The sequence below is a fragment of the Dendropsophus ebraccatus genome, chromosome 8 (genome assembly GCF_027789765.1).
Source record: "Dendropsophus ebraccatus isolate aDenEbr1 chromosome 8, aDenEbr1.pat, whole genome shotgun sequence".
NCBI classification, from domain to species: domain Eukaryota; kingdom Metazoa; phylum Chordata; class Amphibia; order Anura; family Hylidae; genus Dendropsophus; species Dendropsophus ebraccatus.
The window spans coordinates 79,898,539-80,021,971 of NC_091461.1; the positions used below are offsets into that span (position 1 = coordinate 79,898,539).

Sequence of the window (123,433 nt, forward strand, 5' to 3'; positions counted from 1 at the left end):
GGGGGCCTTACTACTATATGGGGAACAGAGGATGCCTATACTGTATAAGCAAGAAGACTAAAATGTTTGGCAGATTCTGTGAAGATGAATTGTGGCTGGGAGAAGTCTTTATGATGGACAGGCCAGATGGAGAAGGAAGCAAAAAGTAAGTTACTGCAATCAGAGACGTCACCTGTGAGTCACTGGAAGTAATCTTCCTCTACATAGGTCAGTGTATGGGGGGGGGATACTGGTATTTGCACAGTGGATATAAGGAATATAGAATAGCCATTCCAGAACACAAATGTTTGTTTAGTACTTTTTATACATACTGGCTTGTTATACTGGTTTGTTTTCCCAAACTAACCTTACATGTTTATTCAGGCTTAAATTATCACAAAAGCAATAGCTCCACCCACAACCATGATGAAAAAATTTGAATTTTTCCAATATATATATAGGTGTTACATTTATGCAGTAGATATCTACTTAAAACCTCTACTTGCATCATTATTCTTGTTATTTAGAGGTAAGTTTGGAAAATATTCTCTTGAATTGTTCTCGGTATTTGTTTCCTACACATAAGATTAAATTGTCTTTTATTTTGTCCTTACAGGTGGAAACTGCTTGGAATATGCATATTCTGCCAGTGTTCAGTGTGCTTGTGCTTGGCATAGCCTTAACGTATTCCGCTGAGATATGTCAGGAGACAGACCATACAATTATCAAGTGTGGAGCTCCAGGAAGAGATGGTCTACCAGGCAAAGATGGGAAAAATGGCTTAAATGGGGATAAGGGAGAGCAAGGTAATGTGCAGAGGAAATCCCTTTAAATAATTCAGACTGTATTTGGAAAATGCTGTTTGTAAGAGACATGTTACTTAAATATTTATTTCAGGTCCAAGAGGTCCACCAGGACTTCCTGGTGTGGATGGACGTCCAGGGAAAGATGGTGAACAAGGACCAAGAGGAGAGAAAGGTGAAAGAGGAGACAGTGGAGCTTCAGGTAAGGACACTTTTCCTCAATCTCATATTGTGGTTTTTTCTGTATATACTTCTTGTCTGATGTTATGTTTTGAATTAAATCATATTACATAATAGTACCAGTACCAATTGCTGAAATATTGCTAATTGTTGAAATATTTATACCATAGTAGTTTGCTTTGACAGTTATAGTATCTGTTATACTAAAAAGTTCATTAGCGTATTAGCTTTTATTGATAAACTTTACACATTTAGGCTATGTTCCCACCGAGTATTTTTGCTCAGTATTTTGGTTAGTATTTTTCAACCAAAACCAGGAGTGGATTAAAAACACAGAAAGGGCGTCATTAAATGATGGCCATCCACTAAATTTAAATAGTATGTGTTTGCAATCCATTCCTGGTTTGGTTGGAAAATACTGAATAAAAATAGTCTGAGGGAACATAGCCTTATAAAGTAGTCAATTTAGGAAAATATCCATAGAAAAAATAAGATTCTGAAATTAAATGGGCATTAAAAAAAGTTTTCTGTCAAATAAACATATCAAACGTTTTAATTGGTATGGTGTGATCAGGAGAACAAGCCTGAAGAAATATGCGATTAGCGCTTTCATTCCTAGCTATGGGTGCCTTTACACAGAGAGATTTATCTGGCAGATTTTTGAAGGCAACATTTGTCCCTGGCATCCAAAATCTGCCAGATAAACCTCTCTGGGCAATGGAATCCTATGTGTCAAGTGACCTCGATGGACTGGAGCGTGTGGCAGTGCGGTCATCCTCTGCCCACTGGTAAGTCAGGGTCTGAACACTCAGACCTCTACCAATAAAAACATTTGCTATGTCTCTCTGATGTATCAAACGTGTTTTTTAAAGCAACTCTGTACTCACAATCTGTCCCCCCCTTACCACTTATACCTTCGGATAGCTGCTTTTAATCCAAGATCTGTCCTGGGGTCCGTTCGGCAGGTGATACAGCTATTGTCCTTAAAAACAACTTTTTAACTGGCAGCCCTGTGCCCAACGGCCGGGGCTTAGATTTTGTATGCATTAGGCTAGCTCAACCTCTCTGTTTCTCCTCCCCACCCTCCTCATAATTAGAAATGCTCCAGGCAGATTGTCTCCTATTCATCAGCTGTGTGAATACTGAACATGGGCTGGATCATTTAGGCACCTGTGCAATGTTCAGACAGGAGAAAATGTTCCAGTAACAATCCTAATGATTAAGGCGGTGGGGAGGAGGGACGGAGGGGTGGTGCAAAGTTAGGGCACAGATACTCTAAGCCCCGGCCGTTAGGCATGGGGCTGTAAGTTTAAAAGTTGTTTTTTAGGACAATCACTGCATCACCTGCTGAACGGACCCCAGGACAGATCTTGGATTAAAATCAGCTATCTGAAGGTACAAGTGGTTTGGGGGGGTCAGATTGTGGGTACAGAGTTGCTTTAACAATGGCAGTGAATATCTGATCATAGGCAATACAGTGAGGGGGTATGAATGTTTTGCATCAAAGAACTTGCATGCCTTATATACACCCTCTGACTGTGTATGAAGAAACTGCATGGAAGATATGGAAGCAAAGGACCATAAGCAATCATTTTCGAGGGTTGCCTAAATGTCCTCATTAGTTTTATTTAAACTTATTCCAAACTGTGTTATTTTAGTATACATTTACTGCAATACCTTTTCAGAGTTTTACAGGGAGCCTGTCAGCTATTTCATGCTGTGCAAACCATGGGCAACATAGAACAGGCATAGGCACCAATACTAAAATACAAATACACTGGTACATACTCAGGTTTAACTATGAACTGGTCTAAATCATTCCTCCTGTTCGTCCACCCTGCCAGATCTCCACTACTGGGTTCCACAGTTGAGGGCCTTTCTGTGGTTTCTCACTTCCGATATTGGAGTGCAGATTAGTACTCGACCCTCGGATATGATGGCTATGAACGTAGATCCCCTGATTAACCATTTCAGAGATAAATTTAAAGTGTCACTGTCATTAAAATTTTTATTGCAGAAATCAATAGAACAGGCGATTTTAAGAAACTTTGTAATTGGTTTTATTAGCCGGATTGGATTTATTATCAAGAAAAAGCAGTTTGAAGCTCTCCCCCCGTCTTCATGGTTTTCCTATGGAGAGAGAAAGTAAAAGCAGCAAAACAGGACAACAAAGAGTTAATTTACATTCACATCCCAGGCTCTCTCCTTTGACAGGCACCATGGACCTCTCTGACCTCTAATTAGGGCTCTGAATAGCTCCCCTGCTGAGCAATCCTTTGTTCTCGCTCTCAGCTGCCCACTAATCTCCCTCCTTTCCCCTCCCCCCTCCCCTCTTCATAGACCAGACAAATCGACTGATGAAAAAACAGTCCAGATTTTCTGATTCTGAGGAGTGGATGACAGAAAGGAGAGGAGGGGGGGGGGGCTGGGAAAAGGCTTTTTACATGCAGATAACGGCATATTTGGCTAATAAACCCAATTACAAAGTATCTTAAAATCGTCTGGACTATTGATTTCTGCAGAAAAAAATTTAACGACAGTGACTCTTTAAGGTCTGGAGTGCTCTTCTCTTGTTGGTAGCGGGTAGAATAAATTTGGTAAAAATGGTGGTTCTCCCCAAATGTCTGTACGTCCTGCAACATATATTTGTACCACTCCCGAAATTGTTTTTTAAGAATTTGGATTCGGCCATCATTGGGTTTATATGAGGAGCAGCTAGATCGAAGGAACAGCTAGCTAAGCTCCAGAGGCCAAAGGAGCTCGCAGGCTTTGCAGTCCCTGACTTATACCTGTATTATTTAGCGGGGCAAGTTAAAGGGGTATTCCAGGGAAAATCAATAATTTAGCAAAGGAAAGGGTTAACCAAGGTTAACCCTTTCCTAATATACTTACCTGTCCTTTAATGGCCTCCCAAGGAGATCTCCGGTCCGATCACGTGATCTTCCAGCTTGTGGCTCGGATCCTCTTCTCCTTCCGGTTCGGTGACGTCACCCGGCCGGCGTCCGCTCTCCGTCTCATTAGCAGCAGAGCACTGAACCCTGACTGGCTTGGTAGCGTGTAGCCAATCAGGGTTCAGTGCTCTGCATCTCCACCACGCTTCAGAATGGGGGTCCCCTGAGGCTGCAGTAAATTATCAGGGGTCGTCGGGCTCAGTGCCGGTCACCAGTTACATGGGCCGGCACTGCACTACAGCAGGTGAATGCGGGGTCTGGCGTCAATCATCGCTCCACAGAACCCCCCCCCCCCTCCACCCACCTTGTCAGCGATGCCGACCGAGTCCCGGGAGGGGATGCGGCGGGCGGCATTACTTCATTCATAGCTACCAGACACCCGGCTGCCCGCCGCATCCCTTCCCCCCAGGGACTCAGGGTCGGCATCGGTGGGGAAGTAATGTTTATCGGCTGCTGATCCCCCCCGCCCCCCCCCTCCCTGTGTCCCTATCAGAGATCTCACCCCCTCCCCCGGAGCGTGCTGCTGGCCCCGATCTCTGCACTGGTCTGAAGCACCTGTACTCAGCTGACAGGCGCTGTGTACAGAGCAAGACAGAAATCTGCCTCACTCACACAGAGCCTGTCAGCTGAGTACAGGTGCTTCAGACCAGTGCAGAGATCGGGGCCAGCAGCACGCTCCGGGGGTGGGGGTGAGATCTCTGACAGGGACACAGGAAGGGCGGCCGGGGGGGATCAGCAGCCGATAAACATTACTTCCCCACCGATGCTGACCCTGAGTCCCTGGGGAGAAGGTATGCAGCGGGCAGCCGGGTGTCTGGTAGCTATGAATGAAGTAATGCCGCCGCCGCATCCCCTCCCGGGACTCGGTCGGCATCGCTGACAAGGTGGGGCGGGGGGGGTTCTGCGGAGTGATGATTGACGCCAGACCCCGCATTCAGCTGCTGTAGTGCAGTGCCGGCCCATGTAACTGGTGACCGGCACTGAGCCCGACGACCCCTGATAATTTACTGCAGCCTCAGGGGACCCTCACTCTGAAGCGTGGTGGGGATGCAGAGCACTGAGCCCTGATTGGCTACACGCTACCAAGCAAGTCAGGGTTCAGTGCTCTGCTGCTAATGAGACGGAGAGCGGACGCCGGCCGGGTGACGTCACCGAACCAGAAGGAGAAGAGGATCCGAGCCACAAGCTGGAAGATCACGTGACCGGACCGGAGATCTCCTTTGGGGGCCATTAAAGGACAGGTAAGTATATTAGGAAAGGGTTAACCTTGGTTAACCCTTTCCTTTGCTAAATTATTGATTTTCCCTGGAATACCCCTTTAAGTATTTGGTTTCATGGACTGAGACAGAACCCGTTGTCTCGTCTGAGGGCCATCTTCTTGATTACTCGGCTCTACCATCATTATGGTCAGTGCTGGTAACCGACAGGATACCTCAACGACAATTGCTCCCCATACATAGGGTGGCCCGACAGGTATGGCAGGCAATATTGCACATTTCTGATTTTACTGGTGTGCCGGCAGAGTCTCCGCTATGGCACAACAGTGCTTTCCCTGAATTGCTTAATTTCCATGATACTGCATACTGGGAAGGGATTGGAGTTTGCTGCTTGGAACAAGTGTATAAAAACAAAGTTGTAGTCTCTTTTGATACACTCAAGGCCGCATACTTTATACCTAATGCACATTTTTACTAATACTTACAATTGAGACACTCATTGCAGACACAGTTTGGTTTGACAGACCCACCTACTTCTTCTTACCCACTTATAGGGGTTATACGCTCGCAGGGACCAGGGGGACTTATATCCACTATATATTCGCACCTCATACGATTCAAGGCTACCTCTACCCCCCTACCGGTTGTAGACAGGTGGCGAGACCACATTGCTGCCATGTCAGATGAAACACATGTCAGATTAATCACATCTAACAGTTTCCCCATCTATAAATAACAAACTGATACAACTATATATTGTGCACCAAAGCTATTTGACCCCGATGCGATTACATCGTATGGGCAGGATACCAGCACCTACATGTCCTAAATGCCAAGTAGAGCCAGCTGATTTCTGGCATATGATTTGGTCTTGCCCCTGCCTGCAGGCCTTCTGGAGGGAGGTGGTGCAAACACTTACTACTATGTGCCCACTTCAGGTCCCGCTTGATCCCTCTATTTGCCTCTTTGGGGCATTGAGTGAGGAAGTATGGACCCATCATTCGGTTATATTTCTGCGAGAAACGCTGTTTTTGGCACGTAAGGCCACTCCAATGAGATGGATAGATAAGAGACCACCCACGATCCCTATGTGGATAAATATGGTAAATACGGTACTGTCCTATGAAAGACTAGTCTTTAAACACAGAGGTTGTCCTACCAAATTCCGAAAGGTTTGGGACTCTTGGTGTCAATCGCCACTGACACATATTTCAGAATCCGACACACCTGTGAATCCCTAAACTATCCCCTAAGGTTGGAGAGACTACACACTCCTTCATGTATTAAACTGTTATGCTCCACTGTTTGATGTACAGTTTGTTTTGAGTTTTTTATGACTATTCCTAAAGGATGTTATCCTAATCCCATGGACATGAACGAGGTGTCGTGACTTGTTATAATTTTTGTGTGTGTTTGTACATATGCTTCTCACTACACGGGCTTTTGTTCATGTGATGTACTATTTGTAACTCCTAATAAAAACGAGTAAAAAAAAAATACAAATACACTGATTTACTCTAAAACATTGCAGAGTTTTAGAGAAATAATAGTCTTAAATAGGGATGGTCCGAACCGAGTTCGGTTCGGGTTCGTATGAACCCGAACCCTCGGTAATGATTCCCGCTGTCTGCCCGCTCCGAGAAGCGGGCGGATCCAGCGGGAGGACCGCCTGGAAAACTGGGATACAGCCATAGCCATAGGCTGTATCCCAGTTTTCCAGGAGTTACTCCCGCGGGATCCACCCGCTCCACGGAGCGGGCAGACAGCGGGAATCTGCTGCCGAGCGTTCGGGTTCATACGAACCCGAACCTCGGCAGGTTCGGACCATCCCTAGTCTTAAAGATGACCCAGAAATATGTTAAACAGACAAAGAGGGGGCTCTCTGGAATTTCTCAATGCCCCTCTGGGCCTGACTGATAGGTTTCCCCCTTTGTCTGTGTGTATAGGGAGGGATCTGGCAGGGAGACAGCTCCCTTAGGCCTTGTCCAAACATCAGTTTTTTCTGATCAGGATGCTGATTTACAAACAGAAAAAGACCCATGGATTTGCATGCGTTTGCCCACACATTTGTTTGCGGCTGCTGATCCTTGATGCAAAAGAACAGGACATGAACTTATACTGCCTGTTTTTGGAGGCACCAATAGAAGTCAATTGGTCCATTCTAAAACAGGCAATATAAGGTTGCACCATTTGCGTACCGTTCGTATTTTCTAATGCACTGCCTGGAAATCCCTAGGTAGGCTCCTTTCAGTAGCCATTTATTACTCTCCTATTCATTGCGGATCAGCAAAAAACAGTGCATCACGGATGCCATACCGATGGTTTCTCCAGGACATCACCTATCATGGTTTCTGAGGTCTGAAAAGAGATACTGACATGTGGATGCGGACTTGTTGGCTTTATACCTTGTTCTGATTCATCCAACCACAGTATTTTCAAGTGAATCATAGTGCATTGTGGGTGCCTATACCTCTTTTATGCTGTTCATGGTTTGAGTAGAATGAAGAAACTGACAGGTTCCCTTTAATCTGTTCTAAAAGTAAGAGTAACCTTTATAATGGATTTTTTTTTCTATCAGTGCTTGAAGCTCTTAAACTTCAACTGAGTCTTATGGATGATAGATTAATTAAAGGGCAGTCAAATATGGCAGCACTTAAGAAAGGTTAGTAATGAAATTTATATACTTGTTTTACATTATAATGTTAATATTTATATACTTCCAATTTTAATAAAATTTATAATGATGTCATGCAGGTGTAATGCACCACTGCTCCTCATGTGTTCACCAATAGCTGCACAATGTTGCGAATCAATCAAGGCAACATCGCACAGCTGTTGCTGAACACATATATATTTACTGCTGTATGCAGATGTGGCCTGAGAGGTGCACCTGCCACAAAAATCGAAGCCCCCTCTGATCTGGGGTAGTTTTCTGCAGCAATTTACGCCTCTTTGCAGGTGTAGATTGTAATAAATGTTGCAGGTGTTGAAGCCATGCCCTGCACAAGGAAACACCCTCCTTTTGCTGGCGTAGCACAGGCTGTGAAAGTAACAATATTTTTGCTCAACATCAGGTTTTGCATATAAATGTTAAGATTTTTGGCAGGCTGGCCCTGGTGCATAAATTGATAGATCTCCTCTAAGGGTGCCTTTACAAAGAGATATTTATCTGACAGATTTTTGAAGCCAAAGCCAGGAACAGACTATAAACAGAGAACAAGAAAGGAAAGACTGAGATTTCTCCTCTTTTCAAATCCATTCCTGGCTTTGGCTTTAAAAATCTGTCAGATAAATCTCTAAGGCACCCTTATGCTGCGTTTACACGTAACGATTATCGTGCGAATTTGCGCGATAACGGTCAAATTCGAACGATAATCGTACGTGTAAACGCAGCGAACGATCGAACGACGCACGATAAATCGTACATCGTGATCTTTCATCAGGTCAGCAAATCGTCGTTCATCGTACGCAAAAAATTCGCAAATCGTTCCGTGTGAACAGTCGTTCGCCGATTTAACCAATGTGTGAGATAGGCTTAAACGATCGCAAAACGATCGCAGTGCGAATTTTCGTACGATATATCGTACCGTCTAAACGCTGATCGTTATAAAAAAAAAATCGTAAATCCGACATCGCTAATCGTACGATCGGGCCAATAATCGTTACGTGTAAACGCAGCATTAGTGTTCTTTTAGATACCCCATTAAAAATCCATCCATATATAGCACTCATTTGACATATCTTGGGCATCTTACTACCTATATACAAATTTGGTGTATATGATGTACTACATTTTAGTAAATTTGTTATATATCAATAATACTAATATTAAAAGTTAAATTAAAGGGTTGTGCCCAGTACTCAGCTGTTTCATTAAACAGAGTGTCATGGCACAGGTTGGAACACAGCTCAAAAATTCAGTCTGTTCCTCACTGCAGGAAACTGGTAGGACCCTGAGATATTTAGCTCCAATCTTGTGGATATATCATAGCTAGTGATAATGACACAACCTGTTCACACATTTTGCACACAATATGGTGGCCAGTAGAAGCAGGGCGAATTAAATCAGGAGTACAAACTTACTTTTCCCCATGACCGGCCTCAGGACCCCTGCTGGGCTCCGGGATCTCCGGCGGTTACTCATCACAACCTGGCTGATGGAAAGCAATAGAACACTGATCTCATCGATCTATGCAGTATATCTATACTGCATAGATCTCTATGAGAGATCAGTATAGTGATATTAAAAGTCCCCCAGGGGGACTTCTAGTATGTCTGTAAAAAAATATATATATATATTAATAAAAAATCCCCTCCCCTAATAAAAGTTTGAATTACTCCCCTTTCGCCATTTTAGAAATAAAAATAAATAAATAAACATATGTGTAATCGCCCGAACTAATAATTTATTTTATTCCTGATCTTGCATGGTAAATGGCGTACATGCAAAAAAAATTCCAAAGTGCAAAATTGCGCATTTTTGGTCGCATCAAATCCAAAAAATCATAATAAAAAGCAATCAAAAAGCAATCAAGGTACCGATGGAAAGTACAGATCGTGGTGCAAAAAATTACACCTCATACAGCCCCATAGACGAAAGAACAAAAGCGCTATAAGCATGGGAATAGAGCGATTTTAAGGAACATATATTTTTTAAGAAAGGATTTAATTTTTTAAAAGCCATCAAATAAAATAAAAAGTTATGCAAGTTACATATTGTTGTAATCGTAACAACTTGACAAACATGCATGACAAGTCAGTTTTACCCTAGGGCAAACGGCGTAAACACAAGACCTCCCCAAATTAAAAAAAGGTGTTTTGTTTTTTCAATTTCACCACACATTTAATTATTTTTTTTCTGGTTTTGCAGTGTACTTTATGCAAAAATTCAGCCTGTCATTGCAAAGTACAGATAGTGGCGCAAAAAATAAGGGCTCATGTGGGTTTCTAGGTAAAAAAAAAAATGCAAGTGCTATGGCCTTTTAAACACAAGGAGGAAAAAATGAAAGCACAAACATGGAAATTGGCTCTGTCCTTAAGGGACAACTCCCGCGCTAAGGAAAAAAACCAAAAACCAGTCAGAAACCTAGCTTTTATACTTATTATTCCTCCTGAGCTGTCACTGTTTGAATTTCCCTCCGTCTGTGTACCTTCTGATTTCTAGTCTTGTTCTTCATTTCTTCCTTGCTTCCTGGTTTCAGCTTCCCATGATGCACTTTGGCTGCTGTGACAAGCCAGCCCCCTGCTGTGACACTGCAAGTGCCTGCCCCTCCATTCACTACAACTCCCATCATACACTAAACATGACCCCCTCTCTGCCTCTCTTCAGTCAGGCTGCTATATACACACACTGAAGCTGCACACACATAGTTTCACCTCACTGTAGTGTACATTCTGCAGGATGGCCGTCCCTAATTAGGTCAGGGCAGCAGGGGAGAGATAAGACGTCTGTGTAGCTGACATGCCGGGAGTGAGGAGAAAGATAAGCAAGTGACATCACTCACTCACTGAGTCCACTCGGCAGCAGGAGGGAGTATGGGGGAGGGAGTCCTGTAGCTGGTTATGTGCCGGGAGTCAGTCACAAGTCATTATTGAGTTGCAGAATGACAGTTGGCTTACAGTTGCTCAGCCAATGGGAGCTGAGCAAGCCTAGTCACCTAAACAGGCAGGGGAGGGGGAGGCTGGTGTGACAGGAGCTAGAGCAGCCCTCCTGCTGATGACTCATCCTCACTAGAAGGAGCTGAGAGAGGAGCCTGGTGACGACAGTAATTAGGTATGAAGGAGTTTCTTACACTTCCTGCTGGGGGGTTGAGGGGGGAAAAGACAGGGAAGGAGGACAGACAGGTGATTGAAGTATATTACAGTGTTATATAACTTTGTAATGTGCTTCAATTACTGGGAAAAAGTTTTTCATGGGAGTTGTCCTTTAAGGGGTTAAATCTCTATTTTCTTTTTGCAACATGCTTCTAATGCAGGCAGTATCAGATACTATTTTATTGGTGTTTGAGGCAGCAACTATATTTGTTCACACAGTAACAGTGCCCCTATATAAGCAGTTATACCCAATAAGTGCCTCTAATAATATTCAGGTCGCTCTGCGCCCCCTTATACTATAGGGGTCTTCTCTGTGCACCTATATATCAGTTGGGCCCTTTCTGTGCATCCATGTAGGTAGCCTCCCACCTTCCCCAGTAAATTGTATTTCCCGTGTAGGTAATCCCCCTGTAGTAACCACCCATGTAGGCAATATCTCTATAGTAAGCACCCCCTGTAGATAAACCCCTCTGTAGTCAGTACCCCTGTAGGTAATCCTCACCCAACTTTAGGTTATCCCCCCTCTTTTGGCAATCTCTGTAGCTAAACCTCCTCCCCTGCAGTAATCCCTCCTCTGTAGGCAATCCTCCTCTGTAGGCAATCCCCACTGTATTAGGCCCCTTCTCCTGTAGATAATTTCCCAATTTAGGCATCCCACCTTTGTAAAAATAAATAAATAAATAACACAAATAATAAACACACATTCTTCTCATCCAAGCCCTGCAAACACCCTAGAGATGTTGCACTCATGTGCCAGGGAAAGAGCTGCCACAAGAGTGACTGGCAGTATGGGAATCCAATGACACCTTGATCTGTCAGTGCACTGTATTTAACTATAGTTAAAAACATAAACGCAGCACCTGGCTGACGAGTCGCCCCCTACCCCCAAGGGGTGTGGCTCCAGACTTGCCCTCCTACCCTTTCTGTGCTGCAGCATGAGTAATTAAGCACTGCATTGATTTCATGCTGCAGCACAGAAATGGTTAAAGTGCAGACATCCATATTTATGTCCCTTTGACTCTGATGCTCTGATGACTTCACAAAATATTCTCCTATTTGCGGGGAGACGGAGAACTGAGGTTAGAGGTCGTCAGTGCAGGAGCCAAAGAGACATAAATGTATTGCCTGCTCTTTAACCCTCTCTGTGCTGCAGCATGTGATACAGAGCTTATTACTCATGCTGCAGCACAGAAAGGAGGATGCTACATTTATGTCTTATTGGCTCCTGCACTGCCGTACACAATCCCACACATTTCTGTCAAAAATTTAATTCGATATTTTCTGCAGATTCGTTGCTTTATTGCCCAGCCCTAGTTGTATGATTTTTTTTTTTTATAATTCACTGTTTTTTCTCTGTTTCAGCTTTTGGAGCTTCTAAAGGTGCAAGGATAGTTGGCGACAAGATCTATGTTTCAGATGGTACACAGGGCAATTATAATGCAGCTAAGTCAGCTTGTACCAATGCAGGAGGTCAAATGGCTTCACCACAAAACAATGATGAGAACCAGGCTGTGCTTGTCATTCGTAATCAGTATGGAGTTGCGGCATGGCTGGGAATGAATGACATAGTAACCGAGGGTTCATTTAGATATCCAAATGGCAATCCAATAATCTACTTAAACTGGTCCCCTGGTGAACCCAATAACCTTGGAGATGAGGATTGTGTGGAAATGTATGACAATGGAAAATGGAATGATAAGTCTTGTGGAGACAATCGTCTTGTCATCTGTGAATTTTAGTCCTTTGGCTTTTGTATAAAATATATAATGCTAATTTTTTAATCATGAATGTGTCATAAATTATTTCAACCCCCTGTCTTTCACTACTTTGTATTTCATTACTATATCTTTAAAAAGAAATAAAGAATTGATCATTAAGATGCATATGGCTCATATGTAAGCACTAGTCAACCATTGTTGTGATGAATAGATTCTAACAGGGCCGGACAGGCCATCTGGCATTTTGGGCAAATGCCAGAAGGGCCTGTCCCCTCTGATCCCTTGTTCCCCCACTCCCAGTGGCAGATTATAATATGGGCCCACATTATAATCAGCCACTGAGTCTCTTGTGACCGCAAGCATTGTTTTGCTTGCGGTCACAAGAGTCCGGCTATCCCCTGGCTGATGCGCGGCTGCCGGGGGTGTCCCGTCCTATCCCCGGCAGCGCGCGCATCAGAGAGCTCCCCGTGCACCTGTGGCTATGACTTCCAGGGCACGGGGAGCTCTCTGATGCGTGCGCTGCTGTCAATAGTACGGGACACCCCCGACAGCCGCACATCAGCCGGGGACAGACAAGGAGGCGACAGGCTCGACGGGGGAACGGACGGCAGGTGAGTTGTGTTGTGTTTTTTTTTTTTTGTGTTATCTGCACGGGGGGGGGGGGGGAAGAGGGGGACCATCTATAAGGGGGGGGCTAAGGAAAGAGGGGGGCCATCTATAAGGGGGGAGAGGGGGACCATCTATAAGGGGGGAGAGGGGGACCATCTATAAGGGGGGAGAGGGGGGACCATCTATAAGGGGGGGCAGAGGGGGCCCATCTATAAGGGGGGGCAGAGGGGGACCATCTATAAGGGGGGACAGAGGGGGACCATCTATAAGGGGGGGCAGAGGGGGACCATCTATAAGGGGGGGCAGAGGGGGACCATCTATAAGGGGGGGCAGAGGGGGACCATCTATAAGGGGGGGCAGAGGGGGACCATCTATAAGGGGGGCAGAGGGGGACCATCTATAAGGGGGGGGGGAGGGGGACCATCTATAAAGGAGAGAGGGGGACCATCTATAAGGGGGGAAGAGGGGGACCATCTATAAGGGGGGAGAGGGGGACCATCTATAAGGGAGGGAAGAGGGGGGACCATCTATAAGGGGGGCAAAGGAGAGAGGGGGACCATCTATAAGGGGGGAAGAGGGGGACCATCTATAAGGGGGGGGGGAGGGGGACCATCTATAAGGGAGGGAAGAGGGAGACCATCTATAAGGGGGGGGGCAGAGGGGGACCATCTATAAGGGGGGCAGAGGGGGACCATCTATAAGGGGGGGCAGAGGAAAGAGGGGGACCATCTATAAGGGGGGAAGAGGGGGACCATCTATAAGGGGGGGACAGAGGGGGACCATCTATAAGGGGGGCAGAGGAAAGAGGGGGACCATCTATAAGGGGGGACAGAGGGGGACCATCTATAAGGGTGGGTAGAGGAAAGAGGGGGACCATCTATAAGGGGGGAAGAGGGGGCCAGCTGACATCCTCTGTGCTGCTGTGACCTCCCCTATAGATCAGCACCCTCCTCTCCTGACATCCTCTGTGCTGCTGGGACCCTGCAACCTCCCCTATAAGATCAGCCCCCTCCACTCCTGACATCCTCTGTGCTGCTGGGACCCTGCAACCTCAGCTATAAGATCAGCCCCCTCCTCTCCTGACATCCTCTGTGCTGCTGGGACCTCTCCTATAGGATTAGCACCCTTCTCTTATGACATCCTCTGTGCTGCTGTGACCTCCCCTATAAGATCAGCACCCTCCTCTCCTGACATCCTCCGTGCTGCTGTGACCTCCCCAATAGATCAGCACCCTCCTCTCCTGCCATCCTCTGTGCTGCTGTGTCCTCCCCTATAGGATCAGCACCCTCCTCTCCTGCCATCCTCTGTGCTGCTGTGACCTCCCCTATAGATCAGCACCCTCCTCTCCTGACATTCTCTGTGCTGCTGGGACCTCTCCTATAGGATCAGCACGCTCCTCTCCTGACATCCTCTGTGCTGCTGTGACCTCCCCTATAAGATCAGCACCCTCCTCTCCTGACATCCTCTGTGCTGCTGTGACCTTGTGACCTCCCCTATAAGAGCAGCCCCCTCCTCTCCTGACATCCTCTGTGCAGCTGTGACCTTGGGGGGGGGGGGGCAAAAGAAGGAAACCAGGTGGCAATATGTTTTTTGGGGGCAACAGCGGTGAACAAGTGGCAATATGTTTATTGGGGCAGTGGAGGTGGGGTGGACAATGCTTACTGGGGGTTGCAGCAAGGGACCAAACATTATGTTTATTGGGGCCAGCAGGGAGGGGAGGCAGGCAGTGTTTATTGGGGACAGCGTGGGGGGGGGCAGTAGCGGATTATAATGTGGGCAGATTGGGAGGATTGACCGGGGGGGGGGGCAGGTCGGGTGGACAGCCCTGGGCCCAGGTTACATTTAATCCGCCACTGCTTTCTCCCCCTACATCACAGCTGCACAGACGGTCAATAGTCTGTGCAACAGGTGCACTCACTGCTAGGACCGTTCACCTGTCAGGGGCGGAAGGAGGAAGATGGTCAAAGCATCTCTCGGTATTCCTTACAGGAGCAAGTCTGCACTGGTTGGAACAGGGGGGATGTCTATCTGCAGCTCCTCTGCTTAGTACAGACTGCCCTGGACACAGATTCAGCTCAGCCCCGACCAAGTGATAAAGAAGAGATACGGTGCGTTTACACAGACAGATTTATCTGACAGATCTTTGAAGCCAAAGCCAGGAACAGACTAAAAACAGGGAACAGGCTATAAAGGAAAGACTGAGATTTTTCCTCTTTTGAAATCCATTCCTGGCTTTGGCTTCCAAAATCTGTCAGATAAATCTTTCTGTGTAAACGCTCCCTTATGCTACGTTTACACGGAATGATTATCCGGCGAATTTTTGCGATAACGATCGAATTTCAACGATAATCGTACGTGTCGTACAGCGAACGATGGAACGAGGAGCGAGAAATAGTTCATTTTGATCTTTTATCTTGTTCTTAAATCGTCGTTCGCAAAAAATTCGCCGATCGTCCCGTGTAAACAGTCGTCGCTTGAAAGTCCGGCCGCCCGCAGCCCGGCCCCCCCGCTCGCAGCCTGGCCCCCCGCTCGCAGCCCGGCCCCCCGCTTATCCGCAGCCTGGCCCCCGCTCATCAGCAGCCCCCTGCGCCGGGTTGATTGCCACCCCCGCCGCCCCGATCGCCACCCCCTCCGATCGCTCCGCGTAGCAGGTCTTCGAAATCCCCGGCTCCCCTCTTCAGCACTGATTGGCTGAAGAGGAGCCGTTTGAAATTCCCGACTCCCCTCTTCAGCCAATCAATGCACGGCAGCACTGATTGGCTGAAGAGGAGCCATTTGAAATTCCTGGCTCCTCTCTTCAGCCAATCAATGCACGGCAGCACTGATTAGCTGAAGAGGGGAGCCGGGAATTTTATATGGGGGCTGCAGTTGAGCGGGGGGCCGAGCTGCGGGCGGGCCGAGCTGCGGGCGGGCCAATACGCTGCAGGGCTGCGGGCGTGCGATCTCAAAACGATAGCAAAACGATTTTTCCGTACGATATATTGTACCGTCTAAACGCTGATCGTTATGAAAAAAAATCGTTACTCCGACATCGTTAATCGTACGATCGGGCCAATTATCGTTTCGTGTAAACCCAGCATTAGGGTCCGTTTACACACACAGATTATCTGACAGATATCTGACAGATTTTTGCAGCCAAAGCCACGAATGGAATATAAACAGGGAACAGGACACTTTTTTTTTCTAATTTCACTAATTTTTATTTTTATAAATAATATTCCTGAAAAGGCCCTGTAGATAGAAAAATTATAGCTCTTAGAAGGGGAGGAGGAAAAAACAAAAACGCTAAATTGAAAATTGGCGCCGTCATTTGGGTCATTTTGGGCTGGGTCATGAAAGGGTTAAGGACTTAAAAAATTTACCTTTTCCTCAGTTAACTCCACAAGAATATGAAAGGGGACAATAAGAATTAATCATAATTAGGGACTGTAATATTAAAGGGGTACTCCAGGTAAAGTTTATAAAAAATAAAAACTTCTGCAGAAGCATAAAGCATTACTTACCTATCTATCCCAGTTTTGAAACTTCCAAAAATCCATTTGTTTAGGGGGGTTTTGTTCTGTTTTGTGTTTCTGTACTTCCTTGTTGATCAGTTCCCAGAATACAGTATTGGTTCCAGAATGCAATGCTTTCCCTCAGCTGTTTATCACAATCCTCCACGCTGCCCATATCTGTTGCAGAACATCTAGTCATTGTGTAACTGAACTATTTGCAGTACTTTATCATTTCATTGTTGTCCCACCCACACAGCACTCTGTATTCTCTACCTGTAACACCACACAGCGCACTGTATTCTCTACCTGTAACACCACACAGCACGCTGTATTCTCTACCTGTAACACCACACAGCGCACTGTATTCTCTGCCTGTAACACCACACAGCACTCTGTATTCTCTACCTGTAACACCACACAGCACACTGTATTCTCTACCTGTAACACCACACAGCACGCTGTACTCTCTATCTGTAACACCACACAGCACACTGTATTCTCTACCTGTAAGGTTACAAACCCACTTGGCGGGTCTGCAGGGAGTCTCCATGCTGCGTTTTTGCAGCGTGATTTGCTGCAGATCCCGGCCCTATGCTTTTAATGGCAGACAAACACGCAGCAGGGATGTACATCCCTGCTGCGAGTTTGTCTGCAGCCCACCCCATTAACCCCCCGGCCGATGTCTTCAGCAAGCCGGAGCGGGGACCAGGTGAAGTATATGCTCCAGCCAGCCGCCCGCAGCTCCGGCCGCCCGATCGCCCCCCCGCAGCCCCGGCCACCCGATCGCCCCCCCGCAGCACCGATCGCACGCCCCACCGCAGCAACGATCGCACGCCCCCCCCGCAGCACCGATCGCTTACATCGATCGGTGCTGCGGGGGGGCGTGCGATCGGTGCTGCGGGGGGGGGGGGCGATGGGGCGGCCGGGGCGGGGGGGGGGGGGGCGATCGGGCGGCCGGGGCTGCGGGCGGCTGGCTGGAGCATATACTTCACCTGATCCCCGCTCCGGCTTGCTGAAGACATCGGGAACCGCCGGAGCCGGGATTAGGTGAAGTATCAGCTCCGGCGGCCGGGGGGTTAATGGGGTGGGCTGCAGACAAACTCGCAGCAGGGATGTACATCCCTGCTGCGTGTTTGTCTGCCATTAAAAGTATAGGGCCGGGATCTGCAGCGAGTCTCGCTGCAAAAACGCAGCATGGAGACTCGCTGCAGACCCGCCAAGTGGGTTTGTAACCTAACACCACACAGCTTGCTGTTTTCTCTACCTGTAACACCACACAGCACACTGTATTCTCTACCTGTAACACCACACAGTTTGCTGTATTCTCTACCTGTAACACCACACAGCACACTGTATTCTCTACCTGTAACACCACACAGCACACTGTATTCTCTACCTGTAACACCACACAGCAGGCTGTATTCTCTACCTGTAACACCACACAGCACCCTGTATTCTCTACCTGTAACGCTGATATTGGAATAAAGTAAGGAACTTTTTGAATTTTTTTTCTTTTCATTTCCACGCACGTATTATGATTAAGCATCTTTTATCTTTGAAGTTGAGCCTCACAAAAAGGAGTTTATCCAATACTATCGTTACATGGAATATACTGTTTATGCCTCGTTTTTTCTCCAGGTGGGATTGGTAGTGCCGGCTTTGATCCTCTGTGCTGTTTATCATCATTTACTTGTGTTACTGCATCATTTTTGTCAATATGCTGCAGTACTGCAATAAAACTCCAACATGTGTGAACACAGCCCTAATTTCACTGCAGACTTGCACCATCAGTGAAATCAGTGCAGCAGCTGCTTCTGGCCAGTCAGAGATGGTGAATCACTCAGGGGATTGGAGGATCCAGCTAAGGGTACTATTACACCAACAGATCTGACGACAGATTATCTGCCAAAGATTTGAAGCCAAACCCAGGAACAGACTATAAACAGAGAACAGGTCATAAAGGAAAGACTGGATTTCTCCTCTTTTCAAATCCACTCCTGGGTTTGGCTTCAAATCTTTGGCAGATAATCTTTCGTCAGATCTGTTGGTGTAATAGTACCCTAAGCCTCCTGTGACATCACTCCTTGCCCCCTGTCTGCATCATCAGCTTGTGCTCTGCAAACACACACAATGTGCGACAGAAGCATGGAATATTTGTCTCCTAAGGGGGGATAGCAGAAGGAGCAGGAGACAATGTGAATTGGCAAAGAGGCCATTTTTCTTCACTTCCTGCATTTCAAACAGCTACCAGTGTGGCAGAATCATATAAATATGATAATACATTATATAGACACATCTTTATAATTTTTAATGTACTTTTAATAGAAAAATGTTTTCCTTATGTGGAGTTCCCCTTTAAAGGGGTTATCCAGTGCTACAAAAACATGGCCACTTTCTTTCAGAGACAACATGACTCCAGTTCAGGTGCGGTTTGCAGTTAAGCTCCATTCACTTCAATGGAAATTAGCAGCAAAACCCCACCCAAGCTGGAGACAAGAGTGGGGCTGTCTCTGGAAGAAGATGGCCATGTTTTTGTAGTGCTGTATAACCCCTTTAATATGAGCCGTTTACTGTGCTGCTTCAAGCATCCTCCTCTATTTGGCCTCCTCCTCTAATGCTCCAGTCTGCCATAGGGTAAGATGCATATATCTGTATGTATACACATAAGAAACACACTATAGCCTCAGACTGACAAAAAACCTGCCACCAAATTAATAAATGATGCCAGTGCATACAATGGAGCGAGCAGCTCCTGCGCTTGCATCTGAATTCAACTGCATGCTCTTCTCTGACACCCGCCGTTTCGTGACCCGGCCGGTGTCTTACAAAGCCTGAACATAGCCTAAGCATGCAAAGGGGATGGGAAAGCTGCCTAAAAATGTTTCTTTTGTGGTGTGCACACAGGTGTTATGGCACGCCTGCTTTTAGGGTACAAACCCACACACCGTATACGCAGCAAATACGCAACAAATACGCAGCAAATACGCAGCAGTTTGATGGTGAAGATTTAATGCTGAGTTCAGTTATTTAGATCTAATCTGCTGCGTTTTTGTTGCGTATTTGTTGCGTTTTTGCTGCGTATTCGCTGCGTATCGCAGCAGTAAATACGCTGTGTATATGGTGTGTGGGTTTATACCCTTAGTGTGTAAGGCCGGTTGTACCCTTTTCCCATGTGGTCAGTGTCCTGCCAAGTTGCTACTGGGTCCCTTGGGATAGTGTCAAAGATGATATAGTCACGGATGGACAGAGCGTTGTAATGAACCTCCAGGAAAGTAGGACCCGCCACCCACAGAAAGGGGAATTGTCCCAAGGTTGCGGTGTTTGTGGTGGGGAATAATCACAGACTCTGATAACGTTGAGTTGGTTTACTACTTGTAAATGTGTGGCAGGTTATACAGAAGATCCTTGGTATACACTTGACAAAAATAACCTACATGATAAATCTAAAAAAATATCCACGACAAATATGTCTGAATAATTCATAAATTTTATTTAGACAAAACCAATACTCCATAAAAAACATAAAAACTACTACAGACAAGTTTAGAGAAGAGGTGATAGGAGAGAAGAAAGCAGAAATCCTACTGGTTCACATATTCTGGTACACACAAACACAATAATTCTTTGCGATCTTTCAGCTGTGCAGCTTCCATACATCAATACATAATTAAGCAGCATCTAGTGGTCAACTCTTCAGTGGTCAAATACTTTTACTATACTAAGACCACAAAAAGTACAGACTTCTGCGAAGGGTGTGAACAGGGCCGGGTTAAGTTTGGTGGAGGCCCTGGGCGAAAATTCTTTTGCCCCCCCCCCCCCCTTTTTTTTCAAATATAACCCATACAGCGATCTACAGAGGGGAAAAAAAAGTATTTAGTCAGTCACCAATAGTGCAAGTTCTCCCACTTAAAAAGATGAGAGGACTCATTAATTTACATCATAGGTAGGCCTCAACTATGAGAGACAAAATGAGAAAACAAATCCCGAAAATCACATTGTCTGATTTAGTAAGAATTTATTTGTAAATTATGGTGGAAAATAAGTATTTGGTCACCTAAAAACAATCAAGATTTCTGGCTCTCACAGACCTGTAACTTCTTCTTTAATGCTGCGTTTACACGGAACGATCGCACTGATTGGCTGAAGAGGAGCCATTTGAAATTTCTGCTCTCCTCTTCAGCCAATCAGTGCTGCCGTGCATTGATTGGCTGAAGAAGGGAGCCGGGATTGGCTGAAGAGGAGCACTGATTGGCTGAAGAGGAGCCATTTGAAATTTCGGCTCCCCTCTTCAGCCAATCAATGCACGGCAGCACTGATTGGCTGAAGAGGAGCTGTTTGAAATTCCCGGCTCTCCTCTTCAGCCAATCAATGCACGGCAGCACTGATTGGCTGAAGAGGAGAGCCGGGAATTTCAAACGGCTCCTCTTCAGCCAATCAGTGCTGCCGTGCATTGATTGGCTGAAGAGGGGAGCCGGGAATTTCAAACGGCTCCTCTTCAGCCAATCAGTGCTCCTCTTCAGCACTGATTGGCTGAAGAGGAGCCGTTTAAAATACCCGGCTCCCCTCTTCAGCCAATCAATGCACTGAAGAGGGGAGCCGGGAATTTCGAACACCCGCTACGCCGAGCAGGTAAGGTATGCTCGTGGCTGGGGCGGTGGGGGCGATCGGAGCAGCGGGGGTGGCGATCGGGGCGGCGGGGGTGGCGATCGAGCTGGCGCAGGGGGCTGCGAATGAGCGGGGGGCCGGGCTGCGGATGAGCGGGGGCCCGGCTGCGGGCGGCGATCTTAAAACGATCGCAAAATGATTTTCCGTACGTCAGCTGCGATTGGCTGAGCACAGTTATGCTCAGCCAATCGCGGCTGAGCTTCGGATGGCGCTGCAGAGGGCGGCCGGCACTCGGGAAGATCCGCCGGCCGCCCGAAGAAGACGTCACTGCTGAGGATCGGAGACCGTAGTCGGCACGTGACAGGTATGTATAGCGCACCACACTTCCGGGTACACGGGTGGGGGTGGTGGGACACGGGGAAGGGGGCCATTCACAGACATAACATACATTACAAAGTTGTATAACTTTGTAATGTGTGTTATTCTGTGAATAATTTTTTAGTGCCGGACAACCCCTTTAAATATATCTAGAGTTGTAACCTGCAGTATTACCAACTCGTCACTTATAAATCACGGACACAGATAAGACATTGTATCATGTTTATAAGCCTGGATAAAATGGCCCAAGTTTTATTATGGTAATCACATTTTATAGACAGAAAATGGGGAGGTACTACACATATTGTAGTGTATTCATGTATGTAGAAATTCAATACAGGCGGGGTTCCAAGTCACAAGACACATACATGTCACACTCTGATAGGCCAGTCCATAAATGGTCATTAGCTTCCTGTTCGGCGCAGTCAGGGTGGTATAACGTGTGAGAAAGTTAAATCAAAACATTCTTTGCACTGATAATAAAGGATGATTCCCAGGGCCCAAATGTAACAAACAGTCTGGTTTCTTCTGAAAATGTCCTTGAAAGCTTGATTAGAAATTGTGAGACATAGTTCATCATTCCTTTAAAATTAACCCTATCAGGAACTCTATACTTTTATATGCTGATGCTTCTAATTCAAAGACCTGTATATATGTGTAGTCATATAGGTACGGTGCAGGTAGGTAAAATCGCATAACCTGGCCTTATCACAACCATATAAACTACCTGAAGCAGTAAAGAGCAACCAGAAAGTACTTAAAGGCTGTGTAGAATATACAGCGGATATGGTACATGTGAACGTACCTTAGGGATTAAAATACACAGCTGTGTGCAGCCTATGATATGGCATATATAGCCTGTGTGCAGCATATGACATATATAGGCTATATACCATACACTGCACACATGCTATATCTCATACACTGCTCTCAGGCTATATATCATATGCTGCACACAGGCTATATACAGTATATACCATATGCTGCACACAGACTATACAGTATATACCATATGCTGCACACAGACTATATTCAGTATATACCATATGCGGCACACAGGCTATATCTCATATGCTGCAAACAGACTATATACAGTATATACCATATGCTGCACACAGGCTATATACAGTATCAGGGCCGGCCTTTGGGGTGTGCGACCTGTGTGCTTGCACAGGGCGCCTCACTCCCGGCCAGCTAGGGGGCGCTCCGGCAGAGAGCTGCACTGCACAGCTCCCAGCCTCGGGTCTCTGTGTCAGAAGCTGCAGTGAGTGTCCTCCACCACAGGGGGGCAGTGTGTGTCAGGCCGGGGGCGGCATCATGTCTCTCTCATCCTCCTGTGAGGAGGCAGGAGGAGGGGATCAGCGCTCCATACACACAGCCTGGGCTCCTAACAACGCACCACTGTGCCCAGCACTGCACAGCTCAGCACCAGGTACACCATCCGCAGTGGGGGAGGAGCCTCGGGCCGGCAGGGGGCGCTACAGTCATGTTCTGGAGGGAGGAGATGGAGCTCACCCTGGTAGGGCTGCAGGCATGAGGAAGCTGAGATACAGGCTGCTGCAGGCATGAGGAAGCTGAGATACAGGCTGCTGCAGGAATGCTGAGATACAGGCTGCTGCAGGCATGAGGAGGCTGAGATACAGGCTGCTGCAGGCCTGAGGAAGCTGAGATACAGGCTGCTGCAGGCCTGAGGAAGCTGAGATACAGGCTGCTGCAGGCCTGAGGAAGCTGAGATACAGGCTGCTGCAGGCATGAGGAAGCTGAGATACAGGCTGCTGCAGGCATGAGGAAGCTGAGATACAGGCTGCTCCAGGCCTGAGGAGGCTGAGATACAGGCTGCTGCAGGCATGAGGAGGCTGAGATACAGGCTGCTGCAGGCATGAGGAGGCTGAGATACAGGCTGCTGCAGGCATGAGGAGGCTGAGATACAGGCTGCTGCAGGCATGAGGAAGCTGAGATACAGGCTGCTGCAGGCCTGAGGAAGCTGAGATACAGGCTGCTGCAGGCATGAGGAGGCTGAGATACAGGCTGCTGCAGGCATGAGGAGGCTGAGATACAGGCTGCTGCAGGCATGAGGAAGCTGAGATACAGGCTGCTGCAGGCCTGAGGAAGCTAAGATACAGGCTGCTGCAGGCATGAGGAAGCTAAGATACAGGCTGCTGCAGGCATGAGGAAGCTGAGATACAGGCTGCTGCAGGAATGCTGAGATATGAGTAGGAAATATGAAATCCATCTAGTAATTACTATACTATGTTTTCTCTTGGGTCTGCTGACCACTCCTGTCGGTCACCCAGCTTTCCTAGTGTGCTGTATGGCCATTCTGTTGTTCCTTTCTTACTAAACAACCAGGCAGAGTGTATATAGGAGGATATTGGCTGATCATTACCTGTCCCCCAGCTTTCCCAGCCTCCTGAATCTGATGCAGCAGTGCTCCCCTTACCCACTGAGGAGGATGCTGTGGACAGTGTTATGTATGATGTGTGTGTAGACATCACTTTGATGAGGGCGGCCATGATGTGTGTGATGTGAGCTTCCTCTCATAGAGGAGGCAGAGCTGTGCCTGGCTGGATGGAGGGGAGAGGCCCAGCAACAGGGGTATGGGGAGGCCTGGGGCCTTATATACAAGCCTGGCCTCTACACACATCATGTATATACTGTATGTATGTGTATATACTGTGTGTATATATTTATTAGAGATGAGCGAATTGCTGGCGCAGCGCTCTGTTCATCAAGCCAATTGCCTTTCAGCGCTGCTCCACTCCCCGTTGCTTCACCCTGGGTGCCAGGGAAAAGCTGGATCCAATCCTGAAAAACTAAGAGAATTTTCCCAGGATTGGATCCAGCTTTTCCTGGGAGGGGTGGCAGGGAGCAGAGCAGCGCTGACAGGCAAACGGCTTGATGAGCAGAGTGCTGAGCAAGCGAAGCACTTAGCTTTGTTGAGATGAGCCTCTCTCTCTCTCTCTATCTATCTATATATATATATATATATATATATATATATATATATATATATATATACACACACACACACACACTGGGATAGATGAGCTGATATATTAAATGAAACCGCTGTACCAGCTGCACTGCTCTGCTCTTACAGAGGTAGTCACCCAGCTTTCCTAGTCTGCACTGCTCCTACAGGGGTAGTCACCCAGCTTTCCTAGTCTGTACTGCTCTTACAGAGGTAGTCACTCAGCTTTCCTAGTCTGCACTGCTCCTACAGAGGTAATCAAGCAGCTTTCCTAGTCTGCACTGCTCCTACAGAGGTAGTCACCCAGCTTTCCTAGTCTGCACTGCTCCTACAGAGGTAGTCACCCAGCTTTCCTAGTCTGCACTGCTCCTACAGGGGTTGTCACCCAGCTTTCCTAGTCTGCACTGCTCTTACAGGGGTTGTCACTCAGCTTTCCTAGTCTGCACTGCTCTTACAGGGGTTGTCACCCAGCTTTCCTAGTCTGCACTGCTCTTACAGAGGTAGTCACTCAGCTTTCCTAGTCTGTACTGCTCCTACAGAGGTAGTCACCCAGCTTTCCTAGTCTGCACTGCTCCTACAGAGGTAGTCACCCAGCTTTCCTAGTCTGCACTGCTCCTACAGAGGTAGTCACCCAGCTTTCATAGTCTGCACTGCTCCTACAGGGGTTGTCACCCAGCTTTCCTAGTCTGCTCTGCTCTTACAGGGGTTGTCACTCAGCTTTCCTAGTCTGCACTGCTCTTACAGGGGTTGTCACTCAGCTTTCCTAGTCTGTACTGCTCCTACAGAGGTAGTCACGCAGCTTTCCTAGTCTGTACTGCTCCTACAGAGGTAGTCACGCAGCTTTCCTAGTCTGCACTGCTCCTGCAGGGGTTGTCACCCAGCTTTCCTAGTCTGCACTGCTCCTACAGAGGTAGTCACCCAGCTTTCCCAGTCTGCACTGCTCCTACAGGGGTTGTTACCCAGCTTTCCTAGTCTGCACTGCTCCTACAGAGGGAGTCACTCAGCTTTCCTAGTCTGCACTGCTCCTACAGAGGGAGTCACCCAGCTTTCCTAGTCTGCACTGCTCCTACAGAGGTAGTCACCCAGCTTTCCTAGTCTGCACTGCTCCTACAGAGGTAGTCACTCAGCTTTCCTAGTCTGCACTGCTCCTACAGAGGTAGTCACTCAGCTTTCCTAGTCTGCACTGCTCCTACAGAGGTAGTCACCCAGCTTTCCTAGTCTGCACTGCTCCTACAGAGGTAGTCACTCAGCTTTCCTAGTCTGCACTGCTCCTACAGAGGTAGTCACTCAGCTTTCCTAGTCTGCACTGCTCCTACAGAGGTAGTCACTCAGCTTTCCTAGTCTGCACTGCTCCTACAGAGGTAGTCACTCAGCTTTCCTAGTCTGCACTGCTCCTACAGAGGTAGTCACTCAGCTTTCCCAGTCTGCACTGCTCCTACAGAGGTAGTCACTCAGCTTTCCCAGTCTGCACTGCTCCTACAGAGGTAGTCGCCCAGCTTTCCTAGTCTGCACTGCTCCTACAGAGGTAGTCACTCAGCTTTCCTAGTCTGCACTGCTCTTACAGGGGTTGTCACTCAGCTTTCCTAGTCTGCACTGCTCCTACAGAGGGAGTCACTCAGCTTTCCTAGTCTGCACTGCTCCTACAGAGGTAGTCACTCAGCTTTCCTAGTCTGCACTGCTCCTACAGCTGTAGTGTGTACATGGGTGTATACATGTAAATACTTGTCTTGTAGTGTGTACAATACAGGATGTGTACATATACGTATACAGCTATGTACACACTACAGGACTTGTATGTAGAGGTATACAGCTATGTACTGCATAACTGTATCACGTCCTGTAGTGGCTGTATACCTGTATATACATGTCCTGTAGTGGCTGTATACCTGTATATACATGTCCTGTAGTGGATGTATACCTGTATATACACTCCTGTAGTGTGAGCATAGCTGTATACCTGTGTATATATTCATCCAGGTTTCTGCTGAGACCCCCTAATAATAACAAATAATAATAATGGCTATAGACTAAATAGCACTGCCTTGTGTTGATGCTCAGTAAGTTCCTTTTTGGCATGGCTAAGTGGATGTGGCTTGCAAAAAAGGGTGTGGCTTGTTAAAAGGGGCGTGTCATAATTATCGTTACCGTTATGTTAGTTGTTTGGGGGGGCTGGGGGTGGTAGATGTGTGAATGGCGGGGGGGGGGGGAGGAGGCTGAAGGAGCTTTATGTTACATTAAGGGGGGGGCGCCGAAAAAAGGTTTTGTACAGGGCGCCATTTACCCTAAGGCTGGCCCTGTACAGTATATACCATATGTGGCACACAGGCTATATCTCATATGCTGCGCACAGACTATATACAGTATATACCATATGCGGCACACAGGCTATATCTTATATGCTGCACACAGACTATATACAGTATATACCATATGCTGCACACAGACTATATACAGTATATAGGGCTGGGCGGTATACCGCAAAAATACCGATACCGTCTCTGGCGTCGGTTAACCGACCTCAACTCTGCCAGGACGGTATCTGCGGTATTTCCCCCCTCCCTCCTCCTCCTCACCGGCAGCCGCATGCTCTGCTCCACTCCGTTTAATCTTCCTGAGGAGGAAGACTGGAGATGTGACAGGCTGCGCACAGGCGTGCTGTGTGCTCAGCGCTGCCGCTGCTTCCGGGCGGCTCTGGAAGCTGCAAGGTGTGCCCTGCCTCCCCTCTACCGTACATAAAGTGGCTGCTGGGGTCAGGTATGGGTCGGCACATCCTCCCCCCACCAGGCACCGCACTGTGTCCCGCACAGGAATCCTCGGCGTCCCGTTATCTTTTGGCAGTGCTGGAAGCAGCCGTGTGTGACGCTCTGCCGGTGACGCTGCCGGCAGATATATGTGCTACAACACTGAGGTACGGGGGCAGAGGATTCCTGTGCAGGAGAGAAGAAAGGATATGCAAAGTAGCCGTGCAGGAGAGAGAGAGAGAGAGAGAGAGAGAGAGCGGTGCCCGGTGGAGCATGGAGGTGCCGACCTATACCTGACCCCAAGTGTATGTGCGGGAGAGGGGGTGGGGGGGTCCAGAACAGCTTGTGACTGGGGGAAGATATTGGGTAGAAAGAGATAGATAGATAGATAGATAGATAGATAGATAGATAGATAGATAGATAGATAGGAGTCCTATCTATCTCTCTATCTATCTCCTATCTATCTATCATCTATCTCCTATCTATCTATCTATCTATCTATCTATCTATCTATCATCTATCTCCTATCTATCTATCTATCTATCTATCTATCTATCTATCTATCTCCTATCTGTCTCCTATCTATCTATCTATCTCCTATCTATCTATCTATCTCCTATCTATCTATCTCCTATCTATCTATCTCCTATCTATCTATCTCCTATCTATCTATCTATCTATCTATCATCTATCTCCTATCTATCTATCTATCTATCTATCTATCTATCTATCTATCTATCTCCTATCTGTCTCCTATCTATCTATCTATCTATCTCCTATCTATCTATCTCCTATCTATCTATCTCCTATCTATCTATCTCCTATCTATCTATCTCCTATCTATCTATCTATCTATCTATCTATCATCTATCTCCTATCTATCTTCTATCTATCTATCATCTATCTCCTATCTATCTTCTATCTATCTATCTATCTATCTATCTATCTCCTATCTATCTCCTATCTATCTATCTATCTCCTATCTATCTATCTATCTATCTATCTATCTCCTATCTATCTCCTATCTATCTCCTATCTATCTCCTATCTATCTCCTATCTATCTCCTATCTATCTCCTATCTATCTATCTATCTCCTATCTATCTATCTATCTATCTATCTATCTATCTATCTATCTATCTATCTATCTCCTATCTATCTATCTCCTATCTATCTATCTATCTATCTATCTCCTATCTATCTCCTATCTATCTATCTATCTATCTATCTATCTCCTATCTATCTATCTCCTATCTATCTATCTATCTATCTCCTATCTATCTCCTATCTATCTATCTCCTATCTATCTATCTATCTATCTATCTATCTATCTATCTCCTATCTATCTATCTATCTATCTATCTATCTATCTATCTCCTATCTATCTCCTATCTATCTATCTATCTCCTATCTATCTCCTATCTATCTATCTATCTCCTATCTATCTCCTATCTATCTATCTATCTCCTATCTATCTCCTATCTATCTATCTATCTATCTCCTATCTATCTCCTATCTATCTATCTATCTATCTATCTCCTATCTATCTATCTATCTCCTATCTATCTCCTATCTATCTATCTATCTATCTATCTATCTCCTATCTATCTCCTATCTATCTATCTATCTATCTATCTATCTATCTATCTCCTATCTATCTATCTATCTCCTATCTATCTCCTATCTATCTATCTATCTATCTCCTATCTATCTATCTATCTATCTCCTATCTATCTCCTATCTATCTATCTATCTATCTATCTATCTATCTATCTATCTATCTATCTCCTATCTATCTATCTATCTATCTATCTATCTATCTATCTCCTATCTATCTCTTATCTATCTCCTATCTATCTATCTATCTATCTATCTATCTATCTATCTATCATCTATCTCCTATCTATCTTCTATCTATCTCCTATCTATCTCCTATCTATCTCCTATCTATCTATCTATCTCCTATCTATCTATCTATCTCCTATCTATCTATCTATCTATCTATCTATCTATCTATCTATCTATCTATCTCCTATCTATCTCCTATCTATCTATCTCCTATCTATCTATCTATCTATCTATCTATCTATCTATCTATCTATCTATCTCCTATCTATCTCCTATCTATCTATCTATCTATCTATCTATCTATCTATCTATCTCCTATCTATCTCCTATCTATCTATCTATCTATCTATCTCCTATCTATCTCCTATCTATCTATCTATCTCCTATCTATCTATCTATCTATCTATCTCCTATCTATCTATCTATCTATCTATCTATCTCCTATCTATCTCCTATCTATCTATCTATCTCCTATCTATCTCCTATCTATCTCCTATCTATCTCCTATCTATCTATCTATCTATCTATCTCCTATCTATCTATCTATCTATCTATCTATCTCCTATCTATCTCCTATCTATCTATCTATCTCCTATCTATCTCCTATCTATCTATCTATCTCCTATCTATCTATCTCCTATCTATCTATCTCCTATCTATCTATCTCCTATCTATCTATCTCCTATCTATCTCCTATCTATCTCCTATCTATCTCCTATCTATCTATCTATCTCCTATCTATCTCCTATCTATCTATCTATCTCCTATCTATCTATCTCCTATCTATCTATCTCCTATCTATCTCCTATCTATCTCCTATCTATCTATCTATCTATCTATCTATCTATCTATCTATCTATCTTCTATCTATCTCCTATCTATCTATCTATCTATCTCCTATCTATCTATCTCCTATCTATCTATCTCCTATCTATCTCCTATCTATCTATCTATCTATCTCCTATCTATCTATCTATCTATCTATCTATCTATCTCCTATCTATCTATCTATCTATCTATCTATCTATCTATCTCCTATCTATCTATCTATCTATCTATCTCCTATCTATCTCCTATCTATCTATCTATCTATCTCCTATCTATCTCCTATCTATCTATCTATCTCCTATCTATCTATCTCCTATCTATCTATCTCCTATCTATCTCCTATCTATCTCCTATCTATCTCCTATCTATCTCCTATCTATCTCCTATCTATCTCCTATCTATCTCCTATCTATCTCCTATCTATCTATCTATCTCCTATCTATCTATCTCCTATCTATCTCCTATCTATCTCCTATCTATCTCCTATCTATCTATCTATCTATCTATCTCCTATCTATCTATCTATCTATCTATCTATCTATCTATCTCCTATCTATCTATCTATCTATCTATCTCCTATCTATCTATCTATCTCCTATCTATCTCCTATCTATCTCCTATCTATCTCCTATCTATCTCCTATCTATCTCCTATCTATCTATCTATCTCCTATCTATCTATCTCCTATCTATCTATCTCCTATCTATCTATCTCCTATCTATCTATCTCCTATCTATCTCCTATCTATCTCCTATCTATCTATCTATCTCCTATCTATCTATCTATCTATCTCCTATCTATCTATCTATCTATCTATCTATCTATCTATCTATCTCCTATCTATCTCTTATCTATCTCCTATCTATCTATCTCCTATCTATCTATCTCCTATCTATCTCCTATCTATCTCCTATCTATCTATCTATCTATCTATCTATCTATCTATCTATCTATCTCCTATCTATCTATCTATCTATCTCCTATCTATCTCTTATCTATCTCCTATCTATCTATCTCCTATCTATCTATCTCCTATCTATCTCCTATCTATCTATCTATCTATCTATCTATCTATCTCCTATCTATCTATCTATCTATCTCCTATCTATCTATCTATCTATCTATCTATCTATCTATCTCCTATCTATCTTCTATCTATCTATCTATCTCCTATCTATCTATCTATCTCCTACACAAACAACAAAAGTCCACGGCACCCGGGCAGTAAATAAGGAGAGTGGGTGCCACCCCTGCACTGTGGATCCTCGAGTGCAGAATATACACGTCCAAAATTAGGGTACCGGCACTCCAAATGAAGAATAAGTGTTTTATTTCAGCTCACAGGAACAAACTAGCCAAGGCTAGTTTGTTCCTGTGAGCTGAAATAAAACACTTATTCTTCATTTGGAGTGCCGGTACCCTAATTTTGGACGTGTGTGTGTATATATAATATTATATATAATATACACACACACACACGGAGAGACTTATCAAACATGCTCAGTTGCCCCCGGCAACCAATCAGATTCCACCTTTCATTCCTCACAGACTCTTTGGAAAATGAAAGGTGGAATCTGATTGGTTGCTAGGGGCAACAGCCAGTTTCACTTTACACCTTGTTTGATAAATCTCCCCACAGTATAAAGATAGATATAGCAAAAAATATAGGCAGCACAATAAACAAACGGTGGGTGCCAGCAAACGAATCCCAGACCTTGGATCAAGTCAGCTAGTAAAAAATACTCCGATGGTAATACAAACGTGAAAACGTGAATTTACTCCATATAACAATGTGCAGCAAACTTCACAAGTAATATACAATGTTTTGGCATCTCCTATGCCATTTTCAAGTGCCACTTGAAAATGGTGTAGGAGGTGCCAAAATATTGTGTATTACTTGTGAAGTTTGCTGCACATTGTTCTATGGAGTAAATTCACGTTTGTATTACCATCGGAAAATGGGGTTTTCAAAGGGGTGTGGCTTTTAAAGGGGGCGTGTCATAATTATCGTTCAATTTATCGTTACCGCGGCTACATGTACGATAAACCGCGATATTGATTTAGGCCATTATCGCCCAGCCCTAACAGTATATACCATATGCTGCACACAGACTATAGCTCATATGCTGCACACAGGCTATATACAGTATATACCATATGCGGCACACAGGCTATATGTTGGGCTATGTATCATATGGTGCACACCGCTTTGTGTTTAAAGCCTAAAGCTATGTTCCCACTGTGCAGTTGTATTTACAGTATGTATAGTGTACCTACACTAGTCACTAGTTATACTGGACCACCAGAGCAGGGGAGTAGACCTGTTCACACATTGGGGCTCACATGACAAATCAATTACAACCCCCAAATCAATTACAACCCAGGCTAAGGGGGCCTTTACACAGAGATTTATCTGACAGATTTTTGAAGCTAAACAGGTCATAAAGGAAAGCTTCCTGACTTTGGCTTCAAAAATCTGTCAGATAACTCTATCTGTGTTAAGGCACACTAAAGCATGCTAATTACGGAGAGCTGAAATTCAACACAGATATAGTAGAGTCGAATTTTAAAAAAGATGTTGCAGAGCTGATTTTCAGTACAGCTGTGGCAGAGGTAATATGATGTTTTTCCCTGTAATGTCCCTGCAATGTCCCCTAACGTCAAGTCCCTTCTGTGAGGTAGCTTTTACTTGTGCAGACCCATATAAAATACAACTTTTTTTTTTTTTTTTAAACCTTAAACAAATCTGGTTCATCCTGCCTGAAGGAGTTGGACCGGAGCCAGAGCACACTGGAGAACTAAATATGTCTTGTCTGGCGTCCTGTGACTGGTGGCTGGAGTGTCCGTGTGGTGCAGCTGACCTAAGGAAACTGGTGGGAGAGGAATGGGATTGGCGAATGTGGCGGTGAGAATAGAAACGGAGCAATTCCCACGACCCATCTTGATAAAGATACTGCACTTCCGGGATAGGGACACTATATTGAGAGCTGCCAGAGACTGCAGGGATATGGTCATCAATGGAAGTCGGGTGTCTATCTTCCCGGATTTCTCTGCGGAAGTGCAGAGGAGGAGAGCCCAGTTTCTTGACATAAAAAAGCGACTCCGTACACTTAACATCGTGTACTCTATGTTGTACCCTGCTAAGCTGAGGATTGTGGCCCTGGGCTCTGTGCACATGTTCGAAGATCCGAGGAGTGCAATGGAATGGCTCAACAGTAATGAGAGGCGTCTCAAGCAGGACGCCAGAAACACCTAACCGTTCATGTGAAGTTAATATTCTTTGCTCCTTGCTGCATATTGCTCTGGAGAGCCTGCATGGGGGCCCGGTTCTGATATTCATTATGTTCTTTACAGTTGCCTGCCGGTTCTTCATGACTAACGTTAGCAGGCTGTAATATATATATTTTGAAACCTGAATATGGCGGGTGGCCGTATGGGCGAACTGTATAGTTAACTTGATCACTAGCCCATTTTCCAGTGCTGTGCCGCTGCAATCGGTGGAATGTTCCACTGTGGTATGAACCCCAGGTGCCTTACCGTCTCCGGATATGAGACGCTGTTTGTTTTAAGTTTATATGTTCGGTCTGTTTGTTATGGGTTATTGGGTCAACTGCTCTGCCTCACTATGATGTATAATGCCACTTTTACCTCACATGCCTATGGTAATATGTTACTATACCTGTTGGTGCTTCCCCTATGGGTGGAGGGAGGGGATGGGGAGGTGGGAATGACTACCGCAACTACTAATGGCGTATAAAGTACATGTTACGGCCTGGAATGTCAGGGGAATGGGAGATGCCACTAAACGTTGTGCCATTTTCAGTGCTCCAAAGACATATTTGCCAGGTATTATCTGCTTATCCGAGACACACTTAACTAAGGGCACTACGCCCGTTCTCAACCGTAGATGGATATCACATGCCTACCACTCAGTGCACACTACATATTCTAGGGGGTGTCGGTTCTTGTCCATAAGGATCTTCCATTTACGTGCCAATTCTCCCAAGTAGATCCGGATGGAAGATATGTGTGTTTACAATGTACGATTATATTATATTATTATATTATATTATTATAGTATTATAGTATTATAGTATTATATTATTATAGTAGCAATTTATATCCCTCCTCCATACAATGGCACTATTCTGAAGAAAGTGCTGACTGTTCTAGCCGGTTTACCACCTCTGCCAACACTGATAATTGGCGATTTTAACAATATGTTAACCCCCAGCCTGGATAAATTTGCCCCTAACCTGGCCTCATTGCCGACATCACCGACACCCATGGCCAGAACCCTTGAGGAGGCCGGTCTGATGGACGTGTGGAGACTGCGTAACCCTGCGACACTGCACTAATCCTGCTATTCTAGTTCTCACCACTCTCTGTCACGTATAGACTTAGCGGTGGGAAGTGTGACGCTTCTACCATATGTCCATAGTGTAACATTTCTACCTCGCAGTCTGTCAGACCACTCCCCGATACATGTCCAGCTACAGTGGGGTTATAGACCGCCTGGGGCGGGTCCGGTGTGGCGCCTAAACCCCTACAATTGGTGGACACTGATGGGTCCATGGGGGCTGCTATTAGTGAGTTTTTTGCACACAACGTAGGTTCCGCTGCACGACCCGTGGTGTGGGATGCCATGAAGGCATATGTCCGAGGTCTTTATATTCAGAAAATGAGCAGACATAAAAGTAAATAGAGAGCTATGTTGGCCTCTTATGAATGTAGAGTATTGGACACTGAAACTAAATATGTCTCTGACCCGTCTGCGCAGCATTTGAATAATTGGGAGGAAGCACAAAAATTGCTTAAAGATTACCAAATCAGTTCTGCTGATCATAAGCGCTTCTTCTGCAAACAGGCACACTACCAGGAGGGGGAAAGTGCTGGACATATGCTGGCAATGGTAATCAGGGCGCAAGCGGGGTCCTCACATATAGCTGAGCTTATGTCCCCTGATAAAGGGAGGGTGGTGACTGATGCTGACATTCTGACGTGTCTCTATGACTTTTACAAATCGCTATATGTATCCAGGTTAACTCCGTCTGATCGGGATAGTATAGAGAACTATGTGGCTAATATACCCTTGCCCTCGCTGACAGCTGAGCAAATGAGAGTGCTAGACAAACCACTAACATTAGAGGAACTGGAGAGAGCTGTACAATCATTAGCAAATGAGAAGGCCCCGGGGGTGGATGGACTGCCGGGGAGTTCTACAAAAAACATAGTGATATCCTACTCCCACAGCTTCTGGAAATGTTTAATGAAGCACTGTTGGCTGGTAGTCTGGCCCAGTCGCAAAGGGAGGCAATTATAGTGGTCCTTCCAAAACCGGGAAAAGATCCAACACGTCCAGACTCATATAGGCCTATATTCTTGCTGACGGCTGACGTCAAACTCCTAGCGAGGGTGCTGGCGGATCGACTAACTCTGGTTATAGATAGCTTAATCCACCCAGACCAATCAGGCTTTATGCCTAATCGATCTACTTCACAGAATATTCGGCGGTTATATATGAACCTTCAGGCACATCCGGGAGGAGGGGGAGGCGGGGGGGGAGGGGGGAGTCACACGGCTGTGATCTCACTCGACGCTGCCAAAGCCTTTGACAGCGTTGAGTGGGAATACTTATGGGCGGTGATGCGGAAAATGGGCATAGGAGAGGGCTATATGAAATGGGTTAGTCCGTTAAACACCAATCCGACAGCAAGGGTACGGGCTAACGGGGGCTTATCGGATAGCTTTAGTTTATATAGGGGAACTAGGCAGGGTTGCCCGTTATCGCCCCTGCTGTTTGCCATAGCGGTGGAACCCCTGGCCTCACTGATTCGTTCATCTGCTGATATAAAGGGGTTTCCCTGGGGGGGAGGAAAAAGTCTCCCTATATGCAGATGATATGTTGCTCTACACAGATGACTATGATAACTCTATTAGCCCTATTATGAATGTCATCACTCAGTTTGGATCTAAATCGGGTTTTACCATTAACTGGAAAAAGTCTGTGGTTATGCCCTTGACAACTTCGCTATTGTCCTTAGGATCTCCCCATATTTCTCTGCAGAGAGTAGAACGGTTTAAATATCTAGGGGTGGTGGTCTCGGCACAGGCGGGAGACTATATTAAGGATAATTTAGTGCCTATTATTAGGAAAAGTGTAACCAAGGTGGATACGTGGTGCCGATTGCCCTTATCGGCAGTGGGCAGGGGTAATCTCATTAAAATGGTGCTTATGCCACAATTACTATACATATTGCATAATTCTCCCATTAGGATTCCGAATAAATATTTTAAACAGATAAATACCCTGTTCAGAGAGCTCATATGGCAGAAGAAATCGGCTAGAATTAAACTTGACACTCTTCAGCGACCCAAGACTGAGGGAGGCCTGGCAATCCCAGATCCTTTCCTCTATTTTATTGCAGCCCAACTGCAGCATATGAAAGGGTGGGGGCAGACGGAAGAGACGGGTGTAGTGGGTCGGATAGTTTCCTGGCTGACCGGACACACGCCTCCTTTGGCGGCAGTGGATACGGCCTGTGTTGTGGGTAAGGGCAGGTTTATGCCTACTCTGCGCTTATTAAGTAGAGTGTGGAATCATACAAAAGCTGTAATGGGTGTGTCTGGCTTTACTAACCTCACTCCGCTATGGAGGAACCCTCAGCTGCCAGAATTGTTTCGGCTGGAGGGTTTCTCTCCGTGGAAACGTGCTGGAGTATTTTACGTAGCGCAGGTATGGAGGGACGGCTCTATTGTTTCCTTTGAGACACTTAAAGAATCCTTCCTTTTCACAAATTTAATGTTCCATAATTATTTGCAAATTCGCCATGCATTGCAGACCCAAAATACTCTAACGCCACTAACTATGTCATCTCATCACCTTGTAGACGCTGTGGGAGATAAGGGGGTACGACGTGGGGCTATATCCTTTGCCTACTCCTCATTGATACAAGCAAAGTTCTCTGCAGTCCCTCTAACAATCAGGGATGAGTGGGTTCAGGATGTTGGACCTATTGATGAGAGCCAATGGCGGGAGGTGTTGGAATCGGTCCCCCTATTGTCCCTATGTGAAGCCCAACGGATGCCACAACTATTTTTGCTACACAGAGTATATAAAACCCCACATCTTATGCACAAGATAGGGTACAGGTCGACGTCCCAATGTCCAAGATGTGATGAGGAGAATGCACATATACTTCACATGTTTTGGGACTGTCGGGAGTTAACTGCCTATTGGAAGGGGGTGAGGGATATAGTTCGGCAGGTTTTTGGTGTCTCTATACTACTTACACCACAACACTACATTTTAGGGTTGCTTGGTGCCCTGCATCTTGATGACTATACGGTACTAGGGGTGCAAAGGATATTGTACCAGGCACGCAAATGCATCGCCTCTAAATGGATCAATAGGGAACCACCGACCATACCTGACTTCTTGAACAGAATGAACAATATTATTAGGTTAGAAAGGGGTGTATACGTTAAAAGGAAATGTCTTTGCAAGTTTGAGCAAATCTGGGGGAGATGGTTGGGCACGCCGGGCATACCCACCCAAATACTACTACAAACGTGCAGGAATCCCCTCCAGCAGTTTCTTAATGCAATGGCCAGATAACTCATATAATAATGGTAGAACAAGACTGTAGTATTGTATTTCCCTTTACGTCCTCAGCAGCAGCACAAATGGGGGAAGATCCTATCTTCCTGCAATGGTAGGACAGATGGTACTAATAAAAGATTGATTAGGAGCCCTATAAGAAGGCCATACAGACCCCTCCTCCTTGTGTTTTTTTCTGTCCTCCTGTGGGACAGGTGGTAGGAGAGGGAAGCAGGCTCAGGCCTATGTTTGTGTCTGACTTTCCTTTCCAAAGATTCTTCCTTTCCACATGGTCGTGTGGAGAGGGGAAAATTTTATAGAAATGTTGTTTTTCCTGCTCTGCTGTATCAGAGAGGAGATTATTTACTTTTTAGTAGAGTTATCGCTCAGCTTCTCTGCTGTATGAAGCCGCTGTGTGAGGGAAGCCAGGAAGCTGCTGCAGTAAGTATCATGGTGCTGCCAGATCTGTGTCCTCACCTGGGCGGCTGCTGCAGTAAGTATCATGGTGCTGCCAGACCTGTGTCCTCACCTGGGCGGCTGCTAATTTTCTTGATACTTCAGCAAGGTAAGATATGCTGCTTTTTCTTTTGAGCTGGAAGCCTGGCCTGTGTGTCAGGAGGATTATTTGATATATATGTTGTATGATGCTTTTACGCCTCAAATGTTTCGTTTCAATGTCTTTCATTTTTTTTTTAACATTGGTTGTGCAAGTCCTGTTAGACTGCTTCACTATATGAGTGACCTATGTGACTATAGTGTGTATACATGAACACAGCTTTAAAGCTGCTAGTTGGGTATTTAGTACACCTGCTGTCTCATTATTTTCTCCAGTACTGCTACAATGAAGCTATGAAACTGTGTATGTGTGTGAACACAGCCCTAGAGCTGCTAATTGTGTACACCTGTTGCCTCATTACTTTCTATAGTACTGCCATCAGATGATGCAGTGAAGCTATAAAACTGTGTGTGTGCACACAACCCTAGAGCTGCTAGTTGTGCAGTGTGCACACCTGCAGCCTGATTACTTTCTATAGTACTGCTACCAGATGATGCAGTAAAGCTCTGAAACTGTATGTGAACACAGCCCTAGAGCTGCTAATTGTGTACACCTGTTGCCTCATTACTTTCCATAGTACTGCCATCGGATGATGCAGTGAAGCTATAAAACTGTGTGTTTGTGTGTGCACACAACCCTAGAGCTGCTATTTGTGCATTGTGAACACCTGCTGCCTAAATTACTTTCTATAGTACTGCTACCACATGATGCAGTGAAATTGTGTGTGTGAACACAGCCTTAGAATTGTAGTTGTGTAATGTGTATACCTGCGGTCTGATTACTTTTCCAGTATTTCTATCAGATGATACAATGAAGCTATAAAACTGTGTATGAACACAGCCTTAGAGTTATTGTGTAGTGGTAGATACACCTCCTGTCTAATAACTTTCACTAATACTGCTAACAGATGACGCAGTCACCCTATGGAGCGTCTGTGTGCTACTCCAGTGCTGCCATTTAAGAATGCAGTGAAGCTACTGTGTGTGAACACGACCTTAGAATTGTTAGTTGTATACTATACACCTGCTGTCTATTTACTTTCACTATACTGCTATCAGATGATACAGTGATCATGTGGACCTTCTGTGTGCTAACATTTAAGAATGCAGTGAAGCTACTGTGTGTGAACACTGCCTTAGAATTTAGTTGTGTACTATGTACACCTGCTGGTTAATTACCTTCGCTAATACTGCTATCAGATGATGGTTATCATGTGGACCTTCTGTGTGCTGCTATTTAAGAATGCAGTGAAGTTATAAAGCCACTGTGTGTGAACATTGCCTTAGAATTGTAGTGTACTGTGTAACACCTGCTGTCTGATTTCTTTCACTATACTGCTATCAGATGATGCAGTGCCCTGTGAAGCTGCTGTGTGTGAACACAGCCTTAGAGTTGCTAGTTGTGTACTGGATACATCTATCTAATTACTTCCCTAATACTGCTATCAGATTATATAGTGACCATATGGAGCTATGTGTGTGAGCACATGCTTAGAGCTGCTGGATGTGTACTGGATACACCTGCTATCTGATTACTTTCCATAATACAGCCATCAGATGATGCAGTGATTCTATGGAGTTTTTTTGCGCTGCTCCAGTGCTGCTATTTAAGAATGCAGTAAAGCTACTGTGTGTGAACATGGCCTTAGGATTGTAGACATGTACATCTGTGTACTATCTGATTAGTACTGTTATCAGATAATGCAGTGACCTATGAAGCTACATGCTTAGAGATGCTGGATGTGTACTGTGTATACCTGCAGTCTAATTACTCTGTAATACTGTGTACACCTGCTGTCTAGTTACACTCTGTAATACTGATATCAGATGATGCAGTGACCCTATGGAGCTTCTGTGTACTGAAGGATGCAGTAAAGCTATGAAGCTGCTATGTGTGAACACCGCCTTAGGATTGCTGGTTGCATATTCAGTGCACCTGTGTGTCTGATTCCAGGCACTCTGCACTAGTCTGTTAGTCGGCCGGTCAGTCTGGCACAACTTCCATCCTTGGATGTAGCAGGATTCTGGTAACAGAACTTCTGGAGGCGTACAGATCCTGCAAGATTCCACTTTCAGGTGGCAGGGAATTCATTTGTAGATTGCAACTTTTTCTCAGAGACAATGACTGCTTAAGATTTTACATCTGAATGATAATCTACAGGCTGAACTGGATGGAGTCCGAGGTCATGGCTCCTTCAGACGCACAAAGACCTTGTTCAGAAAATAATAATAATAATAATTAATGAATAAAATAAATGTCTATATTACTATAGCTGAGCAGTATACTTGGCTGCCCGATCCCCACGGTTTGGAGACTGGTCCTTTGTTGTAAGGGGGCAGATGTTCACTCCAATATAAAGAGAGTTGGATCTGTATTGGACATTCTCATGAAAGTTCTTTTTTTCTTATGATCAGGTCCATTATCTGCCCCAGTCTAATAAGAAGAGAAGGAACTTCTACTTTTGTTCCCCATTCCGTAGGAATTCTAGTACGGAAGGTAAAGGAAAGAATCCTGCACAAGAAGGACCAGATGTCTCGGGAGGCCTTGGGGATGGGAACAAGAACTTGTGACTACGTCTTTTCTGATAATTTATTTCCATAATGAGAGAGGTCTGTACCAGTGTTATATAATAGGAAAGGCTACCATATTGAATTTTGATCTGTGGGTCCCTCCTAGAGCGATGTTATCTGACCGTGTATACCTGTATGCGGCCTCCTCTGAGGAAGGTGCTGTATGTAGGATCTATGATCTGTGAGTCCCTCCTAGAGGTATGTTATCTGACCGTGTATACCTGTTTACAGCCTCCTCTGAGGAAGGTGCTGTATGTGGGATCTATGATCTGTAGGTCCCTCCTAGAAGAAGGATGTTATGTGACCAGGTATACCTGCATGTACCTGTATACAGCCTTCTCTGAGAAGGCGGTTGTATGGAGGATTTATGCTCTAGTTCCCTCCTAGAAGAAGGACGTTATCTGGCATGTATACCCACATGTACCTGTCTACAGACAAAAGCTGCATATTCCTTTACATCAAGACCCTTTGTACAAGGCAATTGGAATTCTTTTCAATTTACAGCCCTTCTGTCTGGAATCATCTTGACTCCATCTACAGTCACCAAGGTGATGTCTATTGTACTTTGACTGTCTGGGAAAATTGAAGCTCATCATTGTTTCTGGCATGAGACAATTCCTAGGGAGGAGAATAGATCCCCAGTCTGTGACTTTCTTCCTCCAGAGAGATTACAGAAGTTGACACAAGTCTGGGTTCTCGGCACTCCCCAGTTGCTGTCACTTCATCTGATACCCTTGGGTCTTATGTCTACACTGGAAATAACACCCAGAGACAAGGATAGCTTTCCCTGCTCAATGGCAACAGTCTCCCAATAAAGTGGGTAGAGAAAACCATTGATGTATCAAGCACACAGTGGGGCGCTTGTATGCAGGAGCAACGAGCAAAGGAGCCTTAATCCCCATTAGAGATGTTGCTGGCATCCAACATATGAAGGGAATACTAGTCCACTCCAGCACATCAATCTGTGGTAAGCTATCACTATAAGATCAAAACCGCATCTAGGATGGCGCATATCGATCTTTTTAGGGGCACTAAATCAGTAGCATTACTACTGGAGGCAGGGGCATTTTGTCTGCTGGCAATCTATGCTGCGATGTAACCCTGTCTGAAGAACGGTCTCTGGACCAGAAGCTTTCTGGTAAATCGCATGGAGAATAGACCTATTCCTATTGAAGGTTCAAATTGGAAAACCTTTTTTCCTCACTCCTAAAAAGCCCAGAGTCTTGCAGAATCTGAGACAAGGTTGGGCCTTGGTCAGCCTCATTTGCCCCTATTGACCCAAGAGGGCATGGTTCACAATGGTGAGCCCCCTGCCTAACAATCTTCTGGGAACTCTCCCAGTCTCCCCAGCTACTGACACAGAGTAGCAGAGATTATTTCCAGCGTCCCTGCCAGGTGTGGGCAGAGTCTAAAAATCTTGCAAGTAGCAAGTCTCTGGTTTCATGATGGCCTCTTATCTAAAAGCATGGCGCTAATTCCATAGGAATAATCTGGAGGCTTCTGTATACCCTCAGTTAATAACTCAAGAGGGCAGGCTTGTCCGAAGCTTGACTGCCGTCAACAAGGTGGGAATTGATATGCTGTCAAAGTGGTGACCACTCTTCTGCAGTCCAGAGCCACAACTGCCTACAGAACCTACCTGAAGGTAAAGAAGATGTTTGAAGCCTGGTGGGTGAAAGTCTCTTCCACATCTCCATTGTTACAATCCATTACTCCTGCCAACACGGGAGAGAAGGAGCTTCATCCCTTAGATGTGGGAAGGGCTTGGAGCATGTATATTGAACGGGCAAACTCCTTCAGGAAATCTAACCACTTGTTTTTATCCTTTGCAGGGAAAAACAAAGGATGCGAGTCATCCAAAGCTTCTCTGTCCAGATGGATAAGGGAAGTCATCTCCATATGCTACCAAGAGGCTGGATTACAGGTACCTGGTGCAATCAAGGCATATTCAACGAGGGCAATATCATCCACATGGGCTGAAAAAAGATCTGTACCCTTGGAACAAATATGCAGGACTGCTTCATGGTCGTCCGTCATTACCTTTGTCAAGCACTATAGACTAGATATTCACGAGTCAACCAGTTTTTGGCTCAGCCATTCTGTCTTCTGTAATGTAATGGCCCTCCCTAGTCTGTTTTCATAGCTTGCTATATCCCCATTTGTGCTGCTGCTGAGGACGTAAAGGGAAAGGATAATTTTTTACTCACCGTAAATTTTCTTTCCTGTAGTCCGAAGCAGCAGCACAGACTTCCCGCCCTGATTTAAACAAACTATTTATGCAGCATACCTTGATTGTTTTAATGCCTTATTAACTAAGATTTTACTATGAATTTTAATTTTTTTTTTTTTGTCGTTAGAATTGACACAAGGAGGAGGGGTCTGTATGGCCTTCTTATAGGGCTCCTAATCAATCTTTTATTAGTACCATCTGTCCTACCATTGCAGGAAGATAGGATCTTCCCCCATTTGTGCTGCTGCTTCGGACTACAGGAAAGAAAATTTACGGTGAGTAAAAAATTATCCTGTTCCCTCCTTAACCGGATAGCTACTGGTGGGCATAAGGAGGTTTCTTACAGGTATGCAAAGAGGCTTGGAACCCCCTTGTAGGGAGTATAGATAGCTATACATGACATACAGTGTGACCCATAGCAATTTTATGTCTGGGAATTTGCTTTGTGTTTTTCCACTATACAAATTCTTTCCATATCTGGCACCTCGCAATACCGACACGGGGTGTCGAGCGATCTGTGGGATATGATATATTCAATAATATTATCACATACATGTGGAGGGGGGGGGGGTACTTATTTTCTTTATGTTAAGTTTTGTCTGGTTTGATTAGTAGGAAAATGTAGAAAATGGTGGTTACATTGCAGATGTCATTTATTGCCTGCCCCATATATATTATGTACTAGATACTGTATGTGGTATATTTCAGCTAGATATGTACCTGAACTGATATCCTGTCCAAAAATTGTATACCTGATGCGTATTGACTATGTGACTGCACTGCAATGAACGTGTTAATAAAAATTATCGGATTTAAAAAAAGAAACGGAGCAATTCATGGTTGGTAGGAGCAGGGGTTGGGAGCGGGGAGGCTTGGGCGGTAGTGTTACACTGGGGTACCTTGGGCCCACCAGGGGAACTGACTCTTGGGATTCACCCTACATACCAGTCACATTTGCACAGCGACTGCTTATAGCCGTGTATGTGACCAGCGATGCTAGCACACAGCCAGTCACATTAGCACAGCAACTGCATATAGCCGTGTATGTGACCAGCGATGCTAGTACACGGCCAGTCACATTAGCACAGTGACTGCATATAGCCATGTGTGTGACCAGTGATGCGAGCACACGGCCAGTCACATTAGCACAGCGACTGCATATAGCCGTGTATGTGACCAGTGATGCTAGCACACGGCCAGTCACTGGTACACTTGTTTCTGTAGCACCATATACACACAGCACAGAGTGCCTGCCACATACGGTTTTCGATTAGGTTTTCTTGCCTACAGAATTTCGGCAGTTTTTTGGTTCCTGGTTCAGTTAGAAAAACATTAAAGCTGCGTTCACATGTACCGGATTTGCAGCGGGTTTCTCGCTGCAAATTCGCAGCGAACCTCGCTGCGGATCCCTGCCCTGTACCCCCTATGGGCAGACAAACTCGCAGCAGGATTGACATCCCGCTGCGAGTTTGACAGCAGCCCACTCCGTAAACCCTTCGGCTGCTAGATAGTATACTGCACCTGATCCCGGCTCCGGCTTGCTTCGGGGTTCCCGATGTCTTCACGTCCTTCTTGGTCAATCAGTGCAGGAACCTCGAAGCAAGCCGGAGCCGGGATCAGGTGCAGTATACACTCCGGCGGCCGGGGGGTTAACGGGGTAGAATTATTTTCTCGTGCAGTTTTGCCACAATTTCAGCTGATACAGTAAAACTCTGCTATGAAAAAACAGCAACGTTTCCCTTTTCACTTTAGGGCCCCCTACCAAATAGTTTTCTACAAAAAACACACAGAAAAAAACATGTCATTCAGTGACTCACAGGTGACGACTTCTTTAATCTGAGGCGTCACTTTACCTTTCCTCTCCATCTGGCCTGGACCTCCATGATGATGTCTTGCAGCTACATTTCATCTCTTCACAACCTGCAAGACAGACATTTTAGGCTCTGCACATTTCCTTCAATTTCCTTCCCTTTTTTCTTAATGAGTGTGTGGGTTGCCCCCTGTATGTAGGATCCTCTGCTGTGCTCCCATATAGTAATAATGTCCGCTGTGCCCCCAAATTGTAATAATATCTCCTGTTGTGCCTCCGTATAGTAATAAAGTCCTCATGTTGTGTCCACCTATAGTAATATTGCCCTGCTGTGCACCCATAGTACATGCCCCCTGCTCTAATGTGCCCCCATAGTATATACGCCCTGCTCTAATGTGCCCCCATAGTATATACCCCCTGCTCTGATATGTGTCCCCATACATAGTATATGTCCCCTGCTGTAATGTCCCCATACATAGTATATACCCCCTGCTCTGATGTGTCCCCATACATAGTATATACCCCCTGCTCTGATATGTGTCCCCATACATAGTATATACCCCCTGCTCTGATATGTGTCCCCATACATAGTATATACCCCTTGCTCTGATATGTGTCCCCATACATAGTATATACCCCTGCTCTGATATGTGTGCCCATATATAGTATATACCCCCTGCTGTAATGCCCCCATACATAGTATATACCCCTGCTCTGATTTGTGTACCCATACATAGTATATACCCCCTGCTCTGATATGTGTCCCCATACATAGTATATACCCCCTGCTCTGATATGTGCCCCATACATAGTATATACCCCTGCTCTGATATGTGTCCCCATAGTATATACCCCCTGCTCTGATATGTGTCCCCATAGTATATACCCCCTGCTCTGATATGTGTCCCCATACATAGTATATACCCCCTGCTCTGACATGTGTCCCCATTAGAGATGAGCGAACCGGATTCGGGTTCAAGTCCATCCGAACCCGAACGTTCGGTATTTGATTAGCGGGGGCTGCAGAACTTGGATAAAGTTCTAAGGTTGTCTGGAAAACATGGATACAGCCAATGACTATATCCATGTTTTCCAGATAGCCTTAGGGCTTTATCCAACTTCAGCAGCCACCGCTAATCAAATGCCGAAAGTTCGGGTTCGGATCGACTCGAGCATGCGCGAGGTTCGCTCATCTCTAGTACCTATACATAGTATATACCCTCTGCTCTGATATGTGTCCCTATACATAGTATATACCCCCTGCTCTGATATGTGTCCCCATACATAGTATATACCCCCTGCTCTGATATGTGTTCCCATACATAGCATATAGCCCCTGCTCTGATATGTGTCCCCGTACATAGTATATACCACTGCTCTGATATGTGTCCCCATACATAGTATATACCCCTCCTCTGATATGTGTTCCCATACATAGTATATACCCCCTGCTCTGATATGTGTTTCCAAACATAGTATATACCCCTTGCTCTGATATGTGTCCCTATACATAGTATATACCCCTGCTCTGATATTTTTCCCCATACATAGTATATACTCCCTGCTGATATGTGTCCCCATACATAGTATATACCCCCTGCTCTGATATGTGTCCCCATACATAGTATATACCCCTTGCTCTGATATGTGTCCCCATACATAGTATATAGCCCTGCTCTGATATGTGTGCCCATATATAGTATATACCCCCTGCTGTAATGCCCCATACATAGTATATACCCCTGCTCTGATTTGTGTCCCCATACATAGTATATACCCCCTGCTCTGATATGTGTCCCCATACATAGTATATACCCCCTGCTCTGATATGTGTCCCCATACATAGTATATACCCCCTGCTGTAATGTTCCCCATAGTATATACCCCTGCTGTAATGTGGCCCCATAGTATATACCCCTGCTGTAATGTCCCCCATAGTATATACCCCTGCTGTAATGTTGCCCCATAGTATATACCCCTGCTGTAATGTCCCCCATAGTATATACCCCTGCTGTAATGTCCCCATAGTATATAACCCTGCTGTAATGTGGCCCCATAGTATATACCCCTGCTGTAATGTCCCCCATAGTATATACCCCTGCTGTAATGTGGACCCATAGTATATACCCCTGCTGTAATGTCCCCCATAGTATATACCCCTGCTGTAATGTCCCCCATAGTATGTACACCTGCTGTAATGTCCTCCATAGTATATACCCCTGCTGTAATGTCCCCCATAGTATATACCACCTGCTGTAATATCCCCTATAGTATATACACCTGCTGTAATGTCCTCCATAGTATATACACCTGCTGTAATGTCCCCCATAGTATATACCCCTGCTGTAATGTGCCCCATAGTATATACCACCTGCTGTAATGTCCTCCATAGTTTATACCCTTGCTGTAATGTCCCCCATAGTATATACCCCTGCTGTAATGTCTCCCATAGTATATACCCCTGCTGTAATGTCTCCCATAGTATATACCCCTGCTGTAATGTCCTCCATAGTATATACCCCTGCTGTAATGTCCCCATAGTATATATACCCCTGCTATAATGTCCCCATAGTATATACCCCTGCTGTAATGCCCCCCATAGTATATACCCCTGCTGTAATGTCCTCCATAGTTTATACCCCTGCTGTAATGTCCTCCATAATATATACCCCTGCTGTAATGCCCCCCATAGTATATACCCCTGCTGTAATGTCCTCCATAGTATATACCCCTGCTGTAATGTCCTCCATAGTATATACCCCTGCTGTAATGTCCTCCATAGTATATACACCTGCTGTAATGTCCCCCATAGTATATACCCCTGCTGTAATGTCCTCCATAGTTTATACCCCTGCTGTAATGTCCTCCATAATATATACCCCTGCTGTAATGCCCCCCATAGTATATACCCCTGCTGTAATGTCCTCCATAGTATATACCCCTGCTGTAATGTCCTCCATAGTATATACCCCTGCTGTAATGTCCTCCATAGTATATACACCTGCTGTAATGTCCCCCATAGTATATACCCCTGCTTTAACCTCTTAAGGACATATGACGTACCGGTACGTCATATGTCCGCACTTGCACTTCAAAGCAGGGCCGCGCGGTTTTAAATAAAAGTAAACAAATAAATAAATAAATAAACATGTTTGGTATCGCCGCGTGCGTAATCGCCCGAACTATTAATTAATCACATTCCTGATCTCGTACGGTAAACGGCGTCAGCGCAAAAAAATCCCAAAGTGCAAAATTGCGCATTTTTGGTCGCATCAAATCCAGAAAAAATGTAATAAAAAGCGATCAAAAAGACATATATGCGCAATCAAGGTACCGATAGAAAGATCACATCATGCCGCAAAAAATTACACCTCGCACAGCCCCATAGACCAAAGGATAAAAGCGCTATAAGCCTGGGAATGGAGCGATTTTAAGGAACGTATATTGGTTAACAACGGTTTGAATTTTTTACAGGCCATCAGATACAATATAAGTTATACATGTTATATATCGTTTTAATCGTAACGACTTGAGGAACATGCATAACAAGTCAGTTTTACCCCAGGGCGAATGGCGTAAAAACACATTTCCCCCAAATAAAAGAAATGCGTTTTTTTTTTCAATTTCACCACACTTTGAATTTTTTTCTGGTTTCGCAGTGTACTTTATGCAAAAATTCAGCCTGTAATTGCAAAGTACAATTAGTGACGCAAAAAATAAGGGGTCATGTGGGTTTCTAGGTGGAAAAATGCAAGTGCTATAACCTTTTAAACACAAGGAGGAAAAACCGAAAACGTAAAAACGAAAATGGGCCATGTCCTTAACCTCTTAAGGACATAGGACGTACCGCTACGTCCTATGTCCTCACTTGCACTTCAAAGCGGGGCCGCGCGGCGGCCCCGCTTTGAAGTGCCGCGATCCCGGGTGCCGCGAGTAGCCCGGGACCGCTGCTATTAGCGGGCACGGTCGGATCGCCGTGCCCGCTAATTAGCTAATCGGAGGCAGCTGTCAAAGTTGACAGCTGCCTCCGATTACCGGAGGCAACGTTTCCCTGGTGTCTAGTGGGGGAGATTGCTCCTCCGGGACCTTGTCCCGGAGGAGCGATCTCCGTTACTGATGCCGGCCGGGGACGCGTCCAAGATGGCGCCGTCCTCGGCTCGGCACTCGTTCGTTTTCGGCTGCAGCAGCCGAAAGCAAACGAGTGCCGATCTCATGGATCTCTGCAGCATATCTATGCTGCAGAGATCTCTATGAGAGATCCAAGTGTATATACTAGAAGTCCCCTAGGGGGGCTTCTAGTATATGTGTAAAAAAAAAAAATAAAGTGTTGTTTATAGTAAAAAGCCCCCTCCCCTAATAAAAGTCTGAATCACCCCCCTTTTCCCAGGTTTTAAATAAAAGTAAACAAATAAATAAATAAATAAACATGTTTGGTATCGCCGCGTGCGTAATCGCCCGAACTATTAATTAATCACATTCCTGATCTCGTACGGAAAACGGCGTCAGCGCAAAAAAATCCCAAAGTGCAAAATTGCGCATTTTTGGTCGCATCAAATCCAGAAAAAATGTAATAAAAAGCGATCAAAGGTACCGATAGAAAGATCACATCATGGCGCAAAAAATGACACCTCGCACAGCCCCATAGACCAAAGGATAAAAGCGCTATAAGCCTGGGAATGGAGCGATTTTAAGGAACGTATATTGGTTAACAACGGTTTGAATTTTTTACAGGCCATCCGATACAATATAAGTTATACATGTTATATATCGTTATATATCGTTTTAATCGTAACAACTTGAGGAACATGCATAACAAGTCAGTTTTACCCCAGGGCGAATGACGTAAAAACACATTTCCCCCAAATAAAAGAAATGCGTTTTTTTTTTCAATTTCACCACACTTTGAATTTTTTTCTGGTTTCGCAGTGTACTTTGCAATTAAGTACAATTAGTGACGCAAAAAATAAGGGCTCATGTGGGTTTCTAGGTGGAAAAATGCAAGTGCTATGACCTTTTATGCACAAGGAGGAAAAACCGAAAACGTAAAAACGAAAATGGGCCATGTCCTTAAAGGGTTAAAGGGTTAAAGAGTCACTGTCGTATTTTTTTTTTTTTTTGCAGAAATCAATAGTCCAGGCGATTTTAAGAAACTTTGTAATTGGGTTTATTAGCCAAATCTGCCATTATCTGCATGTAAAAAGCCTTTTCCCAGGTCCCCCCCTCCTTCCTCTTTTTCATCCACTCTGAAAAATCTGAAAATTGTGACTTGTTGCAGGAGACGTACCCTGTCTGCTCTAGGGAGAGGGGAGGGGGGAGGAGGAAGGAGGGAGTTAGCCGGCAGCAGAAAGCAGATAACAGAGGATTACAGGCATGGAGCTGGGTGACAGCTGTAATCCGAGCTCAGACAGGTCACTGGTGACTGTCACAGGAGATATCCCGTGAGGGATTTGTAGATTAACTCTTTGTTGTCCTGTTTTGGTCTTTTCTTTAGCCCTCTCCATAGGAGAACAATGAAGACAGGGGGGAGAGCTTCAAACTGCTTTTTCATGATAAAAATGCATTTTTCGGATAATAAACCCAATTACAAAGTTTCTTAAAATCGCCTGGACTATTGATTTCTGCAAAAAAAAAATTCACGACAGTGACACTTTAATGTCCCCAACACAAAACAAAACCTCCTACTCACCTGATCTTGGCGGGGGATGGCTCTTTTCTCTCTTGGCTCTTCTCTCTTCTGGCTCTGTACTGTATCTTCAGCCTCGCAGCCGCTGTGACAGATCCTCCAGCAGGGTCCATGATCTCACCTCCCTGCTGGAGAGATCAGGTTTCCATGCTCAGGTCCCGCGCTGTCCACTCCTCAGTGAGGCGGGGAGGGGGGAGTGAGGTCATCATCAGGAGACAGACATCCTGACAGGAAGAATCCGCTCCAGGACCTGCCAGGGGGGAGTCTGAGTTTGCCGGGCAGAAGATATTTACACAAGATTAACCCTACACCTCCCTCCTTCCCTGGACAGCATGTAGTTTGGCCAGTGCTGTGTCCCGGTACTGTTTTCACTCACTTTTTGTGCAGGAATGGCTCTCAGACACCACTTGCGGGTTCCGGCTGGTGGGGACCCCCCCCCTAGTGGTAGAGGCCCGTGGGCAGGTGCCTCCTCTTTAATCCGGCCCTGGGTGTGAATAATAGTAACACCCCTAGTGGGACACCACATACTCCCTCATTTGAGAAAAGCCAACCATGGCGTAACACCTTGAGGAAAAGACTGGACGTTTGTTAAGGCACAACATGGGTTATAAAAACACATTATACTTAAAGTGACTGTACCACCAGGCCCAGGCTGAAGCACTGGAGGCGGGCCAACCCACCCCCAGTGGGAAGAAACCCCAGCCCCTCCATGACATGACTCCATTAGAATCAATGGAACCCTATCATAGAGGGGCGGGGGTTTCCTCCCACTAAGGCCTTATTCACACGCTCCGTAATTTACGGATCCGTATTTCCATATCCGAGTTAGTGCACATTGAAGTCTATTGGGCTATTCACACGATCAGTAGCAGAAATGGATGAAAATCAATCCGTAAAAATAAAAGGACATGTCCTAGTGCGGACCCGGTGCGGACCCAGATTTTTTCACGGATGCTCTCATTGACATCAATTGTCTACGGATTGTTTGCGGATTGCAACATGTTTGGCATCCGTATTTCCGTAGAAAAATATGGATAACTCATGCTCCTATTTGCACAGCAGTATATAGAAGTGCTGGGATCTATAGTTCTCCGGATCTCTGTTGCTGCACACCGTATGCCGATTGTAGCAGAATCCTATCGTGTGCCGATTATAGCAGAATCAGTAGACGAATGTATTGAGGCAGTGTTGGTGATGGTATATCAGAGAGCTGGGATCTGTAGTACTCCACAAGGTGAAGACCATACAGAAGGGTGCCTGCTCGGAACATTGCATACTTTATATTGTGCCGAATTTAGCTGACAGGCCATTCATTCACTGCTCACAGTCTCTTAATTGATTCATTGATACTTTCCTAACCACATAGTAAACACCAATTTATTGTGCTAATTGGTAATGATGATTGGCAGCTGGGCTACAAAGGTACAAAGTACCAATTACCTCAATAAATTGGGGTGTTTACAATGTAGTTAGGAAAGTATCAATGAATCAATTAAGAGCACTGAAGGCAGAACGGCACAGGAGGATCGCATAGGAGATCGCATCCTTACCGCAGGAGGGGGTCTGATGCCGCAGAGGGGGTCTGATGCCGCAGAGGGGGTCTGATGCCGCAGAGGGGGTCTGATTCCGGCCGAGCACGGAAGCGTCCCCGGTTGCCATGGTGATCGCAGGAGGGGTCTGATGATGCCTGTAAAGACCAAGCACAGAAGTGTCCTCCTGCGATCACCATGGCAACTGGGGACGCTTCCGTGCTCGGGTTGGGATTGCAGGCATCATCAGACTTCCGTGCTTCCGGATGCAATACGGAAGCAATACGGATGTCCAACCCGTAATTTTTAGCGGGTGGTTTCCGGACCCGAAAAAATTACGGAACGTGTGCATAAGGCCTAAGGGTGGGTCGGCTTCAGCCTGGGCCTGGTGGTACAGTCACTTTAAGAAATACTTATAGGAGCATATACACATATACATGTAAAACTTGGGTTTGGTGTTCAAGTAATACTGACATTATCCACCATAAAACTTTTGGAGTACTGGATGCATCTGTTCATATGCACTCTGGGTAGTGCTGTGATGCGTGGGCTCCTTTTTTTAAATAGCAGTGGTGAGGCTCCTTCCTTACAAGAAAGGGGAATGTAGAGAAGGGGATCACGGCTAGGCCGGGTACAGGATCTTAAACAGGGGAGTTGCATACTTTCAACACACAAACTGTGGGAGCCAATGTGGCTCAACAGAGCAGCTTAGCTGAACTGCCCAAGGGACAGAATAGCGTCCTTTTCAGCGTCCTTTTGGGGGACACTCTATCTAAGCTTTGCGAGGTTGGCGGTCGCTGACCAACACAGTGTGTAGTTAGCATAGGGACCCGTGTGAGCCAGGGGACCTGCACGTGGTACACGGGCAATATGGTTTGATCAAATTATATAACGACATCCTGGCGTTAGTTTTTAAAATAGGCCTAACGGCATTAGTGTCAGCCATAGGTGGGATGTGTAGTCGCTCCTTTCTCTCCATGTCGTATTTTATAGTTCTCCCTTTTCTGAGCAGCTGGCACTCCCCTTCATAACACCCACAAGACCCAAATTGGCAGGATATACCTGTGCTCACATGTCAGTACCTTATGTCTTTCCCATTCTGTCTGCAGCAGCAGTGGTGAGTGCAATACCATATTCATACTTGTGTTGTTTGGGGGCAGCCGTCCCTGTCGGTAGTGCCGGCTGGGTTTTGGTGGGGCATTTTGGGTCGAGGAGCCAGCTAGGTGGATTTTTTCCTTGGCTGTGCCGGAAGTAACTGTCTGAATCAGAATCTTTTTCAACAAACACACTCTTCTGTCATGGTAGAAGCTGTAGTAGTAACATGTGCTGGAGCTGTGGTCTCTAGTGGTTTCTCACCAAGACGGGGTTGGTCATAACGTCTGATCAACTCTCTCTCCAGCTCTGGGTCACTGGATCGGGACTGTGCTGGTACCGGTAGGGCCTGTTCAGAACAGACTTTTGCAAAGTGTGTGAATAATAGTAACACCCCTAGCGGGACACCACACTTTAATGTGGTGTATTTAGGCTTAGAGCAGCATGACTTGGCCCTGACTGGAGCCCAAAATCCTCCTATAGGAATCCAGCTCCCTCTAGCCTCCTGCATACAGCTCCTCCGCCTCCTGATTCAGGGCAGACAGCAACAGCATCAACAACAATACTAGTAGTAGACCGGAAGCAGGAAGATAATCAAAAAAATAAAATTATGCAGACCACACCCCAAGAATGATGTAGCCTAAATGCAAACTTTAACCCTATCACTTATATTGGGAACTACAACTCCCACAATCCCCTGACAGGAACTGCAGATAGTTATAGTCCCCCCTACGGACTACACTGCATCATCATGGTCGTTTTTGCGCTTTCGTTTTTCCTCCTCATGTTATAAAGGCCATAGCACTTGCATTTATTCACTTACAGACCCACATGAGCCCCTATTTTTTGCAACACTAATTGTACTTTGCAATGACAGGCTTATTGTTTGCATAAAATATGCTGCGGAACCAGAAAAAAATTATTTGAGCGGTGAAAATAAAACACAGTTTTTTATTTGGGGGGGGGGGGGCAGATGTTTACGACATTCACCCTGTGGCAAGACTGATATTATGTGTTCCTCAATTTGTATAACTTATATAACTTTTATTTTATTTCACAGCTTTTAAAAAATTTTAATATTTAAAAAAACCCGAAGTGTTCCTTAAAATTTCTCTATTACCACCCTTAAAACACTTTAAGATAGATCAGTACTTTGCTTGCGTATATGCAACTTTTTTTCCATCACTTTTTATTACAATTTTTCTGGATTTGATGCAGCAAAAAACAGCTATTTTGCACTTAAGACATTTACCGTGCACAATTGGGAATGTGATAATTTAATAGTTCGGGCAAATACGCAAATACCATATTTTCTGGCATATGACTGCTTTTAAACCCCGAAAAATCTTGTCAGAAGTCGGGGTCATCTTATACGCCGGGTATGGTCGCCCCATACGGTGGGGGGGCTCAAGAATGGCCCGCATCCCCACGGTATGGGGCGACCATTTAAAAAAACAAAACAGTTCACTCACCCGGGCCCGTTCCTGGCCTCCGCGCATATTCTCCTCCGCTCCCGTTGCCGACGCAGCCAGTGTTACTTACACTGACTGCGCCGGGGATGCCTGAAGCTCTCCCGAACGTCTAATGAGAGACGCTCGGCTGCTCGGGAGAGCTTCGGAAGAATGACAGAGGCTTCGGGAGGCTCCGGAAGTACACAGAGGAGAAGACGCGCGGAGGCCGGGAACGGGCCCGGGTGAGTTAACTGTTTGTTTTTTTCATTAGTTTAGCTGCAGTTAATCCCTGCCTGACTGCAGCAGGGCTGCGGTCAGGCAGGGGTTAACATTTTTCGGCGTATAAGGCGGAAAATACGGTATGTTTATTTCTTTATTTTTATTTATAACATGGGAAAAAGGGGTAATTCAAACTTTTATTAACCCTTCGAGGACCAGGCCCAAAATGACCCAGTGGACTGCGCAAATTTTGATCTTTGCGCTTTCTTTTTTCCCTCCTCCCCTTCTAAGAGCTCTAGCACTTTCAGTTTTCTATCTACAAGGCCATGTAATGGCTTGTTTGTTACAGGAATAGTTGTACTGTGTAATGGCGTCGTTCATTTTACCATAACATGTATGACGGAATCCCAAATATATTATTTATGAAGATATAAATAGGTGAAATTGCAATATGGTAACGTTTGGGGGGTTTCTGTGTCTATGTAATGCACTATATGGTAAAAGCGACATGATACTATTACTCTATAGGTCATCCCGAACACAACCATATGCAGACAACCTACAAAGTCCTGCCTAAATTAATCTATGGTGCAACAAAATTACAAACCAAAAACCAAAGAATTTGCACAATTAGATAAAGGTATACAAAAGTCTTTATTATAATCAATCAATTCATAAAAGCAGATAAAATGACATATGGGATAGAACACAGAGGTCAAAACTAGAGGGGGAGGGAGACATCAGTGTGGTATAACAGAATAGAAATAAAGTATATTGTGGTAAAAAAAATAAGGCAATGCCATCTAGTGGTCATTAATTGTATGGCAAGAAAAAAGGCTTATGGCAGGTAGAAAGCCAAGTGATTGTAACAAACCATAAAACATGTATATAATATATATGGGGAACTGTATGTGACCCCAGAAAAGGTTTGTAATCATGCAGGTGAATAAATTTAGTGATCAGCCTAACAAACACAGAAAGGATAATAATAAATAGAAAATAGAAAGATAAAGTAACCATACACAGATTGACTATACCACAGGACCAACACTGAAGTCTTACCCCCCGTCTGGCACAACAGCCATATGCAGGTTACACAGATTCTCCAATGTTATATATATTTTTTTAATGAAATTCTTTTTTTGGCAATTAAATATTAATAAAATGGGCCTATTGTGACGCTTATAACAGGTTTTTTTTTGTTGTTTTTTTGTTTTTTAAACGATATTTTATTAGTGGCTTATGTAATAATTGAACATACATATTGAAAATTCATTACATATTCAAAAAGAAAGTCGCTCACAGGCAACAAAGGATTGTATGTTTACAATATCATACAGGTACAATGAGCCTTTGTAATAACCTTAAGATATATTATCATATACAATACAACGTAGTCTTACCAAAAACATAAGTAGAAAAACAGTAACCTATAATATCACCTTAAAACATGGTATAGATGTCAGATATTCAAATATGCTACCAATAGAATGGAGAGAATTGTCTTTAACAGAGAAAGGGAAAAGCTTAAGATATTTGGAGTGCTCCCAGAGTTCCCTTTTGGGCGGCCATGCAATAACAATCAGTGTCCTTAAATTGATTAATGACAGAGTCTCTCTCTTCTATAGTAAAATCATGAATTAGAAATTGTGTCCATTTGGACATAAATATTTTTGTAGATTTTTCTTTGGTGCGCAATACATCCAAAAGTTCCCAATGAAAGATCTCCTTCAGAGCGGAGATTACCTCAGAAATGTCTGGTAGAGTATCCAGTATCCAGTGTCTTAATAAACATTTCAGGGAAACTAATAAAGTTAAATGAATTCCTTTAGAAGTAAGTAATTTAGGAGAGGGAGTAGTAGAGTCTATATCAATAAAATGAAAAAGATAACTAAGAGGGAGAAGTGGTATGGCATGGCCCCAAGTGGACAAAAGATAGAGCCGCACAGAGTCCCAAAATTCCTGCACTCGCGTGCAGGCCCAGGCTCAATGAAACAAGTCTGCTTTAGGAAGTGAACATTTCGGGCAACTGTTTATGTGAGAAGTGTATTGTAATATTAATCGCACACCTAAAACAGTTATTTTGCTTCTTTCTTATTTTCTTTTATTATTTCATGTATACACAATGATCGGCTCCGCAATTAGGCCCATGCATTTTCAAATAACAATTCATCCATAGAACATATACCATAACGGACGTTTCGGTCTCATACGACCTTTTTCAACTGGTATACATTGGTGGGTGGTAGATAGAGAAAAAATGCCATGTGGCTAGATGTTGCAATCGCGGCCGGAGATTGCAACATCTAGCCACATGGCATTTTTTCTCTATCTACCACCCACCAATGTATACCAGTTGAAAAAGGTCGTATGAGACCGAAACGTCCGTTATGGTATATGTCCTATGGATGAATTGTTATTTGAAAATGCATGGGCCTAATTGCGGAGCCGATCATTGTGTATACATGAAATAATAAAAGAAAATAAGAAAGAAGCAAAATAACTGTTTTAGGTGTGCGATTAATATTACAATATGGTCTACTAAAGTTCTAAGCACACCCAAGAGTGTGCACAGATATAATACTACCATTATGTGAGAAGTGTGGGAGTTGGAAAAAGGAATATTAAAGGCATATATAGCCTTGTGTATAAAGCGGAAATGTATTTCACGTAGAACCACATTGGGAGTGGCAGAATGCACTAGTTGAGATCCTCTCAATATTTGTTGAGTCAGATCTTCTGAAAAAAATACGGAGGACCATTTTTTGAAAAAAATTTGTCTAGATAAATTCTTTTGAGAGCGTGATCTAAGTTCTCCATATGTATGTGATAAAGAATTATGAACCGGTGGTGTTGGGAATAGATTATCAAATTCTATATCACTTTCTGCTTCTGCTATGTCCCGTACTCTGGAAGTAAGAAATTCAATTATAGAATCGTATTGAGGTAAATTAAATGAAGACAATTTAAATCGTGTTCTGACGATATCCCATGATAAGAAAGTGTTGGAATTAGTATCCAGCAGATCCCCAACAGAAGAAACGTGCACTCTGCCACTCTGAGTAATCTAATTTGTCTGAGTCAGGTAGGTAAAGTGGTAAATGCCACAGAGGAAATCTTTTCGATAGGCAAAAGGGTAAACCATATAATTTTCGTATCGCCTTCCATGTGGCAATGGTGTCTTTAAAGATAACACTTCTCTTAATTTCTGGGGGTAAAGGCCTACATTTATTAAAGAGATTGGCCTGTACGAATTAGGAGATGTCGGATCCTTCCCCTGTTTGTGTAGTATTTTGATATATGCAGTATCTCCCGAGGGGAGCATGTGATGGTCAGTCAGAATAGTTTGGAAAGTAGAAAGAAGAGTGGGGGAGATGACAGAAGACATAGATTTATAAAATTCCGCACTATAGCCATCAGGGCCTGGAGCTTTGTTATTTTTAAGTGTAGAGATAGTGGCAGTAATTTCCTCCAATGTGACTGGGGCGTTGAGAGAATCAAGAGAAGGGGTATCAAGAGAAGGTAGAGTTAATGACTCTAGAAAGTTCTTACCAGCAGCTAGATCAAGCCTATCTTTGGAATATAGTGAGCGGTAAAATTGTTGTAAAAGTTGTGATATGACTTTAGGATCTTTTTGTATATTACCCGCTGTATCTTTGAGAGCAGGGATATGTGTAGTAGGTCTACGTCCTTTAGCAAGGTTAGCTAACATTTTTCCTGATTTATTACCATAGCGGAATAAACGGGATATGTATTGTTCTCTATATAAAGCATTGAGTTTTTCCTGTGCAATTTCGAAAGCTTGTCTAGCTGCTATCCATTTAGATTTATTGTCATCTGTAGGGGAAGACAGAAAAAGAGTGTATGTAGAGCGCAGATCTTGGGAAAGTTGAAGATAGTTTTTACGTGCTTCACGTTTCTGGGCAGCCACATAAGAAATTATTTGGCCCCTTAGAACTGCTTTTGCAGTCTCCCAGAAAAGTATTGGGGATTGTGTATGTTCAGCATTGTTAGAATAAAAGTCTGACCACCATTTTTTTAATAGTTTGATAAATGATTCATCATTAGCTAAATGAGAAGGAAATCTCCAAATAATATCGGATCCCTTCTGAAAAATATCTCTTAATTGTAAACTAACAGGGGAGTGATCCGAAATTACTATATCATGAATTTCAGAGTCTTCTACTCTGCCAAGAGAGTCCGGTGACACTAAACAGTAGTCTATTCTTGACCAGGCCGTTTGGGAGTGAGAGTAAAAAGAGTATTCTCTACCATCTGGGTGTAGATGACGCCAAGAATCAGATAGGGAGGTAGAATTAAGGAAGTTGGATAAAATATTATCTGATGAAGTATATACAGTAGGGGTCTTAGTTCTTTTTCTATCTTCAGTTGTATTAAGAACAGTATTTAGGTCTCCACCAACTATTTTAAGATTATTGTCATCTTGCAGAATGAGGTTTTCCAATTTTTTTAAAAAAATCAGGTCTCTGAGTGTTGGGACCATAAACGTTATATATGCTATATTTGCCCGCTGGAGTGTCAATAAGAAGATGACATATCCTGCCTTCATCATCTTGATATTGAGATAATACCGTACAGGCTAAATTTTTATGTGTAAGAATAACTACCCCGCCCCTTTACGGTTAATAGCTGGTGAACCATAAACTGCACCCACCCAAAAACGTTTGAGTCTGAAATAATCAGTTCACTAAAATGTGTTTCTTGCAATAATACTATATCGGCCCTAAGTCTCTTAAGGTGTTTCAGTATAGAAGTCCTCTTAGATGGGGAACGTAGTCCCTTAACATTCCAAGTGATTAATTTCATACAATATTAATAGAAGAGGAGGTGTTAAGAAGAGACCCTGGAAGCACAATAACATAGTGGGTAACCCTTTCAGGCAGAAAAAGAGGATAGCATGTAGCATTTTCAGACAAACTAAAGGTGATATACCGAAGAATAAAACAGTTAACAATATAAACTAAGCGAATAAAGTGAGATGTGGACTTCACTTTTTTCGTATTGTCCAATGTTCGGAGCATTCGCAAACTCCGCATTATGGAGAAGAAATAAAGAGAAAGAAATAACTGGTGGAGAGGTCACATCAACCTCCGCTCCACTAAATGAGTATATATTAAAATTAAAGACATACACATCCCTACCCTCCTGAGAAATGTGTGAGTTGTCACAGGGAAGCAAATAAATAAAATAAAATAAAATAAAAGGAAGAGCCAGTATATAATGATTAGTACTTAAAGAAGTTGTACTTAAACCTAAAACCATACAAGGTGGAATTATACATATACATACATATACATGCACACACACACACACACATATACATATATACATACATAAATACATACTTACACACAGACACACACACCACCAAATGCATTACTACCTAGACTAAAGAAAATAATAATGTAGCAACAAGGTGTCCCTAATATAGTATTTAGTCAACATATATAGGAATAAATAGAGAAAAAATACTCAGTTTTAATGAGCAGCATAGCGTCCAACAGAATAGAGATGGAGTTAATAATCATTCCATTTTTTCTACCGTGTCAGTAGGACCATCCAAACGTCGTCTCTTGTGCTTGTCTTGAATAGGTGGAGTGAGACCCTTTACATCTTTAAGGGAAGAAATGGCTTCCTCAGGAGAACTGTAAAGAGAGGCTGAACCATCCGATTTGAAAACTTTCAGTATGGCAGGATAAAGCATAGCAAATCGTATTTGATTTTTCACCAATGTCGAGCAAATGTGTGCAAAAGCTTTACGTTTTTGAACCACTGCTGCGGAGTAGTCATTAAACATGATGATTTTGTGGCCACGAATTGCAACATCAACTGTAGATTTTTTAAAGCTTTGTAAAATGTTGTTTTTATCATTATAATTCAGATACTTGACAATCACTTGTCTGGGTTTCTGTTCTTTTTTATTTGCATCTATCTATTTGCATGGATTCAGGTAAACCTATAATACGTAAATTGTTGCGCCTAGAGCGGTTCTCTAGATCATCAGTCTTTGTTTGCAATGAAGCTGTGACATTCATATTCTGTTGTAGTTTTATTTTTGTAGAATGTATTTCATCTTTTAACAAGCTGATTCTCTCCTGAAGTTCCGTAATCTGTGAGGTATGCGTTGCTATATCTCCCTGAATGGTTGCTAGGGAGGAAACTATAGTGGCCTCAAGAGAGAATTTTATGTCATTTAATATCATCTTGGACACTTGAATTGCCAGTGCCTTGCAAGACATATTTAGTCCTGGTATTATGGTGTCACAGAGGTCCGGCACTGGGGTTTTTTTTTTAAACTCCTTTTATTGAAGGATAAAGAACAGACACAAGCATTACATATGTCATATCGTCACAAGTACATGACAGCTCAGCAGAGCAGAAAGAAGTATACTTGCATCCAAGAAATATTAAAACATAAGAGAAAATTGGCAGTACAGAAAAGAGAAGGTAGTACAATGTAGCAAACATTACACAGGTTACATCATAACTGAAAGAAACATCCGCATATAAACATTACACGAAGTCATACTAGTTCCCTCCTTGAGGGGAAGGGAGATTGTGTTCACCAATCCGTATAAATCGACTAGGCTGAAATGCCGTCAGAGGCGAGTCACACCACCATCCCCATACCTTGCGAAACTTTCCAGGGCAGCCTCTGTGCTTGTATACAATAAACTCATACGACAGTGTGGAATTGACTAGTTTTTTCCATTTACCCACTGAAGGGGGTCTGACGTCCATCCATCCCATCGCAATTGTCTTTCGAGCCATGAATAGAGATGCTCTAAGGAAAATTCTACAGTGATGAGGCCACTCCTCCTCGTCCAGTAAGCCTAACAAACATATTTTGGGGGTACATGGTACCGGGATACCTATCATCTGTGACAACTGGACTGTTATTTCCTGCCAAAAAGATCCAACATCTGGACAAGTCCAGATCATATGCCAAAAGTCAGATCTCGGGTAGTGGCATCTATGACATTCCTCCGAGGGGTACCTACCCATTCTATGCATCCTAACAGGGGTGAGGTAACTTTGGTGGATGATAAACAACTGTGTCAATTTATTGTTAACGGCAGGGGAAACATATAGATGAGAGGATAGGACGTCAGACCACTCGTCCTCAGACAACTCTCCTAAGGAAGAGCGCCACCTGTCTTCCACTGGTAGAGGATTATTCTCTATTCGGTACTGTATGAGGAATGAGTATAGTGCAGAGATCAGGCCTCCAGGGCCCTGAGATCTAAACACACCGATAAGAGGATAATCTGAGAAGGGTAGAGAGGGTCTCGGGAATTGGGCGTTGAAAGCGTGCCTAAGTTGTAAGTATCTGTACATGGATCCCCGTGGTAAGTCAAACTTGTCTTGCAATTGTTGGAATGAGCAGAAGACCTGGCCCCGACACACATCCCCCACTGTACAGACACCATGTCGTATCCAGAAGCGGGGTTCCAGGTGTTCAGAAAAATGTGGTAGATTAGGGTGATACCATAAAGGTGTCTCTATCATCACTCCCTGATAATGCAGTAATTTTTTGACTGCGCCCCACACTTGTGATGCTAACTTGTGTAGTGGTAAAAGCCGGGACTGTTTCAAATAGCCACCCTCCAAGACCGGCCATAAATGCTGGAGGTCCAGGAAGTGAGCCAAATGATGTTCCCTATTAGGTAAAATCTTTGCCTCCACCCACCTCTCGAGATACCGCAACTGTCCCGCCAGATAGTACAAGTAAATGTCTGGAAGAGACATTCCACCATACGCCTTGGGCCTCTGAAGTGTCAGTAAGCTCAGTTTGGATCTAGACGCCCCCCACACAAAGGATGGAAATAAAGAGTGCAAGTTTCTGAAAAAGGACATGGGAACTGGGGCTGAAGCATGTTCCAGTATATACAGGCATTTAGGCAATATCACCATTTTAATGAGATTAATACGTCCAGGCACCGCTAGAGGGAGAGTCGACCAGATCTTAAATTTGGATTTTATGTATTCCAATAGGGGATAAACATTTGCCTTGGCATCTAGAGAATATTGTCTACAAATTATGATGCCCAAATATTTAAATTGAGTCACCACTGGAAGTCCTTGAGCATTAGCCATCCAACCATCGGGACACAGTGGCATAAAAACGGATTTGGACCAATTAATATAAAGGCCAGAATATCTACCAAATAGATTAATAAGGGATATCGCTAGTGGGAGGGTAGTTTGCGGAGAGGACATAAATAGAATAGTGTCATCGGCATATAGCCCTACTCTATCCTCTCTATCACCTATTATAATGCCTTTATACAGGGGCTCTCTCCGTATCCTCAATGCCATGGGTTCAATGGCCAGGGCAAACAATAGGGGTGACAATGGGCATCCCTGTCTAGTCCCTCGAGATAATGGAAAGTATTGGGAATACACGCCGTTCACCATGAGCCTAGCTTTTGGAGCCTGGTATAATAAGGATACCCACTTAAGAAAATTAGGACCAAACCCAAACCTCTGCAAGACTTCCAGTAGATAACTCCATTCCACAGAATCGAATGCCTTGGCCGCGTCTAACGAGGCCATGGCCCAATTCTCACCTTTCGCTCCCCCCACCTGGACAAGGGACTGCACTCTACGGATATTATCCGAAGTAGAACGGCCCGGAATAAATCCCGCCTGGTCACTATGGATAATCTCAGTAATATAGTTGTTAAGTCTTTTAGCCAGCATTTTTGTGAGGATTTTATAATCTAGATTAAGTAAAGAGATGGGTCTATATGAACTACAATCTAGGGGATCTTTGTCAGGTTTCAATAATACAATGATAGTGGCCTCGTTCATAGAGTCTGGAAGTCTATTCACGTCAAAAGCATACTGAAACATGCTGAGCATGTGGGGAAGAAACTGATCTACATAGCGATTAAAGACCTCAATTGGGATTCCATCCGGGCCGGGAGCTTTACCCGTCTTAATATCTGAAATAGCTTCCAATAGCTCCTCGGAGGTAAACACAGCCTCCAAGCTCTCTCTACTATCTGCGGACAGGGTGGGAAAAGAAATACCATCCAGATAGTCATTTAGTTCGGACCTGGTGTAGTCCACTTTGGTTGTGTACAAGTCCACATAGAAGTCCGTAAAACAAGCTGCTATATCATGATCCGAAGCGTGAATCACGCCCCGTGAGTCCCTAACCTTAAGAATAGCAGGGGAGGACGAATTTTGGTGAATCAGATGTGCAAGCATTTTACTCGATTGGTTCCCCAATTCAAAAAACGTTTGTTTAGTAAAGAATAATTTTCTGCTCGCTTTTTCTGCAATGTGAAGTAGGTATTTGCGACCTGCCACCAACCAATCCTGCTTATGTGAATCGCTAGGATCCCGTATAAATTGCTGCTCTAAATGTGTACATTGTGCTGCTAGTTCCATCTCCTCCCGGGCGGACTCACGCTTCAGATATGAAATCGTGGACTGCACACAACCACGCAAGTAGGCCTTAAACGTTTCCCATAGTACATTCTTATTTTCATGAGCATCGTTAGCAAGAGCAAACTGAGATAGCTGGTCAGGGATTCTGTCATGAGAACCTATCAGAGAAAGCCAAAAGGGGTGTATCCTATGGTTTCTGGCCTTATAGGCTCCAGCGGTCCGAACATGCAACAGCATTGCCGAATGGTCTGAAATCCCCCTCTGCGAATAGAATACTCTAGAAACGGCAGATGCCATAGAAGGGGTACCCAATGCATGGTCTATCCTAGATAAGGAGTGTCTACCAGCTGCATGACACGAATAGTCCCTCCCATTGGGATGATAATGTCTATAAATATCTACCCACCCAAGTTCAGCTAACAAGGATCCCAATTGTGAACCAGATTGTGAGCTTGTGGACTGTCCCCCACAATGTTTATCTATGAGAGGGTTAATCATCATGTTAAGATCCCCAATACAGAGCACTCTCGCCTGCGGGTATGTAGCCGCAAAAACCGCAGCTTGATGCAATACCTGCAAGGAGGCGTGTGGAGGGTTGTAGATACCCAAAATTACATAGGGGTTATTATCAATGTAGGCAAAGACAAATATAAACCTCCCCTCTTTATCCCTTCGGATATTAATAGGGTCCCATTTGAGTGATTTATTGACTAGTAACGATACCCCTCTGGAGAAGGAAGTATGACAGGCATGTTCAGACCACTGGACCCACTGTCTCCTCAATCTATGAGATGTGTCAGGCGTAAGATGTGTCTCCTGTAAGCACAGAATATGGGGATTAAAGCGTCTAATATGTGAAAACACCATAACACGTTTCCTTGGCGTGCCCAAACCTCTGACATTCCACGACATTACAGTGATAGATGCCATATCTTACCATGAGATAGATAATACATAGCAAAGATGTTTCCCATAAGGAAACAGCTCGCATAGTAGGTACATTGTGTAATGAGATGCGACATGTGTAATAAAAAAGGCAAACAGAAAACTGTACTAGCCCAGTGCTTATTGATCATATCACCAAACCGTGGTGACAAAACAAATTGAAACCAAACCAACTGTTGAAGAAACAGAGAGTAAAACGTCTCCGTTGCACTAAAGTTCGTGACAAGTGTCATACGGGGGAAGAACCCCGCTGCATAATAGAATACACTTAGTCACGCTTTACACTAAGAAAGGGTATATGATGAAAAGAAAAGCAAAACCCCCCCCCGGGGGGTGGGGACCGTAGCAGTAGCCAAAAGAACATATGCCCGCCTACTTTTACTCACGCAGAGCAGGAGGACCTGTGTAGAACCCGAGTCCCAGTTATAACAACTAAGTAAGCGTATACTAAATCATAGTGGTAGAGGGATACACTATCATCTGAAAAAAAATATATAATAATAATGAGTACAGAGCAGGGAACATGAAACATAGAACAATGCTGCCCTCTAGTGGAGATGCACAGGTGCTGTCAGTGCATAAAGAGACAGTTACACTCAGGAGGAACAAACATGGAAAAACACACATAAGAAACAGAAGAGAGAGATGTAACAGAAACCATCTCCAAAGCATTATAAAGTAGCTGAGGTCCCCTTATAAAACCTTTTACGGCCTTCATTACATTGGTAATATGCTGTATATGAATCCCACCGCCTAGGGAAGTAGCACCATAGGAACCCAAGTAAAGTAGTTATAACAACTAAATAAGCATATACTGAATCAAAGTGGCAGAGGAATGAACTATCACATGAGAATAATAACCCGCACACAGTAAAGAGCGTACAAGATAGAGCAATACTACCTTCTAAGAGCGGGTCACAAGTAATGTGGGCACATAAAAAAAAGGGACATCCACACTTCAGGATGAACAAACTGGGACCGACACATACAATAGATAGAAGAGGAGGCTGTGATTAAGACCACCTGTAGGGCACTATATGGCGGTTAAGGTCATAGTGAGAGTGGTTATAACAACTAAACAAGCACATACCGAGTCAAGAGGTAGAGGAATACACCTTTGCATGAGAAAAATAACCATCATCTAACATAGGGTATGTGATATGTAGCAATGCTGTCCTCTAACGGTAGGTTACAAGTAATGTGGGTACATAACCAGACAGCCACACTCAGGTTGAACAAACGGGGGCCGACACTCACGAGAAACAGAAGGGAAACTGTAACAAATACCACCGTTAGAGTAGAATACTTGAGCTAAGAGCCCACTATATGCCTTTAAGGCCAACAGCACATTGGCAATATGCAGTATATTAATCCTATCGCCCATAGGGGCGGCATTAGAGGTATACAGTGATGGAATTAGGGGTCAAACAGTCATCTTCCTATTAATGCGAAGTAAACAGAAGCCCAGCACAATTTTCCTCAGAACAGACCATGTCGTCGGCGTGTCCGTGGGCAGCTACTTGTAAGGAAACTTGAACGATCCATCATATCAAGTAGCATAACATGTGTACCCCCAGATATCAGCCGATATTCATCTGCAGAAAAGTCCATGCTCTCAGGGACGGTTAGGTGAGCGTCTATTCTGGCGGTATAGCCATTCCTCCGCCTCTTGTGGAGTCCCAAAGAATACCGCTCTCTCACCATCCACCACCCTGAGGCGAGCAGGATATGCCATAGAGTAGGGAATATTCTTCTCACGAAGTTTACGTTTCACCACCGTATACGTTGCCCGTTTTTTCTGTAGTTCCGCTGAGAAATCAGGGAAGATGGAAACATGAGCACCATTATATGTAATTTCTGCCAACCGCCTTGCATGGCGCAGGACCAGATCTCGGTCTGTGCTATTCAGTAGACGGGCCAAGAAAGGTCTAGGAGGCGCTCCAGGTTGCGGAGGTCTAGCAGGCACCCTGTGCGCTCGTTCAATGGCGAACGCAGATGAGAAAGTTACCTCAGGTAGTAATGATGTCAGCCACTGTGTGGTAAAGGCGATCGGATCTTGCCCTTCAGCCCTCTCCGGCAGGCCTATAATCCGCAGGTTATTGCGCCTGAGCCGGTTCTCAAGGTCGTCAGCTTTCTGGCGCCAACCCTCTGCTTGGTGTTCCAGGGCTGCTACTGCTGCAGGGATCGGTTCCATCCTGTCCTCTATCCCAGACACCCGATCCTCCACATGTCTGACTCTCTCCCTGAGTGCCTGCATGTCCTGCCTCAGGAGCCCCACATCTATCTTTACCTCCTCTATCTTTCCTGTGAGGGAGGTGGTGCTGGCTGCGATAGCCTCCAGTACGGAGGCAAGCTGCGCTGATACCTCCTTCAGTGTAGGTTCCGGCTGGTCCTCCCCGTCAGAGGCGATGGAGTCCGGTGCGCCGCGCTCCGAGCGCTGTGACTGAGAGGAGCCGGCGCCATCTTGGACCTCATGGCGGGTAAACTCCGCCAGCCGCTCCGCCGCTGCTTGCCGCGCTCTGGTGGGACTCATGTCGGGGGTAAGTGATGCCACCGGTCTGCCACCCAGGGTTTGCCGTGTAAAGCGTGCTCAGGATAATCGCAGGAGGATGTAGACAGCGGGATCCTCACGGAGCAGCTCCTACATGCGTCTGCTCTCCTTGCTGTCCAGGCCACGCCCCCCCCCGGCACTGGGGTTTGTGAGGTATGTGTTTCCTCTGTGTGTGCCTCAGCAGCAGCACCTCGTGTGGGCGCCATCTTAGGTGTCCCTGTGACAGAGCTGTGAGGTAAATGAAGGAGGGCTTATGGGGAGGTGTATAACTGGTTCCCCGCTTAATGAAGTGGTGCCTCCGACTCCTCGGCACTTAGAGAAGTCAGAGGTGTGGTCCGGCAGGGCCGGTAATGTCAGGAGTCAGAGCGGGGAGCGATATTATGAGCGGAGGGTGGAGGAGCTCACTCACACTGCTGCCATCCCATACGCGCCGGAACCGGAAGTAACAGTTTTGTTTTTTCACCTATGGGGCTGTATGGGGCGTCATTTTTTCCGCCATGATATCTAGTTTTTATAAATACCATATTTGTGAAGATCGGACGTTTTGATCACTTTTTATTAATTTGTTTTAATATATAATGTAACATAAAATCGGTAATCTGCGCACTTTTTTCCCTCTTTTCGTCTACGCCATTCACCGTTTGCAATGAAGCTTGTTATATTTTAATAGATCGGACAATTACGCACGCTACATTATATTATATGTTTATTTACTTATTTTTATATGTTTTATTTATATAATGGGAAATGGGGTGATTTCAACTTTTATTGGGGGAGGGGTTTTGGGGCAGTGTGTTTAGTGATTTTTTTTTATGCATCTTAAGTCCCTTTGGGGGACTTGTACATACATAACTTTCGTTTTGTACATTGCTATGCCATAGCAGTCAGACTGCGGGGGTCCCGATCGGTAAGTGACAGGGGACTCCCCCTGTCACTTACACTTAAACGCCGCAGCTGCACTGCGATCGCGGCGTTTAAGGAGTTAATGGCACGCTGCAGCGTGTCATTAACGGTGAGGTGCTGATTGCAGCCGGCCCCCACCTGCTATGAAGCGCACTCCGCTCCAGAGCGCGCTTCATAGCTCAGGACGTACCGGTATGTCCTAGGTCGTCTAGGGGTTAAGGAAGGGGATTTGTATAATAAAATTTTTTTTTATTAAAATTAAAAAAAATTTTTACACCAACAGTAATTTGAAGTCCCCCTGGGGGACTTTTATTACAACTGCACTGATTGATCTCTCTAAGGGTATATTCTCTAAGGGCAGGTCCTGTCAGTTCCCATAAACTACATACTTGCTGCGGTCTAAACGACCGCAGCGAGTATGTAATTATACCGCGCTTAACCCCTTCTACTCCCGCCGGCTCCCCCGCTGTAAGCAGCATACATTACCTGTCCTTGCTGCACGGGTCCGGCGTCCTGCTCTCCCGCCCGGCCAATCAGTGGCTGCGGCTGGGCAACACACTAATTGGCCGGACGGGAGAGCAGGACGCCGGACCCGTGCAGCAAGGACAGGTAATGTATGCTGCTTACAGCCGGCGGGAGTAGAAGGGGTTAAGCGCGGTATAATTACATACTCGCTGCGGTCGTTTAAACCGCAGCAAGTATGTAGTTTATGGGAACTGACAGGACCTGCCGGGCTCGCAGCGAGAATCTCGCTGCGAGCCCGCCCGTGTGAATATACCCTAAGGCTGGGTTTACATATATAAGTTTGCATCAGTTGTGTTTTTTGTCTAAAAACTGACCACAACTGATGTCACAACTGATGCCAAAAATGCATCAGTTGCCATCAGTTTTTCTATCCTTCTTTTCATTAAAAACCATCAGTTTCCATCAGTTGCCACAAGTTGCTCTCATCAGTTGACATTTTTTTCCAAGTACAGCCAATGGCTGTATCAGTTTTCCAGCAAAAGAGTTAGGGTGGGTTCATACTGAGGAATTCTTGCAGATAATGTCCGGAATTCCGCAGTATCTCCGCACGCACGGCCACGCACCTTTCCGCCGGCTCCATAGACACCATTCTATGGGCGGCGTATTCCGGTATCTGCCGAAAGAAGTGACAATTCCGTAATTTCCAAGGACATTATCCGCTAGAATTCCTCAGTATGAACCCACCCTAATACAGCAGAATGGTGGTGTGGGCAGGAGTTCCTCCATTTCTGTAGTCAGTAATACAGTGGATCCTAACAACTCCATTCTATCCTGCTCTCTGTTTTGTAGCCTCTTCAGTGGTTGAGCCTGGAATGGAGCTGTTAGAGGGAGGTCCTGCCCCTGGAGTCTGTATTGTAGCCTGTTTAGTCTGGAGTAAACTGAACAAGCTAGAACACACACTCCATTCAGGGTAGGACCTCCCCCTAACAAGCTCACATACTGCTCTCATGTGGCCCAACCTGCCCCATGGGGTCTCCTCTCACTGACAGACTACCACCCCGCCCTCTCACTGACAGCTTCTCTCACACACAGCACGCCCCCTCACTGACAGCTTCTCTCTCACACAGCACGTCCCCTCACTGACAGTCTCTTACACAGCACGTCCCCTCACTGACAGATAGTCTCTCACACAGCACGTCCCCTCACTGACAGCCAGTCTCTTACACGCAGCACGCACCCCTATTTCTCACAGACTGCCCCACATTTCCCCCTGTCGTCCTCAGTTCACTCCTCGCCCCACCCGCCCCTACAACCTCCTAGGAGACGAGCCCCTCCCCCGTCACTGCGGGCTTGTGGCTCAGCTCAAGATATCCCGGCCGCTCACCAGCAGGGGGCGACATTGTTTATAGAGAAAATGATAATATCTATAAAAAAAAAATCAGAAGGACAAACGAAGTGAAGGATGGGAAGAGGGAAAACAACATCCGGGTGAGGGGTGACTGGGAAGGATCGGGGAGGAGCCACCCATGAGACTGGCAGCGGGTAATGTAATCTATGCTGTTCTCTGATTACACGGCTGGTGCTGCAGGAGCAGACTGCGGTGTCCTTGCTGATGTGTATCATACAGGAGGCGCAGGCTGTGCTCTTACCTGTTATAATAAAGGAGCAGCACTCTCTGTTATACTGTCTGCTGATTGTAATACTGGTGGAGAAGGATTTGCTGCCATGTCTGTGCCCGGGGATGTGGTTAATGTGCAGCAGCAACCGACTCTGTTATCCCCTCTGTATGAGCTGATGGGGCCCTGTGTCTACTGTACTACAGGTGGAGAGGACTGTGGTGTAATGGCTGTTATATGACAGGACTGCACAACTTACATCAAGTCTGTCTTATAATACAGGAGGAGCAGACTGTTGTCCTGACTGTGTGATGTATAATACAGGAGGAGCAGACTCTGGTGTCCTGTGTGATGTATAATACAGGAGGAGCAGACTCTGGTGTCCTGTGTGATGTATAATACAGGAGGAGCAGACTCTGGTGTCCTGTGTGATGTATAATACAGGAGGAGCAGACTCTGGTGTCCTGTGTGATGTATAATACAGGAGGAGCAGACTCTGGTGTCCTGACTGTGATGTATAATACAGGAGGGGCAGACTCTGGTGTCCTGTGTGATGTATAATACAGGAGGAGCAGACTCTGGTGTCCTGTGTGATGTATAATACAGGAGGAGCAGACTCTGGTGTCCTGGCTGTGTGATGTATAATACAGGAGGAGCAGACTCTGGTGTCCTGGCTGTGTGATGTATAATACAGGAGGAGCAGACTCTGGTGTCCTGGCTGTGTGATGTATAATACAGGAGGAGCAGACTCTGGTGTCCTGTGTGATGTATAATACAGGCGGAGCAGACTCTGGTGTCCTGGCTGTGTGATGTATAATACAGGAGGAGCAGGCTCTGGTGTCCTGGCTGTGTGATGTATAATATAGGAGGAGCAGACTCTGGTGTCCTGGCTGTGTGATGTATAATACAGGAGGAGCAGACTCTGGTGTCCTGTGTGATGTATAATACAAAGGGAGCAGACTCTGGTGTCCTGGCTGTGTGATGTATAATACAGGAGGAGCAGACTCTGGTGTCCTGACTGTGTGATGTCTAATACAGGAGGGGCAGACTCTGGTGTCCTGTGTGATGTATAATACAGGAGGAGCAGACTCTGGTGTCCTGTGTGATGTATAATACAGGAGGAGCAGACTCTGGTGTCCTGACTGTGTGATGTATAATACAGGAGGAGCAGACTCTGGTGTCCTATGTGATGTATAATACAGGAGGAGCAGACTCTGGAGTCCTATGTGATGTATAATACAGGAGGAGCAGACTCTGATGTCCTGTGTGATGTATAATACAGGAGGAGCAGACTCTGGTGTCCTGACTGTGTGATGTCTAATACAGGAGGGGCAGACTCTGGTGTCCTGTGTGATGTATAATACAGGAGGAGCAGGCTCTGGTGTCCTGACTGTGTAATGTATAATACAGGAGGAGCAGACTCTGGTGTCCTGTGTGATGTATAATACAGGAGGAGCAGACTCTGGTGTCCTGGCTGTGTGATGTATAATACAGGAGGAGCAGACTCTGATGTCCTGTGTGATGTATAATACAGGAGGAGCAGACTCTGGTGTCCTGACTGTGTGCTGTCTAATACAGGAGGGGCAGACTCTGGTGTCCTGCGTGATGTATAATACAGGAGGAGCAGGCTCTGGTGTCCTATGTGATGTATAATACAGGAGGAGTAGACTCTGGTGTCCTGTGTGATATATAATACAGAAGGAGCAGACTCTGGTGTCACGTCTGTCTTATCTATGTCCCATTACAATAATACAGATGGGGGCAACTTTGGTGTTTTGTCTGTCTTGTTATTATAAGGGTAGCTTCACACACACTGTATCGCAGCGGATTTTCTGTTGCAGATCCAAAGGAGATTTGATCTAAATAACTGAACACAGCATCAAATCTGCTGTGGATCCTGTACGTGTGAATGCACCCTAATGTAGGATCTGCAAAACATATACTGACCGGCCGCTGCAGAGTCTGTGGCTATGTAGAAGAGGCAGCAGAGTGGATAGTGAGCTCTGCTGCAGTGATAAATAGAAGGGATGTAGCATGTGACGGCCATAGTGTCTTACAATAGAGAATAATTCTTGGCACTTCATCAGTAAATGCTTATATTTCATTTGCAAGTCAAAATGAAATACTCTAAAAAAAATCTTTAAAATGAACTGTGTCAAAAAGTTATACAGATTTCTAATTTACTTCTTTAAAATCTCAAGCCATCCACTACTTATCAGCTGCTGTATGCCCTGCAGGAAATGGTGTTTTCTTTCCAGTGCTCTCTGTTAGTGTCAGGGACTGTTCAGAGCATGAAAGGTTTTCTATGGGGATTTGCTACTGCTCTGGACAGTTCATGACATGGACAAAGGTGGCAGCAGAGACCACTGTGTCAGAATGGAAAGAATACACCACTTCCTGCAGGATATACAGCAGCTGATAAATACTGGAAGTATTGAGATTTTTAAATAGAAGTAAACTACAAATCTGTATAACTTTCTGACTTCAGAGAAATATTTTTTTAAATCAACTGTAGTACAGAATACTCCTTTAAGCCTTACCATCAAGGATGAGAAGCTCCTCAGTCTTAACCCCTTAGTGACCGCTCATACGGCTTTTTACGGCGTCACTAATGGGCTCTATTCTGCTGCCATCAGCTTTTTACGGCGATGTGAACAGAGAATAGAGCTGCGGCGTTGGTAAGGCCCCCACCCCGTCACCCCAGCTACCGCAGGTAGCTGAGGGGTTGGGGCAGTGTGTGGGGTCCGTCCCGGCCGGCTCCCGCAACGGGGATCGCCGTTATTAACGTTATAAAGGCTACTGGCGCCACTGCAGTCTTTCATCTCCCCTCACCGTGAATCCATGGTGAGAGGAGATGAAAATATGTACCCCACCACCCCAGATTAACCCCCTAGTGGCCGATCACTAACCCTCCCCTCCCCGGGCGGACATCAGATCAAGAAGGCCGCCGCCATCACTGTGAGCAGACTAAGTCTGTTCACAGTGATGGATTTAAAAGAACAATCAATGCCCCATTCTCTCCGCCACCGGAGGTAGCGGAGAGCATAGGACAGTGACTGGGGACCACCCTGTGTGGTCCCAATACAAGCCATCAGCGGTATATTCTATATACCGCTGATCGCTTGTTCTATGTCCTGCCCGAACTTTTTATCCCCTGTCACCATAAATCATTGGTGACAGGGGGTAAAAAGTCAAGTCGACTCTCACCCCCCAGTTACCCAGTCACCCCCCCCTACCCTCTATACTCACCTGATCCAGGAAGATCCTTCCTCCTCGGCGTCCAGACTGCTTCTGAAGTGCGCATGTGCTTCAGAAGCAGTCAACTCAGAAAATTTTAAGTAACAGGGACCAATTTGGTCCCTGTCACTGAAATATGACCACTGTGATAGAAATATTACAGTGATCATAGCAATATAGTAAAAAAAAAAAAGTGAAAAGTGTGAAAGTGAAAAATATACAAAAAATAAAACACACAATTTCATTATAGTAATAATTGCGGTTTACCCCAAGATTGCCCTTAACCCTCCCAGATTGCCCGTAACCCCCCTACATTGACGTAAACTCCCGAGATTGCCAGTAACCCCTTCCAGATTGCCCGTAACCACACCAGATTGCCTGTAATCACCCCAGATTACACGTTCCCACCCCAGATTACTCATAAACACTTCAGTTTGTAGGTAACAACCTCAGATTACACGTAACCCTCCCAGATTGCCCGTAACCCCCGCAGATTACATGTAACCACCGCACGTTGCTCGTAAACGCCGCACATTGGCCGTAAGCGCCGCACATTGCCCGTAACCACCCCAAATTGCCAGTAACTCCTTCCAGATTGCCTGTAACCACACCAATTGTCCGTAAGCACTGCACCTTGCCCGTAACCACCCCAGTTTACCCGTAAGCACTTCAGTTTACACATAGCCATTACAGACTGTCCGTAGCCCCCCCCCCCAGGTTGCCCGTAACCACCCTAGGTTGCCTGTAACCACCCTAGATTGTCTGTTAGCACCCAAGGTTGCCCGTAACCACCTCCAGATTACCTATAATCTCATTTTTTTTTTATTTTTTTTTTTAGTAACTGCACTATTCTAATAACTTACTAGCTCCAGTTTTGCTCCAGCAAAATTACACTTCTTTATGCCCTCATATGTGGTTCCATTCTACTCAGGAGAACCTGCGTTACAGATTTTGGGGTGCCCTTTCTTTCCTGTTCCTCCTGAAATTGTGAAATTTTAAATTAAACGAGCATATTTTTGGAAAAATTCTAGTTTTTTATTCTTACTGTCTAATTTTGAATACTTTCATCTCATACCTGTGGGGTCAAAATGCTCACCACACCCTAAGATGAATTCTTTGAGGGGTTTACTTTCCAAAATGGGGTGACTAATGGGGGGGGGGGTGTCACTTTGCTTGCACTACAGGGGCTCTGCAAACACACCAGGTGCTCAGAAACTTCTTCAGCAAAATCTACACTGAAAATGCTAATTGGCGCTCCTTCCCTTCTAAGCCCTGCTGTGTGCCCATACAGTGGTTTATGCCCACATATAGGGTACCGTTCTACTCAGGAGAACCTGCGTTACAGAGTTTGGGTGCTTTTTCTTCATGTTCCTTGTGAAAATGAGAAATTTTAATCTTAACGAATATATTCTTGGAGAATTTCTGTTTTCATTTTTTTGGCGGCCTAATGGTGAATACTTTCCTCCAGCCCCTGTAGGGTCAAAATGCTCAGTATACCCCTAGATTAATTCGTTAAGGTGTGTAGTTTCAAAAATGAGGCCACTTATGGGAGTTTCCAGTATACAAGCCTCCTAAATCCATTTAAAAATTGAACTGGTCCCTAAAATTTTTTTTATAATTTGCTGATAAATTTCCCGTAACACCCTAAAAAGGAAAATATGTTTACCAAATTATGCCAGAATAAAGAAAACATATTGTTAATGTGATTTAGTAACTAATTTATGAGATAGTACTTTCTTTTTTCAGAAGCAAAGAATTTCAAAGTTCATAAAATTTAAATTTTTTAAATTTTTATGACATTTTGATGTCACGTGGAATAGAAGGCAACAATCAGCCAACACCGTTCAAGTTGGCTGATCGGTGCAGTCGTTTGTTTTTCAACATGTTGAAAAACAAACGACTGATATAACAATGAACTGCTGCCGCTGCTCCGTGGAAAAGAAGCGGCGGCAGCAGACGCTGCTGTATGCTATGGGCTGCCCGGACGATCTAGCGATCACCCGGCAGCCCCCCCCCCCCCCGCAGCTACTCCCGGCCCTCCCTGGACTGACCTGCTCGCTGCTGCCGCGTGGAATAGCGGAGGCAGTGAGCGGGGTATGAGGAGCAAACAAGCGCTGAGAGCGCTCGTTTGCTCCTCAAGTCGGCCCGTGGAATAGGGGCTTTAGTAACATTTGTGCTGTGGATTATCTTCTATGTCTGATGGATTGAGGAATCTTTCCACAGAGCAGTCCTAGAATATAAGGAGCACAATACTGTGATACTTTTAACCAGGATAACGTTCTGTAAATCCTATAGAGCAGGGGTACTCAACAACTTTTAGTGAAGGTCCACTTACCGGGGTCTATTGTCAGGTGAAGGTCTGAGCTGAACATCAGTAGGAAACGTGTTTTGTTAATTTTCACAAACGTTCAACTATTTACATACTGCTTATTAGCTGCTTATTAGCGGGAAAACTGGCATTTTTTTCTCTCTCACCAGCCCTTTGATATTAGGTACAAAGGGGGTGACTGCCCTGGTAATATATAAACCCCCCCCCCCCTTTTGCTCCCCCAGTAGTGTATAGCCCCCCTGTGAGCTCTCCCCCAGTAGTGTATAGCCCCCTGTTGCTCCCCCAGTAGTATATAGCCCCGCTGTGCGCTCTTCCTCTGTAGTATATAGCCCCCTGTGAGTTCCCCCCCAGTAGTATATAGCCCCCCTGTGAGCTCCCCCCAGTAGTATATAGCCCCCCAAGTAGTATATAGCTCTCTGTGCTCTCCCCCTGTAGTATATAGCCCCCTGTGCTCTTCCCTGTAGTATATAGCCCCCTGTGAGCTCCCCCCAGTAGTATATAGCCCCCTGTGCGCTGTCCCCCTGTAGTATATAGCCCCCTGTGAGTTCCCCCCAGTAGTATATAGCCCCCCTGTGAGCTCTCCCCAGTAGTATATAGCCCCCCAGTAGTATATAGCTCTCTGTGCTCTCCCCCTGTAGTATATAGCCCCCTGTGCTCTTCCCTGTAGTATATAGCCCCCTGTGAGCTCTCCCCAGTAGTATATAGCCCCCCAGTAGTATATAGCTCTCTGTGCTCTCCCCCTGTAGTATATAGCCCCCTGTGCTCTCCCCCTGTAGTGTATATAGCCCCCTGTGAGCTCCCCCCAGTAGTATATAGCCCCCCTGTGCGCTCTCCCCTTGTAGATGGCCCCCAGACAAAAAAAACAAACAACCCACAACTCACCGAGCACCTCGTTCCCCCGCTGCGCCTGTCTTCTCTTCTCCTGTCGGTCCGGCCCCCGGCTGATACACACTCTCTGGGGACGTCCCGGGGATTCCCCAGCAGAGCGCGTACCAGTGATCTCAGTGTACGCTGCCGGCCTGAACTTCCGGTACAGCAGGCCGACTGCATACACTGAGGTTACTGATACTCGCTCTGCTGGGGAATCCCCGGGACGTCCCCAGAGAGCGCGTATCAGCCGGGGGCCGAGCCGACACTGCCCCCAGCCCCACAGGCGTACTGACATCTAAGGACAGTACGCCTATGGGGCGGGAGGCAGTGCGGTGGGGAGCGGGACCTCCTAACTGCCCCGGATCCGGTCCGTCCCGGGCGGTTAGGAGGTCTGACCAGAGGTCCGGACATCTGGCCTCCGCGGTCCGGGTTCGGACCACGGTACGCCAGTTGAGGACCCCTGCTATAGAGTATGACAGTCACCCATGGTCAGACCATGTCACAACATCTGCCATCTTTTCAGGGAGAGTGAGATTTAGGCATCTGGGGAGCAAAAATCTATTGATGTCCTAATGTTTGTCTTGTTATCTCACCTATATTTTCTTTAGGTCCCATGAAGACACTGTGTAGCATCCTTATATACCTGGGTGGAAGAGAATGAATGAATACCAGAGGCACATGCCTGACTCGCTGAAGATGGAGAAGGACAGGAGTCACATCACAAACATAATATTAAACCTTACCCTGGAGATTATCTACATGTTGACAGGAGAGGTAAAGGATACTGGAAATTATGTTAAGGTTATAAGACTATATTGGTGTTGGATTCTGGGAACTTATAAAATGATGTTTACTATTCTCTGTACACAGGATTACACTGTAGTAAAAAAGACATCTGGTGAGCGCATGACCTCCAGTAGCCCTCTGTATGTGTCAGGAGAACAAAACAAGACCCAGTCCCCCATTATGATGCCTCCACATTACTCACCAATACATGAGAGAAACAACGAGAAGAAGATCCTAGAACTCACCAACAAGATTATTGAGCTACTGACTAAAGAGGTGAGCGCTGAAGGGAATGCTCAGACATTATACAGTAACTCAAAGAGCAATAAAGAAGATTTGCTAAATAAATAGCATCAAAATTCAGGTGCAGATTGTATCAACTGGCGTATGTGTTCTGCACCATGGCCCAGATTTATTAAAGGGTTTAAGACATACACTAGTGTAAACTGCCCACAGCAACCTTCTCTTTCATTTGACCAGAGCTGAAAGCTGAGCTGTAATTGGCAGCTATGGGCAGTTTACACCCTTTGATAAATCTTCCCCCATGTGTTTTAGACATTTACACCTTGCTTAAAAGGGGATGTTGCTATCATTGGTGCAACTCGAAAGGTGATGCTGTAAAACAAAACATATCATGCAGCTCAAAATAATTTTGTCAGATCCTTAGGGCCTATGAACACTTGTTTACTCAATAATTGGCCCGTGTAAAAGGGACAGTGATCAAACAACATATAAGCAAGTTTTCATGTCCATCGGCTGATTGATTCTTTTGAATGATACAGCGATCGCGCCACGTAAAGGCTGCGGAATCTCGCCTGTCTCAGTGTGCCATACCCGTCTATGGGAGAGCGAGCGCTCCTCCGCAGCTGCCGCTCTCCGCTCAAATAAGTGACATGCCACTATTTTGAGCGGAGAGCGATGGCAGCAGAGGGATTCCGGAATTCCGCCGTATTTGCTCAGTGTGAACACACCCTTAGGCTGCCTGGTCTAAGTATTAGACAGTATTAGCAAATATGTTCCAATGTCTGGGTGACAGCTATGTCATTGTGTGTCAGGTTCCTATAAGATGTCAGGATGTCACTGTGTATTTATCCATGGAGGAGTGGGATTATTTAGAAGGACATAAGGATCTTTATAAGGACATGATAATGGAGAATCACCAGCCCCTTACATCACCAGGTAAGAGATTTATTCATGGTAAAGTCAAAAGGTGTTTTGAGGGTTAAAGGGGAACTGTCACATGGAACATCACTCTGAAACGTTGTAATCTGTGTTTTGTACAGGTGGACCCAATAAAAAAGATTTACCAGAGACGTATACAAGTCCTCCGTATTTTACAGCAGAAGATCACAGTGTCCCCCCAGAAGCTTGCCACTTACTTTCTGGTGTTTCTCACCTGGATAGATCAGCACTTAAAATCAGTCTGGTTGGACAAAGAGGTAAACGTTTCAATAAAAATAGTCATGTAAAGGGGTTCTCCGGAGACTAAAAAAATAGTTTTTATTTTACTAATACATTGCTTTAATAGGGTTATATTGCTTTGTAAAATTTATAGTTTTTTTATCTATCATTCAGCTTCCATTAAGTGGCAGCAGTAAGGGGCAACAAAGGCCCCTCTGCTGTCACCAGCGTCTGTGTCGGAAACTGCATGACTGTGTAAACCCCTTAGTTTTTGATCCCCTGCTCTGATCAATTGCTGCTGCCCCTTTTCCTCCTTGTTCTGTATATTCTTATATACAGTATGCAGGGGGAAAGCTGTCCAACACTATTGCTGTGTGCAGTAGCCTCTCTACAGCAAGCTATCACTGCTTGCTCAGCTCGAACTATTAGCAGAACAAGTGGTGATAGCAATCACTGCTTGCTGTGTAGAGAGGCTGCCACTCACAGCGATAGGGTCCTATTCCACAGGCCGAGCAGGGCCCGATCAACTATGTAAACGAGCGCCGATCTGCTAGATCGGCGTTCGTTTACTGGGCCTGTTCCACGGCCCGACAATCGTTACCGAGGGCTGCAGGGACATCGTTACCGATGTCCTTGCAGCCCTTGTCTCATAAATTACCTGTCCAGGCACAGGTCTTCTCCTTCTCCCGATCCCGCGCCGCAGCAGCTTCGGAGCGGCCTGGCCAGTGATTGGCTGAGCGGTCTGTCAGCTCAGACAGGGCGCTCCGAAGCTGCTGCGGCGCGGGACCGGGAGAATGAGCAGACCTGCGCCTGGACAGGTAATGTATTATGTTTTGAAATCGTCGGTCACCCGCCGCGCACCACTATTCCATGTAGCGATGCGCGGGTGGCGACCGATGATTTTAGGTTTGAACCTAAATGAACATTATCGCTCCGTGGAATAGGCCCCATAGTGTTGGACAGCCTCCCCCCAACTACTGTATATAGGAATATACAGTACATCAAGGAAGCAGGACCCTCCTTTGTATAGCAATGTGCGGCAGCGCTTAATCAGAGCAGTGGATCACAAACTGCAGGGTTTTAGACAGCCCGGCAGTTCCTAACACAAATGTTGGTGGCAGCTTAGCAGTCATGTCACCCCTTACTGCTGCCACTCAACATAAGTTGAATGGTAAATAAAAAAAAAAAAAAAAAAAAAAAATATATATATATATATATATATATATATATATATATATATATATATATATATATATACATTTTTTTAAGATAGTTACAAACTTATAGATCTTTATTAAGGCAATGTATTAGCAAAATAAAATAAAGAAATAAGAAATGGAGTCTCCAAAGTACCCCTTTAATTGTTAAAGGGGTACTCATTTCTGTTTAGTGAGTATTCGACTACTGGTACCCTTGACAGTTCCCCAAATGCGGTGGCACTGCAGCCCAGAAAGAGTGCCTGTCATTGCACATATACATAGCATTCCAAGAGTTGTTTTTTTGTTTTTTACCCGTTAAAAAAAAAAAATTGTATCTCAAAGTCCAAAACTATGTGGCAAGCCCTTACATATACAACACGACAATAGCTGATAGAAGCTGTAAATTGAACAATAGCTTCTTTGGGGTTCTGTTCAAGGAACATTAATACAAAATGGCAGTAAAATGCTCAGAAGCCCCATAAAGAATGAATGGAGTGGTGGCCGTGTAAGCGAGCCAACCCACTCTATTTTTGGGGGGCACAGTTTACTGACATTATCAGGATTGAGAGAGGTCTTAGTGATTGGAGCTCCAGCAATCTGCTAGTTATTCCCTACCCTGTGATTGGGGAAAACTTGGTAAAGTGAAAATACCCCTTTAGGGTGCGTTCACACCTACAGGATCTGCAGCAGATTTGATGCTGTGTTCAGTTATTTAAATGAAATCTGCTGCAGAAAATCAGCTGCAGATCCTGTAGGTGTGAACGCACCATTAAAGTGTACCTATCACTTAAACAAACTTATGACATGTCACAGTGACACTTCAGCAGTTTGTTTCAGGCAGGGTGCGGATGCTGAGACTCCTGCCGATCATTGCAATGAACGAGGCAGACGCATGCGCTCTGACTCCTCGTCTCGATCTCGATGCTAAAGTAGCAGTGGACAGAATTATAATGGAGCCTTATGGAAGTTCCGGTACAGCGATTACTGGTTCCATAGGGCTTCATTATAATTCCGTCCACTGTAACTTTAGCAGTGAGACAGTGATGCACTACAGGTATCTGCCCCTTCACTCTAACGATCGGTAGGGTTCTCAGCCCCCTGGATCCCGACCAGTACAAACTTCTGACATGTCAGAAGTTTGTTTAAATGATAGGTATGCTGTAAAGGGGTTATCCAACAAATGTGAAAAAGCAAAACAGTCAGTATATGGCTTTTACCTGTTCTCCCATAGCTGTGTGTGTGACTGTGCCTCTCCGGTCCCCCACTGCTCCACTGTCTCCTTACTTCATACTGCTGGGTACACACCCCTCTCTTCCCCTACGCTTCCCCTTTCATGTACTGGATTTTATATTATAACAGATTTGCACAAAAAAAAAAAGCTTACAGAGGAATTGCGATCTTCTAACTGCACTGCATAGTTGTAATAACTTTCACTAGGTAGGCTAATTCACTTTGTTAGACAGGTGCCACGTCCTTGGATATACAGGAGGTAAGGGCCCTATTCCACCGGACGATTATCGTTCAGTTTATCGTTAAATCGTTCGAATCTAAATGATAATCGTTCGGTTGAAATGCAGTTAACGATTAACGACCGAACGAGAAATCGTTGATCGCTTTATAAGACCTAGACCTATTTTTATTGTTGTTATGATTCGCAAAATCGTTCACATTGAATAAGACATCGTTCGGTCGTTCGCAATAGATACGAACGCAATAGCGAATAAATAGCGAAGAAAAACGATCGCAATTACGATCATAAGTAACGATTATCGTTCCATGGAAATGATTGAGCGTTTTCAGGTATTTCGCAATAGCGGTCGTTTGAGATTGTTAATCATTAATGATTATGCAAACGATAATCGTCCGGGGGAATAGGGCCCTAAGTATGGCAGATGTCGTACTCTTGTGTGGGGAGCATTTCTAGCTCCATGGACAACATGACTGCAGACGTCAACAGACTTACTGCCGCTGTGTCTGATGTCAGGACGCTGCGCCATTGGATGGATTACATTACCCACATGAGCAAGCATCTATACGCCAGCGTCCTAGACCATTAGATGTAAATAGGAGCAGACAGTATAGGGAAAGTGAGACCTCCATGAGAAAGCAAACGCAAAACGCGCTTTATATTAACTGGTATATCCTTGGGCAGGCAACTTTACTTCATGATGTTTAATACAGGTGACTAAGGACTAGGGATGCACGATGCACCGAAAAATCGATACTACTATCGATTTTCGGGGCAAAAAAAAGGGTTCGGTACCAGGATTTCCTGGTATTGATACTTTATGTTAAACTACAAAATAGCGTAGTTTAGCATAGAGTATAGCGCAGAGAACATGACAGGCGGCTAGCTGAGCACCTGTCATGTTCTCTCTGTGCCACCCCTGCGGACACAGACCCAGGACCCTGCACACTCACTCCTGCCCAGATCCTCCACCTAACATGCAGCTGCCGCCAGCAAATTTTAAAGGGAACCTGTCACCCCCCGTGCCGGGGTGACAGGCTCCCGACCCCGTTAGAGCCCCATATACTTACCTAATCCCGCCGGGTCCCGCTTCTGGAGGTGGTCGGGTGACGGAGATCTCAGCCGCTGCAGCCCGGCGCGCGCGCTGAGAGATGAGTCCAACGCTCATAGAGAATGACGGAGCGCTGGACTCTCCTGTCATTCTCTATGGGTGTTGGACTCATCTCTCAGCGCGCGCGCCGGGCTGCAGCGGCTGAGATCTTCATCACCCGACCGGATCCAGAAGCGGGACCCGGCGGGATTAGGTGAGTATAGGGGGCTCTAACGGGGGGTCGGGAGCCTGTCACCCCGGCACGGGGGGTGACAGGTTCCCTTTAAGTCGCCGTTCCTGTCTCTAATATCGCCAGCCCGGGACACGTGTGTCACTGCGGGGCTGGCAGCTGCGATAGTGCTGAGGTCCTATAGGGTAAGATGAGGAGCGGCATGAGCTTCCCCCCTCCCCTCCACAGGCACCGAGCATGAGACACAGCTGGGCCGGTGAGTGTCTGACAAGGGCAGAGGTGTGTTTGGGGTCCCGGGTCAGTATAGCATTGCATAGCTCATCCATAGGGCAGCACAGGGTCGACGGCAGGAGAGGGAGGAGAACGCAGGAGAAGGCTGGAGGTGGGGGAGGCTAGAACGAGATCTGACAGGAGGTGGGTGGCTGTGAGGTGGGGGCCGCAGGACACTCCCGGGGCCGGCATCAGCTATGGGGGGTGAACAAAAGGTCGGCCTGGCTGCAACTGTGAAGGGGAGGGGGCTGTAGCCTGCAGATTACTCTGCCACCCGAATCCAGCTGGAATAGTGCAACTCCCATCATCCCCCTGATAGCTGGAATGTGTGTGTTACATGACTACAGTTCCCATCATCCCCCTGATAGCTGAAGTGGTGTGTTACATGACTACAGTTCCCATCATCCCCCCTAATAGCTAAAGTATATTACATAACTACAGTTCCCATCATCCCCCCTGATAGCTGAAGTGTATTACATGACTACAGTTCCCATCATCCCCGATAGCTGAAGTGTATTACATGACTACAGTCCACATCATCCCCCTGATAGCTGAAGTGGTGTGTTACATGACTACAGTTCCCATCATCCCCCCTGATAGCTGAAGTGTATTACATAACTACAGTCCCCATCATCCCCCTGATAGCTGGTGTGTGTTACATGACTACAGTCCCCATCATCCCCCTGATAGCTGAAGTGTTATTGTGCATATTATAAGATTATCACCTTCCTGATCACGCACAGTAAATGGTGCAAGCCGAGAAACCACCAAATTCAATACCACATAAAAACGTGGTACTAAATAAAACTACAGATTGCCCCATAGCCATGCAGGCTAAAAGATAAAAAAGTGTTAGGAGTCAGAATAGGGCAATTTTTTACAGAACGTTTATTTTAAATACAGTAATACCTCGGTTTTCGAACGCTTTGGAACTCGAACTGCTTGGTATTCGAACGAAAATTTACCCAGAAGTAGTGTTTGGAATTCGAACTTTGCTCGGTTTTCAAACCTTTTTGCGAGCGTGGATGGTGGGTTGTACCTGGCGAGTTAAGCAGTGTTGAGGCTTCACATACAGTACAGTGCTGTATAAGACTGCTGGAGTACATATACAGTGCAGTAGTAGTACAGGCAGTGCACCACCATCTCCCATACATTACATTGCTTGCATGGGGGGGACGCTATACAGTAAAGGATGGGTGAGGAGTTGGTGACTACTGTACTATAATTGCTGGTTCTGATGAACATTTCTTATGTTTAATGTCCTGTACAGTATAGTGCTGTTCTGTATTGTACTGTAGTGATTATACTGAGCACTTATCAGTGTAATAAATGAGTATTGTAGGTAATTATTGGTGGCTGCTGGAACCAATTATTCACATTATTTCCTATTGGAAGACACTGCTCGGTTTTCAAACTGCTTGGTTCTCAAACTGCCTTCCGGAACCAATTAAGTTCAAGAACCGAGGTACCACTGTAATGGAAACTTTATTTATAAAGTAATATGGTTCGTACAGACCTAACAGTCGGGGGGGCATCTCTATTCTTGTGGGGGGTTTTTTAAATATATAATTTATTAAGTATCGAATTGGTGTCGAGCATTGAAAAAAAAAGTTGGTATTGGTATCGAACTCAATATTTTGGTATCGTGACATCACTACTAAGGACATAGGCTGTCAAGGGGGAGTGCAATACATTTATACTTGCATCAGTACTGCATCTTGTAACCAAATGTCATTTGCTTTCACAGATACCACAGATGCTAAAAAGATATATGAATCGCCTGGCATTTCTTCACCAGATTGCATCCACAATGACCATGATAGTGTAAGAGATTTCCAGGAAGCAAAATCCACATCATCACATAAACTGAAGGTAAATAACTGTCCGAAGAAGGTTACCGAAACACTATCCTCATATGGGCCACAAAATGTCCCCAATGCCATTCTCCAGAGACGCACAGATGATATCCTGCACTTCCCATCTTCTGATATTAAGGAAGAACCATTTTCATCAAATGAAGAGAATTTAACAGACTCAAGAGATCAAATTCGAGAACCATCACCATGTATTAAGGACGAACCATGGGATGAAGGAAATTGTACAGACATTTATACCCCCACAGATCATTTACAGCAGTACTCACCTGCTCATATAGAATTATTTGTCTCCTATGAAGAAAAGCCATTTATGAGCAATGACGTTGATCTAACCACCAGTCCTACACAATATGTGTCTTCTGCAGCCACAGATTTCAAAATTGAAGAGCAATGTAAGATAAATGAAAAGCCATACTCCTGTGTGGAGTGTGGAAAATGTTTTAAGTTAAAGTCCTACCTTATAGCACATCAGAGAAGACACACGGGAGAGAAACCATATTCATGCCTCGAATGTGGTAAATGTTTTAGCAGAATGTCAAATCTTGCAAATCATAAGAAAGTGCACACAGGAGAAAAACCATTTTCATGTTTAGAATGTGGGAAAAGTTTCGCCAGGAACTCTAACCTTGTTGTCCATCAAAGAGTCCATACAGGGGAAAAACCATATCCTTGCTTGGAATGTGGGAAATGTTTCTTTAGTAATTCCTATCTTGTTGTTCACCAGAGAATCCACACCGGTGAAAAGCCGTATTCGTGTTCTGAATGCTTAAGGCGCTTTATTAGTAGCTCAGAACTGTTGAAGCATCGGAAAAATCACATGAGAAATGAGATTCTGAAAGATCCTGAGTATTTTCTCTAATTATAAAGGTACATCCGTATGGAAAACTAAGGACCCCTTCCCCTATGTAAAGTTTTCTTTTTGAACAGAACAAAATTGAACAGAAAAAAATGACAAATTGGCTTTGCAATTATATGATAATGTGTTAGGGCCCTATTCCACCGGACGATTATTATTCAGATTATCGTTAAATCGTTCGAATCTAAACGATAATCGTTCGGTTGAAATGCAGTTAACGATTAACGACCCAACGAGAAATAGTTGATCGCTTTATAAGACCTGGACCTATTTTTATCGTTGCTCGTTCGCAAAACGTTTGCATTGAAAAAGACATTGTTCGGCCGTTCGCAATAGATACGAATGCAATAGCGAAGAAAAAAATATTGCAAATATGATCATAAGTAACGATTATCGTTCCATGGAAATGAGTGAACGTTTTCAGGTCTTTCGCAATAGCGGTCGTTTGAGATCGTTAACGATTATGCGAACGATAATCGTCCGGTGGAATAGGGCCCTTAGAGAATGATTTGGAACAGAGCCATTGGCTTGAATACTTGATATTGTTTCCTCTGGTAGACACAACATAGTGCACATTGTTTTCTATGAACTCTTTTAAACATCTGTATTTGCTACGAATCCATTATTGGACCATTATCAATGGGTCAGTGCTAATGTAATCCATTAAAGATACACAACTGTAATCCTGTCTGTAGTTGTGGATGCACAGTGCTGTCAGTACACTGGCGTGAACTTTGAAACTGTTTAGGAGCTCCCAACATCATAATTAATCATGATGCTGGGAGCTCCGAGGTCCAGGCTGCAGAACATTGTCCGTGCACGGACAGAATTCTCTGGACGCGTGAATGCCTCCTAATTCGAAAATCCCCTTAGCCCCACCCTGTTTGATCATCCGCAGTTTACTGCTTAGACCAGGGCTTTTTTTGCAGTTTAATTCCTTCTTTGCTGAGATCTTATTTCTTTTTTTCCTTTCTGCTCACATAGCAGAAGCCAGTGCATCAATAACCCACCAATCATCCCCCACAGTGCCAGCCTGTGAGTCCACTGCACTTTCTCTAATAACTATATCGTGGCATAGCAGAGGAGTAGGTCCCGTCTGTCCTGTGATTGGCTACAGAGGGGACATAAAGCCTAGGTGTGAGTGCTGCCAGCAAACAGCCCAGCTCTGAAATGGAGAGAATACTAACCATAACATTTTGCTGCCATGCTATACATACAGTTGGTATTAAATTTGTCTGTCAGGATGTTTTCTTTGGGTTTCGCAACATGTCTTCTGGTATTGTGGTCAAATAAATGTTTGCCTTATTTGTTTAGAGCATATTGCTCCAGAACTCCTGGAGTTTTCTTGTTATTTTTCTTGCCTTCTGGATGCCTTGACAAACTCTCAGTGATTAGTGACACCACACCTTTGTACTCAGGTGCCATAAAGGAAAAAAAAAACCTTCTTTACTCCTAACCACCACTGGTATCACAGCGTTCCAGTTCCTTTTTTGGGTTGGGACGTGGAATTGCCTATTCAGCCAATCAGTGGACGCAGTGGTATCCCACCTCAGCCAATGAATGGCATGGCAAGAGACAGCAATGTAAGTAAAGTGTTTTCTCTTAATAGCACCTGCTAATCCTATTAGAAAGAAAAATCCCTCCTCAGAATACCCCTTAAAATGTAGAAGTCATGTGCGTTTGCGCTGAGCCACTCCGCTGAGAGTAGTAGTAGGTGGTAGTACTGGGTAGGGACCTGGTTAGCCACTTGCCTGATGGTATGTCACGGTATGGGCACGAGGGATAGCAGCTGTAGACCGGGAACCTGACCAAGCGGAGGCCGAGCAATTCTTCGTTGTCCTTAGTCAGGGCACCAATAATTACACCAATGCCAAGGTTCAGAAACAACGGTAGTTGTGTATGTATTATAACGGTGGTAACTCGTAGCAACAGTCTCTCCGGACGCTACCGGGTATAAGGCAGACTTGGATAAGGCAGAGTAATGGGTGATGCTGCAATAGGCTGTGATGGTAGCGTACTGAATGATGGGAGTAGTAGTAATACTGAGGATAAGATGCTGGGCGGAATGGAGCTGAAATGAATACTTGCTGTTTCTGATGATGAGAGATGATAGGAGTAATAACTGAAGACAGCACCCAGATCTTGTGGTTAGGATGATAATCTTGAGAACTTCAGAATAGAACACAGCCAGGAACACTTCTGGTAAGTGCAGCAGCAGGTACCGCAAGGTTGCGGCCTTGTGACACAGGAGCAGCAGCAACACACCCTGTCCCCCTGAAGGAGGAAGACAGAACTGAGGTCGGACAGGAAGTCACATGGTATTCCCAGCCAAAGCTTGATGGCCATTGGGGTTACCATGGAAGCACGTGACACGTGTCACATGACACCAAGCCATTGCATCATCACACCATTAGGACATATGGGACCAAATATACATAAGAAGTACCATACTTGAACACTGGGGGGCGACATAATACCATTAGGCACTGATAACTGATTATGCATGAGAAATAGGTGAAACAAAAGACCTGAATACTGAGAGGGGTGACACAATACACACAGTTTGCAGTGGACCATAGCTTTCCAGAACAGAGGCAATAAAATACTGACTGACTCAGAAATAAAGATACGCTTTGAAGGAAACAATGAAAAAAGGAACTCTGTTCCGGGACACTGTACTCTGGTTATTGGTTTTACTGCAGATTGCTGTGGTTTTGCAGTGTAGTTTTTGGCTGCACATTTAAAGCACCTAAAACCATTTTGTTCACAAGTATTGGTTGTGTGGATGAAACCAACTGGACAACTAGAAATATAATATTTGCCATTATTGCTGTACAGTTGGCATGCAAAATGTCCAACCTTTAAGGGTCCTTTTAGATTACCAGATTGGTCGGCCATGTGGGACGCAAACGAGCGCAGATCAGCGAGATCGTCGTTCGTTTGCAGTGCCTTTATATGGACACTTTATATCAATAAAACGAGCACGACTATCCCTGTATCATTCATGCAGCACTGGAAACTGACAGCACAGAAATGTATATATCTATGCTGTCAATTAAAAAAATCACAAGCAGCAGTGTATACTCCTCTAGAATGATTGACAGCCAGAGGATGGGCTGATCACATGCAGCAAGTATACAGATACACGATGTAAGTGTACACTGCTTGTGGTCTTTAAATTGACAACAAAAATATATACATATCAGTACTTTCAGTTTTCTTTAAGGGTATGTGCACACTACGGAATCTGTCCAGTGGATTCTGCAGCTCGCCCCCGCTCACGGACGCGCGCATTTCCGTCCGTACTATAGACTCCATTCTATGGTCTGGTGGATTCCGCCATTCGTCCAAAGAATAAACAGGTGATCCACGCGGATTCCATAGTGTGCACATACCCTTATCGTTATTGGCTATCCTGTTTACACAGGATGATGTGTGGCTGGCAAGAATAGATACGGGCGGGGAGCCGCCCAGATGACTGCTTCCCTGCCGCTGCCTGTCACGGGCACGGGGGGATTAACCTCTTGGGGACCCATGACGTACCGGTACGTCATGGATCACTGTCACTTAAGGACCCATGACATACCGGTATGCGGGCCCTTTAAACCGGCTCTGGGGAAGATGGCTGCTGATTATTACAGCAGCCATCTTCCTTTGTCATGTAGGGGGCAGTTTCCCTGCCCCCCGTGACGACGATCGCTGTGATTGGCCGATGACTTCTCATCGGTCAATCACACCGATTTGCTGTGTTTCAGGGACCGGATCCCGACACACAGCTGTGATTGGTGCTGTCCGAGACAGCACCAATGACAGCTATGCCTGGGCATCACCTGCCCGTGGGTGCCGGCCCCCAAACGCCCGTGATTGGCCGGTAACCACCAGCCGGCCAATCACGGGCGAACTATACCACTACTGCCATCATCACCTCTGCTAGCTGACAATCAGCAGCAGAGAAGGTGATAATGGAGGTTGTGTGCCCAGTGTGGTCCTGGAGTGTGCCGGGTGCCTCCTCCCCCCATGTGTCCTCAGCTACAGGGAGACAGCTAGCAGCTGATCTCCCTGTGCTCTTTCCTCCTCCCCCTCCCCGGTACTTCCTCCTCCCCCGTGTGTCACCTACTCCCGTTCTGCCACCGCTGACACCTTTCCTGGTGCTCCTGCTGGCAGCCGAACACCCACCCTCCCACCACCCTGCTGCCAGCGTGTCAGCGGCGGAACGGGAGCAGGTGACACACGGGGGAGAAGGAGAGAGCACAGGGAGATCAGCTCCTAGCTGTCTCCCTGTTGCCACCCTGCTGCCAGCCACCATCCTGCTGCCATCCACCTATCCTCCTGCCACCCAACCACCCTGCTGCCATCCACCCACCCTCCCACCACCCTGCTGCCACTCACCCACCTTGCTGCCAGCCCTCCTGCCACCCACCCTCCCTGCTTACACCCTCCCTGCTGCCACCCAACCACTCACCACCCTGCTGCCATCCACCCTCCCTCCCACCACCCTGCTGCCATCCATCCACCCTCCCACCACACTGCTGCCATCCACCCACCGACCCTCCCACCACACTGCTGCCATCCACCCACCCTCCCACCACCCTGCTGCCAGTCACTCATCTTGCTGCCAGCCATCCTGCCACCCACCCTCTCCCTGCTGCCACCCTTTCCTCTTACCCTCTCCTCTCCCCTGCCATCCTCTCCCCTGGATTGGTGTCACCTGCCTCTGCCCTCTGCTGTGTTGTTGTTTGTTTTTTACTTTAGTGTAAATTTTTTTTTTAAAGAATTTTTTTTTTCTGCCCCCATCATGTGTGCCCCCCCAAGTAAAAAAAAAAAAAAGGCCAAAACACACAAAATGTAAAAACAGTAAATAAAACACACAAACTTACACGTGTAAAAGCATAACACTTACACACCCCCTCTAAGAATTCCTTCACACACACAATCCGCAGTGGATTTCACGCAGTGAATGAAATCCGGATGCAGATCCAGGTCCAGTGCATCCCTATGAGAATAAATACTCGCAGCGGGAATGAAAATCTGTATGCTTCTGGCCACCAAGGGGTTAACTTATACGCAGCGGGATGTCATTCCCGCTGCGAGTATGCATTCTCATAGGGATGCACCAACACTGGATCCGCAGTGTATTTCGCTGTAAATCCACAGCGTGAAATCCGCTGCGGATCCGGTGTGTTTGAAGGCACCCTAAAGAAAAAAACTGGCCCACAGGTTGTTCTCGGCTGAGGAGGCATACGCCTGGATAGCCTCCGATACTGAGACAACCAGTGAGAGAAGAGGAATATCCCTCGTTCCTTCTTCCTTCCTCTTCTTCCTCATCGTCATTTAGCGCAGCCCCAGGAAGTCCCACAAGCCCCCTCAAGTGACCCCACCCTGTACGAGCCACAGATTCCTGAGTTTGTTGGGGTCACTTGTGGGGGGTTTCCAATGATTTGGCAGCACGAGTGCTCTGTGAACCCTTCGTCCTCCATTTTGGCCAAATCCAGCTGCCAAAATCCAAATTGGCTTTCCATGCGCTGGCTTTGAACTTTGTGTCCACATGTGGGGTACTCCTGCACTCGGGGGAAATTGCTCTACATGAGTAGTGGTTATTTTTTTCTTTTAACCCCTTGTGGACATGAAAAATTCAAAAATACACCAAGGTTTTAAAGTAGAAAAGCACTTTCAAAGCACTTTGTGCCTGTCACCAGGGGGGTCCATATGCTCACTTTAACCCTTGTTACATTCCTTGAAGGGTGTAGTTTCCATAATGGGGTCACTTGTGGGGGGTTTACAATGTTTTGGCAGCACTTTGTGTCCACATGTGGGGTACTCCTGTAATCAGGGGAAATTGCTCTACATGATTAGTGGTTTATTTTTACTCTTAACCCCTTGTGAACATGAAAAATTCAAAGTTACACCAACGTTTTAGTGTAAAAAATAAAATTTTCCATTTTCACGGCACATTGTTCCATATTTGTGTCTGTCACCAGTGGGGTCCATATGCCCATTATACCTCTTGTTACATTCTTTAAGGGGTGTAGTTTCCATAATGGGGTCACTTGTGGGGGGTTTCCAATGTTTTGGCAGCACGGGGGCTCTGTGAACCAGACACGGCCTTCATCCTCCATTCTGGCCCAATCCAGCTTCCAAAAGCCAAGTGGTGCTCCTTCCTTTTTAAGGCGTGTCCTGCGCCTACATGGTACATGTCCGCATGTGGGGTATTTTTGTACTCTGGGAAATTTCTGTACAAGTGTTATGGTTTTATTTTCCCTTTTAACCCCTTGTCAACCTGAAAATTATAAGGCTAGACCAAGTTTTAGTGTAAAAAATTAATTTTTTCATTTTCACAGCACATTGTGCCTTTCACCAGTGGGGTCCATATGCCCACTATACCCCTTGTTACATTCCTCGAGGGGTGTAGTTTTCTAAATGGTGTCCCTTTAGGGGTGTTTGTTAGGTTTTGGCACCCCAGAGCCTCTGCCAACCAGAAGTGGTACTTTGAAAATTGGCCAATTGTAAGGAGGCTTCAAAATTCCCTATGCGCTTCTTTACTTCTGAGGCTTGTGGTTGTGTCAAATAGCGCAATAGGGCCACATATCGTATATTTCTAAAAACTGCAGAAACGGGGCAATAAAAATTGTGGTGCATTTCTCTGGAAATAGGTTTTCTATAATGAGAGATATTGGATCACAATATGATTTCTGCAAAGAAACTTGAAAATTTCAATTTTCTCACACACTTAGCTTTTATTTCTATGACTCACCTAAAGGGTTTAAAAACTTTCTTGAATTGATTTTGAACAGTTTGGGGGGTGCAGTTTCTGAAATGGGGTGCTTTGTGGGACTTCATAAAATACAGCCCCCTCAAATACACTTTGAGGCTGCGTTCACACTACGTATATTTCAGTCAGTATATTTCAGTCAGTATTGCAACCAAAACCAGGAGTGGATTAAAAACACAGAAAGGATCTGTTCACACAATGTTGAAATTGAGTGGATGGCCGCCATATAACAGTAAATAACTGCCATTATTTCAATACAACAGCCATTGTTTTAAGATAACAGCAAATATTTGCCATTAAATGGCGGCCATCCACTCAATTTCAACATTGTGTGAACAGATCCTTTCTGTGTTTTTAATCCACTCCTGGTTTTGGTTGCAATACTGACTGAAATATACATATACTGACTGAAATATACGTAGTGTGAATGCAGCCTAAGGCTGGGTTCACGCTACGTATATTTCAGTCAGTATTGTGTGCCTCATATTGCAACCAAAACCAGGAGTGGATTGAAAACACAGAAAGGCTCTGTCCACACAATGTTGAAATTGAGTGGATGGCCGCCATTTAATGGCAAATATTTGCTGTTATTTTAGAACAACGGCTGTTATATTGAAATAATGGCAGTTATTTACTGTTATATGGCGGCCATCCACTAAATTTCACCATTGTGTGAACAGATCCTTTCTGTGTTTTTAATCCACTCCTGGTTTTGGTTGCAATATGAGGACCACAATACTGACTGAAATATACGTAGTGTGACCTAGCCTAAACGTGAACTGGTCCCTTGAAGAATCAGATTTTGAAATTCTTGTGAAAATTTAGAAAAATGCTGCTCAACTTTGAAGCTTTCTATTGTCTTAAAAAATTGAGCGCAAGTTTCATAAATGCTCCCAACATAAAGAGACATATTGCTAATGCTATTTATTATCTAATTTATGTGGCATAACCATTTTCCTTACAAGCACAAAATTTCAAAGTTAGAAAAATGCAATTTTTCACGTTATTCATACAGATAGGCTGTAAGTATCGACTAAATTTTACCATGTTGCGAGAAAACAATCTCAGAATCAGCCAGATAGGTAAAAGCATCCCGAAGTTATTAATGGATAAAGTGACACAGGTCATATTCCTGAAATTTGCTCCGGTCCTTAAAGGAGAAGTCCGGCCAAAATTAATTTTTTATTTGTTATTACTTATGGAAAGTTATACAATTTTCTAATGTACAGTAATTATGGGAAATGCTCATATACTGCTATTTCCCTTAATTTAGTGTATCAGGAAGTGTTAGAATTCTCTCAAAAGCAGTGACGTCACAACGAACGGTGTAATTCCTATGGAGTGTCCAGCAGGGGGCGCTCTCTATATAGAAGTCAATGAGTACCATTGACTTCTATATATAGTGCGCCCCTGCTGGACACTCCATTGGAATTACAATGGATGTGTGTATGTAATGTAATGTACTGTACTTTGCGATTGAATACATTTATGGAATACTTTGGGTAGCAAGTGTCCTTGCTCCCTAAAGTATCCCATAAATGTAATCAATAAATACATTTGCTGGGCACCGAGCAGGGAGGGAGAGAGGTGCCATCTACCTCCCCCCTCCCTGCTCGGTGCTGGGAACATATACAAAGTACTACTCCCCCATTATCTGCAGAAAATGGGGGAGTAGTACCTGTGCTATCTTATAGCCGCCCGCGCCGCCGCCGCCGCTCATAGAAGTGCCGCCCGCTCCGCCGCCACCGCTCACATAAGTGCCGCCCGCTCCGCCGCTGCTCACAGTAGTGCCCCCTCCTCCTCCGCTCCCCCTCCTCCTCTAAACACTATGGCCCCGCTGACTCCCCGCCGCCTGCCCGTGCCGCTCCTCACACTATCCGGCCGGCCACCGCTCTCTGCTCCTGCAGGCTGGCCGCGTCAGCCCTCACCCACCCCGGCCTGGGACACCAGGAAGCACCAGGAGCGCCGTGCTGCCGGGGGTGGGTGAAGGCTGACGCGGCCGGCCTGCAGGAGCAGAGAGCGGTGGCCGGCTGGATAGTGTGAGGAGCGGCACGGGCAGGCGGCAAGGAGTCAGCGGGGCCATAGGAGGAGGGGGAGCGGAGGAGAAGGGGGCACCTCTGTGAGCGGCGGCGGAGCGGGCGGCACTTATGTGAGCAGCGGCGCGGGCGGCGATAAGTTAGCACAGGTACTACTCCCCCATTATTTGCAGATAATGGGGGAGTAGTACTTTGTATATGTTCCCAGCACCGAGCAAGGAGGGGGGAGGTAGATGGCACCTCTCTCCCTCCCTGCTCGGTGCCCAGCAAATGTATTTATTGATTACATTTATGGGATACTTTAGGGAGCAAGGACACTTGCTCCCCAAAGTATTCCATAAATGTATTCAATCGCAAAGTACAGTACATTACATTACATACACACATCCATTGGAATTCCAATGGAGTGTCCAGGAAGGGCGCACTATATATAGAAGTCAATGGTACTCATTGACTTCTATATAGAGAGCGCCCCCTGCTGGACACTCCATAGGAATTACACCGTTCGTCGTGACGTCACTGGTTCTGAGAGAATTCTAACACTTCCTGAGACACTAAATTAAGGGAAATAGCAATATATGAGCATTTCCCATAATTAAAGGGGTATTCCCCCCAAAATTATTTTTGCATTAACATGTTGCCCACCCATAGCTTTCCATCTTTCCAATATAAATTTATTACGGATTCTGCACAGTTTTGCTGTTATCTAGGTACATCCACCCCCACGGATTGCATAGAATCATCAGCTCTCAATCCACTCCGACACGCTCCCTGCTCCTGGCCCGCACCCTCCGAGACGGCATCACGTGTCCTCAGTCTCTTCAATGGGCCGGGTTAGCGCTTCTACCCAGCACACTGAAGAGAGGAAGGACACTGACACAGTGACAGCAGCTGCTGCTGCTGAGCACTGTCACCCTCTCTGACAGCAGAGAGTACCCCCCCCCCAAGCTCACCCCACTGTGTGCCTCCCCCCCTTCATCCCTGGAGCCCATCTGCCCCACAACCTGTATCCCCCGCGCCCCGGTGGCTGACCGCGAGCCCCCCGTGATCTCCGGTGGCCGTCCGCCCAGCCCCATGCAGCCGCACCACCTCCCGATCTCTGGGCTCTGCAGCTGACCCCCATCACCACCCGGCAGCTCACCTGGTCAGTGCAGCCCCCCCCCCCTGCTCACCCCGGAAGTCCTGTGAGTGCAGCCACCGCGCGATCTCCCGGTGCCGCCCGCCCCCCGCTCAGAGCTCACCCGGTATCCAGCAGCCCCGTATCCAGCCCCCAGGTGCACGTTCTTCCGCCCGGCCCCGCAGCCGCCACCCGCCCGTTGAGCGAAGTTCCCCCCGTCCCCCAGCACGATCTCTTGTCCGTGTCCGTCCGCCCGCTGTCCCCTCGTCCCCCCATTGTAGAGCCCACGGCAGCCGGCGCTCACCCACCTGCCCACAACTAACCCAGTGAGCGCAGCCCCCGCGCGATCTCCCGCTGCCGCCCGCCCCCCACTCAGAGCTCACCCGGTATCCAGCAGCCTCGTATCCATCCCCCAGGTGCACGATCTTCCGCCCGGCCCTGAAGCCGCCACCCGCCCGGTGAGCGAAGTTCCCCCGTCCCCCAGCATAATCTCTTGTCCGTGTCCGTCCGCGGTCCCCTCGTCCCCCCCCATTGTAGAGCCCACGGCAGCCGGCGCTCACCCACATGCCCACAACTAACCCGGTGAGCGCAGCCCCCCGCGTGATCTCCCGGCGGCCCGACCACTATAAATCGTCTCAAACCCCCACCCCCCCATGCAGCTCACCCGGTGACTGTAGCTCCCCCCAAGTAGAGCGCCGGGCCACCCGACATCCGCACCCCCTCTGAGCTCTGCTACATCTCTCTTTCAGCTCTGCTACATCTCTCTCTCAGCTCTGCTACATCTCTCTCTCAGCTCTGCTACATCTCTCTCTCAGCTCTGCTACATTGCCATCTCAGCTCTGCTACATCGCCATCATCAGGCAGAAGCATTGCATGATGGGAAATGTAGTTTCCTATCTTGAATATAGAACGTCTTTTAGAAAAACTTGTAACTCAGGAAAGGAAGCAGCTAGAAAGATGGGAGACGGCTCAAAATACTCAGGGGGGCTTGGTGAGTAAGACCAGCTAGGTTTGGGAGCATTTCATTTTTTTAGCCCTTGGGGGGAATACCCCTTTAATGTGCATTAGAAAATTGTATAACTTTCCATAAGTAATAACATATAAAAAATACATTTTGGCCAGACTTCTCCTTTAAGGTCATGTTGGGCTCCGTCCTTAAGAGGTTAAACTGCTTTTTTTCGGGTATACAGCTCCTGCTGCTGCCGCGGCCAGTAAGTGCCGCGGCTGCTGCAGAAGCTATATACAGCAGTTCATGACGTAATCACAACGATATCAAATCCTTGACTAATACAAAATACCAATAAGTGAAACTTGATTTTAATGTATTTTGTCTTAGTCAAGGATTTGATATTGTTGTGATGACGTCATGAATACTATTTAATGGTGGAAGGTTTCACTGAATACAATACGCTTGAAAAAGGAGGATCCACCTCTGAAACGTTGCGTGATGACGCTACCACCTGGCCTCCCAGCTGCAGTGGAGGTCTCTGCCATCTAGCTGTTTGCCGGACTTTAGCAGCGCCCTAAGCCGGACGCAAGAATGGAGCTCCACTAACAGTAACTCTGCACACGGATGTTGAAACTATGAACTATGAATTTGTTACCTGTACCTTAGAAATTTAAAGAGGTACTGCAGCGGGGGGCACTTTTTTGCTGGGACCACTCACCTCCCCGGTTCCAGCGGCAGGTTCCGCATAGCGGCGCTCCAGTGCCCGGACGCTTTCGGATGTCTGAGGCGGGCCCGAGACGTGACGTGACTTGAAACGGATCCCGCCTCCTTCACTGAGTGGCTGAGCGGACCTGAGACGTCACGTCTCGGGCCCGCGTCAGACACCCGGAAGCGGCCGGGCACCGGATTTTTAAGAGAAGTAAATTACAAATCTCTGGCATTTTCCTACACCACTTGATTTGAAAGAAATTTCACCACCAAACTTAGTGCCTAGGGGTTTGGTTGAAAAAGTGTGTAATAATACTACTGATCCATTATAGTTCTTTTGTGGAAACTATTTATGTACACAGCCCAAGAATGACATATAGAAACAGAGCTCAGAGCTCAGCTAAAAGGAAACTCAATCAAAAGAGGAGGGGGATTGACGCGTTACAGCCCTCAACACTCCAGAAGCCTCTATGACACCTAGCACTGGAGGAAAAAAAGCATTTTCTACATTATGGAAGCAAAGACAGATATGTGAAAGTTACTACTTTAAAGAACAAATCTAACCCGCTGCTATGTCCCTTTTGTGCATGAGAGACTGAGGATGAAGGTAAGTTTCTTACCTTCATTCTTGGTGCTGTTTTCCTGTAGTTAGTATTTATATCCTAAGGCTCATACAGCAGCACTGCTACCTCACTCTCCTGGCTATATCCCCTGATCACAGCAGGCAAGACCCAGTAAGATCAATAACTTTTAAAATGCCTGATGACATAATGCAATGATGATGTCATATTTTTAGTATAAAGAAATTTTCCGGCACCCACCTTCGTACCCTGCAATTAGGTTTATTCCATCATGTAGGGAGATATACACAAACAGACAGCTATATACTACTGGTCCATGTGCACCACGTCCCAGAGTGCTGACACTTTTGCATATAGTTCTCTTTAGGCCCTCACATAAAGCGATTCTTTTGCCCAGATTTATCATCCCACCAAATTTGCGCCATAACGATCAAATTCGAACGATAATTGTACGTGTAAACGCAGCGAACGATCAAACAACGAACAAGAAATCGTTCATTTTGATCTTACATGTTCTCAAATTGTCGTTTGCAAAAAATTTGCAGATCGTTCCGTGTAAACAGCGATTTAACCAATGTGTGAGATAGGCTTGAGCGATCGCAAAACGAATTTTCCGTACGATATATCGTACCGTCTAAACACTGATCGTTATGAAAAAAAAATCGTTACTCCGACATCATTAATCGTACGATCAGGCCACTTATCGTTTTGTGTAAACGCAGCATAAGTTTTACCCACAGTAACCAATCACAGCTCAACAGAGCTCCATACAGGAGACTTCAAACACAGCTTTTTGTGTAATTTTTTCAATTTAGTTTTTTAACCAAAACCAGAAGTGGATCCATCAGGATGTATATGTGTGGGACTAAAAAGCATGGCAGACTGCACTTTTTAGGTCTGTTAAATAAACATATAAGTTCAGAAAACAAGCCCAATGTCTCACTAGTTGGCTACATGTCTAAGTTTTACTGCAAATGACAGTACAGCATAGCACATAGAGACATGTCAAAAGTTTTGGTCAATTGGGTTGCGAGGGTTCAGGTGACAACTGATCAGGAGAACAAGTCGGGAGCAGTCTCTGCGCAGCGTGTTCTTTCCTGGCTGTGTAATGGGACCTGGACGGCCGCATAATATAAGCCTATGGAGCTGTCCAGATTGGGGGAGGAATATATGGTAGCACGGTCTTCTCCTGATCAGTCATGGTCTGAACACTCAGACCCAGACTGATCGAAACTTTTGACGTGTCAAAATTTTTTTGTAATGACAGGTACTCAGGCGTGTTCACATGCAGCAGATTTTATCTTTCCTATTTAAGTTAATTGGGAAAATCTGCAACAAATATAGAGGGAGAGGATGGATGTTCCGTCTATTAAGAGTTTTTTAGTCCATACACATTAGATGAATACTAACAGCTCACAATCAGAACTGGTCGCCCATCTAAGGGCCCTTTTACACAGAAAGATTATCTGACAAAGATTTGAAGCCAAAGCCAAAAACAGACTATAAACAGAGATCAGGTCATAAAGGAAAGCCTGAGATTTCACATTTTTTGAAAATCCATTCCTGACTTTGGCTTTAAATCTTTGGCAGATAATCTTTCTGTGTAAATGGACCCTAACCTGCATGGCGGCCTCCGGCTCTCCCCCAGCAGCACAGAAGGGGAGTGTCTGATCCTTTTTGTTCTCATGGAAGATAAGTAAGAGCAGAGGCCATGGCGGCGGCCCACTGCCATCTCTCCATTAGAACACAAGCCAAGACAAGCGTACAAACCAGCAGGGAGGTGAGGAAATCTCCAGCCGTGCACTGCCTGTACATAACAGCAGCTAAACGTTATCTGCCATGTCTCGTAGCGTCACGTGATGCTGGAGCAGATGATGTACTGTAAGACCCCCGGGCTTTACACCTGACAGGGCGCTGCCACCATCCCTACTGGCAATGTAAAGCCAAAGCCAGAGGATTGCTGCAGCATATCCATACGGGAAAACATTAGTAGCTAGAACGGCACAGTGCAGGGACTTGTAGTCCAAGGTGTTGCCTACACAATAAACATGTAACGCCACTTCCTCCTTTTTGTCACCTCCAAGCCCCCGTAACCTCTGGCACCCAAGTACATCCATATATGTATACATATATCGCGCCGCCGCTTGGGTAGCAGTAGGGTCGCAGCGTGTAACTACACTGTAGACTTTGTGAGGTCACGGGATCGAGCTCATCACGTGATCGGTTGTTTCTCATACGCAAACTGTACTATTGCACTCTATGCTGTACTTTTATTTCTTGCTGTCCGCAGTATAGGAATGCGGCAGCCATTTTGTCGTAGTCCGTTATGTCAATGGCTTTTAATTTTGTTGTATTAAAAAGACTACAGCTCCCAGAATCCATCTGCCCACCCTCTTTTCTCTCTTTCCTGCTTTAGGGTCTAATTTGCCCGAGCTGTGAGGCTGAGCTGTCTCCTCAGGGAGGTAATTACTATTGTCCTCTCATTGTTATATGTATGCATGTAGCTTTATCGGATTGACACACTATTATATGTGCATATATATTTCGAGAAAATATTGTAACTGATATGCTCATAGATGTATTACATGTAATGTGTTTCACACAAAACATTACTGCTTTTAAAAGACAGTGGACTATGTGTCCCACACCCCACATTATGTGTTGGTCACATGACAGCCAGTACTATTGTTTAGGCTATATAGTGGTGTCGGTCACATGACCGTCAGTATTATTCTTTAGGCTATATGGTGGTGTTGGTCACATGACCGCCAGTATTATTGTTTAGGCTATATGGTGGTGTTGGTCACATGACAGCCAGTATTATTCTTTAGGCTATATGGTGGTGTTGGTCACATGACAGCCAATACTGTTGTTTAGGCTACATGGTGGTGTTGGTCACATGACCGCCAGTATTATTGTTTAGGCTATATGGTGGTGTTGGTCACATGACAGCCAGTATTATTCTTTAGGCTATATGGTGGTGTTGGTCACATGACATCCGCAGGGTATAGGAGTATGTAGAGTTGCACAACTTTTTTTTCTGGAGTAAAATCATATATTCTGGTTTTCTTGATAATTGAAATTGTAAAAAAAAAAAGAGGGCTCCTATAGGGCTCTGCAGAACGTTGCATCCTCTGTATAAAAAGGTAAAAAAAATGACCTATGGTCTTGAATGCCTTATAGCCAGCAGTTACCCTGCAGATGTTATTCTTAGCCAGAGTCTGGTCAGAGTGGGGATCAGCCATACTCCCCTCCCCCAGTCATTTTCACACAGCATAGTCCCCAACATGCACTGCAGAATGACCACCTCTAATCCACGATTCTCAACCAGTGGCTCCCCAGCTGTTGCAAAACTACAACTTCCAGCAACAACTTACAACCACACAAAAGATTTACGTTAGGGCCCCCAAGCTGATCAGTGACTTACAGCCAGCCTGCCACAGCTCAACGTGCGGCCTGATCGTGTACAACCTAACCAGGGTCAGAATAAAAAATAATCAATTTAACCTTTATTTGTCTTTTGTAATATCAAAAAACAAGAATAAAAAGGAGAAAGTTATGTATTAGGTACATTGGTGCAGCATAATAAATGCCTGTGTAGCTGAAGGAAGTAGGCCACTAAGTATGTAAATCTTTTGGTGGTTGGAGAAGGCTGGACAGTACAGTATACATTAACTTGTTGTTTAAGGGTGCGTTCACACCTACAGGATCTGCAGCAGATCTGCAGCAGATTTGATGCTGTGTTCAGTTATTTAAATGAAATCTGCTGCAGAAAATCAGCTGCAGATCCTGTAGGTGTGAACGCACCATAAAGGAGGTTTTTTTTTTTGTTTGGAGAATTACATACATAAATCTGTTCTGAATTAGGTGTTCAGCCTCTGCGATCATCCCTAACCTTGGCTTGCTTTCAATAAACTGCAAGAAATGGACAGAAACAAGAAGCCAACAACTGAGAGGATATTAAGCCTCACCCTTGAGATCATCTACCTGCTGACCGGAGAGGTGAGGGATTCTGGGAATGATGTCACATGATCTTACTCTTATTACTGGGAATTGTCTTTAAAAGTAGGTTGACTAAATAATGTTTTCTCTTTATGTTTTCTGTATATAGGATTATGTGGTTGTGAACAAGATATCAGGGGAACTTCTGACAGTCAGCAGTGGACGAGTTTCTGGTGGTTTGCGCAGGATCCAGTACCCCATAATGAAGTCCTCGCCTCTCATAACAGAAAGAAGCAATGAGCAGAAGATCCTAGAACTCACCAACAAGATCATTGAGCTTCTTACAGAAGAGGTGAGCGCTGTAGGAAATGCTGGGACATTATACAGTAAGACCAGGGTTATGAGATGGTGATTAATTATTGTTTGCTTCTGGACATTAATTTGGAAACCAGGTGAGGCCAATATAGATTGGTACCAGATGCAGCAGCAAACATTATTATTAGGACAAGTAGACTTAAATGGTCACTGCCGTTTTAAACAACTTACCTTCATTTCATAGCCTTTGTGATTCTTAAAGGGAACCTGTAACCAAGACATTGCTATCTAATCTATCACCATCATGTTATAGAGCTGGAAGAACTGAGCAGATTGATATATATCTTTGTGGGAAAAGATTCAGTATAACTTGTAACTTGTTGATTGAAATCCCTGATCATTCTGTGACAAGGAGTCCAGTGGGCGGTGTCACTAATGAACTGGACTCTTCAGCATGGAAACATCAGAGATGTAAATCAATAAATTACAAGTTATACTGAATTGTTTTCCATAAAGATATATATCAATCCGCTCAGCTCCTTTTGCTCTATAATATGATGCCGTTATTTTAAGTAGCATTTTCATGGCGACGGGTTCCCTTTAACATTTTTGTAAATATTTTAACAAAAATTACTGTTTACCCCAGCTCTAATGTAATGCCTTATTTATCTGCAACCTACTGTCTTCTGCCTGTTGTTAGAAGAAATCTGTCTCTAGTAATAGCTAGAGCTGGGGGCTGGGCTTAGCATGTGCTTTGTGCAAGAAAGTGTGAGAAAGTTTGGCCGTGTATCTGCAAGCCAAGCCAAATGCTCTCTATCAAGAGCTCATACCTCACTCTTTAGAGGAGGAGTCCCAGGGTATGGTAGCAGTGAAGGAGTTGGGCATCACTTCGAGATGAAAGGTGTTGGATCTTACCTGGACAAACAGAGAGAAACATTGGACTCTCATGTTCTAGAGAAAGACTTTCTGTTCCATTATATTAAAAAAAGGCCTCGGACATTAGTATACGCTTATGAGTATGTTGTCTGAATCCCCTGTAATAGTTACCTCAATATCAAAGATACTGAAATTGGTATATATGTTATTTCCATTATGGAAATTTAAGGGACTGCTGAAACTGTGGCAATGGCACTTTTGAATTCTTTTAAAAATGTTTGTAAAGGCAGACTGCATTGAAAGTGGTGAATTCTTTATACCAGTGACTGTGTGACGGAATAAAACTAGAATTCAGTGATTAAGAGATTTTTCCCTAATACTCGTGTCCATATAGTATATCATCTGTATGCAGAGGCATCTGTTGACAAACAGGTTCCACAATGTTTTCTGTGTACAGTCTCTGTTTAATCTGTCTATAAGCATAACTGATGCCTTTATCTCTATCCAGGACTCTGAAGAAGAAAAAGATTTGGAGAGAGAAGTGTTCAGGAGGAATGTACGGAACCTCAAATCAGGTGAAGGGAGCATCAACTTTTTTTATTTATTTTTTTTATAGTAAAAAACTTCCACTAAAATATGTTTTAATATTGTTTTCTACTTTCGCTTATGATTGTTTTTATAGCAATGATATATATAGTTTTGAGTTATTGGGACAGGCTGTGGTTTGGGCTATGGTTTTTGTTTTTTTTTTCTGTTATTTATTTATTTCATTTAATTTATTCTTTATTCCCTCTATAAAGTCATACCAGAAATGTGTTGGGGGCTACCCCTGCAATTATCCAGTACCCTGCAATCACATGGCTGCTAGGACCAAAGCAGGAGGCATCATGGCTGCCTGTAATAATGCTTATTGATCAGTAACGCATGTTATCTCAATAAACCGTTTCTGCATTCTTCTTTGTTAGTCCGCTTGTGAATAACAGCAAACCCTCCTATCCTGCAGCTACATGATTTCTGTGGAGTCGAATACTTAAAGAGGATGTACCATCAGATACATCCTCTTTAATCTGACCCACGGACCAAACGGCGCAGTCACGGGAAAGCAGGTGCCGTGGTCCGTTTTTGAATCCGCGGCCCGGTTCTAGCGTACGACGCCAGTCTATCCACAGGTCCCGGGCTGGTGCTGAAGCACAGGAGGCGGGCCAGCCTTGATTTTAAAGGAGCCGCGTCATAGAGAGGAGGGAATTTTCTCCTAGCGGGGGTGGCCCAGCCCGCTTCCTGTGCTTCAGCACCGGCCCGGGACCCATGGATAGAACGGCACTGTACACGGAAACTGGGTCGCGGTTCTAAAAACAGACTGCGGCACCGGCTTCCCCGTGACTGCGCCGATTCGTGAGTCATAATAAAGAGGATGTACCTGATGGTACATCCTCTTTAAGGAAATATCAGTTTTAGGATCACACCCATACTGTGATCATCACATATACATAACTAGTGTATGTGTGTTTTGTTTATACAGATAGACCCAGAAATACCCAAGATAGTTCTGTGTACTCCCAGGACTGCTCAGAAGAAGGTCACAGTGTTTTACAAAATGACCAGGTATGGAACGCCATGCTGTGCTAAAATAAAGTTGTATTAGGACTAGGGATCCCCATGAATAGTAGTGACATATTGTTTAGGCTGGGTTCATACACAGTATATTTCAGGCAGTATTTATTCCTCACGTCAGGTCCTCATAGCAATGACGGCCATCCACTCAATTACAACATTATGTGAACAGAGCCTTTCTGTGCTTTCAATCCACTCCTGGTTTTGGTTGCTATGAGGACCAAATACTGCCTGAAATATACTGTGTGTGAACTCAGCCTTATACTGTGGTGTACTGCCGCCGGCCCCACAGTAAATTTGCGTCTACCAGCAGACAACAGCCCAAATGTGGTCACTAGATGACTTTGCTCAGGCCATTGAAATGAATGGGGACCATTGAAGTATTTAACAGTGTATGTCGGCATCCCTTTCTTGGCAGAATGCTGATGGATATATACTGGTAAAATGCAGTGTGAAGCTAGACGTACATTGTGTTTTTGGCTATGTTCACACTACGTGAAACTACGGCCGTAGTTCTTGCCGCAGAACTACGGCCGTAGTTTTGCGGGGTGGAACATAACCTTACTTTCAATGGGATCCCGGCCGGAGCGACATGTCAGTTTTCTGCATCCGGAATTCAGTGAATTCCGGCCGCCGAAGGACCTGTCAGTTCACACAATGAAGCGAGCGGCTCCGGACGCTTGCTTCACTCTGTGCTATGGGAAGCTCTGATGTGGGCGCACGCTGATGCGCCCGTATCAGAGCTCCACGGACGGAAAGATCACCGTGCCGGTACCTAAGTACCGGCCGGGATGATCCGGGCTAAGACCGTCCGTTCCGTAACCCGGCCAGGGTCACGGAACGGCCAGATGTTCACGTAGTGTGAACATAGCCTAAAGAAGGTATAGTAGGGTAGAAATTGGTGTATGTTATGGATCACTTTCAAAAACCAAACACATAGACAGACTAGTGAAGCTTGCAGTGATCCTTCAGCTACTAGATTATTTTGCCAGTGCCATGACAGTGATTATGACACAGTACAGTATAACTCATCTACTGGTACAGCATTTGTGGTGCTCCTTTTCAGACATAATGGAAGGTCTAGACAGTGTGATCAATAAAATGCAGGATATCTTTTCTTTTATAATTTTTTATTTTGTCCATGTGATAAACATGAAGCATAAGTATTTTTGTGACTGTTTAGGGCGGTGGCCTTATTGTGGTTAAAGTAGAAGATGTATGTGCAGATGAAGAAATGTATGGAAGAGATGTTCAACTGTGCATGAAAGAGTTTCCTGCCGATTTTATCCAAGGTATTAGTAAAAACGTATAATGCCTCCCTTATTCTTTATTATTTTTATAGATAACAAGACTGGGAATGTCTTATGTATTTAGTTTTTATCTCTGTGATTAGGTACGTATATAGAAGAGGAATGGTGGGGGGCACAATGATCTACAAGAAGTATTGCCTATTGTCCAATCAGAGGTCAGCTTCCACTTTTTAAACTGCTCTAGTAAAATGAAAGCTGAGCTCTGATTGGTTGTTACAGGCAATAAAGGAAGTTTTTTTTGTAACCAGTTAATGACACAGGATGCACATACTCGCTTTGATGATATCAGCTGTGTATGGAGAGGTTTCAGGACTCAAGCCAGCATGATACCCGCTAATAGAGTGATCTCAGATGCCAACAATTTTAACTGTTAAGATGCCACTTTCAAAACTCAAAGCAGCATTTAAATAATATGGCTGCATGTCATTAGTGGTTCAAAGGTCAAATCAACTTTCTGTGATGATATCACGTGGAGCCAATACATTTTGGCTATCAGTAGGATTACATGAACAAGAGTCGGTACCAATTTCAGGCCAGAGGCATCAACTACTGATACGTCAATGCATTGGGCCAATACATTTTCATGGCAGTCTGAGGCCTGCCCTGAATGATCTGCCTATTAAGTCTGCATATGGCAGACCATATAAGCAATTTGCTGATAAAATTGAATAACCAATCAAATAACTGCTTGTAGAAGTCTCCTAGGAGGACATAAAGTGGCACATTTATCAAGCTCAGTGCCTAGCGTAAACCGGGAAAAAGTTTTTTCCACAGACCCTTTTTGCACAAAAATTGTGTGACTTCTTGCAAGTTTGCGCCCTGTGTGCCATATAGACTGAGAGGGGGTGCGGCATTTTCACATTTTCACTTTCTTTTTAGAATTACAAAATGTAAACAACAGAAAACGGAAACATATTTGGTATTGCCACGTGCGGAAATGTTTGAATTATTAAAATATAATGTTAATGAAACAACACTGCCAGAAGATAAAAAAAAAAAAAAGACAAAAAAAGGTGATCACTGGCTAAATTATACTGAAAAAAACTAAAGATCATTGAAAAGTACGTTTTACGTTTTTAATTAAAAAATCAAGCTCTCATATGGCTCTGTAGATAAGAAAACAATAAAAGAGTTATGGCACTTAGAAGAAAATCGAAAAATGTTAATTTCCTATGTGGTTAAAGGGGTATTTCCATCTGGAGAAGTTATTCCCTATCCGCAGTATCCACAAAAAAAAGCATAACCAATAGATTAAGGGGGGGGGGGTTCTAACCACCGTGATTTAAAAAAAATCTTAATTTAAATAATAATCAGATAATACATGACCTTTTAATTTCTCATTCTTTTATGCCTACCCTTTCTGTCTGAGTACACATTCTTTTATTCTCATTCTGTCTGAGCAATTGCCTAATTAACATATGTATTATACTTTCATGTATATATTTCTGTTTCATCAGAAGGACACAGCAGCAGAAATACTTCAGTGAGACGTCTAGTTTTAACTCAGGATTGTGCCATGGAGCACAACATCAATGAAGATTCTTTAGAAGAAATTGGGCCAAATATACATTCAATACCTCATAGTGGAGACCTTTCGTCAGATCCCGTCATGTATGGAGAATGGCTTTCCGATAACTTAGAGATTGTTACACGTAGTACAAATCACAGAGGTGACAGAATATTTCCCTGTTATCTGTGTGATAAATGTTTTACCCGGAAGTCAAGTCTAGTTAGACATCAGAGAATTCATACAGGTGAGAAGCCGTATTCATGTTCTGAATGCCACAAAAGCTTCACACGCAAAACAACCCTTGTGGAACACCAGAAAATTCACACAAGTGACCAGCCGCTGTCCAGCTCTGATCAAGAAAGATATCTTGAAGAGAATCCTGATTTTGAGATAAATCAGACTGAGCAAAGTGAAGAGCAACAGTTTTCCTGTTTAGATTGTGGGAAGGTCTTTACACAGAAGTCCCATCTAGTAAAACACCAGAGAATCCACAGTAGTGATAAACCCTTCTCGTGTTTAGAGTGCGGGAAATCATTTATTCAGAGATCCATTCTTCTTGTGCACCAAAGAAGCCACACAGGAGAGAAACCCTATTCATGCTCTGATTGCGGAAAACGTTTCACTCAGAAATCAGATCTTGTGGTCCATCGAAGAATCCATACAGGGGAGAAACCATTTTCATGTTCTGAATGTGGCAAAAGTTTCACCCAAAAGTCCACTCTGGTCATACATCAGAGGATCCACAGAGGAGAGAAACCATTTGCATGCCCTGAGTGTGGGAGACGTTTTACACAAAAATCCACACTTGTTACACATCAGAAAGTTCACACACCCCTAAAATTATTGTTTGCCTTGCAACAGTCATGAGTTTTTTTTCTCCCTCATACAATATACATTTGGATTATGTTATAATTCTTTCCTATAGTAATGTTTTGCATGTTTTGAGGGAGATTTATCAAACTGGTGTAAAGTAGAATTGTCTTAGTTGCCCCTAGCAATCAGATTCCACCTTTCATTTTTTTAAAGAATCTGTGAGAAATGAAAGGTGGAATCTGATTGATTGCTAGGGGCAACTAAGACAATTCTACTTTACACCAGTTTGATAAATCTCCCCCTTTGTGTTTATATATTGTAAGTTTTTTACCTTGATTTAAAGTTGATTGTAAAATTTATAGAACAGTCGGGCATTTTAAAGGGGTAGTGTGGCGGTAAAGAATTATTGACAGAATAACACACATTACAAAGCTATACAACTGTGTAATGTATGTTATGTCTGTGAATGGCCCCCTTTCCCGTGTCCCACCACCCCTTCCCGTGTACCCGGAAGTGTGGTGCGATATACATACCTGTCACGTGCCGACTTGTCTCCAATCTTCAGTCTGCGATTTCCGGGTACACGGGCGGGGGTGGTGGGACACGGGAAAGGGGGCCATTCACAGACATAACATACATTACAAAGTTGTATAACTTTGTAATGTGTGTTATTCTGTCAATAATTCTTTACCGCCGCACTACCCCTTTAAGGAACATTTGATTCTGTCTCATTGACATTACGTGGATATTTTTGTATTTGTACAGTATCATGAAAATTCATGTATTTCTCCAGTCCAGGAAATGAACAAGTTCTGTCTGTTAAACTGAGCACTATTTATGTGCAGGTACTAAAAGCTTATGCATCACCACTGTACTCTCTCTAAAGCACCAGTGTGCACCCCAGATCTGTTTACTGGTCAGTGGCAAGTCGTTTCTAAGCTAGCCATTGGCGTTCAGCAAACTTGAAGAAAGTTCAGGTTCAGCAATGTTCGTCAAAACTCGAATGGTCATCATTTGATTCCCGGAATCTGGAGAAGTTGGATGCCACCCTAGGGCTGCCAGGAAAACATGGATACAGCCTATGGTTGTATCCATGTTTTCCAGGACTTCCTGCAATTTCTCCAGACCCTGAGAGTCAAATCCCAAATGATCGGGTTCAGACGCACGTTGCCAAACCTTTTTGGCAAGTTAGCTCAACACTAGTGGTCATGTGTCAATTTTGCGTGAGTTCCTTGTGTGCTCCAGCAAAGGTGTTCCTACATACAGTTTCTGTTAAAGTGTATGACCCTAGCCTGCTTCCTTGAATCTGCTCTTAGCTGATCCTCCATTTTCCCATCCTCGGTATGACCTGGACTGTTTATCAGAACATGTTGTGGGCTCTGACCACTTGGCCTGCCTCTGACTATGCCAGTATGTTGCCTCCTCATGTTTTAAGCCTGAACCTAGACTTGCCTCTTCTTGATGCCTTTATATTTTGTTCCAGTGTATTAGTTCACTGGCCCAGCCATGATCCATACCTGGACCAATCTTAGGTAGCCCCTAGCAGTCAAGATTAGATTCTCATAGGAGAAGGTGAACACGTGAACACCTAGCAGGTATTTAGGCAGTGCCCTCAATAATGACCTAAAGCCAAACAATCTGGGTGACAGTGTGCATACACCCATTGCTCATTACAGGAACACACCTGATAACTATATCTAGTATTTTTGAGATGGATGTCTAGGTATTTTGCTGCATATCATTTGGAATTCCTGATATATCTCCTGTAAGCTTCTCTTGAGATCCAAAATATTTTTCTTCAAAAAGTTTTATCTTGCATGTCAGTATTTATGGTAGGTGTAGCTCTGACCTGAAAACCAAGGACAAATCCCATCAGATAAAATAGGAAAACATTTTATAATGATCTTGTCATGGAAAAATGCAGTTGTTGGAACTAATTTACAAATCTGGAGTTAATCCATGCCTTAAGTGTTGACCTGTAGTCTTCTGGTGACATCTTAAGCAGTGCAAAGAAAGTTGACTATTTAAGGTCAATCACCTGATTAAAGCAATACTATCAGGACTATTATTTTTATATTTTAAGGCTGGGTTCACACTACGTATATTTCAGTCAGTATTGTGGTCCTCATATTGCAACCAAAACCAGGAGTGGATTGAATACACAGAAAGGCTCTGTTCACACATTGTTAAAATTGAGTCGATGGCCACCATTTAATGGCAAATATTTGCTGGTATTTTAAAACAACGGCTGTTGTATTGAAATAATGGCCGTTATTTACCGTTATATGGCGGCCATCCACTCAATTTCAACATTGTATGAACAGAGCCTTTCTGTGTATTCAATCCACTCCTGGTTTTGGTTGCAATATGAGGACCACAATACTGACTGAAATATACGTAGTGTGAACCCAGCCTCAAAATTTTTCCTTTTACCTATTTAAGCTGGGTTCACACTATGTATATTTCAGTCAGTATTGTTATCCTCATATTGCAACCAAAACCAGGAGTGGATTAAAAACACAGAAAAGCTCTGTTCACACAATGGTGAAATTGAGTGGATGGCCGCCATATAACAGTAAAAAACTGCCATTATTTCAATATAACAGCCGTTGTTTTAAAAAACCAGCAAATATTTGCCATTAAATGGCAGCCATCCACTCAATTTCAACATTGTGTGAACAGATCCTTTTTTTGTTTTTAATCCACTCCTGGTTTTGGTTGCAATATGAGGACCACAATACTGACTGAAAAATACGTGGTGTGAACCCAGCCTAATGGTGCGTTCACACCTACAGGATCTGCAGCTGATTTTCTGCAGCAGATTTCATTTAAATAACTGAACACAGCATCAAATCTGCTGCAGATCCTGTAGGTGTGAACGCACCCTAAAGGGGTTATTCAGCGAAAATCTTTTTTTTTTTTCAGATCACCTGGTGTCAGAAAGTTATATAGATTTGTAATTTACTTCTATTAAAAAATCTCAAGTCTTCCCATACTTATTAGCTTCTTTATGTCATGCAGGAAATGTTTTATTTTCAGTCTGACACAGTACTCTCTGCTGACATCTCTGGCCAAGATCTCGGTTTTCTATGAATCCCCATAGAAAACTTTTCCTGCTCTGGACAGTTCCTGTCTTGGCCAGAGATGTCAGCAGAGAGCGCTGTGTCAGACTGAAAATAAAACAACATTTCCTGCATGACATTTAGTAGCTAATAGGTATGGGAAGACTTGAGATATTTTAATAGAAGTAATTTACAAATTTAAATAACTTTTTGACAACTGTTGATTTGAAAGAAAAAGGTTTTCGCTGAATAACCCCTTTAACCAAGTAATTCTCCACCTACATCATTGAAGACTTCTACTGGTATTTTTAAAAACAGTTGACCTCATGTAGAGATGTCAAAAGTTTTCAGTTGTCTGCATGACATGTCTGGCTCTAGATATAAAGCTGGGAGAAGCACCCAGTAATGTTATTCACTCCCTAGATTGGCATTTCATTGCTGGGGAAGGGCTCAATAGATTTATGGCTGTATTACATGGCTCAGTGCATAAGGGAAGCTGTCAGCTCAATGATTCTCCCTTGTTCGCTGCACTGTGCTATTACATGCAGAGACACGAGCAGGGAGCAGCAGGAGGCGGCCGCCCAGATGATCCTTAGATAGTTTGGGGGGCCCCTTTGAAGTAAGCAGCGGTCTGTTGCCACCTCTACTGTTATGTGTAGCAACACACAGCAGACCATCGCTGATCTTTCAACATGTTAAAAGACCATGATCAGTCGACATGTGCATGTTGGCTGATTGTTTCCTTTCAACATATGCTATTACACTGAACGAATATTGGCCTGAGACGCCAGTAATCAGCCATGTAAAGCCGATCATCATTCAGTGTAATAGAGCCTTAACACTGCAGCAAGCACCAAGCTGGTGGAGTAAAGCACACTGCAACACACTTCTACCTGTATAACTAACAATCATGTCAGAAGTTTTTATAAATTACAGAGCACCTACCATAATTACTACCAACTAAATAATAGGTTTTAAAAAATATGATTTGTAATTATAAGTATTATATTATAAATATTATAAAAAGTATAAGGGTCTTACATGTCTTTTATTTATCATCCAGTCAGAGGTCCTCTTCAGAAATCTTTATGTTGGACAAAAGCCCATCATGTTAAAGTGAACTAATCACATGAAAATTCGCTATAACGCTAAGGGAATATGCTGGTACATGACCCAGCACACTTTCCAAACATATTTTTGCCCGGTGTTTTGCAAAAACATGCATTAATCAAGTCCCGCACTGTATGTAAGTCACCCTGACGTAGTCATCTGGGTGTCTTCTTATTTTCAAGTAGTGACTGAAAGCGCTGTCATGTCATGGGTCAGACCTGGATCAATCAAAACGACAGGTATGCTTTAATTTAGAAGTTTTTGTAATTTTGTTATTACTTTGCCAAGCACTTTGCAAGTTGCAGTTGTTTTTATCCTGCCAGGACTTTCTGTGAAGAATAAACAATGTAATGGATTAACATTCCCTTAATTCCTTTCACACATACTGCTACCATTTACAGCTACCTTTATATCCCTCTGTTATAATGCGTAAGTGTTAGAGATGAGTGAACCGGGTTCGGGTTCGAGTCGATCCGAACCCAAACGTTCAGTATTTGATTAGCGGGGGCTGGGGAACTTGGATAAAGCTCTAAGCTTTTCTGGAAAACATGGATACAGCCAATGACTATATCCATGTTTTCCACATAGCCTTAGGGCTTTATCCAACTTCAGCAGCCCCCGCTAATCAAATGCCGAAAGTTCGGGTTCGGATCCACTCGAGCATGCTCTAGGTTCGCTCATCTCTAGAAAGGGTCCTTATTCACTAAACAATGACTTAAGTGATTTATCTGTTTGTGTAAAAGTGATGATTTTTTTCTTTTAAAGGATTTATCTGTTTAGACAAACAGATAAATCACTATGAAGAGTCATTACTACTCGTACTGTGATTGCCTTTGTAATATATACTGTGAAAGACGAGTGTTTACACTTGTGTTTAAAAGTCATGCATTTAAACAGTTTGCATTTTAAAGGCCAGAAACTCCTTTAATAGTACAGTATATCATCATAACTCATTCGTATGCCATAAATAATCTTAAAGAAAAACTTTTCTGGTTTGGAAACTATTTTATGGATTTGTGAGCCACAGACAGAATTTCCCTCATATTTCCATTATAATTTGTAAAACTTGTATTTTGTCATATATGTGATGCTTATATTTTTTATAGCCAGTTAAGTGTTTTACCATTTTATGATAAAGTTATGACAAGTTGTTACTTTCTTCCTAAAATTTGCTAAAAACTTTTACCAAAATCTTTCAGCAATTGTAACTATTTAGAAGTGAGTTGCACTGTCAATCATTCCATCATGAACATGTTACCTGGTTGCACTTAAAAAGGTTGTCCAAGAGTTTGGAAAAAAAGATAAAACAGGCAATGTACAAAAGTGCTGTATGTACTGATGGACAAATGTACACCTGGTGCTATAAAAAGATCCGTTTGAATTTCTTTTTATGGCTGCCATTTGCACCTCAGTACTGTAGAAGAGCAGTGAGTCTGGCAGTAAACAGGAGTCTCTGCTCCTGTACGTATCTTTTGTACCGTACTACACCAATTGCTTAGTGTGCCACGGAATGTACATACAGAAGCAGGACTTGTACTGCGGACAGTGCTTGTGCTGTGGACAACAATAGTCCTGTGCCGAGGAGAAACTACTTACCTATAAGTTCTGCGGGATTACCTACTGACTTACTGGGGAATAAACCGTGACTAGCTACATACTTGGGCTCTGCCTACCCAACCCTCATATTCCTCCCCACCAACCCACATACCTACTGACTCAAGGCACAAAGGGAGGCATTATTTTGCCATCATGGCAATCTGAGTCAGATGAAGAGAAGTAAAGGGAACCACTCAAAGAAGATGTCACCTGTAAGTTACTGAATGTACTGTGACTTCATTTAGGGACTCACAGTCTACAAAGCCTGTCTGTCACCACTCTATGGTCAGTGTACCACCCCCTTCATATCCTGCTAACAGTTCATGATGGGAGTTGTAGTTTTCAGCTGGTGGCCATCCAGGTTGCAGAACTACCATCCCCATCATGTCCCGCTGACAATTCATGATAACAGTTGTAGTTTGCAGCCTGTGGCTCTCCAAGTTGCAGAACGACTTCTATCAGAGAACACATCAACTGTGAGACACTATTTGTCAAAAAAATTTTTTACACCAGGGCCTGTGAGCTTTTAGCTACGCCCCTTGGTCAGCACTGAGGTATTTATGGTAAATGTTCCTGTGCTCCCCTGTATTCTATTTCCGGCCTGCACTATCCACCTTTGGTCACAAGATGTTGCCAGAAAGCATTTCTATGTTAAAAACCCAGCACATATGTCTATTGGGGAATATTGTAATGTATATATTGTATGTTGTTTATTGTATGTTGTTTCCCCCCAATGGAATGGAACATTGCCTCACAGTTTCTCTATCATTGAGACAACGCCCAACCTCCCTGTTAGTTTCTGTTCACTGTGGTGTAGCTTAGTAGCTTTTGGAGTGAGGATTGTATGCTTTAAGTTGTCTTCCTCACAGGATCCTGCCTACAGCATGATAACCTGCTAAAACCCTATAGAGGGGCAACTACCATTAAGGGGTTTCCACCAACTTGTCTACATCTGGGATGACTAAACGTTCTCTTCAAGTATTTTCAGGAAGTCCTTCAGCTGACCAGGACTATCCCCAGTGTGTTGGTTTGTCCTATGGTAAAACTGACATGTTATATATGTTCCTCAAGCCGGTATGATTAAAACGATATGTAACTTGCATAACTTTTATATTATTTGATGGCTTTTAAAAAAATAAAACCTTTTACAGAAAATAAACGTTCCTTAAAATTGCTCTATGACCATGCTTATAAGGCTTTTATTGTTTAGTCTATGGGGCTGTGTAAGGTGTCATTTTTTGCGCTATGATTGTGACTTTTTTTCTGGATTTGATGTGACCAAAAATGCGCAAATATTTTGCACTTTGGCGGGTTTTGCGCTTACACCGTTTACCGTGCGAGATCAGCAATGAGATAATTTAATAGTTTGGGCTATTACGCATGCGGCGATACCATGTTTGTTTATTTATTTTTATTTATAAAATGGGAAAAGGGGGTGATTTAGACTTTTATTAAGGGAGGGGATGTTTTTTATTAATAAAAACACTTAAGATGAAGAATTAAGATGAAGAATCCCCCCTCCGCAATCGCATCTATACACCAGGGAAATGGCCATAGAAGACTTTTAAATGCAGCTGTCATGTGTGACAGCTGCATTTAATGGTCTTAATTAGCAGGAGCGTCAATCGCCCACGCCCGCTAATAGCCGCAGCCCCGGGCTGCAGATAGCAGTCGGGATCGCACCAGTTCAGAGCAGGGTCGCGGTGTGGATGTACATCATCCGTCGTTAAGTACCTCACTGATATGGCTTGATTGCCTTAGGAAATCTCAAAGGGATTAGCTCCTTCCGATTGTTCAAATCCAAGGCTCGTATTCCTTGACCTGATACTCCGTGATTACCTCCGGCAATAGGCAGTACTCTCCAAACCGTGAGAATGGGTTTTACTATTTACTATGATAAATGGGTTTTAATATTTTACTATGAAGTCTTATAGTCACCCAAGAAAGGTCACCCAACATCTACTGGCCCCCTATCAGTGCGCTGTCCCGGCGTGGTCACTGATTGACTAATGTCAGAAGCAGGCCAGAGCGCGGCAGGTTAAGGGGGATGGCGCTTTAAATACTCGAAGTGGAATGAAAATTCCACTACGAGTATGTAAACCTACTAAAAATTACAGTGCCGGAAATTGCAGCAGATTTCGCAGCATCAAATCCACTGCAATCCACTCACATGTACAGACTTGCTACGTATTTATCGCTGTGAGTTTCTCGCACATAAATCCACAGCGATACTGATTGCTATCAAGTCAATGTCCGTGTATTCTTGCTGCGTGTTTGGTGCGATTTTTACATGCGAGTTTTGATTTTTTACATGATTTTCACAGGCGAGTTCAACACCACAAAAAACGCAGCTACTTTCATGCGAGTTCTGTGCGAGTTTTACGCAGCTAGTCTGTACGTGTGAACAGACCCTTAATATTTGTACTGTTATATGAACAATATAGTCCTTGTCCACTAGATGGCAGTATTTAAATCAGAAATCCAAATTGTGTTGCCTTAGGAGAGTTTGTAATGATATGGATTTTGTTTTCTAGAGTCCTTACAAATGTATTTAGTTTCACAATTCTCCTTGCCTTCTCTCCTATATGGATTCTCTCTCTCTCCAATTAAATTTTTATGGGCCTTTTTATTCCAGGTGGGTCTTAAAGTTTAAGGGTCAGTTCACACGTACAGACTCGCAGCGTAAATCTCGCTGCGAGTCTGTCAGGTCCTGGCAGTTCACTGTCACTACATACTCGCAGCTGTCTGAACGACTGCTGTGTGTATGTAATTCTGCCAGCCCCTTAACCCTTTCTGCTGCTGCCCGACTCCCGCTCTGTATACATTACCTCTCCTCTCTGCACGGGGTCCCGGCGTACTGCTCTCCCGCCTGGCCAATCAGTGGCTGCAGCTGGGCAACACACTGATTGGCTGGGCGGGAGAGCGGCGGCCCAAAAATAAAATCTCAAATTTTTATTTTTTTTATTTTGAGACAATTCTTGATTTAAATCTCGATTTTCTATTTTTATAAGCAGAAAAAATACACCAAGACACAGATGAAGCAGTACTAGCAGCTGTACTTGAATGAGCTGAAAAAATGCATTTCAGCATTATATCCCTGTTCCCCCACACTCCCCCTACAAGATTATCATGCCCCCTGCCCTCCTCACATTCCGTGTAATATCACCATGTGCATAGTGCCCCTCACATTCCCTGTAGTATCACCAGGGCAGGACTGGGACTTAAAATCAGCCCTGGCAGTCAGACCCCAGCAGCCCACACACCATATCATGGATAGCCGTGTAAAATACGAGCTGTAGCAAATTCTGCTTCATTTTGCCGTGTCCCCACTACTCCCTTAAACATGTGAACTCCACCATCAGCACCTAAAAATAATGATATAACATAATCTGCTGTGGATTTGATGCAGCATATTTATGCATTCATTTCAACTAATTAAATCAGAAGCATCAAATCCGCATTGGACTAGGTATGAACGTTCCCTTAAAGGGAACCTGTGGGGTCTATACCAGGTACACAGCTGTAGATCTCAGCGTACAGATCAGGGACTGGATCTTTAGTCCAGTGTAAACCTCTATAATCATTCTTTTCATTACCAGCTGAAGTGTCAGAGAGGTGGAGCCACAGCAGCACCTTCTGCCCCACCCCTTCCTGCTCTGACTGATGGACATATAGGGTGGTGCTGCTGCGGCTGCTGTTGTGAAACTTTAGTTGGAAATGAAAACGACAATTATATAAGTTTACACTGGACTAAAGTTCCTGTCAGTGATATCTCCCTCACACCTGTCTGCTGAGATCTACAGCCCTAGACCTAGATTCCCTTTAAAGGAGAAAAACATGGCCACCTTCTTCCAGAAACAGCCACACTCTTCTTCAGTTTGTGTGAGGTATTGCAGCTCAGTTTCATTAAAGTGAATGAAGCCAAGTTGTAATAACCATACACAGTCTGAGGACAGGGTGGTGCTGTTTTTGGAGAAAAGTTACTATATTTTTAAAATCCCTTTTATCCTGACTATGTCTGCACCCCATATAATGGCGGTATAAGTAGTAAGGTTTTAATTATTAAAACGTGTCTGGTTGTGATCTCATGTGTAATCAAAGCTACATAATAAGCTGCTACATAGATAGATATCCAGTAGGAAATGTCTGTCTGTCTGTCTGTCTGTCTGTCTGTCTATCTATCTATCTTATAAGTAGGGCCCCAGGACAAATTTTAGGATATATAATGGTAATATAGGTAAGAATTTTCTGTGCATGATAACACTGTCATAGTTAATAACACCAGGAAGCAAATATTATCACCACACTATACACGTTACTGCCATACTCTTACCAAGCAAACCCACCAATATTGCCAATACTACCAGTATATAAGTAACAAATAATATCACCACACCATGAGCATTGCCATTACCACCACATAATGACTAATACCGCTATACTGTGACTGAATACAATCCACTATATAAAACACTAATATTACCAATAATACGAGTAATACCATCACACCATGCCCACTACCCGCAGCATACGGTGACTGGATAATACCACTATACTGGCACCAAATAACAGCCACTATAAAGACCAACATTCTCCCAGAACAGTGACCATAGAACACAGGTGTCACACTCCGGCCCTCCAGCTGTTACAAAACTACAGATCCCATCATGCCTGGACAGCTAAAGCATGATGGGAATTGTAGTTTTGCAACACCTGGAGGGACGGGTTTGACACCCCTGATACTGAGGTAGATCCCAGCTGTATAAAGGTTCTGAAGACCTTATAAGGGTCTATTTAAACAGAAAGATTATCTGCCAAAGATTTGAAGCCAAAGCCAGAAACAGACATCAGGTCATAAAGGAAAGCCTGAGATTTTTCCTCTTTTTAAATCCATTCCTGGCTTTGGCTTCAAATATTTGGAAAATAATCTGTCAGATAATCTTTCTGTGTAAACGGACCTTTAGTGATATAGTGCAATTACATCCTGTCACTCACAGTAGGCGTCTTCTCTTCATGAAGAGACGTCCACTTTTCCTTTTCTTCTCCATCTGGCTCCGGCCATCATGAAGGCTTCTCTGGCCAGGACTCCTCTCCACGGGATCTGTCAGACAGAGATATTAGGCTTCTTGCTCCAGCAACATCCTCATCTATACATCCCTCCATATAGAATACCCCCCCTGCTGTACATCCCCCATATAGAATAGCCCCCCTGCATCCCCGCATTTAGAATAGCCCCCCTGTGCATTCCCCCATATAGAATATCCCCCCCTGCATCCCCTCATAAAGAATAGCCCCCTGCATCCCCTCATATAGAATAGCCCCCCCTCCTGTACATCCCCCCATATAAAATAGCATACCCTGTACATTCCCCCATATAGAATAGCCCCCCCTGCATCCCCCATATAGAATAGCCCCCCCTGCATCCCGCCACATAGAATAGCCCCCCCCTGCATCCCCTCATATAGAATAGCCCCCTCCTGTACATCCCCCCCATATAAAATAGCACCCCCTGTACATTCCCCCATATAGAATAGCCCCCTGCATCCCCCATATAGAATAGCCCCCCCTGCATCACGCCATATAGAATAGCCCCCCCTGCATCCCCCTATATAGAATAGTCCCCCTGAATCCCCAATATAGAATAGCCCCCCTGCATCCCCCCAATATAGAATAGCCCCCTGCATCCTCCTCCCATATAGAATAGCCCCCCTGCATCCCCCCCATATAAAACAGCCCCCTGCATCCCCCTCCTATATAAAATAGCCCCTGCATCCCCCTCCTATATAAAATAGCCCCCTGCATCCCCCTCCTATATAAAATAGCCCCCTGCATCCCCCTCCTATATAAAATAGCCCCCTGCATCCCCCTCCTATATAAAATAGCCCCCTGCATCCCCCTCCTATATAGAATAGCCCCCTGCATCCCCCTCCCATATAGAATAGCCCCCTGCATCCCCCCATATAGAATAGCCCCCCTGCATCCCTCTCATATAGAATAGCCCACTGCATCCGCCTCCCATATAGAATAGCCCCCTGCATCCTCCCAATATAGAATAGCCAACTGCATCCCCTCCCATATAGAATAGCCCCCTGCATCCCCCTCCCATATAGAATAGCCCCCTGCATCCCCCTCCCATATAGAATAGCCCCCTGCATGCCCTCCTATATAGAATAGCCCCCTGCATCCCCCTCCTATATAGAATAGCCCCCTGCATCCCCCTCCCATATAGAATAGCCCCCTGCATCCCCCTCCCATATAAATTAGCCCCCTGCATCCCCCTCCCATAGCCCCCCCTGCATCCCGCCATATAGAATAGCCCCCCCCCTGCATCCCCTCATATAGAATAGCCCCCTCCTGTACATCCCCCCCATATAAAATAGCACCCCCTGTACATTCCCCCATATAGAATAGCCCCCTGCATCCCCCATATAGAATAGCCCCCCCTGCATCACGCCATATAGAATAGCCCCCCCTGCATCCCCCCAATATAGAATAGCCCCCTGCATCCTCCTCCCATATAGAATAGCCCCCCTGCATCCCCCCCATATAGAACAGCCCCCTGCATCCCCCTCCTATATAAAATAGCCCCTGCATCCCCCTCCTATATAAAATAGCCCCCTGCATCCCCCTCCTATATAAAATAGCCCCCTGCATCCCCCTCCTATATAAAATAGCCCCCTGCATCCCCCTCCTATATAAAATAGCCCCCTGCATCCCCCTCCTATATAAAATAGCCCCCTGCATCCCCCTCCTATATAGAATAGCCCCCTGCATCCCCCTCCCATATAGAATAGCCCCCTGCATCCCCCCATATAGAATAGCCCCCCTGCATCCCTCTCATATAGAATAGCCCACTGCATCCGCCTCCCATATAGAATAGCCCCCTGCATCCTCCCAATATAGAATAGCCAACTGCATCCCCTCCCATATAGAATAGCCCCCTGCATCCCCCTCCCATATAGAATAGCCCCCGGCATCCCCCTCCTATATAGAATAGCCCCCTGCATGCCCTCCTATATAGAATAGCCCCCTGCATCCCCCTCCTATATAGAATAGCCCCCTGCATCCCCCTCCCATATAGAATAGCCCCCTGCATCCCCCTCCCATATAAATTAGCCCCCTGCATCCCCCTCCCATAGCCCCCCCCTGCATCCCGCCATATAGAATAGCCCCCCCCTGCATCCCCTCATATAGAATAGCCCCCTCCTGTACATCCCCCCCATATAAAATAGCACCCCCTGTACATTCCCCCATATAGAATAGCCCCCTGCATCCCACATATAGAATAGCCCCCCCTGCATCACGCCATATAGAATAGCCCCCCCTGCATCCCCCTATATAGAATAGTCCCCCTGAATCCCCAATATAGAATAGCCCCCCTGCATCCCCCCAATATAGAATAGCCCCCTGCATCCTCCTCCCATATAGAATAGCCCCCCTGCATCCCCCCCATATAGAACAGCCCCCTGCATCCCCCTCCTATATAAAATAGCCCCTGCATCCCCCTCCTATATAAAATAGCCCCCTGCATCCCCCTCCTATATAAAATAACCCCCTGCATCCCCCTCCTATATAAAATAGCCCCCTGCATCCCCCTCCTATATAAAATAGTCCCCTGCATCCCCCTCCTATATAAAATAGCCCCCTGCATCCCCCTCCTATATAAAATAGCCCCCTGCATCCCCCTCCCATATAGAATAGCCCCCTGCATCCCCCCATATAGAATAGCCCCCCTGCATCCCTCTCATATAGAATAGCCCACTGCATCCGCCTCCCATATAGAATAGCCCCCTGCATCCTCCCAATATAGAATAGCCAACTGCATCCCCTCCCATATAGAATAGCCCCCTGCATCCCCCTCCCATATAGAATAGCCCCCTGCATCCCCCTCCTATATAGAATAGCCCCCTGCATGCCCTCCTATATAGAATAGCCCCCTGCATCCCCCTCCTATATAGAATAGCCCCCTGCATCCCCCTCCCATATAGAATAGCACCCTGCATCCCCCTCCCATATAAATTAGCCCCCTGCATCCCCCTCCCATATAGAATAGCCCCCTGCATGCCCTCCCATATAGAATAGCCCCCTGCATCCCCCTTCTGTATAGAATAGCCCCCTGCATCCTCCTTCTGTATAGAATAGCCCCCTGCATCCTCCTCCCATATAGAATAGCCCCCTGCATCCCCCTCCTATATAGAATAGCCCCCTGCATCCCCCCCATATAGAATAGCCCCCCTGCATCCCCCCATATAGAATAGCCCCCCTGCATCCCCCTCCCATATAGAATAGACCCCCTGCATCCCCCCAATATAGAATAACCCCTTGCATCCCCCTCCCATATAGAATAGCCCCCTGCATCCCCCTCCTATATAGAATAGCCCCCCTGCATCCCCCTCCTATATAGAATAGCCCCCTGCATCCCCTCCCATATAGAATAGCCCCCTGCATCCCCTCCCATATAGAATAGCCCCCTGCATCCCCCTCCTATATAGAATAGCCCCCTGCATCCCCCTCCTATATAGAATAGCCCCCTGCATGCCCTCCCATATAGAATAACCCCCTGCATCCCCCTCCTATATAGAATAGCCCCCTGCATCCCCCTCCCATATAGAATAGCCCCCCTGCATCCCCCTCCCATATAGAATAGACCCCCTGCATCCCCCTCCCATATAGAATAGACCCCCTGCATCCCCCAATATAGAATAGCCCCCTGCATCCCCCTCCCATATAGAATAGCCCCCTGCATCCCCCTCCTATATAGAATAGCCCACTGCATCCCC

At 44.8% G+C, this 123,433-nt stretch overlaps 3 protein-coding genes across 4 annotated transcripts; all 3 read left to right on the plus strand.

The window, feature by feature from the left end:
• Window positions 1–7,771: 7,771 nt before the first annotated feature.
• LOC138798688 (pulmonary surfactant-associated protein D-like) lies at window positions 7,772–12,748 on the plus strand. Its single transcript, XM_069979232.1, has 2 exons — window positions 7,772–7,792; window positions 12,307–12,748. The coding sequence occupies exons 1-2, from the start codon at window positions 7,774–7,776 to the stop codon at window positions 12,681–12,683; spliced, it is 396 nt and encodes a 131-aa protein (XP_069835333.1). The 5' UTR covers window positions 7,772–7,773; the 3' UTR covers window positions 12,684–12,748.
• Window positions 12,749–23,116: 10,368 nt separating this feature from the next.
• On the plus strand, window positions 23,117–87,660 carry LOC138799482 (oocyte zinc finger protein XlCOF7.2-like). Of its 2 annotated transcripts, none has more exons than XM_069980729.1 (6): window positions 23,117–23,180; window positions 77,820–77,985; window positions 78,082–78,273; window positions 79,053–79,176; window positions 79,281–79,436; window positions 85,363–87,660. In XM_069980729.1, the coding sequence occupies exons 2-6, from the start codon at window positions 77,869–77,871 to the stop codon at window positions 86,349–86,351; spliced, it is 1,578 nt and encodes a 525-aa protein (XP_069836830.1). In that variant the 5' UTR covers window positions 23,117–23,180; window positions 77,820–77,868; the 3' UTR covers window positions 86,352–87,660. The 2 variants fall into 2 exon arrangements, with proteins under 2 accessions (XP_069836830.1, XP_069836829.1); XM_069980728.1 differs by lacking the exon at window positions 23,117–23,180 and adding an exon at window positions 70,271–70,701.
• A 12,603-nt stretch (window positions 87,661–100,263) lies between these two features.
• Window positions 100,264–109,033, plus strand: LOC138799484 (zinc finger protein OZF-like). Its single transcript, XM_069980732.1, has 8 exons — window positions 100,264–100,288; window positions 100,925–100,970; window positions 102,376–102,510; window positions 102,620–102,802; window positions 104,150–104,216; window positions 105,161–105,243; window positions 106,436–106,544; window positions 108,020–109,033. Exons 3-8 carry the CDS (start codon window positions 102,433–102,435, stop codon window positions 108,937–108,939), a joined length of 1,440 nt encoding a protein of 479 aa, XP_069836833.1. The 5' UTR covers window positions 100,264–100,288; window positions 100,925–100,970; window positions 102,376–102,432; the 3' UTR covers window positions 108,940–109,033.
• The last annotated feature ends 14,400 nt before the right edge of the window (window positions 109,034–123,433 follow it).

What these genes read in the sequence shown, in the direction of transcription:
- LOC138799482 (XM_069980729.1), top strand. Translation starts at nt 77,869, where the DNA reads ATGAATGAATACCAGAGGCACATGCCTGACTCGCTGAAGATGGAGAAG. An exon ending in TCTACATGTTGACAGGAGAG is followed by an intron (nt 77,986 to 78,081) that starts GTAAAGGATACT and finishes CTCTGTACACAG; the next exon opens with GATTACACTGTAGTAAAAAA. An exon ending in CCAGCCCCTTACATCACCAG is followed by an intron (nt 79,177 to 79,280) that starts GTAAGAGATTTA and finishes TGTTTTGTACAG; the next exon opens with GTGGACCCAATAAAAAAGAT.
- LOC138799484 (XM_069980732.1), top strand. Translation starts at nt 102,433, where the DNA reads ATGGACAGAAACAAGAAGCCAACAACTGAGAGGATATTAAGCCTCACC. An exon ending in TCTACCTGCTGACCGGAGAG is followed by an intron (nt 102,511 to 102,619) that starts GTGAGGGATTCT and finishes TTCTGTATATAG; the next exon opens with GATTATGTGGTTGTGAACAA. An exon ending in TTGAGCTTCTTACAGAAGAG is followed by an intron (nt 102,803 to 104,149) that starts GTGAGCGCTGTA and finishes ATCTCTATCCAG; the next exon opens with GACTCTGAAGAAGAAAAAGA.